Here is a 122,597-nt window from a genome sequence, read left to right on the forward strand (position 1 = left end):
ACCTTAAATTGTTACAGCAAAGTCTCCATCGAACTAAATGAGCCATTTACATTTTCACCATTAACTGACATTTTAATGATAAGTTAAGAAAATAATCAGCACATTACTTGATAATATAGATAACAGTAAGAGTGTCTTCATACAGTCATTAACCACGGGAATAGTTTGATTATATATACTAGTGAACAAATAATAATAATAATAAAAAGTAAAAAAATCCTGACTGATAAATTACTCTAATAATTAGGAAATAATTATTTAACGGCCTATAGAAATTATACAATATTTGAACAATAATAATAATAGTAATAATAATGACAGCCTTGTTGTTTGTACGTAAGTACAATCACAGACCTAGTCCTCATTTAGGCCAAATTTATAACAACAACACAGAACATCGAATCACCAGATGACTTATCTCTCTACGCGCTCACATTCAGACCTTTCAGATTTGCATGCTAAAGATTGATGCAGACTTGTTAATGGGGAGAAACACGTGCTCTCCGGGTCAAAGCGCTAGAACAGAGCCCATAGCTCAGGGGAATTTAATTAAAAATGATATAATGTGTCCGCACAGACTGAGATCGATGTGTTCTGACAAAGACAAATAAACAGCGCGGCGTTCAGACTCTGTCAGTCTCCTTTCCCCCCCCGCTCCCTTTTTTCCATGTTGGCATGTTAAGCAATATCTGCTTCCAAACGCATGGTTTCACACTTAATAATCACATTGATTCTTTTTCTCCGCTTCCATGTGAATCTGAGGCCTGCCGGCCACCTGATATCACTTCATTAAAACTCCCGGGCACTCATGCCTCCTTCTCCATTTCCATACAATAAGCTTTTATACCTGACCATCTCCATGTACGAGAGCTTCTCATGCCTCTGTGGTTGTCTCCCCCCTCTCCCCTATTTTGGCATGCCTGTGCCAGGTATTTGTTCAAATTCCTCACACCCCGTGGGGATAGGTATGTCCCCCCCCCCCTTCCCCTCCATCCCTCTTTCGTCTTTACTGCCTGTCTCTGTCTATCTTATGTACGCCAGCACATGTATGAAGCAGCCAGCGTGGGCTCCCCACCACCACCACCACCACCACCACCACGAGGTGTATCCAGCCCACACACTTTACTGGGTAGTCACAACTAAATCATTTCCAAGTTGTTCAGACTCTGAGGCTGGCACACCGCAGCTGCGGGTTCGACAGCTGCCGAGCCAAAAACAACTCGGTGGACAACAGGCAACTGTAAGTTGCTTTTGATAACTTCTGAAAGACCCGCTTATCCAGCAATGTTGTCAGAGCCTCCACCAGTTAAACTTCCACTCTGACATGGAAAAATGTTGGTGCAGGCGAATGTAGTGGGTAATTAATTTCCTCTATGATTTAAACATCATATAAATCCCTCAGGGGGGTGCGAGACACTTTGTTTGAATACGAGCTGATGGTGGTATTGACATTGGGTCAGAGTTGAAGTGCATTAGTTATTGCTGTGCGTCATGAAATGACAGCAAATACCACTGATACTCTGGCTCAGTGGGTCCGTCTCTGCCTTTCCCACAGAGAGTCAAAACTCAATTTCAGCCTCATGCTCGTGTGTTATTATATTTTCCAGGTACAAAGCAAGATCTAGTCACCATCTGGTATGGCTTTTAATTGACTCGTTTCTGCTGTAGGACAGCTGTCTTGAGCCACACGTCCTACTGCCTACTTATTCTCTGTGTTGATTGAAAAATTAAGTGAGTTTAGTTTAAAGGAACTTAGCTCATCTGCCATTCTTCCAGAAAAGACATTCATGTCTTAGCCTGTGTAATGCTGAGTCAATATTGACTGATGTGTCAAGGTTAATTCTCATGTAATGATTAGTACTGGATTGATTCAGTGCCTTTTTGTGTGGACTTTAAACGCATCATTTAGCTTTGAATGTAACACATTTAAAAATAGAGATACAGCGTCAAACAATAAAATTCATGAACACTTTTATGTATTTATCTTCTTTAGTATATTTATTTTTATATCCTTCATATTAAACCGAATCAGCAGTTTAACTGCATTGTTGTGTTTCTTTATGCTATAAAACCTCCTAGTTTCATAAATCGATGGCAGTAAATTTGTAGCTTTCACAGCTTAATGCAGCAGCCGTACCTGCGCCTCATGCAACTCGGGATTATTTGCCAAAATATGATTCTGTGATACCATTTATGGTCAGATTCTTTGCTTCCATGGAAAGTCTTTGCAGTGGGTTCTCGATGAGATTTATGCTTGGCTCAAAGGTACCGAAGTCATTAGAGAGTCATCAAGCCATGATCACGCTTACGGTAAACCCTCTGAATGAGGCTATAAAATATAAGACACTAATATTAACTTTATCTGTGTTTTAAATTCTTAGACCACTACTCAGCACGACTGGCCGGTTCACTCATGACACTCATACTTTTTTAGTCATATTTCAGAGCAACGGAAACTGTAATTATCATACAGTTAATGGTTTTATGATAAAAACCTGTCAGAACATTTTAAATTGATTTCAACCACGGGTTAATGGAAACTATAATTATTCATTATTGTATTATTTAGTATAAGGAGCATAATTGCTAAGTATTCAGAGGTTGCTCTACCTCTAAACAATGAAAAAATAATACATATAATTCACTCTGTGGGGGCTTCCCAGGGACCCCAATTCAGGCCAGCCAACTTAGTATTCAGTCTAGAGGAAAGGCCCCCTCATTCAGCGTCCATCCCACCCTCTTTTCCACTCACACCCACTCCTCCGGTTGACTCAGACACATCAATGACAGAGCTGCACTGAAGACTGAACAAGACGCACAGCGGAGATCAGCTCAAACTGGGATGAAGACCATCACCACATAACTCGAATTAATCCCATACACTCCTGCTGAAGAAAATCCTACGTTTGTGCCTGAAGAGGTTGAAGAGTTTTTCAAGACTACAAAACAGGAGAGGGAGAATTCAAAATGGGAACTGAGTGTTTTCAACGAAGAAATCTGTGGAATATTATTTTTTCAACATCTGGGATTAAACAGTTCTGAAGTAAGTTTAAAAAGAAATAAATGCGTCTGGTCATTGGTTGCATGGGATTATAAATACTGTGGATATTATAAACTTATTGACTATTTCTGAAGCATTGACTAGGGCCCTTCATGGCCTTTTATGCATTAACAGTCTATAAAATCTATTTAAATTGATCATATAGCTAAAAATGAAACGAAAATTAAATCTCCAAATTCTATGGATGGCAAGGCTAAATGTGTTCACATTTTTAGTAATAGGCCACAGACATAAGGATTTTATTTTTTTAACATCCCTATTAATCCTGTCTCTGCTTATTTACTAAATATTTAAGCTTGTGAGCTCATGGAAATTACCTACGGGTTGAGGCTGTCTTTTCATTAACACAGCTGTTATTTAAAGTGTGCCGGTAACGTATGGAGACGCGGGGCTGCACCAGGGCGCGCGGCACCGCGGGGCGTCTGGCTGTTCCTCCAGAGTTCAACAGTAGCTCTTAACCTCGGTGCCGCCTGGGTCACCATGTGTCATCCAGGCTGTTTCTGTCAGGCACCCCGCATCTGCTTTGATGTCGCTGCAGATTACGTTTCTGAAGGAAAAAAAAATCGAAAAAAAATCCTGTGACTCGGCATATTTTTACGCACCGGTCCACGTCCAAACCGGCAGTGCGCAAAAACGCAAAATAAAAAATAAACAGAAACTGAATTCGTAGAGCTGATTTACGAACTTCTAAGCCATGTCTTTCCTAATTCTCGAGTGCTGACCTTACGAAAAAACATACGGTTTGAGTCTAAGGTTTACAGTATTCAGCTGGAGCTCTCTCGCTCCGAAAATCCAATTATTTTACTAAATCCGTAACAACCTCAACCCTTTCCCCGTGAAACTATAAAACTACGCAGAGCAGGTTGGAACATAAACCACCCTGGTTTTGCTGACATTTTCATTTATACATGTTTATATGACTTTATTTACCCAATCTACTGTCCAGATTTAAATATGCTAAATCACACTGGAGCACCCTGGGAGATCCAAATGCGTTTATAGATTGGCTGTTAGCGTCAACTTGTGAGTCAAATAAATACATTCTCCTACATCTGAAGAAGTAAAAACTAATATATATTGTTTTGTTCTCTTCTCCACCTGTCTCTACCTTCTGAACCATCCATCTAATTTCTTTCCTCTGCGCCTCTGCTGCATGTTTGACTCAGCATTTGGGGCAAGTTGACATTTCAACATTGCCTGGCTGCTACTCCTTCTAACAGACAAACTTTTTTTTTTTTTTTTAATTTCACGTCATGGACCCGTCCGGCTCTTTGCCTCCAACTTCTCCATACACTTTCCCAGTTATGCCCAATTTTTCTGTGCCTTCCTCGTCTCCCTCCGTTTCTCCATCACCCAGCTTGGCGTCCACAGCGCTTTTCTGCTCCTTCCTCTCCCTCCTCTCCTTGCTGGGCATCACAGGAAACCTTTACACTCTGGGCCTCCTCCTGAGGCGCAGGAGAAGTAGGAGACGGTGTGGAGCAGCACTAGCCTGTTGCTTAACAAGAGTACCTTTACCGGCCTGTCTTGCAAGCTCCACTTCCCCTACCTCCTCCCCCACTTCCTCCTCCTCCACCTCTCTTCACCTCCAGGTGCTGAGCCTTGCTCTCGCCGACCTGCTCTACCTCTTCACCGCTCCCTTCATTGTGTACGACAGCCTGGCGTCTGGCTGGGCCTTCGGTGAGGTGGGATGTCGTCTCCTGCTGAGCCTGGACCTCCTCACCATGCACGCCTCCATCTTCACTCTCACCGCCATGAGCTTGGACCGTTACCGGGCCGTGGCCCACCCCCTGCACACCTCCTCCTCCAACTCGTCCGGCCTGCTGCGCGTGGGCCTGGCCTGGGGGTTGGCGGTGGCTCTCAGCCTACCCATGATGATCACACTGCACCTGGAGGACGGAGAGAACCAGGAGGGCCAGCTGTGCGTCCCGGCCTGGGACGAGCAGAGCTCCAAGGCCTATCTGAGCGTGTTGTTCTGCACCAGCATCCTTGGTCCGGGGTTGGCCATCGGAGCACTTTATGCCACTCTAGGTCGGCTGTACTGGGTGTCTCAAACTCGGCCAGCCTGGGCGATTGGTAGCAGCACGGCCTGTTCACCCCGTGCACCCAAGCCCAAAGTCCTGCTGCTCATCCTGGGCATCGTCTTGGCCTTTTGGGCATGCTTCCTACCTTTCTGGATCTGGCAGCTGCTGCCCCTCTACAAGCCCGACATGCTGCGGACAGTACCGGTGGGAACACAGGTGACAGTGAATCGTATTCTCACAGGTCTGACTTACGGAAACTCCTGCGTGAATCCATTCTTTTACACACTATTGACAGGAAAGCGAAAACGCAACCGACAGACGCTGGCATCAGCAAATCAGCTCTGCCGCAAAAGCAGCCCACTGTAGCGGTGTCTACTCCCCTCCAACAGCAGAGACAATTGTGAGTGTAAATGTGTGCATTCAACAGTATGCAAACATGCTGTATATGTGAACAGGTACTGTATGTGATATGCTTTATGACAATAAAGCACCAAAGAGCATCGACTTAGCCTTAGCCTGCAAACTAAGGAAGTAAGAATATATATACTAATCAAATGATAGCACTTTGTACAAAAGCTTTGGAGATAAACTGTTACAAATATTCAAGTTTAACGAGTGCAAAGTGACAATCTCTGTAAGATGTATTACCCCAATAAAGTCTGTATCAGAAAAATATCCCATTCGGTTTTAAAATATCCTTCCATATGGTTTTTGGCAGCAATGGCAAACCTATGCAACATCACTACCAAAATAAAATGTGTGAAGTCATTTAAGTCCAGAATACAGATGACTGTTGTTTTTTTCAATATTAATAAACAGACTACACCAATATTAGCAAAAAAAAACAAAAACAAAAAAAAACTGATGCGCTAACAAAGAAAATTTTTATTTTTGAACAACTGGTTGCATCTGGTCAGGACCTCAGTTCATTCAGGACATTTTTCAGACACTTTGCTGGTTGACATAAAGCATTATGTTTAAGCGGGTGAAGAGTCTTTTTGTTTTTGTCCCCTGAACGCTGACATATCGGAAAAATTATAACTTCTTATAATAATCCCGGCCTGCATGTTTGGTTTGAAAATGTACTTATTGTTATGAGTCATGCAGTGCTTTGCATGGCCTCAACTGATGTTTATAATGTTGCGTAATATACATAGTCTGGAATAAAGAGTATGCTTTCTGTATTCCACTGTGTCATTGATCTTTTACTGCTGTGTCCTCTTTAACACAACTTACCACTGAAAATTACACCCAGTGGTATTTATGACCACAACACATGTGAACTAAACAGGAGCACAATATTATAAAAGTTCAGCGCGGTAAGAAGTCCTTGAGTTGCATTCATACTTTTGTTTGTGTATCTGTGTCAGCGGCTCGGGAAGATCTTCCCTGTCTGACTCAAAGGCTGCACTGTACTGTAATACCGACCCTGCTGCTCTTTGACGCAGATGAGCAAATATTGTTTTTTGACGGAGAGGAGCGAGGGTGGGGGTGGGATGATGGGACAGAGGCAGAGGAGTGGCATCACATGATCGGGGTCGGGAACAGGGTGATATTTGGTATTAACCACTGATTAAGTGAATATATGGTTCCAAGTCCGCCAGTCTGAGAATTATGGTTGCATGTCTACTCCCATCTGTTCCCGCCTGCGATATACTGCATGCTCCTTTAAAAACAAAGACACACTGTGGGGACAGCACAGGGTTCAGAAAATAAAGCCAGACAAGCTGTGAAAACTAAAATATACGCAAGACAAAATAACATGTCAGGATGGATTTAAGTGTCATGTAAAATAATCCATCACATCTTCCAGAAAAATAACTCAGTGTGATAGTGTTGCTCAGACGTTATAAGTAATAATTCTCCTCTTGATAAAAAAAAAAAACTAACATTGCTTAATCCATGAACATGATCAATTTCATGTCCAGTAAATACCTGAGACAATGTCAAACAAACCGAATCAAATATCAATATATACAATTTACATAATAAAATCAATCAAAACTATTAAACTTAATATCATAAGTCCTGTATGTAAAGAGATCGACAACAGCACACACAGACAGTAGATTGTGACGTAAGATGGATCCGTAAAGTTTTTTCATTTCATCGCTGATTGTCAAGTCACAAATCTTGGAAATGTTTTTCTTTGCCCACTCAAATCACACGGACGGACCATTAACATCTATTAGCTGTGGTTTACTGTGTTTTGACTTGACATTCAATCACTTCAGAGAGTACATTATCCACAGGTAATGGATAGTTTGGGTGATTTCCTCTTAAATGCAGTGTAAAATGAGCCTCCGATTATAAGCGGAAAGTGGAGCTAAAGCATGAGTTTATTTATTTGCACATAAAGAACGTAAACGTAAGAACATTAACCGGGGGGAGAGAAACCCTCAGGGCAGCCGGAGAAGCCATGAAGCCCTGTGGGGCTTTACAGCACTGCAAACAGCAGCAGGTTGAAGGCACACATACCATTAGCATTTGTCAAGGGAGCTTGTGCCTCTCTCTGCGCTGTGATGCATTATTTCTGAGGCGTAAGGCCCCTTCTGCAGTCCGTGTTGCCTACCATGTGTTTCCATTTACCTGGCCGGGCTACCTCTGAGCATAACGTTCCCACTGCAGTTATTATCCCGGGCCTTACGCAGTCGCACCGCAGGGGGCGCTTCTGTTGTGAAGTTAATGCAATATCCATCCACCTTTCACAGACAACTGAGACCTCACACCACATTTGTCCATTTAAGCGGAATTTCTGGCCAGCACAGAGCCAGCACCGTACACGTCTGAAAATCGAGCGTCTTCGCATGAGACATGGTGATTTTTGGACCCCTGGGTCATATCAAAATGACAGAAGACGGAGGGTTTAGCTTGGGCAAGAGGTGAAAAGTATCCAAAAAAGACACTTAGCGGCAGTGTGGATATTATCAGACCGCCACAGAGAGCTCGCTGTTCAATTTTCTGAGTCTGCACAGCGGACAGGTTGCGGGTGCCCCTTGTATCAGATGATTAAGTCCTCCCTCAGGTCTGCAGGGATGACTGAGTGTTTGATAAACTTCAAACATACAAGGTTTGGTCAACCCAACCAAATGAATGGAAAATATTGTCTCAGTTGGCAGGCCGGTCGATCTATAAACTCTGCGTTGTTTGTGTTGGTAGTTGCCAGCGCCGGCTGACTCGCTCCAATCATAACTTCTGTCCTCCTGTGCAGCAGCAGCTTTTGATTTCATCCCGAGATTACAGGCAGTGTCTTCCTCCCGAGGCCGCGGGGAAAACACAAGGACAAATATTTTCTTTTGACAGCATCGCTCCGTTCTACCTGAGGATTTCATAAATCCAGCACATGTCAGTTTTCCTGGAAGCGGCAAGCGTCTTTCCATGCCGGCACCCCTCGCTCCGCCCACCGCGCTCTCCTCTTGACCAGTGTCTGAGGCTGCTGCAGGTGCCCCTCCCCTGGGCAGCCCGCTCAGGAAAGCACCCCGCCGTGCAGACGAGACGAGGCCGCAGCCCGGGCCAAATTCCCGCTGTGAGGTGTATAAGAGGCTCCCATTTTCTCCAGACATACACAAAAAAAGATTCCCTCCACACACCGCCCTCCCTCCTCCTCTAAAATTCAATCTCCCCATCTGTTTTCCCTCTCTCAATCACTTCTTGTCCCCTCAACACTTCTTTCTGCTTCGCCTACACTGACAAAGACCAAGTAATAAAAAAAAACGAAAATAGTATTGGCAATATTTTCTACTCATTAAAATAATTTGCTTTAAAAAGTAACGACTCTGAACATCTGTAACATCACAGCACGTCACATTTATGAAAGCCAACACATGTTACACACACACACAAAATAAAAAAAAATAAAAAACTGCTTGTAATTGCTGGTTTGACAACAAACACTGAAACACCTGGCGCTCACAGAGTCTCTTTGTTCAAGCCATGGCAGCCCCACCGTATGGCGCCTCCGTCCCATCACATCCCCTGATTTCACAGCTCCGTGTCAGCCGCCAGGATCAGGCGAGGCCCAGGCTTACGTGCCTTAGAGGCCGGAGGTTACATCAACCAACATACACATTACGGTTCGCACTTGGGCTCTTACTAGGAAAGACGGTAAACATGGCACGTCTGCCCCCCGCTCTCTCCTCCTCCCTCTCCCCGTGTGTCACAGTTTCTCTGTTCTCCCCTGCCTTCGCCTCTCGCAGCACACTGCCGCAAACATCCCCGTCAACTCAGGCGTCAAGGCTCCGCTGACCTCCGACCTCCTGGCACTTCGCTCAGGTGAACCCCACGGTTGGTTCGTACGAGGGGACCGCAGCTGAGGATGGACACTGTGACTCATCTGTTACGCGTCACAGCTGAAAAAGTTAATTAAGAATCAACAGAAAATCAAGAATTTTAACAGAAAGGGCGAAAAAAAAATGACCCAGACGGTAAACAGGCGGTCAGGCAGTGACATTTAAAGACACAGCCTAGGACAAAAGGAAGAGGAAGATAAAAGTTTTTTTTTTTGACCAATAAATTAATCATTTACTCCAGAGGACAATGAATGAAAATAATTATAATATAAAATATTTATAAGGTTTTAGGTGAGATAATGAAGTAAATTAAAAATAAAAACAGCTATGTCAGATGAAATGAAAACAGGGCTGTCAGTTTAAAAGTTAAGGTGGTAGTGGTAGAGTTAGGGGCACTAACTATAAACAGGTTTGGGCAGATGTGTAAAAGAAGGCCACAGTATTTGAAGAGTAAACTCTGCTGCCTAAGGTTAGAATTAGACCGCCACCTGCAGGTGAAATGGAAGAAAAACCCAGACTGGTAATTTGCATCAACTTTACTGTTAGTAAGTTAGTTAGTAAAATATTAATCGCTCGGTTAGTTACAATGTGTTGGCAGACTCTTGTGTATATTGTATATTTGATATATTGTATAAAAAGAAATGATAGTAACCAAAGACAGAAGGAGGTCAACAGCCATTAAGTCTTACTTGTATTAACATTAAATGTCAGTATGTAATTGCAGGTTCCAGTAATTAGGTGAACAGGGTAACAACTGTTTTTTCTGGGAGCCATCAATAAATCCCATACTCCGTCACGTACTTCAGCCCTCCGTCAACTTCCTTGCTCTGCACCAAACATTCACCTTGTCAGAACCTGGGTCTCTGCTGTCGTGCGTCAAGTAGCAGCTATAAAATGGCTGAAGTGTGTCTCTGTTACACAACTTGTTCATCCGCTCGCCTGTCTTTGCACCGGCTGAACTACCAGCTCAGGTGGCTCAGTAACTGGACCACGCTACTGACTGTGTCCCCCGTGAGGACACATCACGTCCTGATGGCTCAGCACTACACAACAACCTCTATTCAGAGGGCAAATATCTTCACGAGTACTATGATTTATTTCTGAAGATGGTGGTAAAGATCCAGTTGGAAGGATTTAGGGGGATCAATTAACAGATATGGAACTTATTATGATTGCCTGTAATCACCTCATAGTGCACAGCTTAGATACAAACTCTGGCGAAAGAAATCACCTTTTGTGTCACCTACTCGCTTTGCAGTATGCAACAAAATCAAACAAACTGTTCCCTTAAAAGTTTGTCAGACCTTTGTTTTAACAGTTCAGATGTGGGTGTTGATGTGATGGTGACAAAATAAAGCTACAACAATTCACATTTGCAGACTGTTCACTGAATAGTTCCACAGTTATCAAATAAATCAAATGCATCAAGTCAATGACAATAAAAACACAACTACAAAACTTTAAAGCTCCAATGAATAAACAGCTAAAAAATAAGCTATGAATTACACCATTCAAAAATAAAAATGATTGTAAGAACAACTTCAGTCCTATTAGATGAGCACATATAAAGACAGAGCTGAGTAGAAACTAATACCTATAAAGCGAGCACTTTCCCCTTATGCACATATGACAGGCCTTGATCCTAATCAAGCTCAAGAAAATAAGAGTTCCAGGTTCTTTTCAACACTGTGCCATGAAGAACAAAAGAAATTCAACCAGGGCAGCAGGATGTTCAATCTGTTGATCCATGTCGCCCCCACACAGTGTTCTCGCCTTCCACAGTAACCTGCACCTCCCGTCCATGTCTCTGAGCTCCTGGGTGGTCAGTAACTGAACACCTGGACACCTGGACTTGCCAGAGTGATTCTTAATAACCCACTTCATCAGCACAGCCCGGGGGATGACAGGCATGACGCAGTGGTGCAGTTCTGGACTGGCTGCTCCACACTGACCTCATCATGCATCAGCCTTTAGGAGCAAACTGGGTCTGAATGTCCTCACAGAGCAGGCCGAGGGGGTACACTTCTAACAACCTTCAGACATTTAGTTTGACCATTTAGTTTGTAATCTAGTTACAAAAGACAATACTATGAAGTATAAAGGGCCTTATAAACTGGTCATGTTTGCAGAAATATGTCATCTTTGCTAATTAGTCAAACACTTATCTATCTGTAATAGAGTTGAATTCAGATCACAGTATGAACTTAATTCCATTCATAAAGATTTCTGTAAAATATTTAGATGACAAACTGTTCCATCAAAAACTAATCAAATCAATGCACAAACTAAATCCTATTTTCAAATTTATATGAGACGTTTTAAGAAGAGGTTCAGCTGCTCAGACCTACCTTTCTCGTGAAGCATGTCTGACGGCTCAAGGCTTCCTCCTCATCTGGAAACCTTCATGTCGTGTCTGGACAAACGCGCCAAGGGTGGCACGGAAGTGGCGAGATGGCAGGTGATGCTTCGTCTCACCTGATGTTTTACTCAGACACGTGCTGGGGTCTGGCGCCCTCTCGTGGCCTCGGTGTCGACTAACACCGGAGGCGGAAGCAGCAGAGAGCTCCATGTAGCAGCCAGCAGCCGTCTGAGCAGGAGTCAAGGGAGCTGTTTCCTCGTTTATTTTTCTGCACAGACCGGAAATTTGATTCGACAGAGTATTGATGTCATTTTGTGGAACACAGAACAGCGGGTGGGTTTTGTCAAAGCGGACTGTTTTTTTCGTTTGTTTGTGTTATTTGCCCCCTCGTCCAGGTGCTATTGGTTAGCCGGCTAGCTAGCTAACGTTAGCCTCCTTATGTAATGATGGCGGTGTTATCGGGCTACTGGTTCATGCTAAGTAGTTATCTTACTGTAGCATGTTTCCAAAGATTACGTGGGGGTTTGTTATTAGCTCGTACTTGTCTATTTTAGCACACATGGGTGATCATAACAAGCCACAATCTTAGCAATCTTACCATAGTCTCAGTGCTTGGTCAAACTACAGTAACAACACAGTCGGTTCTCCTAGCTTGTCAGCGGCAGGGCTTTGGGGAGAAGCTTGGTGTATGCTAGCAAAGTTAAAATCAGTCCCCGTCCCCTTCATGACATGATTCCTGTTTGTTTGTTCTCCCTAGCCGCCGCAGCAAATGGGACCAGCCTGGCCCGGGGCCTGGCTCTGGTGGGATGGGGGAGGCTGAATCTGCGCCCACTGGGGCCCTGGATGCTGCAGCAGCTGTGGCTGCCAAGATTAATGCGATGCTGGTGGCCAAAGGCAAACTGAAACCCTCACAAATAGGCATCCCTGGACCACCTGACAAGGTAATGAACAGCACGTATAGACCCCAAGAAGGAGTCAAGCAGTGAATTCTTAAAGGAGATCGTGCTGCTTAGGGAGAGAAATGTGAGGATAATCAGTGGCACAGCTCTCAGTGATCCAGCTCTTTGTATATTTAAAACAAGCAAACAATCAATTTGAGTTCTTCTCTAGTCATCCAAGTGGTTTCCTCTACTGGAGAACATGATCTCTCTCTGTAAACAAAGTTTAAATCACATCTAATCATCATCCTTTTGCATCTGCAGAAGCCACTTTGATGGTTCATGAGAAGGACAAGACCAGTGAGCTTAGTTTTGGCTTATTTTAGGTATAACTGGTCATATTATGGGTCTGTAGGCAATGTTGCAGGTCAGTGAACAACATGGTTGCATGTATAATACTTACTGGACAGATTTGTTCCAACAGTGTGTTGTACATGCATGACACTATTATTTTGATGATATACATTGACTTAGACATTTAAAAAATAAAAATAAAAAAAATAATTTGGAGTCATATCTCAACAATGTTGCACATAAGAAACTTCATTACATTGTAACTCATTTTGATACAGTGCTCCATTTTTCCTCCACTTTTTCCCTTTAACAACGCATTTTCAGTCAAAACACGTGAACATGAACGTGGGGTGCATGTTAATAATGCAAAAAAGAAATAAATAATTGAATATTTCACATAAAAATAAAGATCAGGGACATATACATTTTCCATTTCTTCCAGATGTCTTCAAATTTGGATTGTTAAAGTCTCAATGAGAAAGTAATTCTTACCATAGACTTTTTTTTAATCGTCATTTAAAGCTTCACACCAGCACCAGTGCCGATTTTATGCTACATTACACATTACTTTAGATACAGTAGTGCAAAGGAATTCTTTTTAATATAATAGTCCTCCCTTCTTTAGTGTTATAATGTTGACTCAGTGTTGAAATATTTCAAGAAAGGAAGTGATTGCATGATCATTTGTTAGATGAACTAAAACGGGGTTGTTAAAATAACAGAAACTTGTGTTGGTGGCACACAGTAGTTTCAACAGTACAACAAACCACAGTCGCCACAGTTGAATCAACAGCTCCATCAGTTGTTTGAAACAGATGTTATATAATATCATAACCTTAATGAAGCTAAGATTTAGTGCAGGATTGTTATATTAGAAAGCGTTTGTTTTCTCTAGTGTACCTAATAAACTGGAAGGGGAGTACGTTATTCTGTCGCTGTTGCAGTTAAAGCACCGTAAACAATAATAACAATGCTCACTTTCATTTAAAGACACGTTTTATTCATCATCACATAGAGGGAAGTCAAATGTTGCTGAAGTTGCTGTCTCTGGGATTTTTTTTCTGTACATAAGTTACTTCATCCATGTGAAAACGTACTTATATTTTTTAAATATCCGGTGGTGTTCATACAGCCACACTTTACACGGGGTGATGCGTGTTCTTTGATGCCCTTCCTCCACTCAGGTTATCGGTGTTGGAAAGCCTCCAGTGCCCACGAAAGCCAAAGATGACCTGGTGGTAGCTGAAGTTGAGATCAATGACGTTCCGATCACCTGTCGAAATCTCCTGACACGTGGGCAAACGCAGGATGAGGTGAGCATGTGGACGAGCATGTTTCACAGAGTTAAGGCGTGAGGATTATTCTCTGATGTTTTTTTTATTTGTCACATGCAGATAAGTAAAGTGAGCGGCGCTGCAGTGTCAACCAGGGGGCGTTACATGACTGCAGAGGAGAAGGGAAAAGCACTGCCGGGGTAACTTTTCTCAACTCTCATCTCTCATTTTCACTAAGTGATGACAGTCTAGTAGATATTAACACTGCTTTGTTTCTTCTCCTTGCACATAGGGATCGGCCTCTGTATCTGCACGTACAAGGACAGACAAGAGAGCTCGTGGACAGTCAGTACTCTTTCTAACTGCTTTACAGTCGCTTGTGAGTGTCTCTTTACACACAGCTTGTGATTCGACTGATGGTTTGTCTTTCTCCTTCTCCAGGAGCAGTGAATAGAATCAAGGAGATCATCACAAACGGTGTGGTGAAAGCTGCAACCGCTTCATCATCTGCTTCACCTTTCTCCCCGAGTGGAGCTTCAGTCACAGTTTACCATCAGCACAACCCGCCGCAACCCTCACTGCCGCCCATGACCCACCACAAGCCACACTTTCAGTCGGGGGTATTACACTGAACTAACATTGCACTTTGCTTACCTAATTTCCCTTTCAGTTATATCGCAAATACCGTAAGCTCGGCTTGGTGCAGAGCGCATCGTTCAAGAAATGTTGGAAAGTGAGACTTTAATGTTTGTGTACTCACTAATATTTGTACCCTCGAAGGAATAGTTTTTAAGCTTCAAACCAAAGATTTGATGTTTCTACAACAGTTAAAGTACTTTTGACAGAGTCAGAATGCTAAACATCTTGTTTGACCTAATTTAATGTAAAAGACATTATCTTGTAGTAAATGTGGCATAAATGTGTACGACCACTCCACCAGTATGGCTCTTCTGTAATCCCATACGAGTCATATTTATTTCTGCCCGTTTTATGTTGTTTCTCAGATGCATTACGTTCAAGATAAGGTCTTCGTGGGCCTGGAGCACGCTATCCCAGGCTTCGTGGTCAAAGAGCGCGTCGAGGGCCCCGGCTGTTCGTATCTGCAGCACATCCAGGCTGAGACTGGGGCCAAAGTCTTCCTCAGAGGAAAAGGATCCGGCTGTTTAGAGCCCGCATCTGGACGAGAGGCCTTTGAACCCATGTACATTTATATCAGGTGAGTGTTGGGAAACGATATCAATCATTACTTGTTAGATGACCGTACTTGATCACGCAGTGTTGTGAATTAAACGAGCAACGTGGACTCAAAAGAACTACGTGCGTGTTTTACTTTCTCCAGTCATCCTAAACCAGAAGGACTTGCAGCTGCTAAGACCTTGTGTGAAAATCTGCTTCAGACAGTGAGTAGTTTCCTGTTATTGTCAACATACTGCTTTGTCCAGATATGTGTTGTCCTACACCAACAACAATTGACATTAAGTGTTTAAGACTCAAGTAAGTAGTAGCAACCAGAGATGCTACTATCTACCTGCCTATCTAGTATAATAGTAGATAGAATTAATCCAGCAGAGATCCATTTTGGTTAAATTAAATCAAATGGGGTAGAAATAATCTTTGATGATCAGTGACACTGAACTTTCTAAACCAAATGACGTGTCTTGAAAAAAAAAACACTCGCTCTTTCTTGTGGTATTGATTCAATCTCTCATCTCAGCTTCTGCAGATGTGTCATTGAGAATGTACAATTTAGCTACAAGACTTCATATAGCTGTGAAAGTATTCTCTCTTTTTTTGTACCACAAACCCTGTAATTATTTTGAACAACATTGAGCTAGAGTTTGAAAGGGAATGTGTGCTGTTGTCACATGGTGTGGACAAACAATATTAACCCTAATGAGTGTAGTTGTAATACAGTCAGTTTACTGCAGGTTTATCACTACTAGCTTTAACATAACTTATGTATTTATATGTATATTTCTCTTTTTCTAGGTCCATGCAGAATATTCTCGCTTCCTTAATCAAATGAGCACGATGATGCCAACACAACAAGGTACACAACAGTCTGTAGTCTTTTTGTGATTTAGATGATTTGTATTGTTATTATTTTCACTGTCCTTTTTCCTCAGTTAACATGTGTTTTGTTATCAATCAAACACATCCACACGTCACTAAGATCCGGTTTGATCCTCTTCCGTCCCCAGGTTTCACACAGCCTCCAGTAGTTAATGGGATTCTTCCTCAGCCTCCTTATTATCCCCCTGCTGGATACCAGCCCGGCTACACAATGCCTGTACCCCCACCTCAGCCCCAGCCTCAACCACAGCCCCAGCCCCAGCCCCAACCCGTCCCTCCATCTTATACTATTCCACCTCCAGTTCCGCTAGTGGCACCTGCAGTCGTGCCTTCTCAGTACCCTCTCCGCCCTGCTCCTGCCCCTGTTCCTGCCCCGACACCGACTGCAGCTCCGACACCCGTTCCTGCCCCTGCTACAGAAGCACTGCCACAGGTAGGGTTCACTGAAGTTATAAAAAAAAAAGAAATTAAAAGGTAAATTTAAAGTAATTAAAATAAGATTGTGTTCAGAACATCAGCACTATTATTTAATAAGTGTTTGATAACTTAAGAGAAAGTGCATTCGAGAGAAATAAAAACTAAATCAAATCCACCTGCTGCCTTTAAAGCCCTATTTGCACAGGACTAGTTTTATCTGGGGCCCTCTGGTAATTTCTAATAATATATAATAATCCCGTGTGAATTGTCCATGTCCGTCTGTGATTTGTAAAGTAAAAATTACAAACCAAACCTACCATAATTCTAACACAGAGGTCCTCTGATACTAATCCAGTGCGAATCGACATCTCTGTGATTTAGGGGCGAGTTTTTACTTTTTTTCTGCCTCTTGTCATTTAGCAGTTAGGATGAGAATTAAGGATGTGCTATAATTCAAAGTCTGGACAGATGTTAGAGCACAAAGTTGAGATGTCACTATTTGCCCGTTAGATGGATGAAATCATTAAATCAATCATTGATGTGTTCATCTGTAAAGATGGGTCTGATTCAAACACTGCAAGGTCATTGGTAATTTCTTTCTCAGGATAAATAATATCAAAAATATATTTTTATTATCCATTATAATAAGAAAGATAATTAAAGTTGTCTCTGACAGCAGTGGAATGAGGAGGAAAGTAGCAGAGTCGTAACAGGAACGTAAAAACGTGTTTGTTCATCGCGTGCGAACGCGCCACATGAAACAGACGTAGGGGGTAATATGTGAATCATAGGACGTCCCAGGTGAAACTAATCCCGTGCAAATAGGGCTTAGTGGATTTTAGGGTCTTCATGCAGTATGTAATCTACAGGCTCCATATTCGAGCTTGTTGAAGTGCTGCAGAATAAATTTTGGGCCGATCGTACGCATCCCAGTACAGATAATACTCTAGGGACACGTGTAAAACAAAACCCTCTTCATGTGGTTTGCCTCCCTCCCGTGTGCAGACTCTTCCTCCTGTACGTTTTGCTCCTACTGCTACGGTGCTGCCTAAAGTGTCAGCTCAAGCCGCCCCGCCCAACCCACCACAGAAGAGACGCTTCACCGAGGAGGTACCAGACGAGAGAGACAGCGGCCTGCTCGGATACCAGGTGATAACTAGCTCTTCCACATTTACAACACCTCCTCATTCTCTGGTGGTTTTTCTTTTTCACCCTCCTATTCTTTTCTCTCCTTTGCTGCCCCCATGTTTTTTTTTTGTTTTTTTTTGGTATGCGTGGGCTTTTACCTGAGCTGTTTGTGCCAGATTACTTCCATCAGTCAAGCTCTTACTTTACTATCTGTGATTCATCTGCTAGCATCTCATACATCCTTTCTTCCTGGAAGAAAGGAAGGATGCACCTAGGTTGAGATAGCATGGTCTGCTGTTTCCTGTTTACCCCTGTGTTTCTACGGGTAATGTGGAAGTTTCAGAAAAAAAGGTATTATATCAGATAAGATATAATCATCTCTCAAAGTGGAAGGGGAAAATGTCAGTGTGATCACAGGCTTGTGGTAAGCTAGATGCTTTCCTCTTTGGTGTGGGAATAGGTACATTACTATTAAAGTGTCAGGACAGGGCTTAGTGGAGGATGTGTGCTAATCGTGCCTGTGTGTTTTTCTGCTCATAGCATGGACCCATTCATATGACTAATTTAGGTGCAGGCTTCCCAGTGGGCAGCCCAGAGACCGCAGGACCCCAACCTCCGAGTTCCTCCGGTCCGCCGAGTGAGAGGGACAGGTACGCAGAATTTTATTTACATTAATAGTGTAACGGTGCGTCAGCAGGCGTGGTTCATTCACACTCTGTGTCTCTGTGTTCTGCAGTAGGCAGCTAATGCCTCCACCGCCTCTGCCTGTGAACGGAGTGAGACCCAAGATGGAAGAAAGAAAGGCATCGCCAGGCCCTGTGGGTAAGGGAGTTATCCTGTGGATCAGCTTATCCCTGTCCAACTCCACGTTCACAGTTCATGACTGTGGACCTTTAAAAGCTTGCCCTCAATTTATTCACAGCCTTAACTTAGAGCTGCACAGAGTTAAATGTTAAACGCACTCCCAGGCCTGTAGACTGGAGATTGTTAAAATGTGTTGCACATCTTTTTGGATTTTAATGATGAAATCTCCGGTTCAGGTGTCATAAAAGCTGCATTTACACTCCCACTACACTCAGACCGGCCTTTATTCTTCTCATGATCCTTCCAGGATTTGCTGTGACTAGAAACCTTCATATAATGAGGTGGAGCTATGACTCGACACATTTTGTGCAATTTTTCAATCCTGTGTAAAGGATAAGTCGAGTCCGCCTCACCGTCCCATTCTGATGACATCATCAGTCTGGATTTCCTGTGATTGGTTTGCTTTCCTCACTAACGAGAATCTCTCCTGTTTTTGTGTTTTTCTCTTTTTCTCTGTGTTCTTCTTCTCTTCCATGTGTCTCTGGGGTGATGCTGGATGCTGATTGGGGGTGGGGCACGACTCATCCTGTGACGCCGTCCTGCCACTCGATTGGACGGCCCTTACACTGTCGCTCCCCACCAACCAATGGCTGCTCCCTCCTCTACTGTGCTGACATAAACTTTGATTTAAATCTATTAACTATTTGCTTCTCCCAAAATGTGTGTGTAATCATTCACTTGTGGTATTTGAAATGTGCCGTTGTGTTTTTTTCTTTTGTTTTTTTCTCTCTCTCTCTCTCTCCCCCAAATGTGCTGCCCGCCTCTTCTTTCTTCTGTTTGCTCCCACTCTTTTTTTCTTTCAGAGCCCGCAGTGAAAAGATTAAAAACAGGTTTGGTAGCGTACGCCGGCGACTCCTCTGATGAAGAGGAAGAACATCCCACCTCCAAAGCCTCAGGGCCAGGTAACCCCGGACCAGTTCCCCCCTCCTCCACCTCCTCAGGCTGGACACAGGGCTACCGTTGTCCTCCTCCACCACCCCCCCGTGCCAAAACACAGCCCCAGCAGCAGTCTATGCCTTTCTGGATGGCACCCTAAGGCCTCCCTCAGTGCTTTTTTTTTTTTTAAGGATATTCACCCAAACTGAGCCTGTCTTTTCCCCGCACCAATCACCCACTCATCACACGGATGACTCTTAAACAGCCTTGTCTTGGTCCCGGGTCCAAATGGACATACTGATATTTTGTAAAACTCCTGTTGTTTTTTTGTACACACGCTATAGTTTGAAGAAGACTGGTACCTCAACCTATTTCGTGGATGTATAGACAGTCAGATGAGTGATATTCAGCCTCCAGATTTATTTCGAACTTGAAGAAACTCCACAGCAGACAAAGTATTTGAATATAATGTCTTTTTGAAGATAGCACAGGACAGTGGTGTTGTACATCACCCATCAGTTCTCATTTGATTCCAGCACAGCTTTTCCTACCTTTCACACCTGCTTATTTCCTTTAATCTGTTGGTCAGGGACGTCATTCTTTCATCTGCTCTCTTTTTTTTTGTGTAGATCCTTTTGGACTCACATGTATAGTCAACCCATTGAACTTATTTCTTTCTTTTATGAAATAAACTTAATTTATTGCTGTGTTTGAGAGTTTTCCTTGTTATCGTATCGTATTCCAGTCGGATCTTCTTGCCAAAATAATTAGTGGATTAAGTGCTGGATACTCCACTATAAGTCTTTTTAAACTACGTTCAAAATTATGTGTGGCAGTCTAAAATACTGAGCTATGTTACTCTTGAGTTAGGGTGAATGCTGGTTTCAGATCATTTCGATCTCTGTCACTCTTGGGGGACTTGTCTTGTTGTGCTGAGCGATGCGGTTCTCCATGACGGAACGGAAGTGTCGGATCAGACCCTGCACGTGACAGCGAGAGGGGGAAAAAAAAAAATTTACCTGCTGAGCTTCATTTGTTTAAATTAACAAAACAGTCCAAGAAAAGTCACCTGCACAGGCCAGGCAGCTCCATCCCCCAGGGCGCAGATGGTATGACCCTCTATCTGTTTGCTGAGCTCCCAAATCATGTCGATCTCTGAAACGGCTGCTTCTCCTTTTACAAGCCTCCACATAATTTTGTCCATCCAGTCCACTCCTGAGGCGAAACAGAAACGTACCGACAAAATTAGAACCATGAAAATGTACGTCTCGATCACCTTTCTGTTGATCTGTGTCGAATCTCATGAGCTACAAACATATACAGTACTTAAATAAATGGGCATTGACGGCGGTAACCTTTCTGAATACAGACACCAGTATAGTTTAACAGGTAGGACGACTGGATCACCTCTACAAATGAAGGCAAAATGCCAGACAATATTTTTTTAAAGGGTGTTTTTGAGTATGTGCGAACTAAAAAACAGCTTTGGCCACAGATGCTGGGACCTTGTTTTCAGAGGCTCTTGAGACCCTAGAGCATAGGTTTAGCAGAGTCTCTGGTTGATTAGACATTTATATTTTATATATATTTTTTTATTTTTCTCCCAAAATTAAAATGTCTTTAAATACACATTAACATGAATCCAACATATTCTAGTAAAGGGGTAAATGGAGGCAGAAGACATAATCTTTTACTCACCACCCTACTGTTGCACGTAATACATAATATTTGAACCTGTGCATAATTTAAAAAACTTAAAATTGAATGCGAAATGAAAATAATACTGTATATTTATAGATAGCACTAGGCTGAGTTTAATCTAGAACAGATAGTAGGTAGGGGGTCCCTACTTAATCTCTTCATCAGTTGGGTGATCCTTGGCCTGAAAAACATTGAAGACCCCTGACCTAGAGACACCAGCAGTCTCCATAGCCTGTTTGTAGTATTAACCTGTCAGATGGAAATTTTCTTTGATGAGCCTTTATCTACCTCATCTACATCATGCTATTTTCTACCTTTAATATTTTTGGAAAGCTCTTTATTCTTCATTTCAATGATGCTTAATAATATTAACAGCTACTTAAAGTATTTTCTTGCAGATGTGATAATTATATGGCTCGGAGAAAAGTACCAAAGCAAATGGAAAGACTCAAGTGCACTGCACATCTCGCTCATCTCCGTGCGGAAAGCAGTTCCTCACCCTCTCTGCAGGGGGTGCACTGGCCACAGCTCTCATGTTTGTAGAACTCAACCAAACGTGCAATGGCTCGGATCACATCAGTCTAGACGGGGGGAAAAAATCATTACTCAGATTCTTTTTCGCTGGATGTGTTTTGCTTTCTGTGGCCATTCAGACGACTGTTTACCGATTTATCCATGACGATGACGGCTGCAGTTCCCAGGGCAGTCTCTGCGCGGACCAGGTCGTCAAAATCCATCAAAACATCATCGCACACATGCCGAGGGATAATGGGAGTGGAAGACCCCCCTGGGATCACCCCTAATAGATTGTCCCAGCCACCCCTCACTCCTCCTGTGCCAGACACGCGAGAAGAAACACAAGGACGCCATGTCAACATCTCGTAAAGCAAACAAAACACCGACAAAGAGGTGGGCTGTAAACACACACCTGCGTGTCTCTCTATTAGCTCTCTCAGAGGGACAGACATCTCCTCCTCCACTGTGCACGGGTTGTTCACGTGACCGGAGATGTTGAACAGCTTCGTCCCAGAGTTCCTCTCCCTCCCAAAGCTGGCAAACCAAGCTCCACCTCGGCGACAGATCGCGGGCGCCACAGCAACCGTCTCCACGTTGGACACTGTTGTTGGGCACCCAAACACCCCTTAAGGGAGAGACACGTGCAGCCTTGGTGAATAACTGTAATTACAATATAGTCAACCTTTTTTTTTTTTTTTTTGCAGTTTCTTAAACAGCTGGCGGAGGCTGTGGAGAGTCTTCCCTACCTATGTCTGCTGGGAAAGGTGGCTTGAGTCTGGGTTTCCCTTGTTTGCCCTCAAGAGACTCAATGAGGGCTGTCTCCTCTCCGCAGATGTAGGCCCCGGCCCCCCGCATCACAAACACATCAAAGTCATACCCCGAGCCACAGGCGTTCTTCCCAATCAGCCCTGCCCTGTATGCCTCATTAATGGCCACCTGTTTGCACAGAAGAAAACAGGCAAACTGTAACAAACAACACACTGCAGGGATACGCATCTGTTCAGCATCCACCCGTACGTTCGTCTACCTGTAGGTTTGACGACTCGTTGTAAAATTCTCCTCTGATGTAGATGTATGCAGCACAGGCTCCCATGGCTTTCCCGGCCACCAGACAGCCCTCTATCAGCTTATGGGGGTCGTGACGCATTATCTCACGGTCTTTACAAGTCCCAGGCTCCCCCTCATCAGCATTCACCACCAGATACTTGGGCCTGTCACACAGAAGCGGCAAAACACGTCAGCGGAGTCTCATTACCGCTGTGGACGGGGATGCCGCCCCTTCTGGCTCTCACCTGCCATCGCTGGGTTTGTTCATGAAACTCCACTTCATGCCAGTGGGAAATCCAGCTCCACCTCTGCCCCGAAGCCCTGAGATTTTCACCTCATTCAGGATCCAGTCCTTTCCCTTCAGCATGATCTCCTTAGTCTTATACCAGTCTCCTCTTTTGAGTGCTCCTTTGAGCCTATAGTACGGAGATCAGAGAGGTTTTTCCGGTGAATTTTATTTAATTGGAGAAACTATCAGAATATACTTTTACCTCCAGTCATGCCGGCCATATAAGTTGGTGAATATCCGGTCTTGGTCACTCAGAGGCCCAAATTTGGTCTTTTGTGGCTTCACCTTCCAGGAGAGCAAGGTTAAAAATAAAGATGATAAAGCAGCCATGTGTGATAATGTCAATGCACGAACCAGTACAATAAACTACAGTGGGAAATGCTTATAAAGAGAAAATGAAAACTAGGAGGGATTGTGTGCAAAGTAATTTGAATGTAAATAAGGCCTCACATACAGGCATGTGTTCTTTGATTCATTTGAGGGGTTTGTAAGTATGTCTTCCTGAATTATACAAGGGGCTGACAAATGTGTTTTTTTTTTCCACTTAATATATATGTAAATGCTTTAGTGATAAATAAAAAGGTTCCAAATTATAGTGTATACGTGCACACACACATATATATTTCATGTTTTAATTTGAGTTGCTCCTTAACCATTTTTGTGCGTCTGCGTCAGGCTGCTGCTGCCATCATTACTACGGGGTGGGGGTGCCTGGTCTGGTCTGGTCTAGGTGTGTGCTACACCAAATTTCCCAGCAGAACATTGAACTGACACAAGGTGGTCAGTGTTGTTTCCCTCTCCTGCCAGTGGTTTTAATGTTGTGGCTGATCGGTGTATATGGCAAGGCGCATAAGAAATATTCCTCGCAAACTCATAAACGGATCTGAACCTAATTTAAAGTGTTCTCGCGTCACTTATCCTGCAAAAAATAGCGCTGAGCATATTTCTACCCCAACCGTGTGTGTCTGTGTGAACACCAGGCCTACCTGTGGCTGTGCTGCGGTGCTGTAGGTGAGACGCGGAGCGACTTGACGCGCCACAGCGCCCCACAGCATCCGCGGAGGCAGCATTCTGCAGGAGGCCCAAGACAACCAGCCAACCGACCGACCTACCACCCCCACTCACTCTACACTGTTTTATACTCCAACGCTGTTCCTCTCAAGTTGACTTCTCGTACAGTGTAATCGACACTGAAACCTCAAGTGCAGAAAAGAGCTGCTGCGCTTTAGCTTAATTCAATTAAGAGGATTGGATTGATACGTCACATCCTGTTTCAGCTGACCGTGTGTAACCTGACAGGTATAATCTTTCACGCACAGTCCTGCACACACTGAAACTATTAGTCGACTGCATGAGACATTATTCCCTTAATTATGTGTGTAATTTATTGAGTTGTAATAGTAAATGGTCTTCCCGATCATTCACCTACACAAGCAGTAATACCTTTACACCGGCTAGCTTAAGGACACTTAGCATGCGGTCCGTGTACAGTGACCAATTTACCCACTGTTGAACAGAAAAGCCACATATGTAGGCCTAGCTATTTAATAATGTGAGTGGTGACTGCATTGATGTCGTTGAATCATGTTGAATCACAATTTACAAATGTGTATTTTTATGCAACAAAATGTCAAAGCGCCTCCTGCGAGAATGATCTTAAGGGCATTTTTAAACAGGACATATTTGTCAGAAAGGGGAACACAGAGGAATGACTGGCCTCCGTTCAGGCATCAGTGAGACAGCAGTTAAAATAGCTAGCACCCCGAAAGAGAAGCAGCTAAGCACTATTCATTTTATTATTCGTGTACAGTATGTCCATTTGAAACCAATTTTCTGCTCAATCAAGTGCTTTTCTCCATTAGTGGCTACGTCCATATTTATGTACATTCAAACTAACAGGTTTAAGAGTAAGGACATATTTCATTATCCCTCAATCACACGAGAAAGTAAACACATTAAGGTATTCTCCTCCTAGATTTAAAGATAATGCTACTGGATACATTATTAAATAATAAATTAAATTATATCTGGAGTTTGACCCATAAACCGGTATTTCACGATATTAGAGTTACACACTGATCAATGAATAAGAAATAATGTCAGTGATGAATTGTACGGTATGGGAAGGTAAGGAGGAACACTGTGTTTATCCATTACATAGTTTGTCCACCAGAGAGCACAAGTCAGTTTTCAACTGTATAATTCTCTTCCCTATACCTCTTTAGTGACCAAACTTAGCTCTCTCTTAATAAAACTACTGAGCTAAATAAGAAAAGAAAAAAAGTGAGAAATTGGCAAGACTCTTAATAGCTTCAGTCTCAAAGAACATTGAGCTTCTAGTTACTAAAACCTTTAAAAAGTGGTAGTAAAGCAGCAGAGATGACAGTAGCACACACAAAAAAGGCAAGCTTAGATATTTTTATTTATTTTCTTTACATTAACTGAAACAAATCATGGGAAAATGAATTTGTATTTCTGAGAAGGTCCACTAAAAACTGAAAGACAAAAATGTATCCCTGATAGCGTGGTCTCTACTCAGACCGTACCCATTGTCCCTTCACCATAGCCAAGAAAATAAACAGCTCACATAGAAAGACACACTTCACAGCTGGCATCAGTTAACCCTCATTCATTCACAGAGCTCTGAGTGGGAGTACCAACACCCTTCATGCACAGGACCAACTGCCACACTGCAATTCCAGTAGGACTGGTTCCAGTAAGGCCAGTAGTTTACTTTCAACGCTTTTATTTCCCAGTCTCCTGTTTTCACCATCAAATGACACGATACAAAATGTATAAAATTCTAATACTTTGAAACTACTAGCATTACACTTGCATGAAGAGCATCGATCTCCCTACAGCACCAGTTTCTTTCCACTCTATATTTTATATAATCACTTAGTGCATTGCTCAAGATTTCCTGAGTATAGTTGCAGCACAAAAAATAACCCAAAACTAAGGCAACTTTATCCCAATATATATATATTATATCTGACTATAATTCTGTACTAATATGCAGGAGGAAACGTATGTATGTTGGTTTCAAAGATCATCTATTTCAATCACAATTTTAAATGGTACTGAGTGAGTTAATGGACTAGATATTGAAGGTCAGACCAAAACAAAAAAAAAAAGAAAGAAAGAAAAGAAGCTTGAAGCGCTCAAATCTCATAGTGCAAATAATCTGGAAATAATAAAAAAGAAAAAGATTTACGACAGGGAGAGGACAGTGCACAAGTCCAGGCCAGCACGACTCATACAGCAGGTTCTGACTATGCAGACTTTAATAGAACGGGAAATAAAAATACAACCGCTGTCATTTAAAGCCATTAACTTATACATTAGTAGGGCTTTAATGTGCTGGCCCAGTGAAAGCAAGATGAAATTAGAAAGTTTTTGGTCATAGATGGATAAACTCAAAAGATAATGGCCCCTTTAGACACAGCGGAGGCCGATCTATAAGAACTGGCATGTAATGATAACATGTCATACAGTACTATACATGTTAAAAACAGAAAAGCATGCAGAAAGGTGCTCTTGCATTCCAGTTACATGGAGGGGTTTGAAACCCATTACTTCTTTGCTCTGCTCTGCTCCCACCTCTCTACCTCGAAGGAAGGAATGTGCCTGTGTTACTGCAGAACATGACGCGTTTAAATGTGCAAAGAATGCATTTGAGGAAGAATCACCAAAAGAAGACACTCAGCCTGTAAGAAGGCGTTTAGGTATTTAGAAAGCAAAATGATTTAGCGCAATGCAGCTATCTGGTAAGACTTAGATGATGAGTTGATCGTGTCCAACCCCGGATTTGGTCTCACAAAAGAGTTTCAGCAGAAGAGCCATAATAAATATAAATAAATAAATAAATACAGAAAAAGGGGGCACAACCATTTATTCGTCCCCTCAGCTTGTCCCCTTTATCTTATTATTATTTTTTTTTTTTCAAACAAAGAACCCAAATGAGTGCATTGGAAGACTGAAATCCACAGCTTCCAGGGGGAAAAAAAAACAAAACAAAAAAAAAACAGAATCGTCTTCAACAATAATCACCATCAACTCAGTGACCCAGACTTTGTCTCTTTTGGTCAGGCATTTAACACAGAGCTCTGCGGCTCCGAAACACTCAAATATGGAAGCAGATTCTTTCTCGTGGCTATCAAAATAGTCGGGAAGAATATTCTCTTCAAACCCAACATTGGCTACAATTCACCTGTCTTCTCTCCTGTTAAGCTAAGATTCAAGAAACAAAATAAAATCTTTGGTTTAAGCACCAAAACAAAGCAAAGATTCAACCACTTACAAAAACAGAGAGGATTATTGCTTACAGTGCACAGAACAAGTTTGATTGATCAGACTGACAGCGTTTCCACTGATCACCACCAGAGGACAGTGGGAACACAAACTCATCCTTGTGATCTGGCTGATATGATTTCTGAATTGCACCTGAATCAGCATCATGTTGTAACGAAAATATACATCTTCAAATATCCCTCCACGCTGCAGCCCTGGATTTTAGTTTGCATAGAGAAAAGCATCCCAGTAACCACACACACTCAAAACACACCAACTAGACAACATGAAATCAAATCATAAGAAACAGCTTAAAGCTAAAATACTTAAAATAAAACAGCAAACCAGAAATAAAATTTAAACAATGAGAAGACAAACATTTAAAACATCTCAGAAAACCCGTTTTCCATTTTTTTCTTCTAATATTTACTTTTTTTTTTATAAGCGCTCTCTATATGGGAGCTGCAGGTCATTAGTCCAGCCACCTGAGTGATTTTTTTTTTTACTGTGGATGCTGTACCACACATGCACACATAGGCTTACACACACACACACACACACACACACACACACACACACACACACACACACACACACACACACACACACACTCTTTTCACTATTCCCCTTCATCCACTTCCTCCTCTACAATTTCATCTTCCACATCATCAGCCCATTGGTTCTGCTGCGCAGCGGGTGAGTGGGTTCTTCCTGGATCTTCTCCCTCCGCCTCTCTGTCTCCTCTTATTCCTAGCCCTCGCAAGAAAAGCTCGGGGTAGCCGGCCAACCTTTGAGACCTGAGCTGGGCCAGAGCCTGAAGAGTGAGAGACCTCTCCCTCTCAACCTCACTCGCAAATATCATCTGAGGGCCAGAGCCCGGCCCACTTCCGCCTTCCAGAACCGTGCGGGGGAGAAACGAAGAGTGGGCCTGTAGAGACAGAGCCTCCAGCGCGCTGGGCTGCTCCCTCCTGCCTCCGTCCCCTCTCCCGTCCTCCACCATGTCAGGCCCTCGTCTGGGCCGGCGCGGCCGCTGCTCTAGGCAGCTGTGGCCCTTGCGGTGGCGCTGGAGGTGGTCCTCTCGGGCAAAGGCCTTGTGGCAGAGCGGGCACTCGAAAGGCCGAGCCCCACTGTGGAGGGACAGGTGGTTTTTGAGGTCGTAGGAGTGGAGGAACCGGGCAGGGCAGTGGGGGCAGGGGTAGGGGCGTTCGCCTGTGTGTTTCCTCATGTGGATCTTCAACTTATCATTGCTAATAGAAGAGAGAGAGAGAGATGAGTAGAAGGTGAGGAATGGGGAAGCAGAAAGAGAAAATGGTGATTAAAACAAAATACCATTAAGGAAAACAATTTGAGGAAGATACACTTGAATTTCTGAGCATATTTTTTAGGTTTCTTCCTAAGACTTTTTAAGTTTCTTTACCGTGTGAAGCGAACTCCGCAGGTACCGCACTGGAAGGGTTTCTCTCCAGTGTGCGTCCTCATGTGTCGTGGCAGTTTCCCTGCTCCGTGGATGATCTTCTGACAGACAGGACACTGCTGAGGGGTCTGAGACTTCCTCTTCCTCCCCCCACCCCCGACTAACGTCGCCGCACTTCGATCTGCTACAGAGGTAGGCATGGAACTACTTCCAGTCAGCATACCATCATCGCCAAAAGCCTCCATCTCATCATCCTCCGACAGCTTGTCGTTAAGAGGTGTGACGGGATGCGGGTGGACGATGCGAGGGCGCTCCTGCATCCAGGGAAGAAGCCCCCCGTTTAGTGTGACCCCCCTCCCCTCTCTGATCAACCTGGGATCCCCGTTCTGCCAGGATTTGAGGTGAAACTCCCCTTGCTCGGGGCTGGGAGGCTGGGTGGAGGGCAGGGATCGGATGCTGTCGGATCCCGTGGAAGGCTGCGAGACAGGAGAACTGGGCATCGTATTCAAAGGTGAGGAGTTGACGTGATGTGGCCCCAATTTTTTCACCTTCTTTTTGTCGTTTTTTCTTCTGTTTCCTTTTATTTCTACTCCCCTCTCTCCCACCGCCATCCTCTCAGCAGATACATGTAGGTCTTTCTGTTCCTCCACTGTCTCCCCTTCTGGTTCCGCTTTCTCCCCCAGGATGTCTCTGCAGGCATCAGCCACACACTGGATGCCAAGAAGCTGAGCGCCTCGCAGCACATCCCTCATCCCCGAGCTCGGAATGGTCAGGGTAGCAGTGTAGGCGAACTCCAGCAGGGCATCCAAGGCGTCGGGTGCCACGCAGTCCAGCTGGCAAACGCTGAATCCTCCTCCCCCCTCGCCTCCCCCCTCCTCTGCTCCGAACAAGCGTCGAAAGTAGAGGCTAACAGCAGCCATGACGGAGCGGTGCGTTGGGTAGCGCGCCCCGCGGGAGGTTAGGGTGAGGTCACACAGGAGCCCTGTCCTCCTCTGGTCATTGAGGTGGGACAAGAGCTCGTTGCTGTGCTCCGGGAAGGGGATCCCAATCAGACCGTCCTCTCCTGGAGACATTGCCACCTACGTAAAAGAAAGGTAAGATCAGGAATTTGGAGGATCTTGGGATTGAGCAAATTACAGCTTAACTAGTCAAAATCTGTCTTTATTATCAGAAATTGCACAAAAGTTGCAAATGATGATTATTATGATCACGTCTCGATCATGTCCTTGACCACTTTCATAACCTTGTCCCAAAACTAAATATTTGGTAGTGTGACCGACAGGGGCATCAGAGTTGACGGAGCAAGTGGCATGAGTGAATCAAAAAAGCATGAAGTAGTAGAAATAATCATCAGATAAGAGGAGATTTACACCAAAACGTTTGGACGACGCAGAAAGGACGCGCGCTTATATAATGCACTGTAGGTGTTCTAGCCAAAGGGCAGCAGGTTAATTCGCGTGTGCAAGCTTTATAGCATTAGCCGACTGATTGACATACCTGGATATAGAAAGAGACCAATGGAAGAGGAAGAGAAGGAAGAAAAGCAAGCGAGGGACAGGGAGGAAGTGACAGGTTGGAGTGGGTGAAAGGGGGAGTACCAGTGAAAGAATGAGGAAGGAAAAAACAGCAAGAGATGAAATGAAATGAGCGTCTCTCGGAGCTATATAGGTTATTTAGATGTCACTTAATACAACACACACTTTGTCTTTTTTCAGTCAATCAGGACGTTGTTCAACAAGTAGTGTGTGCGCTGGGTTGAGGGAAAAATCTCATGTTGAAAGTCAAGTAAGGACAACTTTCTTTATCTCCCTTTGTGTGCTGTAACGAGGCCTGGCGGTAATAAGACCCAACAACTCCCTACTTTGGATCCCTAAGCTCGCACCTCACCCTGTCCACACCATACCTGGTCGACAATATCTCCCACACACCTGAGCAGACCTGATTTTCCACAAACAACTCGCCCTCTTGATTCCCCCTCCCTACCCTTCATCTCCCTCCCATAGCAACTGGCAGCCCCCTGGCCATCCAATAACAGTGTTCACACATTGCCCAGAGGGCTCTGCACAACAACAGTAGATCCACCTGACTAACCTGCTCCAAAACACACCCTATTAAACACACACGCACAGGTACAGGTGCACACATACGCATATACAATCCACATGCACACATTGCGTGCCAGTCTGTGGCTCCCCCCACCCACCATTGTTAGATTTAACCTGTTATGTGACGATCTTAACGACAGTCTATTTAAGACACATGCAAACGCGCTCCACCCATGCAACAACGAAAAATAAAAGTCAAAGTACAGACTATTAAATAAATACTTCTCGTGTATTTGCCACTACGCTTGTGTAAACTTTTTGATCCTTCCTCCCCTCAAAGAAACATCACACCATTCTGAGGACGAGATGACGCACCAAGAGGTGTAAAACGTTAATACTACCTTCTCCATCTTTATGGGCATGGGCACAGTCAGCTGGAGTCGAGGCAGCGGTTGTCTCATGGCATCCATTTTTTTCGCTCTTCACAGATCTTCTCCCCTCACTTTCCTTCTCGCTCGCGTTCAAAACCACTTTCTTTTCCTATTTCCCTTCTGCCCTCAGACTTAAAGGTCTGATCTCTTCGTCAGAAGCCGGGGTTAAGCGCTCATCCTTGGGGATGTCTACCTCTTTCGCACATACCGTCACTCACTCTCCTTCCTGTTGTATCAAAAAAGGGTGCACGTTGACGAAGACGGAGCCGCGGATACCCCTCCCCCCCCCCACCGAGGTCGCCTACGCGCCCCCTCTCTCCAAAACCCAACGGCCCATTTTCCGAACACTTTCCGATAAACATGATCTCCTTGTCGACCTCTCTCCGCTGAGACGGATGCCAACAGGTAGATGGATATTTGCGTTGCTAAGGTTACGGCAGAACTGTTGGTGCCGTAGAATAAAGAGCGTTCAGACCACGCAACATTAGTTGAGCAGGAAGGAAATCCACACACGCAGGCAGAACACATGAGAAATAACCAAAAAAAAATATGTAGCCGACTCAAAGAATGCCAAAGTTGAATAACCATGTAAGAACCAAAATCATATTGTAAATATGAGTCATATTACACCCAGGAACAAGCATTCAGGTAGGTGCAATATGAGAGTCAAACCATGTCACACCGCACCACTGAGACAAACTAGTGCAGAAAGCTCTTCCTTTGAAGTGCTTGGCATAAAATAACGCTAATACAAGACTTTAATACAAACATTTACCAGGATTTTTCATGTCACAGCTTTTTAATATGAGCCATCTCCTCAACTTGAAGCAGCAAGGCGGCCAAGGGGCACACAGTATGTTTGGTTTCTGTTTGGGGTCTTCAAATTCACGGAGAAATTATCTGAGATGTCAAACACACGTTTTCTTATTGTTAACTGAATATCTTTGAGACTTTCGTGCTTTGGACGATTTAAAGATGTGAACTTTGATATTTAATCTACAGGAAATGATGTGTAGGTTAAACTATAATTTAAATAACAATTAGCCGCAGACCTATGTAATACAGAATGCGGGAAAAAGCATCTTGAGTGGAAAAGAAATGCCCCTGCATAGAAGGCCAAGGAGCAAATGCATCACTTGACCTTGCCTGTGTACAGTTTGTGTCATTGTAGATATGACAACAGACCAGAATGTCCTATTTAAGACGGCCCGTCATTTGCAATCATTGTTTAAATACACAAACCCGATTGCTGGCAATAATTATTATGCGCGTACACTGCAGACTGCAACGTTGTGAAATGGCCCTCAATGACTGAAAGCGCAAAAAACTGATGCCGTGCAGACAGGCGAGGCACAAAAGGGGTTTTAAGAGGAGCAGACAACAACGCACGTTAAATTTCCGGCGCAGGGGAGAGAAGAAAAAAAAAAAGAGAACACATCATGGGTGGTTGGTGGCTCGAGCTTCTTATTTTCAGCATATTCCTTAGAACACACGGACGTGTTCGGAAAATAACAAGATCACAAGAAGTTGCAGTGATTCCCATCAATTTTCAGTCTGTACTGTGAGTCACTATGTGCTCACACATCGTGACCTGCAAAACCAGGCACACACAGAAACGTATTACTCTTCATATATTCATATACCCCCCCATCCCCCTTTGTCAGTTTCTGTTGTTTTGTGTTGCTTACCAAGGACGTGTCTACATAAGTTGCTGAATCTTGCAACACATTGTAACAAATGCTAAAACAGCCCAAAGGCAGATTCCACACAGACACTTCATCCTGCACGTTGAACAATGTTAGTTCACAAGCAAGAGTTCAAGTATTAGAAATCCTAATTACTGTCATTGTGAGTTTATTCGTGTTAATTTGGGTTCAGTATCGTAAAGTCAAATATCTTCGTTTGCCTTTAGGTGTGTCATCTAAAGTCAGTCGTACTCCTGCCAAAGTACACACACACACACACACACACACACACACACACACACACACACACACACACGTAAACGCTTGCCGAAAAGCACTTTACCTCTTAAGATTTAGTCGTGTATTTATTTTTTTTTGTGTGTGTGTGCGCATTTAATGCTGAAGATGTTGAGATGTTATCTTTCCAACAATTGCTTCTCAACTCTCTCTTCATTTATGCTCTCACCTCCTACTACTTTTGTCGACGGTGGAGGATTTCACCTCCTCTGCAACTCTACGGTTTCCTCATCCTTTGGTTTCATTATGCGCACCCTCTTCCTCTCTATTAAAAACAACAATGCACTCGTTTCTTTAAAAAATAAAACTGATATTTTTACCTTGATCTAACTGCCTGCTTGGCTGTTATGAACCTACACCTCGGCTTCTACCGAGGTGCACAACCAAACCATAAAATAAAGCAAACAATTTTCATTTTGCACAAATCTCCCATGGATTTGCTTTTACTGTAGAGGAAATGGAAACTTAAATCCACCATTACTGTCCAGTGCAAAGAAAAAGAGACTAGTTTGTGTGGAGGCCAGGAAACTGACAGCTGCAGGATTGACCAGGATCTGCACACAAAGATTTATTCTTCAGTGCAAAAAAAAACCTGGTCACAGCATCCGTCGTCTATATCATGAAATCCCACTAAGAGTGTGTGTCAACTGGAACTGGGACTGTTAGTATTATTTTTATGGCTCTTTTTTTCCGTTAAAGGCTGTAACTTTTCCCAGTCCACCTCAATTATATCGGCTGCAGCACTAAGGGGGAAAATATGACTTTATACTATTCACAGAAAACTGGGGCCGAGAAGGAGAGGGGGAAACACGTTTATGAATTCTGATGTCAGATGTTTTCCAAAGCGCCTGCTCAAGCGTGTGTGTGTGTGTGTGATTCTGACTATATATTTGTGTGTCTGTGCTGGTTCATGTGTGCACGTATGGTTGGTTGGATGAGATGTGACCGTTTTCTCAGGACTCAGAACAACAACAACATGATGTGAATTGCAAAAGATTTTCAAAATAGACCTGACAGATATTTTTATGCCCAAAAGGTTGTGAAAAGAAGTTGCTATTTGGATACCATAAAAAAAAACTGTAGCAGCTCAGATGTATAAAATATAGTGATGACACTAAAATGCTGACAAACGCAGTTGTTGTTGTCATCCAATCTGTAAGTGAAACCCTCCTCTATGCAGACACAATTACTCACACACACACGTTCAAGTGTTCTCAATCACAAAAACTCATATTTAGAACAAAGTTTACGCTAAACCCAAGATAGATCATCACGATGCTGAACAATCACTACTCTAAAAACAACAACAACAAAGCAGCCGAACAGATGGAAAGTAAGATTCAAGTTCATACCGTTTCTCCTCCACACACTCGTCTTCCTCACACCACTTTTCCTCTCTGTGTGTAACAGATTATAAAGGGCTCAGACAGACAGACAGAACGAGTTCACCCTCTTTTCACCTCGCTTATTTGGGGTAGTGTGTGGAGTGTGGCGCTGGGACACCTTCTCTGAGGAAGAGTAGGGGAGGAGGAAACAGGGGGATGAGAAGAGATGAGAGTACACATACAGCACACTTCCAAACCAGAGCTGCTGCTCTCAGTCCACAGGAGGATACAGGACTAAAACCTTCACATTCACACGACGATCAAGCCCCAAACTGGACAAGGTGCAAACTGACGTGACACATGCAGGTCTTCTAATAATACAGCTCATCTGTGCTCGGTGATAAAACACAAACTCCACCAGCTCTGAGTCCCAACAGTTCCCTCTGGACTCGACATTTGCATCCACCAAAAGATATTAAAACAGACACAACCATAGAACATTTGAATCTGCATTTGAATTTGCCAAAGACAAGACTTGAGACGCCGGGTGGTAATTATTGCGATTGAACCCTGCAATGACTGGACTGAAGAGGAATTAAAAAAAAAAAAAAAGAAAAAAGAAAAAAAAAGAGAAGTCCACTGAGATGAAGTTACTCAGCAGAAGTTTGTTCTTTCTTTAATTCAACAGAGCCTCTGCAACCGAGCCCTCCTCTGTCCTTACTGTAACTGGGGCATTATGGTGTGCGTGTGTGCGTGTGTGTGTGTGTGCGGGTGTGTAAAGTGCGACGCATGCGCACATTGTGGTCTTAGTTCCAAGAACACATTACATTATTCATTTGGCTGGCAGAGCGGAGGCCCTTATCCCCTCGCCCTCCCACACCACAACTCTCATGCTGCGAGCTACAACAGCAGCCAGTTTGCATGCCAGCCCTGAACACCAATGTGAATCTGCTGGAGGATTATCAGCTTATCAGCGCACAGGGCAAGACATTTGGGTGCATGTATATACAGCACATACACTCTATCGCCTAATAGCCACCACGTTATAAGCAGAAACTAATGTAAATAAATGTTGTTGGGTTTTTTTTTACAGCTAGCATGTACGTTTGAAATTCGCGCAACGCTGACATCAGCACACTCTAATATATGCACTGAAAGAATAATTTTACAGTATATTTGAGGACAAATGTTTTGTTAAATCCTAAATGAGTGAAATCACTTCAAGTAAAATAGTATTTAGCAGTTTTTCAGCTTGTAATAACTGGATGCAGGCTTCACACTCAACATAAATTAAAGCGATATACATTTCTACAATATATAGTATAGTATAGAGTAAAGTGTTCATTATTATTTTTTGTTGTGCGACTGATAACGTATTGACCACTGTAATTGCAGTACTGTATTCAACTGTGTTGAAATGCTGTGAGTAAAACTGCACTTATGTTTGACTTAAAACAGCCTTTTAAAAGGAGAAATAATATTATTTCGAAAACAAATATAAAGATTTTGAAGAACACACGACTATACTAAGAGGACCACCACCATTGCAATAATGCAATTTCCCCACTGTGGCACAAATAAAGGTTTTTCTATTCTATTTTTCTATTCTATTATTTTGGAAATATTTTGTCACAGATAAAGTAGATATTTGTTCATTTTCTCTTGCAGATGTTTCTTGAAAGAAAAGAGAAGATTCTGAAATGAATTTCCGTTAACTCTCTGAAACTCATGATTCACTATAGTACTAAACTGATTTACATAGAAAAGTGAAAACGTAGCTATGTATTTGTGATTATTTTTTTCTGAAATCACTGTCAAGACCTCTGCTCTGTTTGCTCCGGTGAAAGACGGGAAAAGCAGTAGCAGGAAAGGGAATCAACCTGAGGTTGGAAAGCGGAAAATGGTCGAGATTTGAGACGAGACAACAAAGGTAAAAGGAACATGAGGGTGGCGTGTTTTCTAAAAACACACACATTCTTAGAAATCACACAGGAATAAGGAGGGCATGGGGGAGGAGAAACACATGAGTGTGAGTGAATGAGGAGTGGGTGTCGAGATACTCTGAAAGATAAAGCAGAGCAAAGTTAAGACAGGAAAATCTAGTCCCGGCCTCGAACAATCTGTGTGAGCGAAGAGACATGAAACAAGAGCACACAGAGTTAAGTTACAGGGGGAGAGGAAGGGGGAGACAGAAAAAGAGAAGGGAGAGGAGCCATGACATGACGACTGGGAGATAAACAGAGCCACCGAGCACAGAGGTGAACACATGCACGCAGCCACAGGAAGTAGCAAGAGTCCTTGCAGGTGTATTCGGTGGTGTGTGTGTGTGTGTGTGTGTGTGTGTGGGTGCGTGCAGATGTCTGAGGGAGAATGTGGTAGCAGCCAGCTCTATCATTAGCATCACCAGAAGGGAGTTTCACCCTAAGATGGAGAACACACACAGATGTAAGAGAGAAAGAAGGCATGCTGACGGAGTGGTTTCACACTTTCCTCTCCCCCTCTTTCAGCTCCTTATCTGGTCAGCAGTTTCTACCCCCAGCACTGCACAGCTGTGTGTGTGAACGTCAAGGTGTGTGGGCGAGTCACGTCCCGCACCGTGCAACGATTAATATGCAAAAGCAGGAGAGAAACTTTGTGGTTTTTATTACGTTTTTACAAGCCCATTTGAGCCGATCGCACTGTTTCCTCTGAGGAAGACTCGGCTGTATGTGAAAACGAAAAGCAATCAACGAACGAGAGATTATAGTAAAACATATGGTAATTTACCAGGAAATTTACCGTGCTGGTGTAGTTGCGGGGTGGCACACCGGGGTCAACGGCTCAGGTCAAAGTCACGATCTAAAGTAGTTTACATGAAGAGTACGCGCAGGTAATGTTTTTGTTTTTATTTATTTTTCATTTTATTTTTATTGTATGTACATACGTTCATTTCTTTCTTTTATTTACAGTGAAAATAACTGGAGAATATTTACACGAGGTACAGTAGCACTACAGCAACGTGAAAGTCACTTTTCAGTCACACTTTCCATAGAGGCCACTGCTTCAAAACCTACGCCGAGGAAGTCGTTACAATAAAGGATCGTCTGTATTTTCAAATAAATTTTTGGTGGTATTTTTCTCAAATTTGTGAACGTATCAAACTGAAAATGTGGCGGCTAAAGTGGAACACTTGGGTTTTTATAATCACCGGAAACAATAACACATTTGGTCCTTTTACAGCAGTGTTTGTGAATGAAAATATAAATCTGGTCAATACGAATTTTAATTTTGGGATTTCAGTGAATTTGAATGAATTTTAATTTGTTCTAATTTTGTATTATAATTGCAAATAACTGGCAGGATAATCCAGTCGGTACACCAGTATATAATTATTATCCAACTCAATTTATGAAATATGGAAATTATGGAAATATCTGTAATTGACAGCAGGTCTGTCTGCAGAGCTGAAATAATCTAATTATTGCTAACTTCCCCTGTCAGTGCCCATAAAGACACTACTAAGAGTTCACTGCACTATTTGTGTTCACACATTTTCTAAATACTCACATATAAAATTACATTTATGTGACTTTTGGAGATGTATTGATTAATGTTTTGTGTGTGTGTGTGTGTGTGTGTGTGTGCATCACAAGTGTTTTTCATTGCAGATATGAATCAATAGGAACCATCAAATGACTCAAACTCTATTTTTTGTAAGCGTTTTTTTTTTCCATGTGCATGTGTGAGTGTAGATATATACAGTTACTGTGGGCAGTGGAGTAGGTACGTTGGTTTTGGTTAAAAATAAAAAAAAAGTGACAGTATGAGGTAAACAGTTTAGCTTCTCCTTAGTCTGCACATACGTGTTGATAAAAACACCAACACTTAACAGTGCTACTGTGCATGTGTGTAGCAGTGCGTCCATTACATTTAGTTGCCAAATCTCTGGGAGGGTCTCAACAGCAGCTGTTCTCCTAAATAAATGACCTCCCACTTCAGAGGAAGATATTGCAAAAGCCCTGGACACACACACACACGCACGCGTGCACACACACATACACACACACACTGAAATGGCGCAAAACTAACAGATCCTGATCAGTTTCCTCTTCCTGTGCTCAGCAAAGATGGTCAACCACTAGAACAGATGAATTCAGATACAATAAAAAGCAAAACAAAAAAAAAACATGCAAAAACGGCTCAGAGAGAGATTAAGCAAAAAATGTTTTCGGATCAGAGGAGAAAAAAAAGAAACAATTAGAGGGCATAAGTGAGAGATGTGTCACCTTCCTGACAGATCACTTTAACAGGGTGGGAAGGGGTGGAGACTGATTGTTCTTACAGTAAGTACGATCCATGAATTAAATCAGAAGTTCAGAATAACTTCAGGGAGGGCTCAACAGTTGAGCTGACTGGTGAGCGAGTGCATCACACACTGCAGTGGTGTCAGAAAAGTCAGACACCAGACAAGTGCGTCAGTGCGAGCGAACTGGTGGACGTTATCAAAGTTCCGCTTTCAAGCCTGATGTCAGACCAAAAGTTGACCATGAAATGTGGTCCATATATTAAAAGTAGGACGAGTCATGTGTCCTTTCCCAATAGTGTCTGTGTTTTTGTCCAACCAACAAAACTGGTTATTTTTCCAAAAGGGATGACAGGCAGCCTCTTGGATTAAGAGCCTGCGCTCGCTGTCGGAGTTCCCCATCACACATGAAAGGGGTCAGTTTCAGGAGCAGTGACTCCCCTTCGCCTGCTCATGTTTGGGTGTTTGTTCTCACTTTCCCTGAAGCGTTGTCTCTCTGTACCTATTTATGATAACCGCCCGCTCAATGTGTACAGAAACAATTGCACCGTTACTAGAAGAGCTGAATCACTCAACATGTAGCTTTTTCTCAAGCCCTGTTTTTTTTTTTTTTCCTCCACTTTCTTTTCTGACTATTTACAAGAACAAGAGTCACGGCCACCTGCTCATTGGTTAACGCCAGCGTGGCGTGGGCTGCGTGGTGGTCGAGAGCAAGGGAGGGCTGTCAAATGCTACAGAAACTCATGACTGAAAAGAGGAAATGGCAGATACATAACTTCCTCTATTGACACAGATCGAGTGGGGGCAAGACTCAACTGTAGTAGCAGCAGCAGACTGGATTACGGACACCATGTAGTCACCCCTGTGCTACAACTGCTTCAATGTGGAGAAACAACTGCCATATATGGTGAAAACACATTGTTTGTCCGGAGGTCATAGGCCTTGGTTTCTGTGCATTTTTAAGTAAAAAAAAAAGAACTCCCAGTCAACGAATTTGATTGATAAAATTGCATCGGTGAATTCATTCTTGTCAGACAGCCGTGCAAATCCACCACTGACTGAAGTGTCCGACTGAGTGGCGCTGCTGCTGGCTTTCCCCGTTTCATCAACTCCCAAGAACGAAGATTCCTTGGAATTACTGATGTTGCATGAGAAGAAGAAGAAGACACGAGAAAAAGGGGAGACACGCTGACATCTTTATACTCCCATTCTCCCTCCCCCATTCTCTTTTTTCTCTCCCCACCTTCCTCCCACTCAGGCGGTTTGTATGAAACTGAAAGACCCATGTATGAAAAGGGGGAATTTATATGGGCTCACATGCCCTAATTAAAGAAGCATTTCCTGGAACTGTCTACATGAATGTACATGTGTGTGTCTTTATGCATATGTGTGTGTGTGTGTGTGTGTGGGTGTGTATGCGTTCCCCGCCTGACAGACCACTCAATGTCACTTCCCTCTACTCAGAAGTTCACGGACACATGGTAATCACCAGTCATACTCCAGCAAAGCAGTGGTCACATGAATTGTCACACCAGCACACCCACCACACTCACAAACACACCACGCTCACAAAATTCAAATATGTCTCAAATTAAACTTGAATGTAAATAAGCATATAAAAATATACACAACATGCCTTTTCTTTGGGCTCACACACACTCATACACACACACACACACACACACACACACGCCACTGAAAGAGAGGACAATTCACAACTACGTGAATCTGTAACGTCAAGATGTAAATTTGTGATATTTAACTACAGGCTTCAGCAGGAAAAGGTAGCTTTTTATAACAATCGTCACCATCGGTAAGAACCTGTGGTTATTTTAAAGATGAAAACATGATTTAATGAATCTGTGTGATGCATTGTTTTGTAACACTGCAAAAGCTGCAAAGAATGTGGGAGGAAATGCTAAAATGAAGTCGCGTTTGTAGGGCCGCACTGACGTCGGCAAATACATTTAAATACAATAAATAATATCAGCCTCAGTGACGGGGATATTGTTGAAGCTGTTCATGTAGGGTTCAGTAATGGTTATTTATTAGAGAGGTTTAATCATTACCTAGTGTGTGCCTTAAAAACACCAGGAAGGTAATTTTAACAACAAACAAAGAATTAAAATCCTGATATTCTCATGTTCTCGTAGGTAAATTGTTACAGAAATCAGAAATTCACTTTGGGTTTACGGTATATTTTTTTAATTTTAGCATCTATTGTTGCATTTTAATTGCATTTGTTTTTCTAAATTAGCCAGCATATCATTGCCTGAAGCTTATAGAGCTGTTAATATCTGAGCAGTGTGCCCTCTTGTGTAATGTAGCCTTGTATTTCTGTCATAAGATTGTAAATAAGGCTTTAAAGCTCCCCATAAGCGTGTTTGTGTTTCAACAAATAATCATCTGCCTGTTTTACATTTTTGGCACTATTCCTGAGGCATCTTTATGAGCCAGTTTTTAGAGCGTCTGCAGCCAGCAAACCGCAGAGGAGTTAACTTCCAGGTTGCCTATAAAATATTTAACTGCTTGACCACTTTATTCAGCTCATATTTTTTTTTTTTCGAGGACGGGGATATCCGTCTTAGCAGATTTGGATGGCTGATATCAGGAAAATTAGAAAAGCACTTTTCTGAGCACATTTAATGCACTGGGCTTAATGTTAATGGATCTGATATTATCTCAGTCTGTTTACAAGCATTTACAATCTATTTGATTTGGGATCCGAGCCCCGATTGGATGGAAATAAATGGTTACGTAATTTAGCATTTTGATACACTAAAACAGCATCTTAGCATATACACATTTACATTTACTAAGGTGGAAAAAGTTAAAGCAACTTGTAATTTGAATGTGAGAAAAGTAACGTTTGATGTCTAATCCCACTCTGTGCCTGCAGGGGGCGCTACATTACACAAATTCATGTAATACAAGCCATAAAGATAACATATTTATGTCAGAGTGGTATAATTATTTCAGTTTCTCAAAATAAATCTGTGCAAAGGAAGCTGCCACAGCCATGAGCGAAAAGTGAAACCTTAAACCTCAACCCAAAACAGCATTATTTCTCAACGACAGCAGGGGGCGACACCACTGGTTGCAAAAACACGGTGGACACTTCCGTTTTTCCCACAGTTCACATCTTCCTAATGGGTAACTTGCCTCATCTGCCATTTTGTACTCTTCTCCAATAGAGGGTGATGTTAATCTAGTCCCAGACGGGTAGATTTAAGGGCATGGCCACCGTACGAGCATATGTACGCGGTCCGTAAGTATCATGAGTCACCACTCACTCCACCCTGAGCTCCACCCGCTCACCCAAATATGGCCACGTCTGGCCAAAACAATAAGATGTCGGCGGCACAAATGCTAAATTTGAGGTTTCAAAATGTCAGCCAACTGAGAGACGGATGACATCAACTTTTTTCTTTGTTTTTCAAAGTGAAAACCTCACATTTTAATATGAAACAGCTTACCTCCGACAAAGCTTCGGATATTGACAAGAAGAAATCTGGGTCCAAGAATGACTATGGTATAATCACGGCTAACACAGTATACATTTTATCTCAAGCTCTTTTCTCACCTTTCACGTGGTTAATTCCAAATTAAGCACCATTGTAATAAGCTGCGTCCCATAAGTCTCCTCTACTACTGTTAGATTCTGTCTAGTTCTTGATTATAGACTTTCCGCTCCATCTACAAATGCAGCTGCTTTCAACAAAAAAAACTTGCTGAACCTTTAAAATAATCTCGTCCTCTTATACACCAGACTTATGGCACAAAATACCGTATATGTATTATAACGTGAGAATCCTACCTCCAGTCCATAAACCCAGGAGAAGATGGGTGCCTTCTCTTCCTCTATTGTCCCTCTCCTCTTTCGTTCTTGGCTCAGAGGTCAGTGGAGGTCATAAACCTGGAGGCAAAGGAAGGGAAGTTAAACAAAATTAAGCAGATTCAATTTAAGACTCACTCATACCAAAGGGCGCCTGAATAAAGATGGAAGACGAGATCAACTCATGTCACAGAAATGATAAGGAGTCGACCAATTGAGGCACTTGTTTCCCTTTTGGTTTGTAAAACCAGTTACATGTCTTTAAAAACCCACATAAGCTATCATATGATGGATCAGATGTAGCTTGGGGTGGAGCAGGGGGATGTTGTGAAAAAAACAGAAGGAAAAAGGGACGTTGATAGAAACTGACTGCTTCCTACTTTGACTTCTTTGAAAAAGATGTTGTCCAACAGTACGTAAGGTTGGGAAAGCCCACGCATATGCACACGCCCATGCAAACGCATACACACACAGACGCACACATTGAGATGAACGTGATAAACGAATTATCAATCAGACAGAGACTAACCCTCTCGTAATAAATATTTAAAATATGGGAGTTAAAAAACGTATTGCGTTTGTGGGCTACACACACAATGACCAAGTGTCAGGGGGACACTTATCAGCTACAACAAGATGGTGTGTAGACAGCAGTGCTGGATGGAGGTCATCTCAGGACAGCACGAACGAGGGATGAAGCACAGATGTCTAATTATGTTGCACACAAAGTCAGGGAAAACAGAGCTGTCATTAAGAATTTATTCCCAACTCTGGGTTGCTCTTCTGTAAGAGTGGGGCCATGGTGTTGTGTGGGGGGGGACGCATTAGAAATGGTTAGACGGTGACACGCAGAGAACAGAATTAAAACAGCACGGCGCACGCTTTCTGTTCTTCAAACATTTTCCCCTATAGACCACAACCGGAGGCCTTATAGGTGCCTGCTCAGCCTCCATCAGAACCAGAGGTGAGCCCCATATGCAGAAAAGTTTAGACAGCACTTGAAACGGCAAGACGTGGGGCTTTAACTGTCTGAACAGACGCCTAAAGATTTAACCAAACAAGCTGTGCCCAAGACAGGGAAACCAAACCCTAGCCAGTTGAGCTTGTTAGGCCGGTCTGTCAGAGGGGCGAGTCAGCAGCAACACATCTACCTCTGTAATCACACGCACACAAGCCCACTGGCATGACAGCCCTCCCCACCCATGATGCAGGCACAAGCCTTAACCTAACATTACAGCCTGAGCACATCCTATTGTAACACAGAATAGGGACAGGATTAAAATAAAACGCTGGGTGCGCCATGGGGATGATGATGATGATGATGATGATGATTAACAGACCACTGAAGGCAGATCTACTGAACTGCCCATGAGCAGCGCCGAGGCAGGTGAAGTGCGTGAGAGCAGGTTAGGTTTTGGATGTCAGCCGGTGTTCTCGGCTATAATTAGCAGCCGAGTGTCCAGAAATGTACCCGCCGACCCCGCTCTCTTTCGCTCACCTGGCCGCCGCCGCCGCCGCGCACAGGCGCATTTATCAAACAGCGGCTGCAGCACCTGCTTTATACACACACACACACACAAAAAAAGGACAACAAGCCCTACTCCCCTACTCTTTACCTTTCGTTTTAGCGCGTTTAAAAGTCAAGCGCTCAATAAACGTCTGTACGCGAGTTACCGAACACCCGTGACGTGGAGTCCTCCCGTGACCCCGATCAGAATGGAGAAGAGGGAGGAGGGAGATAGAGGTTGATGCAAGCCGGCGCTGTCATGGCTAATAGACGTGTCGCTTAAATCACATTTAACTTCTCTTCTAGTTCCCTGTCATTTCCAGAGCGGTCAGGTGAAACAGTTTACCTGAGTACCGGTGTGTCACCTGTCCTGACTCGTCGCCTCCCACCTGACCGGCCTCCACACTTCCTGGATTATTCCGTCCCACCCTGCCGACTTCTTCTACTTCTTATATTTCTTTTTCTTTTTTTTATCCTCTCGGGTCGCGTCTTCCTTTCCGCCAGGGGGGTCACCACTTCTTGTCGTCTTCAGCTCGACCGACGGCAAATTTTACAACTTGTCCAAATCGTGCGTCGGCGTTTTTGTTTTGTCGGTGGTGCTCTCCGCTCTTCGCTGTGCAGACCGCCGGCTCTCTGGGCTGTTCTGACCCCCCGTCTGCTACCTCCGCTGGCCCACTCCGACTCCCAGCTCCTCCTTTCTGAGAACCAGGAAGCGGCTTGCCCTACTTACACCCAGTCGCGGATTGGCTCTGGCAGGGCTGGAGAGGAGACCGCCGGGGTGGGCAGGGCACAGAGGAGGGAGGAAGGGAGTGAGAGGACGAAGAGGGGTCCGGCTCTGGTGCAATAGGCCAGCAGCCGTGTCTGTCGTGCTTTTCGTTGTGTGTGTGGGGGGGGGGGGGGAGGGAGGGACAGAGGGAAGAGCTGGGCAGGTTGGGAGACCCCGCTCCTCCTCCTTTCTCCTCTGGGCATCATCGCGCAAAGGTGGGTAGAGCGGCGGGCAGCGAAAGCGGATTGAAGGATATCTGCTTCTCTGCTTACCTGTCAGGTGCGAAAGCATCTTCAGGTGAAAAAGACTTAATGCCCCCTCCCACTCCTCGTGACTCAGCGATAACCCCCCAGACGCCATGTGGAGGTGACCACGTATGGAGAAGTGGAAGTCAGGCACTGGACGGAGGTTGGCAGATGATTCAAGTTAGACAGAAACCAGAGTGATAAATGAAACTCGCACAGAGGATGTGTCACATCCAATGTGGCGGCGGCAAAGGGCAAATCTATTAGGGACTTTTTTAAAAAATGACTTTTCGTGAATCAGACAAGAGACACAGATTGTTGTTTGAAGTACAAAAAACACATTTATGAGTTATTTGTGAGCATTTGTTTCCAGACAAGTCAGGTAGATTTTTGTGAAACAAGCACAGACACAAAACAGCAGCCTTTACTCTGAACACAAGGCCTATGTGTCTTGTTTGAAGTGGTTATGGGAATCACCTCGCTCTTTCAAGGCTTGAATCTCATTCCCCTCTGCTGCAGCTCCCGGAGTGTAGGTTGGTGGGTTTTGTCATGAGGGTGCAGGAAGTCTATATATAATTTTGCGGTGAGCTCAGCCAGCCCACCTTTTACCACCCCCCCAACCTTGAAATCTGTGCTTATCCTGTGGTTGTGCTACCAGGACGAGAAGTTAAGCTATACATGCACCATAACTGCAGTCAGGAGGTTTTAAAACGCTTGTTTCCAGTCTGGGGGCTGGAACCGCAAGAAAGCTTTAACCCCGTTCTCAGATGAAATAAAGGAAAACCACTGTTTTTTTTGTTTTTTTTATCAACAGATATTGTTCAGAGCAATATAGTATAAAAGTATATATAAAAAGAGAACGCATTAAAAGCACGAAAAGTAAAAAATAATGAACAGTAACTGAGTGCTTAAAGTTTTGGGTTTAAAACCTTTATTTTTGAAAGTTTCAGATCCGCTATAGCTTTCCAATAAATGTAGTGTTTCACAAGTACTTCACACTTACTCACAGTTACTTAACTCCTCTGCACAATGCCGCTGCATTTTATTGTGAACTTTTTACAACTTTTATCTGGCCTCTAAAACGATGCGGATGAAGCAGTCCTTCAGTTGAACTGGCAGCGTCACATGAGCAGTGTGTAAGACCTCGAACTGCTTTTACTGCTTTTAAACCATGAACACAGAGAACATTCACTCTGTCTTTGGTTGCCCATTACCACCCACTGATCCAATAATGTGTTATGAATAAGAAGAAAATACTTAATCATAACTAAATGAATCTCCCAAACTGCTTGGTATTCCAGTTAGTTTCCCATTAGAAGACTTCTCTCTTAGTCTATTTCAGTGACAGGCAGCAATTACAAGTCCTGTTTATCCCCCCACCCCCTCTATACATGGCTGGTAATCCAGCCTGGTCTGTTATCATTAACCTCATCCACATTGGCTCTACAGTGGCCTTTTCTCTTCTCTTCGCTAATTCCTTCTCTGTATTGGCCTTCCTTTTATCTTATACATGTGCCTAAAATACATACTTTCGCAATGTAAATGCTGCTATAGTACACCCTGCTCCTTTTTCCTTCATCTGATTATTAAAGTGTTATTGCCACCTAGTGGTCACTGCAACCAGCAAGCCCCTGGAACCTCCACTGCTTCCTCTATACGCGTTCTGTGGAAATTTAAACGTCGTTATAAATACAGCATGTGTCTTTCATCCAAAGAGTCATAACTTACTAAAAATAGCAGTAGAGGTCGAGAACGCTCACACGTGTACAGCCACAAGGCAGACGTCCTTTTTCTGACAAATATATGCAGCTTTGTGAGACTCACCAGGGTTTACTCAAGTATAATGCACAGAACAGAGAGTGTAAATGCAACGTGTTAAATTCTTTTAGCTCAGCTGCTGAAAACTCCTTGGTATGACAGTCACTAATGCATGTGCCAAATAGAAAGTTATATGAAGGGAAAGGGAAGGAGGTGAGACTGTAATCCTCTTTTATGAAGGCAGATATTCACTGAGTTCCTTCGAAGAGCAGAAGAGATTTAAGTGTCCCCACATTCACGGGCTTAACCTTGATCTGAGTGTACCTGCCCTCTGCTGAAAGGTACAGGATTAGGGTTGGGGATCCAGGAGCAGCAGCCACAGAGACAGGGTGGGAGGCTGAGTGAGGAGACACAGCTCTCCTGCATTCAGACCATTCAGCTCACACGGGGAGTTGTTTTACTGCGCAACAGTGTTGAAGTCGCATCATTCTAGTCCTAAATCCTAAGATATCACAGGTAAGTCTTGGTCATCAGGGTCTACGTTGAGTCTGAAGTGGTAATCTGTTTGCTAAAAGTAAAATAAAAATATGCAAGAATGAAATCAAATTTTTCCTGAAATTACAGAAACAACATATTCACATTAGGTGGTAGATCTATGTTTATTTACTTACATATGTAGTTCTTCATTACTTGTGTTTTCATTTCCTACAATATTATAATTCTACAGCATATATTATTATTATATTTACACTATTTATTATTATTTTTAGTACAAGACTTTCTTATCTGACAGCTACAAAATATTTTACACTGAAAATGTGAGATTTTTATCAAATAATGGACCCAAAATTGTCCAAAATCTGGTGAAAAAGTTTAGCTAATAAAAGATAATTCATGCAAATGTGCATTTGTAAGTTAAGGATCTGAGTGTTTCATCTTCTGCTGCATGGTGGTATTCACCTCTTCTGAGTGCTTAGGTTTTATTTTTGAGATTTGTGCATCTAGTCCATGTTAAATTTGATCTGTTTGGTGGCCTATTCCTCCTATGGCACTGAGAAAAAAAATATGTTATCCTGTGAACAAAACCATTTTCATGTTTAAAATGAAAGGTTTGCACATAATGGGACTTTATTAGCAATGTTTTGTATTTTTTTAGTCAATTTAGATGACTTTGGACTTAACATGAACATATTTTCATGTTTTAAAGTAAAACCGAACCTTTAGACGAGGAAATAAAATACATAAGAGCTAAGAAAATACCTTTTTTTTTATCTTGCTCATAGTTATGTATGGTCGTTAGTTTTAAATGGTTTTAAATGTATATGACGTTGAATTACTACTATTTCCTCTAATGTCTGTGCTATTTCCATCACAAATAAGCTCATGTCTGAACACACTTCAACAAGATGATATCTAAATCCCCTTTATTCTTACATCCAGATATACACCATCGTCATCTTCTTATCATCATCATCACACTCATAATCATCACCTTCAGTGTCACACACAGATCATCATTTTGACAGCATTGTTAGCTATGTTTTTGTTCTTTTCAAAGCTAAAGCTGTGATAAATAAAAATAAAACATTTGGTCCTTAAATATAAGTCTAGGCAACATGGTATCAGGGGTTAAGACAGAAATGCTTAGTTGCTACACACAGAAAACATCAAACATCACTGGAAATGGAGCTGAAACTGTGTCATAGGGCGACAGAAGGATGAGACTGCCAGTTGAACGTGAGGATGATGGCTGCAGAGAGGAAGGGAGTGAATCTGTGAGCGTCAAAGAAACAGTTAGTGACCAGAGCTGTGAAATCAGATGAAAGGCAGCTAGACAGACAAGAGATGAAAGACATGGAGGCCGGGGAGTGAGGAAGCATACAACAGACCCACAGAGAGGCACGTATTTACAGGTACAGGGAGCTGGGTGGGACAAAACTGAGTGAACCACAATTGAGTGTACAGCCAAGCAGTATTGTGTGTCACGCGCACACACACACACACATACACACAAACACAATATACAGAAATTGTGAACATGTAGGTTAAAAAGTCTTGTATTTTTCAAAAACTAAACACCACACACCTGGGACAACAAAACTACCAGTGGACTGCTCCTAATTATTCAATTTCATATAAGTATCAACTTTACAGTGATTTTTAAACGCTATATTATAACAATTGTTATTATTTTGATGAGAAAATATTACACTTTGGTGAAGAATGGGAGACAAGAGGGCGTTGGAGCTGGAAACCAGGAAGCGTCTGCTCTATTGCCTGCATTTTGACGTCATGTTAGGCGTTCTTGTTTCCCAACAGCAAAAAGATAATCTTCTCACATTAATTATCATTGTCGAGGTCATTTCCTGTCACAGAGTGAGTAAAATGCTTTACAAGTATTGCTGTTTTCATTGGCTTTTTACAGTATTCTTCAGGCTTCAGTCATTGCTTTCGTCCAGTTTTTCTGTGAACATGTATTGCAGCGTATTTCCACTTCAGCTCCCCTGCTTGCTCCAACAATCACTAACACAGATATGTATGTATACATTTGGATGTTTTCAGACTCTACCTTAGCCAGCATCAAGCACTCAACAGACACACAAAGTCTTTCTCCTTGATCATTGTCTGGGTTGAGAGTCACACGAACACCTGATGCTCTAAGACAACCACATCCTAGAGTGAATGCAAACAAGATGTACCTGTCCACATAAGACCACTGGCTGCCTGGAGCCAACTTTGAAATAACTCTGTATATCCATGGCTCTGATAATCCACCATTCTATGAGATTCGCTCTTACATGTTGGCTGGCAATTTGTGTCTTAGTCCCTCTGAGTCCTTTCTGGCGAGTGACAGCTGAGGGTCCTTTTTCCCACCTTTAGGTGAGGTGGAGTTGGCCGAAGTGGCTGCATGTGCTGGTTGGGTTGGTGCGGTGGTCGATGCCTGAGTGGTCTGGACGGAGGCAGAGGGTGCATTGTGTTTTGAGGAATGAGTAGGAGCTGCTGAGGTGGTTGACATTTGTGTTGTGAGGTGAGCAGAGGGAGATTGGATACCGGGAGAGGTGGTAGGGGAGGTGGCAAAAACAGAGGAGGGGTGAATGGAGCTCTGGTTGGGGCATAAAGCTGTTGAGGATGGGGATGCTGATGGGGCTTGTTTGATGCTACGGTTCAAGCCTGAAGTGGGGCTTGGAGTTAGGACAGGAGAGGTTTGCTTTACAGGATGAACTGAGAAGGTTACTTTAGTTGCAGAGCTAGTGCTAGCAGGCGTTGGGGTCGGAGTTTGCGTTGGGGTAAGTGGTGAGGCTTGTTTTGGAATCTGACTTGAAGCGGGGCCCCTAGCTGAGCTGGAGAGAGAAGGCTGGAGACAAGGTGTCGGACTTTGTGATTTATTCAAAGATGGAGCTGATGTAACAGGCATGGAAGATGGGGAGGATGCAGGTGTAAAGGTTTGGGTAGGAGTGACCAGTGACGTGGTTTGACTAGGAGTTTGAGATGGGGTAGGAGTTCGGGTCCGGGTTGTCTGAGTGGGAGTCGGTATTGGAGAAGGGTTTGGAGTCAGGGCAGGACTGGGACCAGACAGTGGAGAAGCAGAAGGAGGTGTGTTGGATGCCTTGGCTCTGGGACTCTGAGGTGGTGGGGATGGAGAGACCAAAGTAGAAGGGGGAGAAGATGTAAGTGGTGACTTGGTCCCATAAGGCTGAGGTAGTGGAACGGGGGTAGAAACTGAGGATGGAGGTGGTGTGGAGGATGGAGAGGGAGAAGAAGAGCGGGGAGAAGGTGTAGGAAGTGGCTTGGGACGAGGAGTTGAAGAGAGTGACAGTGGGATTGTTCCTGCGGAAGGAGGAGTGGAGCAGGGAGGAGGAGAGGAGGAGCGAGAAGGAGTCATTGGGGTTGGTTTTGGGCGAGATGTGTGGGAGAGTATAGGTGTAGGTGATGAGGGAGTGGGTGTAGGTGAAGGGGTGGCAGAAGAGAGAGGGGTCTGCTTTGGGGGGGAGGATGATGGTAAAGCTGTAGAAGGCAGGTGAGCAGCGGTTGGTATAGAGGCAGTGTGAGCTGCAGGTTGTGTGTATGTGGCTATGTTTGCAGGGATAGCCTGAGCTATAGTGGGCTGAATGGGAACTGTGGCGTGTGCTTGGGTCTGTGCACTCAATGGAATATTTGACAACAGCTGCACTGGAGGGTTAGAGGTCAGCATGCCTGCGCTGCCTCCTCTGGCTAACTGCCCTGCCAGGAAAGGAGCTGCTAACAAATTCCCACCTGAGGCCTTCCGATGGAGAGGAGGGTGAGGTTGCACTCCAGCCCAAGATCGGTGAGGCAGAGTGGGCTGTGAGGCTGACAGCAGCCTAGCCTCCTGTGTGAGTCTTCCCAATGCTGGCAGACCCTGAAAGCTATTTCCTCCATGACGCAGCAGAGCTTCTTTTGCACCCTGCTGACTCATAACTGAAGTATTACCATCTAATTGGCCACCAGAGGCAGTAGGTGGGTTGGTGCTGGATACCTTGTGAAGTGGTGGAGCTGGGACTCCTCCAGCTGGGGTTCCCAGTGATCCAGCAATCACTGAGGGATGATCAGCCTGAGGGCGCAGGCTGTAATGGAGGGTCCTTCCTTGCTGGACAGACGTTGGGACAGAAGAGGCTGGAGTTGGTGGAGTCTTAGCAAAAGGGGGCGATGTCACTCCACCAACCCCACCAGGAGGACCCATGGTTGAGGGTGAGGCAGGAAATCCTCTTGGAGATAAACCACCGATTCCTCCCATCGTCATCATTCCGATGAGAGAGCTTACAGAGGGGCGAAGGGGCTGTAACACGGGAGCACGGGGAGGAGAAAGAGGGAAAGAGGAAGACGGAGAAGGGGAGATAAGAGGGGATGGCAGGAAGAAAGTTCCACTAAGAGCGTGCTGTTGCTGCAATTGCTGGAGCTGCTGCTGCTGTTGCTGCTGCTGGTGCATGAGGGCAATGGCTACATTACTGGTGGCGGCTGCAGTTTGCAAAGGAGCATGGACCAGCGGTGCCCAGATGACCGGACGAGGCCGAGGAGACACGGTGCCACTTCCTCCCATGACTCCGCTTCTTCCTGCAGCGGCTGCCGCGATGGCATCCTGCATGGCCGGCATGCTGTCATGTTTGACAATTTGCTGCACCAGCATGCTGTCACAGGATCCAATACTGCCTGCAGCCAAGCCACCTCCAGCTCCCGGACCCCCTCCACCCCGGCCTCCACCTCGACCCATGCTGCCCCCCAGAGAGCCACCCTGGGATGACTTCCGCAGGAGCATGGAGTTCTTCCTGCCTGTAGAGGAGAAAGACCAGATAAAATATGACCAAGAAGTCCAAAAAGATGTGATTATTTCCAAGTGTTAAACCAAGCTCCAAAAATTGGAGGCATGAAATAAAGACAACGCATGTAGAACACTGCGTGCTGAAAAACAAAGCAGACAGCTGGGATTTTAGCCCCAAGGTTTTTTTGTTCCTCACTGAGAACATTGCGCATCTTTTCTTATTTCAACTTTCATCTCTTGTTTCTAACCTTTCAGCTGAGGACACAGGACTTGAGAAATTTAGGAGAAAGTGTTTGGCAAGGTCATTGCTGAAGCCAAACGAAAAACAGAAAGTCACTGCACAGATAAGACGGAAGGACAAATGTATGTTGCAATCAGAAAGCCACACATTACCAATGCGGTCCAATCTGTCAACAGCAACAGTTTCAAAGGCACGCCTCATCATCGGGTGTTCCTCCAGAACCTCGTTAAAGCTGTCCACACTGAGAGAGTACAGACGGCAATATGTGTCTGCTCGGACGCTGGCCGTCCTCCGCCCACGAGTCAACAAACAGATCTCTGATAATATAGGAGAAGAGATGATGGCAGAAAGAGAAGAGGGAAAAGACACAACTTGACAGTTAACTTTGAAAGGGTCTGTGAGACAGATTAACCCCACGGTAACGAAGCCAATGAATGAACATTAATTAGTTTCCTGTTTAACTACCGACACTTTAACCTCCTCACCTCCAAAGTATGACCCGTCGCTCAGCTTGGTTTCCTTGTTGCCACGGGTCAATACACTGACTCGTCCATGCTGGATGAAATACATCTTCCGTCCAACCGTGCCCTCACGGATGATGAAGTCCGACGGCTGAAACACCTCAAAGCGGAGCTTGGTCAGCACAGCAGTCACAAAGTTGGGGTCAGCGTTGGCAAACAGCGGCATGTTAGCCACCAGGCTCCGGCAGTTAAAGCTGACTATCTCCTGTACGAAGAGAAAGAGATTAAAAAGACAGAAAAGAAAGGTAGTCAGTCAGAAAGGATTTTCTGGAGGCATGAACAAAGCATTTGTGGGTTGTGGATTATGTTGTTACCTCTTTGAGTGGCTCGCTAAGCTCTCCCAGGATGTTCTCCTCATCAAACATTTTCCCCTGGAAGCGGTGCTCATAGTACTCATGGATCTTTTGACGGACATCTGCAGGAAGCTTATGGAATGACATATACTGCTCCACCTGCTTGTACTGCAATCACACACAAGAAGCACGTGTTCACTGAAGGACAAGACTATAAGTTCTGGACTCCACAGTTACAACAATCATTTGTTTAGTCCTGTTCCTTGCAACTTCTCTGTACGATACACGTTTAATGTGACTGTGTCTGACAGCATTTCCACATGAGCTCATTCACTATTTAATAGAAACGTAATACTTTTACTCAACACTGAGCAGTATAAAATAACAGTAATCTATCATCATCATTTTGCACAGTCACAACCAGATGTAATGTTCAACAGCTGTAATATTCCATTCGTGAATGTGACTCACCGCCTCACCACAGAGAGGAAACGCTACATGACACACTACATGACTTGAACGCTGCATTTGTTTTTTTTTTTGTTTTTTTGCTGTTTAGTGCAAAGTATATTACTTCCATTACTGAAGGCAAAGTTTCCCTCCTCTAATTATTCTCAGCTTTTCAGATGAAAAATTAACAATTAGGGAGAAGTCACAAGGAAATAAACATTTAAGAGTGGGAGAAAGATGTTTTGTGTCTCTTCAGTGCTAATAATCACATTTAGAACCCTTTAGTTGATTTTTTAATAGTTTTAGAGGATTATTCAACAGAGTTTCAGTCACAAAACTTTGGTTTCGGTAACTTAAACTTGAGGTCATGCAACCTTTCTGTTTCTCCCTTGCAATTACTTGCAAACATACTACTCATACATAGTCATACTAGTGGTTGACAGAGATAGACCCACAAAAAGCTTAAAAGTTAGTTTAAACCACTGAAGTAAGAAACAGATGCAGTAACAGATGGATGGATGTTTCACCTTTTCCTGATACTGCCGTCGTGAGGAGTCCAATGACTGGATGAGAGCGGTGGCGTGGCCGATGAACATGGCGTAGCAGGTGGCGCCCACGATCATGCTGAGCATGGTGAGCCACACATCAGTCATCCCCTCTGGAGCCTGGGCACCGTACCCGATACACAACATGTGGCTCATGGCTTTGAAAAGAGCATAGGAGTACTGCACGCCCCATGTGTCGTTCTGTGTGTGTGGGAGCCAGACAGAAAGGGTGACAGAGGAGTAAAAGAAGTTTCAAGTGTTAATTACCAAGGCGCTGCAATGTTGAAATGTTCTTATTTTAGCCAGGCTACAGGAGCTTTTTCCCCTCAGAGGAACTCGGCACCACCACTTCAGCAAATCCGTCTGAGATGACAAAATAAAACCACGGAGCAATTGAACTGTGACGACCCAAAACTATAAAAAACTAAACAGCGTCAGGACATACAAACGACACAAACAGCAAATGTCATCATTAAATAATTAATTGAATAAAACACTAAAGACTGTGTACGTGCACATTATGTTTTAAGTCCAAGTGTGAGTCCAATTATGCTAAGATATTAACGGTCCAAAGGATGAGGGGACTTTCTCTGGGGAAAATCCCAGCATCTGCTTGCTTAGCAACCATCACTCAGGCAACCTGTGAGACATAAGTCAGCTATTCATACAGCTGAGTATCGGCCGTAGGCCCGCACGCACGTGACAAAATCTCCAGCAGGTCCCCAGGCCTTCCACTGTTTGCCTGCATTGACACCTCCACCTGATCTCTGCTGAGGTTTTTTAATTAGAGAACCTTTTTTTTATTTATTTTTGTAATGACGATAGTCAGTCTTATTCCAAATGGACATGTCGCTGCATGATCGAATTAATTAAGAGTAAACCATGTCAAATCTGATAAACAGTTCCAGTCTGTACACACACAGATAACCCTCCAAAATAAGACCTTTTCAGAATCTGTGGGTCGAAATAAATATTGTGCACACTGATCAAACAAGCTATATAGCGATAGCGCTGTGTGTCATTCATTCTACGCAGCCCTTTGTTCACATGACAAAAAAATCATACCCCGAAACATATGAAAAATAACACACATGCATTCAGGCTGCCAGCTAGAGACTTACCACCATCAGGTTCTTGGAAACCCAGCAGTCGGGAGGGAAGTCCTGCAGCATGGGGACCAAAAACTGGAGACAGCCATCCCAGTGGCACAGAAGCAGCATCATACCAATCAGATTCACTATCCTCACCATGGCACTCGCAAGATCATAGGTCATATGGAAGATCTGAGAGGAGGGTGAGAATAAAGTGTTAAAGGAGGGTCAGATTTTACCCTCAAAACAGATTATCGGACAGGAAGGTGGATCGTCATGAGCTATGCCTTAAACATTCTCACCTCCTCCCACTGGTGGATGTAACGGATTAATCTGGACAGACGAAGAAGCCGTAACAGACTCAGGATTTTGGTGAAGCGGACTATGCGCAGCGCCCTGGCTGTCCTGTAGACCTCGGAGTCCAAACTGTCCACCATCAGAAAGATGTAGTCCACAGGGATGGATGAAACAAAGTCCACCAGGAACCAGCTCTTCAGGTATTTCTGACGGATCGCCCTGAGTTAGACAAGGATGGAAGTGACATTTACCATTTGGCAATCTGACTATGTGAAAGTGGTTCCAACATTTGCCTGGCATGAAACACTCGTCATCAATATTCAACAGAGACACACTGGAACTTGAACAAAGCTCTGTCACTGGCCACACGTCACCTTTTCACATATCGCATGAATTTGTTTGAACACAAGCCCAGCAGATGGCCAGAAGAGCACATTTAAATTCATGGCAACTGATATTCCAGACCACACACGCTCACACACACACACACACACACACACACACACACACACACACACACACACACACACACACACACACACACACATCCCTCTGGTCCTTAACATATTAGAACAACCCATACACAAATGCAAATGCTCCAACTGACCTGGGGTCTAGTAATATCTCTGTGCTGTCTTCCTTGACGATGCCCGTCCTAAAGTTGAGAACCAAGTCGACCATGAAGAGAGTGTCAGAGACCACGTTGAATATTATCCATGAGGCCGTGTTCTCGTCTCGAAAGAACGTGATGCCCACGGGCAGGACGATTAAGTTGCCCATCATCAACAACAGCATCAACAGGTCCCAGTAAAATCTAGAAAAACAAAGATAGAGGAAACGTTTGCTCTGTTATTTTCTTCTAAACTGTCCATCTAATGTATTAACTTTCGACTTATCTAATGTATTAACTCAGGTTTAGAGAATTTAGTTTACTCAAAGTAGACTCTGGTAGCCCTGACAGCGTTGTATGTATCTCTTCAGCATGTGCAGATATTAAAAAATACAAAAAATTCTTACTGACAATTACACACGAGTTGTCATAGTTGGAATCATTTTGTTTTCAGACACATTTCTCTTTTTATTCCTGTCAATACAAATCATATTGTCTCTATCATTTCATGAGCAGAGGTAAAACATTTTAACAGTGCGTGCTGTTTTAGTAAGTAGCACACATAAACACATCAACATTCCTTTATGATTATATATTACCAGCCAGTGGCACATCTTTTTTCGAGCTCTGGGCAGCTCCTCCATTTCCTCTCTGCATTGCATTGTGGGAGAACAATGTGCATAAACATCACAGTTAAAAGGCAACAGTATTTACCATTGATTGGTTCTGCTTCAGTAATGGATCGTCCATTTACAGACACTAGTCAACCAAGTTTCTGATGTGTGACACCCACAGATGTTCCTATTTAAACCTCAACTCCCCACAAGTCCCTGAAGAGGCGTACTCAGATGAGTGGTGAAACGTCTTCAAGAAACACTACAAGTCCAGTTGCTTTTCTTTAATGGTTTTTGGGTCCTCCATTAACATGACAATAAACCTTATTTAACTGATATGAAAAATAAAATCTCCAATATATTTGAAGAAGGTCGGGTCAAAACATCTGAGCATTTTACTTTCTTTTACTGACCATTTAAACCTTTGAAAAGGGTTCCTTCTGTGATTCAGATCTTATTTCCATAAAGTTCAAAGATGGCCAGAGAGGCCAAGATGCCGTGACTCACCCTGGACCAATTTCCAAAAACATGAGAGACCTCCCACAGAAGGGAAAGCACAGGCGTATTAATGACGGCTGAAACCCACTTAGGAGATGCTCCTGTGGCACTAATAGAACTGAGTCGTCATTAATACACCTGTGCTTTTACTACTCTAACAAGGAAAAAGTCTATCCCCATAATGTAATTCCATTTGCCCTTTTATTACGCTGCCGTCAGACTTCTGAGCTCATGGTTACGACATTACACGAACTTGAACTGAACATTTCCACTTAAGAGGTTGTGAATGCCACAAGGAGCTACTCGTATAAAGTCTAATTATGGCCCCGCTAACAACATCGTCAAAGCCCACAATCTTTCTGATACTGCTGACACAATTTGAGCTGCGTTTTTCGTAGTATTCGCCATCAATATACCTAAACTAAACCTTGATGTATGTATTCATATGTATGTATATTTTTAGAATATTGGTGAAATGTCTCCTCTCCCTGTTATCCAGTCTCTGAGCCAGACATCCAGTGTAACATCTGGGGATCATCCAGGATACTAAGAAGTGGAAATTGCGAAACATGAGCCCAGTAGCGGTGCATATAAATGCTTCCCTCAAGGCTGGGTCATCCTTCGCAAATGCTTTACCAAAAAAAAAGAAAGAAAGAAAAATCAAAACAACTGCATCCTCTGCGTCTCCTACCATTAAAATAAAGTAAAACTTAATTGAATCAGGAAATCAGGACAGACGGTAAGGAACAGAGGGATGCAAATGATTGTTCAGCTCGGAAGGACTCATCAGTCTCTGTTTCATGCTAGAGGACATTTCACTTCTTTGTGAGAATGCACGGAATTGGTTACATCATTAGGATGTTGAATGAGACTACAGTACGACACAAAAGTCGATCCAATCATCTGGAGACAATTCCTGTCATCGTTACGTCTCTTTCTCCTGAAGCCTTAATCCATCACCTTAACCCATATCAGTGACTTGCTTATTCACGTGTCTCTCTCTTTTTCTCAGAGAATGCACGCTGCAGCTCTCTGGTCGATCACTACTGAGCGCTAATTTAGTAACACAACCTCATGGTGTGATGCTACCACCAGAGTGATGAAGATTAAGCATGCATGAGTCATCACTGTGACACACACACACACACAGTCTTTTCTCTGACTTATCGCTGTCACTTATATTGACAGATGTATCACTTCATAATCACTGGCAGTAAGCACAGAGATTATTTACAGCAACACACACCCAGTGGCTCTGTAGTTGTTGCAGTGACAGCGATTTATCCCTGACCTTGTAAACACAATTTATTAACTTCATTTAGTCAGGGAACAAATGTATAATTCGCATGATACTACGCTCAGTGTCTGTGTTTATATACTATCCATATACATAATGTGAACACAAATGCTGTTCTTGGTTCTGGTGAAACACTATACACCACTGCTGGAGTAGTGAATATTATTTGATGCACAAACTTTGCATCGACACAATAATCATTTAAAAAAATAATTGTTTCTTTATTTTTTTCCAGGTTTGCTTGTTTTCACTGTGGCCTTTTCAGACTAGAAACTTGTGAGGTTTACATGGTTAATCTGCCAAAAAATGCAAATTGAATGTCAACTTGGACACATTTTACTGTTAACATTTAAAACAATGAGCTGAGAAAATAACTCACAATGAAAATGATGAAAATGATGGTTTGTTGTAGCCTGGTATTAGTAATGGAAATAACAGCACATGTACAGCACAAGCATATTTATACAAGTACTGTAGTTTTGTATTGTATTGATGTGACACTATAGTTACTTTTACTCTGTATTTTGCATAAGTTATAACAATTACACTTAGTCCGATGTATTTGTATATTTAACTATAACTGCCAGGAGTGGGAGGGCCTCCCTAATTTCCTTTTTTTTTGTTTTTTACAAAACAGAGAAATCAGTATAGGACACCAGACCCAAACTAAAGATGAATTTGACATTTGTCAGACTTAATACTTGTCAAGACTTGGTTCCCGATCTCCCAACTGAGAAGTGACGTAACTCTGGGTACCGTGCGTTGTGTGTGGCTCATGCAGGAGTATAAGCACGCGCAACCGTGTGTTGTTATATGCTGCAAACACACGCTTCCACACACACACATGCACACACACACACACACACACACACACACACACACACATAAGAATTGCAAATGCAATCAAAGCTGCTCTCTATGGGCTCATCAGTATTCCATTTTGAACGTGAACAGGTGCTGGAGGATAACTGACCTGCATCTACCTGCTCAGCTGCTGTCAAACCAAACACTAATTTTACTGTAATTGAGGCCAAGTGTCTCCTGAGTGTCCTGTGATTGGTTCCGTGCTCGCAGTGGGCCAGATGTCAGTTTCTTGCAAGTTTCTACTCATCATCCAGACAGAAAAACAGCAACTGGCCTGGCCATTATATAATAAATGTTACTATATGTGTGGTGCCGCCAACAATTTTCTTTCTATTTTCATGCCTCCTCATTTATTTCCCTACTTTGTATGCCACGGTATGAATGCTCTGCTTCACCCCGCCTGCCTGTCATTATGCATTCTTATAGGTGCTGCAGCAACACATCTTTACTTAATGAGGTGAAAGGTGTGAGAGCTTATCAGTCCACTCAATAATGACAAACCCACACATACACACATAAGCATGCACATTACTATGCTCACACTCACAAGCTCTTGTGCTCAAGGTCAGTGCCAAGACAAAAAGAACAAAGAAAAAAGAAAAAAAAAACATAATATGACTTCAGAGATAATCTGTCTTCTCGTCCAGCCTCACAAATTTCCACTTGAGGTGTCACTTCGAGCTACAGGTACTTAACTGAAAAGTTAGATGTCTGAATTATGCATAATGCATACCTAACTTGCATAATTCACAGCATGGTACATAATTTATTGAAATTCAATTGCAATCCTGCAAAGGGATAATTAGAACTATTAACATCTTTAAATATCTTAAATGCAGGAGAGACTGGGCTCAATTAGATATAAATCCATCCACGCCCCTTCTTCCTTCCTTCCCTCTATTCATCAGTGACCTCATTCATCATATCACCGGTGAGCAGCCCCATAAGCAGCACTTGTGAGTGATGATCAAACTGACAATACAAAATGACACAATATGTGTGTCTGTGTGAAACCAAAGTGGGCCAGAGCCTCGGGGATCAAGTCATCCATTGTTGCTGCAGTTTGTCTTGAGATTATGAATGCCGCCTCTCTCCGTGGTGTCCGCCCGGACACATTTTAGGAGCATGTTATGCAAGGTCTCCATGAACTAAGGAGCTACAATCATCTTTGAGTGTCTAACAGTCCAGTTAGTAGGAATTAAGTTTGCATGCATTTACAACTGGAGAGTTAAAGACATGAAGACATTCATGAAACGTCTCTCCCATTCGAATGATGAGAAGAGAAAACTTCTTCATTTTAAAAACGTTTACCTCGGAGACTTTCATTCACACAAAACAAAGAAAGGTGTCAGCCAGCAGTCATTTTGTCTTCAGGAGTTATTCATGAATATATCAGTGTGTGATGTCGCCAGCAGGGAGTGCTGTGTTGGGTTCATGCACTGTTCACATATTTAAAATGTTACCCTATTTGTATGGAAGGCATCTTGCACTGCTTGACTTAATTTGTCCTCCCTATTTGCATCTCCTCATCTCTTTGTGTGAGACTGTTTTTTCTTTTTCATTAAGCAAGAGTCAACATTTTTGTCTTAACGTCTCACAAACGGAGAGCTGCTGTTGTCACATTGTGTCTGTCACTGAGAGCCTTTCACCTACTCACTGCCCTTTCCGTGAGCACTGCTCTCTGTGCATTTGCTGTCACCTCTAAGGACTTTCACCTTATCTAAGCCTCTCTTTCACTTGTCATACATCTGCTTCTATACAATGCGTTTCCTCCAGACACTCCCACGTCTCAGCTCTCCTCCAACCCCCACATCACTTTTTATACCCTACTGCTGGCCTCCCGGGAATTTATATTTAGTCTCCTGTATGCCTCTCTCCACTCCCAGTTGTCCTCCTCCCCAGTGAGAGACCCAAGAGGCTGATGAATGCATGATCTGTTTCCTTTTCCTGTTCCTCCCTCTACTTAAGTGTCTGTCATTATGGTACGAGTGTCTCTGTCAAGTGAAAGAACAATTCTAACTTGCTTAGATCTATATTTCAATCAAGAGAACATTATGTGTCTTTGATATGGTACAAGTGGCATTGGTTTTATAAACAAGCATCAGTACAATGGCTGCATGCTGTAGAGGCATGTGTGTGTGTACCTGAAGTCACTGTAAGGGTGTATAATCCAAGACCCTGCCGACTTCAGTCTTTCCTGCTCCAGTGCCACGGCTTTGTGGGATCCGAACATGCGCAGGCTGAACTTGTTGACCCCCGGCTGAAGCATGGCTCCAAACTGTCTCTGGATGAAGGTGCTCTGGTTGGAGTTGCTGTAGTCCTCCCCGTCCAGCCCCATACCGAGCACACCCAGACCAGCCTGAGACATCATCTCGGGGCTCCCCGCCGCAGTGGTGGTTGTGGTCTCTGCGCCGGTGGCCACCACCATGACCCCGGTCCCGGTGGAGGAGGTGGAAGCCAGGGCGGCGCGGGACGCGAAGCCCACTGAGCGTGGAGGAGGATGCGCTGTGCCAGACGAAGAGGAGGGCGGAGGCGGCAGGGGCACCGGGGTGGTTGGGGTGCCTGCAGCTCGGAAGGGGAGGCCATCTCTAGTGGAAGAGCTCATGATTGAGAGTCTACGTCCACGCCCACTTAAGGAAGTGCTGTCTCCTCCAAAGGAACCTTTCTCTCCTTCCAGAGACGCCTGGGACAGCCTGTAACCTGGAGAGGGCAGGCTGCCCTTACTACGCCGCTTTGCGTCCCCTCCATTACGTCTAGGCAAGCTGTCTGCCCCAGATCCCCCAGTGCTGCTGGGGGTGCCCACACCTCCAGCCACCCCATCCATCCCAACTCAGGGAAGGGGAGTGTCACTATAACTTGTAATAACTCCCACCTCCTCTGGAAAACCACAGTTCAGTATTGTCCACACCTCTAGGTTACATATGTGAGAATGAAAACGTCAGTCTGAATGTTAAATTGAGGAAGCTAAAGAAAGGTGCTCTGAGCCTTCAGTCATTCTCCTGAAGCCGACAGCTCACACCTCCGCCCTCTCTGCGCCGAGGTGGTCATCCTTACCTCAGTGCCCTTGGAAAAAGCCCCATCCATCCATTAAATCCTTCACTCTGCCGGTGTGACGCCAGCAGCTTCACTTTCCTTCTTTTCTCAGAGTCACGTTTGTGCTCACAGATGTTTCTGTATCATTCCTCCTTCCGCGTCCTTGAAACGTTGCTCTCCACCCGAGGCCCTCCCTCTCCTCTCCACAGCCGCCCTCAATGCTCCGACGCCGGTCATATTGGCACCGGATTCCCGGTCTGTTGTAGATAACGGCGCTCGATGCTCATTGGCCGTCGGGGTCCTGTCTGTGTAGCATATATGCCCACTCAGTTTAGGTCCTTTTCAGCATTTGTCATCATGTAAGAGATGCTTTCTGGCTTTAAGGTGGTAAGAGTGGAGAACATTCACCCAGGCATGAATGACAAGGACACTTGATCCTCTGTCGGGAGGGATGCGTTTGTTAATGGACAGAAGGGACGCACATTACAGGCAACACGGGCGCTCGCACTCCGAGGCGCACTGATTCAATCTGACACTCAAACGTATAAACACACGGTCAAGGGAAACGCACGGCGGCGGAAAGAAGTAAAATTAGCGCAAATCTAGCCCATGCTTTCACGAGGTCCGCGACACGCTGTCATAATCAGTATCCGAGCGGAAAACCCACCTCATCACGATGGCAGGCGCACCGAAATATTATCTCCCCGCGGCTGAAGCGCTCAGACTGACTGGAGAAAGCGAATGGACTCTGAAACAACGCGTTTTGTAAAACGGATGCCGGAATTAAGTTGGTGAGGTGTTCACAGCCTGACGCTCGAAATCTCTCTGGTCTGCAGCCGCTTCAACGCATCCCCACTTCTACCGACTTTCAATGACATTGTGTCCAGACGCGGCGTGTCCTTTACACTCCCATGACACGGACAACAAAAAGGTTTCTATTTTAAACAAAGAAAGACGCTCCCGTTGCGCTCGGCGCGAGCCTCAAATATCAAAATCAAGTCAAAAATAAAAAAACAACTTGTTGAGCATTTAGGGTGTTTGGTCCTTCGCTGACTTCCCAGAACGGATCAAGTCCAGCTCGCTGAATACTATCGTTCCCTTAAAACTCAGAGGTCGAGCAGGCACGTCCACAGATGAGCGCGGCGCATGCACATGGTGTATTAAAAAATAAATAAATGTGCACGTAAAGGTCTGGCTCTAAACGGCCTGTTGCCATGGCATCAGCATCCTCATCATCCGTCCCTCAAGGCCGCATGCCCGGCCGGCGCAAAACGCACGCATCCCTCGCAGGTACAGGTCGCGCGTCATCCCTTTTCACCAATGCAGTGAGGGAAAGCGTGATGGAGAGAGCGATGATGAAACTTTATTTAAACCTAATAGGAAAAAAAACGGGGCAAGCCTTTCTCGACAATAACGAGGAGACTCGGATTAGGAAGCGTCGATAAAGATATAACCAAATACAGCTCGAATAAGTCCATTAGAAGTCCAAAGTAAATAAAGCAGATAGTAGCCTGCAGCTGTCTCTTATTAGAGTAACAAAGGTTAAGTCTCCAGCTGAAACGTGGAGATAATGATTAATTTAAATTTGTTGATACACCTAGTTTTTAGTTGTACAGTAGCATGCAAACCAGTGTACAGTCTTTATTAGCTGTGTAAATATCTCGTGATGTGATATGACCTCAAGGAGTGGACATCAGCCAATATTTATTTAACTGTGAACTAACATACAAACATTGCTGCTTCATACAAATATAGATTGTAATAAAAATACATTAATATGTATTCAAATCACTTTTCATAAGAAAATTGATCTAGAAAGTAATATTTTACATTTGATATATATATATACATATATAGTGTATTACTTTGGGTTCTGAATGCATCTATGGTTAAATCACTGATTGGGAATATGAAGATAGAGCTTTCCAAATGCTTTTATTGTGCATTGTTATTAAGCTAACCGCTAATATATTTTCAGGGGTTCTGTCTCTGTGAAAGTGGCTATTAGAGGCAGAAAGAGAATGAGGCGAACTGGGGGAGGAGGAGGAGGATTCAAGGCACATTAGAGCTGGAAAGGAAACGCCAGAGAAGGAGGAGGAGGCCTGTGGAAGAAAAAGGCAAGGATGTCACATCAGGCATGAGAAAGTCCCACACAGGATAATTACTTCATGGGAGAACAATGTGCAGATGTGGACATCTGGGTCATCTCAGAGGACAAAGCAGGTGTAGACTAACACATTCATTTTTCCATCGTCTTCTTGCCGCTCATAGCCAAAGAATTGTGCCACCACAGAGATAAGCTCAGGACTATGGACAGCAATGAAAGCCTTATCTCCAATATGCTTCAACAATGGCGGCCGCAGGGACAATATTTAATTTCAGATCAGAGATGAAGAGAAAAGAAGAGACCGCACAGGTCAGTTAATGAATTAGTGAACAGTGTGCATTTATGGTTCAAGTTTTATTTGAGAGAAGTTACAGTTTCTTTTTTTTTAATAAACACAAATCCAACATTCATGTTACCAGTTCCAGGAGTAAGTCTTTCCCTTGAGTTTAAATAAGACTCGTTAGTTTATCACACATTTATCCATGATAAGATTTAAAAGACTGCCACGTTTAGAGTCCAGAAAGGTTTGCCGTGTTAGGGTGCGTTCACCGCTCTCATAATATTGGTGTGACCGGAGCCTGGGATCCAGCCCGTCACCACGATCACCATGTCGCCTGACTTGAAGAATCCTCTGGCTTTCCCTGTAGTGTTGGCAGTGAATAGAGAAGTTTAAGTGAGTTTTTTTTTTTTTTATTGTTATTATATAATCATAGGCCAGTGGGTGCATGCAAAGAGACTAAAGCGAACACTGACCTATGTCCATGCCAAAATTGACCCTGTTGTCCACATCATCGGCCCAGACCGGAGCAGGCAGAGGGTGGAAGAGGACAGGAAACACACCTCTTAACAGCTGGGACTGACGGGCCACCTGAGACGGATATGTTTACGTGTGTTAAACAACTGCAGTACAATATGTTTTAATCTTGCTTATGGTTGAAGTAAAAGTTTGAGTCTTTGACACCCAGGATACCTCTCTCGCAAATGTAATGCAGTGATTTACAAGGATTTTTCTTCATTAGCCTAAATGTTTTAGCCTAGTGCTTCCTGAAGAACAATCAAGTATTTCACAGTCAGTAGATCAGCATTTCAGTATCTTTATTCATGACGCTCTCATTTCCCTCTCTGACATCTCGGCCCATGAGAGGTTTATATTAAAAACAATTTTTTAAATTTTACTGTTGGATGTCGTCTCTCTAGCGCCATCTGCAGGCCAATACCCGATCGTAAATAAATGAATGGATCTCAACTTAAATGGCAACATTCATGCACCCCAGAGGATACGTCACATGAACTTTCCTATGAAACCACCATCAGGCTCGACTGCTGTATAAAATAAGCAGAACATAGTGGTTCTTGTTCTCAAGGGGATTAACCCTTCATATCTTAAAGACCTTGTGATGTGTAGTTTTACACAAAGGACAAAATCATTAAAATCATGACATGGTTCAACGGTGTTTATGTCAAAACATTTAAAGGAAAATTAATTTAGAAATATTAGAACATCTCTCTTTTTATTAGTAGTCATTTTTGACAGGTCATTAAAGTGTATGAGTGTATCTGAAATTACTAAATAAATTTTTATTTACTTTGAATTCTCATAGACAGTTGGTTTAGAGTCAAGTGGAGTTATTTTGTAAAGATTTGGTTGTGCCTCGTCTTTATTTAACTGGTCTTGCTGACACATATCGTATCGTAAAAGATGATGAAGGACGTTTGACTTGACACAGCACAGGTGTAGGGGTGAGTGTGGAGTGTCCAGATGTGTTTCTCCACATGTAGCCCTCACCCTGACTTCCATGTAGAGAATCTGAAGGCTTATTAGGATTAACTATGGGATTAGCATCACATATAGAAATTATAGGTAACCGTGACCTCATTTAAAGCTGTTTGCAACAGATTTTGCGCTCTGGCCACAACTCTCTCTGACCGAAACACTTTGTGGAAAACTCTATAAAACAGAAATATGCTCATAAATAATAGATACTCTTTGGTCAGTGATTCCAGTCTGTCTGCGCTGTCACTATCAGTCACACTACCAGACAGTGAGAGTAAATACTGACTGCATCACACGTTGTTCAGTTTTGAAAGGCTTGAGTCATCGACAGTTAAGTCATGTTTATGGCAAGACAAACCGCTATTCAGCAAGGAGAGACTTATTTAGCTGATAGGAGCAGAATGTGCTGTACCTGTGGGCTTCTGGTGACCGCAATGATAGGGCAGCGAGGGCGGTACCTGGACAGGTAGTGTGCTGATCTGGAGAGAAGAAGATGAAAATGTATTTTGTCATTGTCAGCATTTCCAAGGATGGGTGAGTGACAACTTGAGGGAAAAATCAACTAAGTGCTCCTGATGGTATGTTGTCAACTGTAGTACAAATGTATTCATAGTTGTTCATGCTTCTGCATATCTGTTCCGCTTGAGTGGTCATTTAGGTGCATATATGCTATAAGTGGATACAGGAAATAGCACTGTGCCTCGATGTGTGTGAGAACATGAGTGTTTGTTACACGAGGCAGTGGAGTTTATCCAGAGCAGAAAATACAAAATAATAAAATAAAGGAAACACAATATAGCATTAAAGCAGCAACATAAAACTCAATCTCAGAGGACACACAGGGTGGGAACAGGGCTGCAATATTCAATCTGTAGCTTTGCTTTAGGAAAAAAGACTAACATCGGTAGCTGCAACCTTTAAAGAGTCACTGTATGTTTGCAGAGAGGAATGGAGAAGAGCGGTGTTTACTCAGGTCTAACACAGGAACAAATGTCTAAAGTGTGTGCACAGTGTATACCCAGCATCCATGGATTAACAACCATAAAGGATATTTCAACAGTTAAACCAAAACTAGACAAAAGGGCATTTTAGGAAGTGAGCACTGTTATTAATTCTTGGTCAAAAACCTACTACAAGGCCTAAAAGAGTGGCTGCATGTCACCATAACTCCATGAAGAATAACCTTTTTAGGTTATTCATAGTGTGTTAATGGTTGTTTTTTGTCTGATTTGAACCAAATCAAACCAGTCAAAATGTTTTTTGTCTTTTTGTGCTGTTTTTTTAGTTAGCTTTTTCTGGACTTTTTATTTTTGGCTGTGTCGTTGGTGGTTGGCTGTGGTGTTCGATGTAGCAGCTGCTGTGTCTGGTGGTGTGTTCCAGAGATCAGCTGCTAGCGCTGACCGTGTCCCCTGAGCTGCCCGGAGTGAGGCCCGAAACTCCCGCTGAACTTCAGAAGAAGTGCTGGGGATGCCGGGCTGGAGTTGCTCATGGGGAACGTGAGGTCTTTGGTAGCAGAATGGATGGACTGTGTGCGCTTGATGGGAGCAGAAACTAAGCAAATAAACGTGACTATATGGGGGGAATACCAACCTGCCGCTGGTGGTGAGGACTATGATGGCCCCCGCACAGCATTTGAAGGAGGACTCAACGGCGCCGATGGCCGTGACCTCGGTGGGGTCAGAGGACAGAGGAGTGAGGCGACGCAACTCCTCGAACAGCTGCTGGTGGAAGATGGCCGCCTCCGCCTCCCTGCAGATCTGAGAGGGTGAGCAAAGAGTTATCGGGGGGTTGGGGGGCACCAAGTCAGATGGAAACGGAACGGACAGCGTGCTCACAAGCAAACACACGCACCGAGTGCATCATGGCAACTGCCTCCACAGGAAACAGTCCCTTGGCAGTTTCCCCAGACAACATTACACAGTCTGCTCCATCCAGCACGGCGTTGGCAACATCACTGCCCTCCGCTCTTGTTGGCCGTGGGTGGGCCACCATGCTCTCAAGCATCTATAAAAAAACACACACACACACAGATACACACAGATAATGAGATACTATAAAGGGATTTATATCAATTTATTCGTCAAAAATAAGCCACTAGCTAAAGTAATGTGAAGCACGTGGGCTTTAGAGAGAGAACAGAGAGAGGAGATAATGATCGCACGGATGGAGTAACAGTAGTGGAGGAATGAAAGATCATTTACACTGAGGCCGGCGAGTATGACTTTGGGAGATTGTTATTGGTATGTTGGAAACTCTGTATAATGAGTCAATGAGCAAGACAGGCAGCTGGAAAATGAGCTAGCTTGCACCATTGCCTGAGAGACTTCATTTTTGTAGTAGTTAAGAAGCAGCAGCAGCAGCAGCTAATGCTGATTAGCATGTGGGCGTTGTTTGTGGGCTCAAGTCTCGAGTAGCAAACCTGCTATAACACTGTCACTCTGAGTCAAGAGCTGCAGCACAAACAAGATACAGCACAGTGACTCAACATGGCTGCAGGAGCGTGGTGCATGTCTCTCAGCGTGTGCAGCGGCAGAGTGTCGTGAAAGAGAGGAAATGTGTGCATCTTTGAAAATGAATTAATTGGACAAGCGAGCGTGTGTTTCTGTGAGTGCATCATGCAGGAGCGTATAGCTAATGTGAGCCTGACTCTACGTGGACCTTTTTCACACGGCCTCAAACTGCACATTTTACCCTTTTCTGCGTCGTTTTGTCTCAGTGCTTTTATGTACGTGCTCGTTTCTGACCTGTGTGGCGCAGATGACGGGCTTCCCGGCAGAATTGCAGCGCCCTATCATCATCTTCTGGGCGATGAAGACTTTCTCCGCGGGGATCTCTATCCCCAGGTCACCCCTGGCAACCATCACACCATCGCTCTCAGCCAGGATCTCTTCAAAACTGACAGGTTAGGGAGATGTCAAAATGAAGGAACGAGAAAATGCAGCGCTGATGTCATTATACAAACATAATCTTTATGAGCGGTATTTTGCAAACCGCTGTTGGATTGCGATCTAAATCCTAAATTATCCGGACACAATCCAAGTCCATATGTGAGAAATGTAAATGAGGAACAGCAGGAAGCTGATTTATTGATGCAGATTAAAAAATACACCTACATTAGATTTTAAACAAGGCTTTTCATGCAAAGAACCATAACTGTGTAAAATCTAATGTCTAATCCCGAAAATCTCCTCTCTTTGAACTTATAGTTAAAACTCAGCCAGCAGCCAGCGAGCAGGAGGAAACGGCATGAGACAGAGTAATGGAGGTAAAAGCGCAGTGCTATAAACTGTATCTGATAAGTTAAATGGTCACTATAACTCATACAGACAGCCTCACAGATTGCTTATCATAGATGGATAAAATCCAGAGCTAACATATGTCATTTCTTCACTAACAGCTGGCTGTCCACAGGAGGGACACATCCCCATTAGCAGTGAATTTATAAGTCCTGTCAAAGCCTCATTAAGAAAGACTCCCCGCCTTCAGCTACTGCATCACTAAAAAGAACTCGAGCTAGTTTTCAAAGAGGAGCCTTTCCCTCGACTCACTTCTGGACGCCTTGTCGACTCTCCACTTTGCTGATCACTTTGATGTCTCGTCCGTGCGCCCCCAGAGCCCGGCGCACATCCTTGACGTCCTGGGCCGAGCGGATGAAGCTGGCAAACACCATGTCCACGCCCTGAGCCACCCCGAACCTCAGGTCAGCCTCGTCCCGCTCGCTGACGGCCTGCAAGCCAATCAGGTCACAGCCGGGGAGATTAACCCCCTTACGACTGCAGAGAAGTCCACCTGCTTCCACCACCGTGTCCACCCAGTCGGGGCCTACAGAGACCAGACCAGAAAAATGAGTCCAGAAAGAGGGACACCTTTGCCAGGAAATTATTCTGTGACCTTCAAAGGCATATGAATGCTATTAAATGATTAATGGTGTGTACATACATATTGTAACGTTTGCAGAAATGCATACAGTAATTCTACATCATTTTGAGATTGTATGTGTAATAAACCAGTAAAAAGCCATGTGTATGCATGACGTCAACAAAATGCGTGTTACCAGTTTCCAGCACTTTGAGCCCAATTAGGCCATCGTCAACGTAGATCTTTCCTCCCTTGTTGAGGACTTGAGGCAGGCTGGGATAGTCCACCCAGATGAACTTGCCGTCTGTCTTGTCTTTGTCACTCTCTGCTGTCACCACACGCACACGGCTGCCCTTCTTCAGTTCCACCTCCTCTTCCACTTTCTGTGCAAACACACGCAGGAAACGCAGACCATCGGAGATCAGACACGCATCTCTAAAAGCACAGAGCACTTGAGAGACGCCCTGTGACTTAATTGAATCCATTTAAACATCTTTAAACAACATTTTCAGGTCACAAACCCGTGGATGCTGTAAGCCGTTTCGTGGAAATTCGTTTTAAAGAAAACCACAATAAGAAAACTGCTCGATCCAACTCATCATGCATCGTCTCTAGACCAACCACTTGTTGATTTAAACAAGTGAATGTGTTTCAGGATATTAGTGTGAATATTTTTTTTTTAAATTCATTTGAGATGTTTTGCATGTCGGTGATGATGCTAACATGTCAGACTTTGTACTGCACAGGGTTACAGAAAAATGACGGCCGCTTTATACAAAATATTTCCACCATTTGGTCGTAACCATGTTCTCTATGTGAAATTTTAACAGTGTTTATTTGGCTACAGCGATTTATTCACACGTGTTCGAGATGGCGAGACTCAGTTGCATTTTGTACGCTAATCAAGGCATGAAGAGGATTCCAGCAGCTCTGAGTTAATTGTTCAGCAAACCAGACAGCATGGAGCAGCACAACACAAAAGACAACAAAATAAGATGATGAAGAAAAGCCCAAGGAGCCCACAGCTGCTGTTTTTCCAAGAAAAGCAACAACCTGTAACAAATTATTCACTCTACAAAGGAGTCGACATATTTTCTGCACCTCTTACACCTGACTGCACATGACAGATTGATTAGGTTTGGACTGATGAAGCATAAAATGCTCACCCCTTTCACTAATCCGGTGCGGATCTCCGGACCCTTCGTGTCCAACGCGATGGCAACAGGTCGATAATACAAGGGGTCAGATGTTACTGTCTCCACCGCCTCTCTGATGTTTTTGATGGTTTCACCGTGGTACTGAAAGACAGAGACAGAGAATCAACGCACGAGTGAAAAACTGAGGAGTGCTCACACACGTACTGACTGATACTAATGAGCTGTGCGTACTTCATGTGAGCCGTGAGAGAAATTAAGACGAGCGATATTCATCCCAGCCTTGATCATCTCTTGGAGTTTGGGGACCGATCGAGACGCAGGTCCTGAGAGACAAAACAGAGGCACATATTTTTCAGTTTCACCAGCAGTAAACTAGGTTTCATGCTAATGATGAGACATAAAGGCAGAAAATCAATCTGAATGTCAGTTTGAACTTTTTCACTCTAGGTCCGCATATTTGTTTCATATTTTATGGGCCAAGAAAATAATGGAAATGATTGCAAATCAGATCATCTGGATTAAGTAATTCTAACTTAAATTCAGGCACAAGACCAAAGGAACCAGGAAGAAAAGGGCCAAAGATTCCCTGGGCTCCTCCTGAGTGTCTGAGGATCATCCTCCATCACCTTCCCTACTGCACCTCACATCCATTTCCTCTACATCAATTTCCTTTAGGTCCTGTCAACTCAAACATGGTCTTTGTTAGTGAAAACTCACTTAATGACACTAGTATTTATGAAAAAATTAATACTATAAAAACTTTAGGTAAAGGGTCGGCGCTCTGGACAGTTAAGAGGCATTTTGTAAAATGCATTTTCTTTCTTGTCTTGTTTTCTAGAAACAAATAAATACAGAAAGAAACCTGAATGTGCCACAGCCAAGAATCAAACCCAACACACTGAAGGACACTGACGACGACTGCATACAACAGCTGCCAGAGAACAAAAACTCATTGAGCTTGAGACTCAATGTCTGCGACGAGTTGTCACACTCACCTATGGTGCAGATTATGCTGGTGTTGCGCGCTGTGTTCGGCTCCTGGTCGATGTCCAGCAGACAGAGATGTTCCAGGAAGGTGTCAGCCATGCTGGCGTCCAGCTGCTGGTGCTGGATGAAGGAGTCCGGCAGTGTCATCACGTCTGAGTAGCGCCTCATTTTAGCTATAGTGACAGAGAGATGTTGTCAGCGTGGAAGGGGGAAGTCAGTCATGACACTTTGCTGACGACTCCACCTGTGAAAACAAATGATCTGAACACCTCCAAGAGAAAACAGTGTGATGATTCAGGATTAATGACAAACATGGACAACAACCCTTTTCCTAGAGCAGAGATAAAAAAAAATAAAAATGGCAGCTCACATCAGCAGAGTCTAAATTTACAGTCAGACACAAAACGACAAAACACACCAGGGGCTGGCCTGACATTAAGCACCGCCTGGAGGGGTCACAGGGATTTACATGCTGACATTCAGCTGCCATGTCATGCAAGTCAATAATATGAAAACAATACATTGCTGCTGTCCACACTGTCGCTGACAAGTAATAAGATGGTATATGAAAAATGAAGGGAAGGCTGATAATAAGGAGATGATACTTGAAATAAATCATCATGCTCGCAAATTTTAAGAAGAGATGTTACATACAGTTTAATAAAATATTATCTCTAGCGTTATTGGAGAAGGAATTAAATAATGGATATTGCTTTTTCATAAGAGACACTGAAATGGTTGAGAGTAACCAGAAAACTAAAATTAAACGAACAACAAAAAAACATCATACCAAAATTTAAGCGCTGGTTGTTAAACTTGCATTAATTTATCTCATCACACGTATCACTACTGGGACATGGTGATGCAGTTAGGATGTAATAGCATCGAGTAGTTGTGCCGCAACATTAGCATTCATCCACCGTCATGTTTCTGTTCATCTGACAAACAATATTCACTTTGCTCTCTCTTCTGTTCTTGCTTTGCCCCAAATCCTGAGAGAAATATCTTCCAGTCTGACAGCTGCTGCTGGAAATGAAGCTGCACAGGAAACGCTGTGGAGTTAAAATTCTGGTGTTGGCGAAATTTTAGCAAGAGAAGAGTTAATTATGCTCTTTGTAGGTTTAAATGTGTTATATACAACTCTCTTTGAGGACAACTCTATAACTCTATAAGTGTCAGTTCAACACATTTAATTTATTAGCCCCGCCCATTTATTATACCCGCACCTGGACAGTCATCCTGAGAACTACCGACTGATGTTTTACTGATGAGAAAGCTTTGTCTGGTGAGTTTAAGTGATTTGTTTTACATATAGTGCTATGTTTGATGTTAATATTGACTGGTCTCACACCAAGCTAACGCTAACATTTGATTTCTTCAACCATACTGAAGTCAGTAAATGCTAATTCATGGGCAATTACACGTTTAACATAAGTAGGCTATTACAGTTGTTACAAGTGACGGTCAATTTAGTGCATAGCTCGATTAAGCTGTTCATGTAAACGTACTGAATGAGTCCTGATTTGCATTAAAGACCGCCTACGCTCAACAGGGGCGCTCCTACACAAGCAGTGTTTTGCCTCATTCATTCACTAAAGTCAGGGTGTAGATCAATAAATGACTAGTTGTGCGTGTGTGCCAAGTCATGACGCACACACAACAGAGTTGTTCTGGAGCAGTGGTGGAGATCTGAGACAATAAATGTTAAAATATTCTCCTGGACCCCAGATGATGTCTGGGGTTTATTTGCATACAGAGCGTGAAACTGAGATGGGATCAGGGGAAGCATTTGGAGACGCATGTTAATGTCAGGTCTGACCACAACTGATAAAGATGTTCAAGATTTTAATGCAGGGTCTGAAGAGGCCTCAGGGAGCGCATGACATTATGGAGGTCATGACCAAGCGGGGCTCAAAAACCCAGACAGGTACAGAGAGAACGCGCCTGTTATTATGGTATAAAAATACTATAAGGGCCTAAAGGCTGGAGGCCACACTGTAAGCTTGAGCTTGTTGGACAGATCAGAGTCAGCAGAGGGGGACCTTTGCCCAACCTCCAAACTATGAATTTCAGTTAGTTTAAGTTAGTTTTTTTCATTTCAGTTATGATAAATGTAGCTAAATAAAAGATGCTAACGCTAAGACCTTTACTGTGACGTAATTAGCCATACGTAGCCTTAGCTACATTGGCCTTCATTAGGGTGCACGTTTCAGAGCATCTGAACCATCCACTACAAAGAGGTGGAGGATACACAGCAGTCAGGACTCTCACTCCATTGTGAAGTCTCTTGCCACATTTTTTTTTCCCATCCAAGTTTGTTGGATGGTGGCAGTTTGTTTTACCTCAACACTTTTACGGACCACTTTCTTTTATCACACAGGTGTCAAACATGCAGGCTGGTCTAATTGTGTGGGATGAATTCACAATATGCAAATATTACGTGTAAGACATTCACTCAGTTTGTTCCCCCCAATAACAGTAACTGATATTCCTGAGCTTCACATAGTTTTAGGAAAGGTCGTGGATGTTACTTCTCAGTGAAGCTCTTAGCGTTAGCATCTTTTATTTAGCTACATTAATTATGATGACATGACCTAAAGCTAACTTAAACTAACTGAAACTGAGGCTAATCCACGTTTCCAAATTTATACTAGTTCATATGGATCAAATCGAGGAGAACTGGACTCGAGGCTTAACCTGGCCTCTTTATTTAATCATAGTTTATTTTACATGTAGTATGTAACTGAAAAAAAAATATTGGTTAGCGTTGAGAAGTGTTACATTTTAACATTTACATTTTCATGTGATATGCCAGCTGTCAAATAAATCCGCTCACTTATCTGGGAGTATAGATTATTTTTTGCCATCTTGTAAATCATCCACCCAAACAGTTCATCACTATAGTCGCCGTTCATCTCATGAAATCTTGAAAAACTTACTTAGGCCCAAACTGCTCTGACACCAGCAGGCGAAGCCTTTCTGCACCAAGTGACTCCACCAGCACCTGTCGCCATGGTTACGCTGAAAGTGCGAACCAGGAAATTGAGCCTATATTTTTAAAGCAAAGCTCTGTTGTACCTGACCGGGCTTTGAGCCAGTACAATGGCATCCACTTTAAAGGATGTCACAGTCAGTCAAGCCTAGAATTTCCTTCACCACAGGGTGGAGAGAGTAATGACCATGAAGACGAGGGGAGGGCCTGACAGACAAGGTCGCCACAAAAGGCACCACGGGAGTGAAGAGGTAAAGATGAAGAATGGAGGAAGAGGGCTGAGGTGAAGCAAGGACTAATGACAAGGTAGATTTACATATAAAAATTAAGATAAAATTAATTAATTTTATGCATTGGTTGAGATCTTCTACAGACACGTCGAAACAAAAGAGGACAAAACTTCCCAGACAAAAACACTGACTGACTAGCATTTTTGCAGAATGAAGTATTATCTGTATTTCACTTAGTGTCTTTCTCTCTCTCTCTCTCTCCGTCTCTCCACCTCACTGTGACCCAGTTCTGCCGCACTGCTGCACACATCATGACGTGTCCCACTGTGATCCTCCACTGGCACATCCCAGCGTGTACACATGGAGGCACACATACAGGTACCTGTTACTGGAAGGCCGACTAAAAATAAAACACGCTTAAGGTCAAAGACACTAAAGTTCTGTCAATGCAGAGCTTTTGAGGCTGTTCAGGGAGGCGAACCAGGTGATGGGTGTGGCCAGGATATACCAGGAATAACCTGTTTGCAGTGGTTCACATTCTGACAGGAACACAGGTCAATGCGTGCATGTGTGTCATCGATCTCTTCACTTTAGGTAAGAGGGCAGATTATTATCCAACTATGACTCTGCACTACTTCAGTTATTTGACAAATTAAATGTGAGACCGGTGACTAACAATTAGAAAGAGTAAAATAGCAATAAAATTAGAAATGATTAAGCACAAAGATAAACCTTATTAACTGCACACTGAACTGCTTTGTTCTGGCAGTTCAAATGAACTATCAATTCATGTAAAACATTCACTAAAAGGTCATTTGGGGATTTATAATCACACTAAAGTTACATAATAAGCTGAAAAATTGGTTGTCATTAAGAATAGGAAATAAAATGATTGACCCACTTACCCATTTTGAATGAACGTTCCTTTAATTAACGTGAATCGTATGTCCCGTTCCTCTTCTTCTTTTGGTTTATTAATGTAGTTTTCTGTCCCTTGTCTTTATTCTTCCCTGCGCCACTCGTCTTTTACCGAGTCTCCTGTCACCTGAACAAACCTGGTTCAGCCTCTTTCATTAAGTTTTACCCTCTAACCCTTCGTCTCCCCTCCCACTCTCACCGTTTGAAGCGTGTCCTCAGCTTGCAACAGTCGAATGAAACTGCTGATTTAGCACAGTGTAGCGGGACTGGGCCAAAAACCGTGCTAAAAATGGAATTTTGTGCCAGTAGACGTAGTTAATGACAAGAGAGCATGGAAGAGTGCACTATCAATATTAAGCCCAAACAAAGGACTTGGTCAACATGTGCTCTCACTACAACTGAATATATCCTAGTTTTAGACTTCACTTAGATAAAAGAAGGTATCTGACGACACTGGAGAAATATCTTTAGCGATTATCTGTTTGATTTGTCAGTAATGAAATCAGCCGTGTAGGTATGACCTGAACTCAGACTCAGACAGTAGATGCTTCAGTGATTACACACATCAACTAAACTGTCCAAAACTATTTCACATTAATTGATGTGTCATCAAAACAGGTCAAGAGTTCTCAGAGGAATTTCTGACGTTTCCCATTACTGGTATTTGTTTTATTATTATTTTCCTTCTTTACATTCTCTTCTTGTAGCCCCTCAGACATTATATCACTTTAATACAGTCTGCATGAAGTAGTTCAGTTCAGTAGACTGTCCCTCTTTACCTGGACCCCCTCTAGACTGAACACCAACCACGACTTGGCTACCCAACAGTAGCTCACGCTAACAGAGAATTTTTTTTTTTTTTTACATTATGACAGAAGTGTTATTACACCTCCAGCAGCTGCGAAGCAACAATGCTGCCAAGTTTCTGTTCATCTAACAAACAATAATCACTTTTTCTTAGCTCAATTTTTGATTTTCTACCAACTCCTGAGACGACTATTCTGCTGAGAGAAACTATGAAAGTCAGGAGAGTGAAACAACCAGCTGAAACTTAGGGAAAAGCTCAACAGATCCGACAGCAGGAACAATGATTGATGATGATGGCCATAAGTGATCTATAAGGCCTTCGTAAATGATTTACCAGTAACAAGAGCACACGCAAAAGAAAAAAAAAGTTTAAAAAAACAAAAAGTGTATTCACTCACTACACCATGATTCTGTTTTACTGGACACATCCTGTCTCAGAGAACTGTGTCTGATAATAGCTGAAGCCTTGGACAAATGAGGTCCAGAGGTGACATGTCGTCCACTCACAGCCGAGGTTTACTCATTTAAAAGATGAAGGCCTGTGGAAACTGTTGGAGTACAAAGAGTCGTGAACGAACCCAGGGAGAAAGCAGGGGTGTAAATCGTTAGCCAAAGGACAAACAGACCTTTGTACATGAGGAGACAGAAGAAACCTGCAGCCCCCTATTCTATAAAGCACACGCTTGCATAATATAATAATGCTGGACTTAATTATCAGGATTGATTAAAGGTCACTTTCATACAAGGAGACCAAAGTGGGGAAAAACAATCAGCATAAATCTGCAACCCTTGAAATCCAGACGTTTAGGCTGCAACATTACTAACATTCCTGCATAACTTTCTCTCAGCTGACTCTCTCTTCGAACATATTCAACCCGAAGAATCTCTCAGAGTCTCAAGACAAACTACTAAAACAAGGGAAACATGTAGTGATCAATACCTGGAGGAGCTGATTAAATAAACAGCAGGAAAGACAGACCAACTAAAAGACAGTCTAAAGACTGCAGGATTGAAGTAGAAATATTAATTATGCTGAGGAAATAACTTCCCTGGCTGACACCTTGCAAACACAGAGTCTGATGCAGGGCTGTAAAAGTTTAGTAAAAAGGAAATGACCGACCTGTTGGGTGCAAGAAGAAGCTTAAGACACTGAACTGTGAGAAGGGAGGGACGCCAGGATCCTCCTAGTGGCAGTGGCAGGTAATGTCACCTTTGTGGAAAATTAGAGGACCTCAGTGGCAACTTACGACACATGAATGTCAGAAATGCTCTCTCACCAGTTGAGCCAGAGTAGGTGACATATTTGACTTGTTTTCAGGGCAGGTCTGCACCTATAAATCTTCTTTATGTGAAGGTCTGTACACGTATGCAACAAACTTTCTTTTCTTCTTCATTTAATTACATCTTCCAAAGAAGTTATGCTTTTTCCCATTTGTCCTATTTGACTTTTCTAATAGTTTTTGTAGTGTTTTACAGTCATTTACAATCATAAAACAATCCTGTGTTTTATTATAATATGTGTGCAATAAATATGGTTTTAATCATTATCAACTACTATTTTAATGCGTGTAACGTTTCAGCAGCTTATTTATGAGCCTCTTTACTGAGAGAAATGTTTCCTGTCGTCATTTATGGTGGGACTGTTTGCTTGCTACTGAGGACGGAATAAAGCAGTGAGTATACTGTCCTGACTTGATGGTGTTTAATAAAGAAGATGGCTCAGCTAGAAATGGCGTTTACTCTGCACATACTCAGTAGGGCTATCTTTCTGCTGATGGAAAAAAGTGCAGCTTGGAGTCATTTTTCAACAACAACAATAATAAAAATAATTTTAACAACAACAATAATAATAATTCTGAGGAATGAAAATGATTTTTGGGGTTGTTCAACAAGTTGATTATGATATTGTGTTAATATGTCGACCTTGTACCATTTAATTTTTTTCTTGGCCAGGTGGCTGATTAAAATACACTTAGTAAATCACTCAAATCCGGTTACCATTAGAGCAATTCCCATGCAATCATCCTATGGCCTTTTGCATTCATTTTTTATATTCTTGTCCTTATTAGTGAAAACATATCATTAATTACTGTTACATATAGGTGTGTGTGTGTGTGTGTGTGTGTGTGTGTGTGTGTGTGTGACCAGTGTACATCAAGTTGTTCCTGAGTTATGAAGGCTCATGTAAAAGGATCTGGGTAAGGAGTTGAGACCGAGCCTCAGGCAGTGAAAACTCTGAGCTATGAAAATGACTGTTGAATCCTTCTGGGAGTGATGCCATACAGCTCTCAGTGCCCCCTCTAGTCAGTGGCTGCTCCTGGACTGAATGTCATCCAGTCTGGTTTCATCATAATTTTTTTTTTAAATTCATTCATTTTTTTGAAATTATTTTTTGGGGCTTTTTCTTGGCCTTTAGTGGACGGGAAAGTGGAGAGTGACAGAAAATTGGGAGGCAGAGAGAGGGGAACAACATGCAGGAAAGGCTGTTCGGTGCGGGATTGGAATTGGGGGCCGTCTGCGACGAGGACTGTTGCCTCAACACTTTGGGAGGGTGCTCTACCCGCTGGGCTGAACACCGCCCTTCATCATCATTTTTAAATGTGATTTATTATGTGTATTCTTGTGAGTTTTCAGCGTTAAATTAAAGTTTTCTTATTCAGACATTTCTGGAACATTTGGTGGGCCGTACATTTCCTGTTCACAGGGTAATATTTATACCACTTAATGGAACGAACAAGTAATCAAGGTTTTAAATGTGAAAAAAACTAGTAGACTGCATTTTGTGAGTTGAATTGTTAATTGGTTTTTATTAATTGGCATAGCATGATGGCACGGCGGGGACAGTACCTACCAGTGCCACTAGGAGGACACCGCCGTATCAGAGGGGAGTTTTAGTGGCATGAGTTATATTACAACTGAATCCAGGTTTTATCATATTTTTCCAAAGTTCTTGATTCGAGTGTGATCAGAGATGAGGAGTACTGGTTGACACAGAGCAAACCGAGCGAATAAACATGTGATTTCAAGAATCCGTGTGTGTGTCAGAGCTTGCTGAATGTGATCCTTGGTGGAGTCTCAGGCTGGAGGATCAGGGTGACTGTGGTTTCGGGGTCCTCTGAGGACGATACGCTGAGATGGAAGCTCAGCAGGATCTAGACAGAGAGGAGGGAGCAGGAAGGATGAGGGATAAAGACAGAGTGGAAGAGAGAAGGTGAGATGGACTCTTTACTCCACATTGCATGGTAACTAGTTATTTCATTAAAAAAAAAATACACTAATAAAATAATTATTACACAATGAGACGTTGGGAGTAGTCCAAAAATGGTTCTGTCCTAAAATTCAAGGTTAGAGAATATCAGTCAGTATCATATTTGACTCATCTGATAGTGTAAATGTGAGACATTAAGGGCTTTGATACACCAAGCCATCAGTGAGCATCTGTGACCTAGTGTATTCTAGTTCATATGTTGTGTCCAGCACTAGTTGGACGTTTGTCGATTCAGCCTAATCTCCAAACTGATTCTTTCACACAGGTCGTGTTAAAGTGTTAACTTCTTGGTCCAGGCACAGGCAAAGATGTCGGTTCGGTGTGCGCCTCTACACTCATCAGACACTGGTTGATTTAGTCAAATGCTGCCTCTCCCCTAAATTATACACCAGACTTTCCAAGTATCTACTATCACTCACATGCATGAGCAAAAGCTGCATCTCGTTCTCAGCAATCCTTCTCCCGACGCACTGCCTCGCCCCGAACCCAAACGCCAGGGACCGGAATCCTGTAGCTTCTGCTTTTTGGCCTTCCCCTCTGTTTTTGCTCCACCGGCTGGGATCAAAACTGAGCGGATCCTCAAACACGTCAGGATTCCTTCCCATCGGGTAAAGACAGGCCTGGACCATTGTCTGAGGGAGAGTCGGCGCTCACATACAGTCAGACTGAATGCTCACGGATGTGTTTATGCAAGAACGAGACTCACGGCCTGAACACTCACCCCAGCAGGTATGTGATAATTCTGGATAACGATGTCTTTGATTGGATACCGTTGCACTGTGATTCCCACTGGGTATAACCTGACACAAAACAAAACAGCACAGATTCATGTTTTCCATATGTTTACCATGGCTCTCAGTCTATTCCTAACACATACTCAGGGTTACCAGAATCAATTTCCATTCCTGGTACTTGAGGGGAACTCAGTTTTCCCCAAGCTCTTAATATGACTCATTTCATAGTCTGTATTGATCTGAAGAATTATGTTGGGCCTGTTCTGTGGTTAAGGATGATGTTCCTGTACGTGAAGAGAAAGTAGCTCATATGTACTGAACATGGATTCTGCATATAGTATCTATACAGTGATATCATTTTTTTATTTTTTATTTTTTTGAGTTTTACGAGCATTATAGTTTAGTTAGGACTATCTGTTGTTGACAACAATGTCAGCAAAGATTTTTAAGCTTAAATTTTAAGGCGAAAAAGATGTGACCTGATCAGTCTCCATGACAACTGAAAAAAGTGAAATGCACAGTTAAAGTCTCAGTTTTATAGTCTACAATGACGGTGCAGTCTAATGCGTGACATGGCATGGACAGAGACAACATTCAGAGATGTACTCCAATCATCCACAACATTATGACCACTGACACGTGAAGTAAATAACATCTTGTGACAATAAAATGTTCTGCTTGGGAAACTTTTGGACCTGGCATTTGTGTGGATGTTTCTTAGACATGTACCACCCACCTAGACCAGATCAGACACCCCCACCCCATAGCAATGACACTCATTGATGGCAGCAGGATACAACCTGACACAGACACACAAAAATGGCTTAGGAACAACTCAGAAAACATGATGAACAACACAAGGTGTTGACCTGGCCTCCAAATCTACTAGATCCCCAACTGACTGTTTTGGAGGCACAAAGGAGATGTACACAATATAAGGAGGGTGGTCATAATGTTATGCCTGCTCAGTGTATGTGTTCAGATACAGGTACAACAGATCGTGTGTAGAAAGACTATCTAAGCACCTGAGAACCTCTTTGACTGTGCCTTTCAGTAGCGGTGCCCCGTGCAGGGCTTTCTGGGGGTCACCACCAGCCTTTTCCCACGATGCTCTCACCTGCTGCCTAACCCTCTCCTGGACGTCCGGGTTGCGCCCCAGCTCAAAAAGAGCAAACTGCAGGGGCACAGCTGTCTGCAGGGAGGATGGGATGAGAGGTGAGACGGACTCAGGTGTACAGACAAAAGAAGACAGTCACGCACATAAAAACACACACACACCGTGTCGACACCTCCAGCCATCAGCTCGGTGATGTTGGCTTTAATGAGGTCCAGAGATAGCTGTCCTTTTGCCATGAGTTGCCCCAGAAGCCCAGTGTACTGGCATCCAGCTGCCCCAGCTGTGGGCCCTCGACCCTGAGAGGACAGGCGCTGGTAGGCCTTCTGGATCCTTGCCTCCGCTGGAGGCAAGGATGACAGAGCCAGGTGAGATGTGAGGAACGAATCTGAAAGACACTTAGACACGTGGATGAACCAGGGCTTCAGTCAGCGCTCGCAGCTCTTCCTACCATGACTGAAGATGTGGTCCCATGCAGTGGCGTGTTGGGTCCACAGGGGAGCGCCGATGTAGAGTAGCAGACGAGGGGGCAAGTAGAGGAGAGGGGGGGTGGTAGTCAGCATTCGCTCCACTGCCCAGATAAACTTCTGAGACTCCTGGGAGGGAGATGAGGAGAAGAGGCCAATACGCTCCCCGTAGATCACATGGCAACTGGCTGCATGGTGGGAGGGAGGCAGTGGGTGAAGATAAGAGACAACTACTGCAAACAAAATGAGTCGAACACAAAGGCACAAAGAGTATAATGAATTATATGTTGCCAGTTTTTCAAGGAGATAATTAAACCTCCTGACTCATCTTTTTGATGATTGTAAATTTCTGCTTTGAAGGGCTATTGAGCCCCATGGACTGAAAATAACATCTGAGTCTCTGAGAATTTATTAAGTTTTTCCAAAAAGACATTTTTTTTCCTTCACAAACAATGTTTTCTCTGAAAAACAAAATTGATATCCATATCCATGCAGAAAACCCATTTCGTTATCTGGCTCCATATGATATCTCAGAGGACCTGTCTCCACTCCACCAGACATCCATCACCTACCAGACATGCTATATTAACCACACATCAGCGTCTGGAATAGAGTTTCATGCAGGTCTATTCCTACTCCGGCTTAGCACCTGGTTTCGTTGTGCCGCAGCCCGTTAAGTGCAGAGCAACATGACTCAAAGTCATCAGCTCTCCACCTTCACGCTCATGCACACGCAGATCCAAACAAGTGAGCAGCACACTGAGTCACACAAGCATTCACACTTGTGAATGTAGCGTGTTGCAAAGGGGGACATGAAAGGAGCAGACCTGCTGGAAGAATGCAGGAGCTTTGATCATCTTTGCTGCTCTGTCTATTTTTAAAAGGTGCGTGTTCTCCTTGACCTCCTACGTCTGCAGTATGTCGAAGGCAGATATTGAGGTTTGGTTCTCATGCAAGGCGGGAACATTTTGAAACGAAAGCAGAGGCAGCAGAAGCAAGTAATATGTTCACAGGGAGAAAGCCTTTTGAAGATTTTAAAAAGGTGATGTCCCTGTAGATTGTATAATTCCTCTGACGTCAGAAGCTACGTCAGCATTTGTGACTCAATGGAAAGAGCTGACAGACAGGCTGCGTGGAAGAGTGTCAAAAGAGGGAGACTATGTTAATCCATACGATGCCCTCTGCCAGGGCGTCAAGGTTGATCATTGCTGCATGAAAATGCGACGTGACAGCTAAAGGATGGTAAATTTCCATCAGACACCAATCCTTTCACACCTCTTTTCACATAAAAGACATTTCTCCCAGATAGAAAAATGTGGCCTCATTCAGTCACGTATAGAAACATTTAAAAAAAATCAAACAACTAATGTCTCTAATCACTAGGGGTGACAACCTCTGACCTTCCAGTGCGAAGCGGAAGAGGTCAGGGCTGGGATCGATGGTAAGACTCCGACCCCTCTCCCCTCGTCGTCCCTCACGCTCCACTCTCGCTTGCAGCATCCGACAGAAATCTTTTGCCACCTCATCGAGGAGGGGGAGAAAGCGCTTCACGGCCTCACTCATCATCACCTCCTTGTTGAGCTGCAGACGGTCGGCTCTCCATTCCTCACCGTTCCTGACGGTAGAAGAGTTGGAGAAAGGAATTAAAAAGGATCAATGTATTTTCTGCTCAGTCACTGGGAGTCTATTTCTTTTTCTTTTTTTTTATCTCACACATGTGTCCCAACACCAAAGGTGCGACTCTAAGTCACTGGAGAGATATCCTGACTTTATCACTTTCCAACAACAACAACATAAAAAGGCACAGTGGCAGACAGCAGTGTATTGGCAACACAGACCGTCTATATTCATGCACCCAGGCTACTTCAGCTGCAAGTGAAAACTAATGAGGAACACGTACCTTCCACGGCTGCAAATGACTTGAGCAAAATGATAATACGAGCAGCAAAAACATGCTTCTTAAATCAAAGGAACACTGCATTGAAAATAGGGTATTAACCCCAAAATAGTACAAATAATGGGGATGAATATTCCCCACAGACGGGACGTTTGACTGCCTGAACAGATGCATGGGTAATGCACATAACAGCACAGACGTGGCACTGACTTGAGGAAGACTCCCTTGCTGTGATTGCGTATCTCTCGGTGTGTCGCCCAAGGCTGCAGAGTCATCCGTCGGGGGTGCAGGCCCTCCGACTGAAACATCTCACTTATGTCAGATGGCAGTGTGATGTTCACGCTGCTCATGGTGCCCACTTTCTCCCTGCACACGTACACACAGAGGCATAAGCATAAACACACATGTACACTGACATATTATGAAACAATCAGTACCCTGTACCTGTAGATGGGGCCGAGGGCATTGAAGCTCCTCTCCATGTGCTTGTGGAGATGTCTGAAGCGATCTTCTCTCCAGAACTTCACCAGATTGACCCAGCCGTTCCTCCCAGTGTGAGGGATCTCCTCGAAGCTCCTCACCCGTCCATCCACGCCCCTCTTCCTTAGGTCTTTAACCGCTCCTTTACCTCCTTCTAACTTGCCGTCCACCACTGTCCCTGCAGCAGTCATGCAAAAGCCCCTTTGGGCTGCGACGCCAAAAGACGCATTTCTGGACCCGCAGGCGCCCCGTGCCCTAACACACGCAGTCACACGCGTGGACATGCTGCTCATGGCCCGAACGAGACGTGTCCGTCGGTCTCATCCAGAGTTTGTGACACCCTGTTGCTGTCGTATCGCCTACGCTGATGATTTCCTCCCTCAAACGCCAACTTGCATATGCACATCCTTGAATGTGCTTTATCGCCTTGATGAACTGATACGAGTGAATGATTGATGAAAGTGGGTGTCAATGTTCAAGAGAAACACAACAGAGCCAGAATGTCAGGATGACACACACACACACCCACAGAAAAAGAGTGAGTCCAGCTGCCCAAAACAGTCTTTATTAAAAGTAACATTTTTTTGCTAATCAACATTGAACAAAAATGTCTTTCTACTTGTTGTTTCTCAGCATCATGAGACTATTTATACACACTAACCAACGCTAAGAAAGTGTCATCACGGAAAACTAGAGTCTTAAAATTTGGCTCACACACGGTACATTTGGCTTAAATACGAAGTGTCGATGTAGAACACAAATGACTGTGTGAATAGAAACAACAGGAGACATTTGTCTCATCATCATCATCATCAATCAAAATATCAAACAACAAATCACAAATAAGCACATTTTATGTTCTTCCATGACTTGTGTGAATGTGTGTTGAAGTGTGAACGTGTGACCCTGAGATTCCTTCCTTGTGTATAGATCCACAGTTGGATCTATATAGTTTTATAAAGCTGCATCAGCCCCGTAAACATGCTACAATAACCTCTATATGTATATAAATGAAGTGTCTTAGGTATAAGATCTTCCCTTTTTAACTGGTTCTATAATACATTATATTAGAATATAAGAGCAACATATTAAAACATAATGAAATGACTAGATCATGCGAACTTGTCTCACAGTATTTACTGACCCACTAATGTCAGCGTACCTGTGTGTTCATTTAAAACAGTGTAAAACAGTGTAAACCTGTGCGATTACGCATCAATCACATGATTTTACAAGGGTTCCCCTGTCTTGGCGTAGGTGTGGGCGTCGCGCTGCGTTTCGTCCCTGTGAGCAGCGTCGTGTCGAAGCTGAGGCCTTGGAAGGCGCTCAGCAAGTTGAAGCCGTCGCCCTTGGAGTTGGTTTTGGGATGAATCATTTTGGAAAGCTCGCGGGGGAGCGACACTTTGCCTCCAGCAGACTTCAGGCGGTCCGTGTCTTTGGAGTTCTTAGTGGAGAAACAGACGAGGTGGACAAAAACATTGAACATGATCGTCAAAACAAATTGTATCGGTCTACATTAGTCTCGCCAGCACAGAAATAAACATGTAAATGTTTGGTACAGATGTGACAAAGTGTGCACACATGGATAGACTCCAAACTAAAACCTAAATGTATTTTATTAAAACATTTTTAGAAGCTCATGTTTGAACCTACATCTCAACCTAAGACTGCAAACAAATGAAATATTTTTAGATAAAAGACATATATATATTTTCCAGTTATTTCATTCAATCCATTTAAATGCATTTTTTTATATTACATAAGCATTACTAATGATCTCAACCCAGAGCCTGAAAACCCCCAGGGTTCAGGGCTATAAGAATGATAAACAGGGCCCCCAGATGGTTATGACAACCATAAGCCTCTTTAAACCCATGAAGGCTGCGCAGTGCATCATCAATACTACACAATATTCTTTTCCCCTCACATGAATAGTCGTAATTATGTGTGCAACCTTGTCTGTCTCAGCCAGGACTTTATCGTAAAAGACATTTTTAGGGCATTCAGTGAATTTCTCCTGGTTAAATAAAGGCTATAAACACGTTGGAATAGCACAGAAAGCACACAAAATGACACTGTGTCTGTCAGATTACTGACATTTAATTTAGGTGTAATGATAATGGAATTTGAAATGTGTTTGAAAACGTGCAGAATATGTTAAACTGGTAATAATTCAATAGCTGTACAAAAAAAATGGCTCCATTTTTAAGTTCACAGTGTTTGCGTGTCTGCAAAGAGACATCTGTCTGACTTATACTCAGCATTTTGCTGCTCTCGCACAAACACACACACCTCAGACAGCTTGTATTTTCTCCTGAAGTGAGCCCTCATAGTCGCTCTCTCCGCGTTCTTCTGAGCATTCATTGCTTCCCGCAGCTTCCTGTAAACACAGCAGACGAACACAAATACACCTGAGTCATCGCAGACGCCGATCTGTTATGTCAGAGTTAAATAGTCCTGCAGGTGGTCATGAGTAATCAGTTTCCTATAAAAGTACAGATGTCCACTGTAGACGCCCGATAAGCACGCCTGATCTGATTAAACATAAATTCAGCAGTGGAAAATGATTCTATTACGTAGGGACTGTACACGTTTGTTGTGAATATTTCCATATCATTTTTACATTACCTTCTACTTTTAACATTTGGAAACTACATTTGACAACTTTAGCTGTTTTTTTTTTTTTTTTTCATTTTAGCAACCTAAAATGTCTGAATATAATATTTTCACTGGAAGACTGGTAATTATAAAGCTGTAATTATAGACTTAATAGTATGTGTAGCTACGCTGACTGAACCCCTTTCAGTGCATGTTCATTTCTCCATCATGAACAGCCTCAACTTGCCTCTCCTTCTCCAGGTCTGCCTGGTACGAGCGAATAATTGACGGGTCTCTGGGGTGTGCGGCCCGGACGGAGGGTGTCTTCCCAGCCGCGCTGCACCCTCTTCTGCCTCCCCCACCTCTGCCCCTCTTGTTCCTGCGTTTGGCACACAGCTTCCTCTCCTTCACCCCCGACACGCAGCCGGTCAGCTTCCTGATGGGCGTCCTCAGGGACTTTTTCACTCTCACCACAGACTCCATGACGAACAGCAGCTCTCGGGGCGAGAGGGAGCGGGCCCACCCCTACTTCCCGGACAGATGATGGGCGGATGTGTAATGGTTTTCTCCTTCGCTCATGTTGCGTTGCTCTGACGGGACAAACTCGGGATGCACAGCCTCATGTCTCACAAAAATAACTCAGGTTTGAGACCTGCCAAGGACAAGGACGGCAGTCAGACAAGGCTCCGACACACAGACTTATTAAACGCACACACCTGCTGATAAAGGTTACATACACAGCTGAAGGTTTTATCATCTAGACGGGGTTAAGGAGGTCACTGAGAGAGAAAGATGGAAACCACACAAGGACAAACAGTGACATCATCATGACATCTCCACCATGGACAATCCATCCCATCCACTACACCGAACTCTAGAGGAGTGGAGGAGCTCATTCTCCAGCAGACTGCTCCCTTTTCTAACTACTGAGCTGCTATGACCAAGCAATTTCCCTTGAGGGTCATTAAAGTCTGTCTAAGTGTAAGTCAAAACGCATTGCACAAGCTATTTTTCGTGTCATCTGTAACTATTTATTCAGACACACAATGAACTTCCTATTGACAGTTGTCTTACCCGTGCAGGTGGCCACGGTCGGCCAAAGGCTCACAGCATAAAATCCAGATAAAGCAGCGAGCCAGATGGCCTTCACCACCAGACAATCCCCGAAGCTTTCAAACCACTTGGAGAGAACAAGACAATAGAAATGGAAAATTCTCCCTGAGCTGTTGTTCCTGTGGTCCCCAGCCTTCACAGGAGAAAATTACTGTTTGCCGTTCAGGTTTCAGTCTCCTTCTTTCTTTCTTTCTTTCTTTCTTTCTTTCTTTCTTTCTTTCTTTCTTTCTTTCTTTCCTTCCTCCAACCTCGACTCCGTTCTCCACCACCCCCGTGCCCTCCTATACAGATTACCACTCGGGGCTTAATGAGGGGAATCTCGTTAGCCGTGGCAGGGAATGCACCCGGTGACTCACGTGTATGTGTAGATTTAGCTGATGTCATGTTGAGTGACACACGCAGGCATTAAAAGGCTGACACCAGCTCTGCATTTATACGCTTGTGCTCTTAAACAGCTGCATTTCCTGCAGCGTTTACTTCAGTCAGAAGAACGGACAAGTGAAGGCAACAGTAGGAGGAGTGCAGAATGAAAGCCTGTTGCCTTCCCAAATCCCCTTCATGAAGACGGATAAATAGATGAGCAACGACATGCAGTAGGGAAATGAAACAAAGAGACACCTGGATGGAGAGAGTCTGGCCTTAAACAACAGAGTTTAAGGTCACTGAGGGATTAGAGAAATGTATTGACAGCTGGATTGAAAGAGAGTGAGTGAACTCACCAAACAGAAAAACTAGAGCTGAAGTCTATTCATATGCAGATCATGTTTCTCGCCACTGGAGGAGCTGTCAATCTTTTCAACTTGTTGCCCGCAACAAATGTGCGCTGCATAAACAACAAAATCTGTATTTAAGAAGGAAACTTGCACACCTGCGCACACGCTGGCTGTGTTGTCCTGAAAATACACAGTTAGGGGGGAAGTCAACAAGCACCAGGTGAAATCATCCATCAAGAAGTCAATTGTCTCCATTCCCCAAAGCGTAGTTTCAATGAGTGAACGGCGTTATGTGACACTGAGAGGAAGAGGCACATTCCTCTCACTCACTTAATCAACATTTATGTGACCCGTGGACTCATGACATTTGGTAAATGCTGCCTTTTTTATTTGCATGGGTTTTGTGTCCCTGAGCTGCCGGTACCTGTAGGAGTGCATGCCTTATCCACTAGCTTTGCTACCAAAATTGATATTTTAATGATGCAAATTGAAATACCGGTCTTCTGATTGGTCTGCTGAACATCTAACATAGCTGAAAGCAGCATATTAGGTATAATGGCATTATAATGTTTATAGCCTCCATGTATGTCAACAAGGGACATTTGAGCTCTTATCTATAACATAGTGTGTTATTAATTATTTATATTCTTACTGTATGTAGTGCTGCTGAATGTAAAGTGAGGGCACTAATCTATATCCTTTTTCTATACTTCTCTTCATCTCTGTTTTGGTGCATTTCTGAGTTTGAATGACTCCCCACAGTGAGTTTTGAACTCTGGAGCCCACTCTTATTTCCTAGTTGATGTTAACGGAACATACACACACGTTATCCAACCCATTTAAACTCCTTCTTTCTCCCTTTTGCCCTCATACTCGTCCCCTCTGCTGGTGAGACCACTTTAACGTCTGGCAGGTGAAGAACCTTTAATGCTTTAACAGGATCACAGAGAAAAGCCACGCCCCCATCAGCTCGTGTTCAGCAACTGATCAGGGATCAGTTTACTGATCCAATGTGCAGGAGTTTACCACTGAATGGAGGTTAAAAATAAAAAATACAAAAATCAGTGATGGGAAAGGAACGGACTGACTCTGCAATTTATGACAAAGCTTTTAGATTGGGGAAAAAAAAATAAAAAATTTAGCAATTTAACACAATTCATATCCAGTGTGTGTGTGTGTGTGTGTTTGACTGTGTGTCACAGAGCTAACCTTTTGCACGACTTTCTGCATGAGAACCTGTGTGCATGTGTGCGTTAAAGTGATGCTCTGTCACGTGCTGGACACTGATCCAGCTGAGAATCCTTTAAGTGGCTCTTTTGGTGGACTTGCATGAAAGCTCTGGTTTCAGCTGACCAACTGCATCGGTCAGAGACTGTGTTGAGGTCACAGCCCAGTGAGGATTTCAGAGCAAAAAGGGCAACACGCTCATGTTAAGGAGTCAATTACTATTATCCGGTGTCTATGGACATGTGATCACGCGTGAGCCTGCAGTGTGAGTGGCACATTAACACCCATAAAGGCACAGTCGGCCACTCACCGATCGGACTTAACATTATTCACATTATGTGAATTTCATGTTTTATGAGTTGTTCCTAAACTGTTTTTGTGTACGTGTCTGTGTCAGGCTGCGTCCTGCTGGGGATGGCTGCTGCCATCAAGGAGTGTCATTGCTATGGGGTGAGGGTGTCTGGTCTGGTCTAGGTGGGTAGTACACATCTAAGTAACATCCACATGAATGCCTGGTCCAAAAGTCTCCCAGCAGAACACTGAACTGTCACAAGATGATCAGTGTTATTTGCCTCTACTGGCAGAGGTCATAATGTTGTGGCTGATCAGTGTGCAGTACATCTCTGAATTTCTAAAATGATTTTTTGAAATGTGATACAAATTTATTTATGTTTTCACAATTGCTTGATTTGCCTGTCTTGATGGTGCACCCCTACACTAATAAAAATATTAAAATAGAAATATATAATGTATTTTTGTCGATAATCTGAGTGAATGTGTCGGTGCAGAGCTTAATGCATTGACGTACTAATTAATTTAATGCTAAAATTCTTAAATGTATGACTAATTAGCATAATGGCCTAAATACATAAATTATAGCTTTAAATAAATCCAACATGGCCACCAAAGGATTCACTGTTACACGCTGTGAATGTGAAATATTTCAATACTTCAATTTCTCAAACCCCAAGAGAGATATTTAATTAGAAAGTAGCCCAAAATACTATGATTCATTCACATTTCACTGAGAACTTTTCAAACACATTATTCATTCTTTCAATATACTAATCTTAGTTTTTTTCTGGGCGTATTATACTTTGTATCTATTAAAAGGATGATTTATGATTATTTGCCTTATTATATTATTTAGGATATGAGAGGATCAGGAACATACACTCACATGATTTAATGTCCTCACTAATGCACCCAAACCCATATCAGGAGTAAGGATGGACACCCAGCTCTGAGTCTCTCTCAGCTCTTCCAAGGCTGAAGGGGAAAATGGATGAGTACACACTCTCGATCAGCCTTGTGACCATGCTGAGCTGCACTCAATCAAGATACCAGGGGTGGTTTGCGAGTCAATGGCATTTACATGAGGAGCGTGTGTGTTTGTGTGTGTGTGTGTTGGGCACTGGACTGGAACTCAGAGGCCGTAATCAAATACGAGAACTGAAGAAACTGGAAGTCAACTGAAGACGACATTCAATACAAAATTTATTAGAAAAAAACACCCGAATCATTGCTGTAAAGTGACAGAAAAAGATCACATAACTTCAGCTTTTGCTTTCATATCCTCTAAATTTTAGAGACAAATTATGATTTAAATATTTTCCTATTGGAGGGGATTCAATTGTTTTTTTTTGCAAACATTTCTCCTAAATGAATCTTATTTGACATTATAAAGAATTTTGTTTATAATTAAATGAACAATATAATATAAATGGTCTTGATTTACCTTCTCATAACTTTCAATTCCCTTCCTCACGTCAGGCTCAATCAACTGGAGGCAGATCAATGATGGCAGATCCCCATCTCCCCAAAGTAAAGGATCATGGGAAATCAAACACGGTGGAAATTACAGAGGCGAGCTTATGTGAAGTCAATGTCCTGGCAACCTGACAGCATGTTGCCTTCGGGTGTGACAGCTAAGCATGGGTCAAATGTTGATTGCTTGACAGGTTGGCTTTAACCAGAAAAGGTTCATGACAAGAAGTGGAAACAAACAAAAACAACAACAAAAAATTTTTTTTGGGGAGCCTACCGTACATTTACTGTTGTTCCCTTTTTTGACATTGTGGACAACACCAACAGGTTGACATGCATCTGCAAAGCTCCTCAACGGAGGGTGTTCGAATGTTTCAGTTTAATCAGTTCCATCTCCTCCACTGCCTCCAGTGATTAAAGCTAACCTTAAGCTAACCACCTCCGCCTCACTCACCTCAATTCAACTTTTTCTTTTGAACATACAATATCAAATAAAGTAATTTCCAACTAACTAATTAGTCAAAAATACATGATTCATTGAAAGAGAGCTAAAACACGCAAAAATACCCATATGGTCCACATAGGGTCAAGTGGCTATTCCAGGTCATCTGCTCATGTCTCGGCTGTTCCTCCAGACCTGACACTTTCCTGGATGATGCAGGGGCAGAAAAAAGGGATGGCCCAGAGCAGAGGAAAGACAGATGCGTTTTGAAGGCTCATACTCCAGCATCTTCTCCAAGAGGTCGAAAAACTGGTGGTGTTCTGTCCCATGTGATAACAAGTACTTCTGGGAAACAGAAACGCATTATATAAGGGGTGAATATAGCTCATTTTCAAATCTTGGCAACTCACCCTTAATGGTTTGCACTTGGATTTAACGTAGCGTCCAGCCTTTGAGCACTCGTTCCAATCTAGGCGGCCACGATGAAAATACCTCTGCTTTCTGAGAAGAAATATAAGACGGTGTAAAATAAGAAGAGTTTCTGTGTTTTACAGTGACAATGTATGAGAGTGCGATACCTGCTGCGCTGAATCATTCTCTGAGGAAGCGGCCCCTGTATTCTTTCCATCATTGCAAGATGCTCCGTATTGTCATGAGTCTGTGAGTAAATAAATGATCCAGTGAATATCATGCCAGCAAGCTCAGGCTCTGTCACACTGGTTACAATAAATTTGCAAAATTCCCCAAAACAAATTCACGTTGTCATTATGGGATGTTGTGTGTAGGATTTTGGGGGGAAAAAACAATTGAATCCATTTTGGAATAAGGCTGTAGACTAACAAAATGTGGAAAAAGTGAAGCGCTGTGAATGCTTTCTGGACAGACTGTACATGTATATGACCTGAAACAGTGTGAAGCCTTCATAGTATTCAAACAGGATACAGCCGATACTCCACACATCACACGGGTGACTCCAGCCCAACTCTGTTGGAGAGGGAAAAGCTCCGTAAGCAACCAGACAAGAATGACAGCTCCTGGTAACTCTCCAGGCTAAATCAACATCTCTCACCCAGTATGACCTCTGGGGCTCGGTAGTGACGTGTAGAGATGACGACGGAGTGGTGCTCGTGGTCAAAGGTAGCGCTGCCAAAGTCAACAAGACGCACTGTGGTGTCGTTTATTCTCCTTTCATTGCACTTCTGAATGAAAGAGAAACAGAAACACTGAGAAGTCTCTCCTAATTATCGCTTTCTAATGAAAGGATAGTTTATTTCTCATTTTTATATTTCTGGTCACACCAACACTCAGTCAGTAAACATGTAATGGCTGTGAACACAGAAACTGAAAGAGAAAAAAATTGAGCTACATGTGTTGTAAACAAGCCAACTTTAGTCAGGTCTGTACGATACACTGCATAAACATATAATAAAGATATATATTTATATACCTTTATAAAGTCCTGGTAGGGTGGTAAAAAAATGTTAATGTTAAACTACTACTGGCAGATGTTAGCATAGCTGGGATAAAGAAACTCTATCAAAACAAGCATGACATGTTGTCTTTATACCACGGCGTTTGTACGGATTAGATTCTGGTACATTGTAGCAGATTTCTACTAATGGTCAGCGACGCTCAGCTAACAGTAGACAGGGAAAACAACATCAAACTAATGCTAGCCATTCTTCAAGGCCATGTCAATCCATAACAGCCTCTTGCCCTTGCGCTATTCACAACCTCATAAACAGAGTTGTTTGGAAATGTCTGTGCTTGTTGACAATTTCAGAAATGGCAAAGGTAGATTGAAATGGAGAGTGAGTTTGTGTGTATGACATGGGAAGCCATGTAGAAAAAATGTTTGCTACTCAGTTGTTAACATAACATGAACAGTCGTGCTGAAGTCTGGTATACATTGAGGCTAACACTTTAGCATGCTAACGACTGGTAACTCAGCGCAGGAAATGCAAAGGCATGATGAAAGAATGATGCTGTGTATTTCTCCACAAACACAGCTACATTTGAAGGCAGCAACAACATATGGTAACGTAGTTGAAGGGTTTCCTTTTGAATTTTCTAAAATGTCTGTTGAAAATGTTGATATTCCAGACAGTCTCAACCTTTTCCTACAGTCGTTAGCGGGCTAACATGTTAGCCTCAAAGGCTTCTGGACAGCAACAGTCGTCTAGCTGTGGTGTATAATCTGATAATTATTTTTCAATTGTTCATTTATTTACTGCAGTTGACCTATTTTTGTGATGGTGCTTCGTCACATGTTCTAATGCTACATCATCCACAAGTTCCATTTGAAGGCAACAAAAGTAGAGTAGTTCAAATTTTCATTGTAGTTGCACAAACTGCAAATAGAAAATAACCACACACAAAAACAAAATGGAATAAAATGTGATATCCCATGAAGAAAGCATTTTTTTTTTTTTTTTTTAACATTAACACCTCAAAGATGCTACATATGGTCCCACTGAGGTCAACAAACACAGCGTGCAGTCATCCTGAATAAATATACGCACTCAAAGGGAATAAAAGTGGGTGGCTGGCTCACTGTACTGTTGAGACACATTTGCATGAAAATAGACACCCACAAAATAAATCTCCCGGGTTCTGTTGTCATTAATCCCTGCTCATTTAACATCACGATTTCCTTACAACCCCGACGGCCCCCAGCCTCCACGCCTGCAGTTGTTCCTGACCTTCTCTGTGTTGTAAATGAGGGAATAGTCTGAGTTGACAAAGAGGATGTTCTCAGGCTTCAGGTCGGTGTGAGTCAGCTTGTTGTCATGGAGAACTGCAGAAGAGACGGAGTGAGGGGGAGAGGATAGAGAAAGTAAACAGAGATTCATCAGGAGTCGACGCCCTCCTCTGGTCAGATTTTATTTATTGGTACAACAGTTGGACGTCACGTTAAGCCAGAGACAAAATTAAATGTTAGTGGGAGACATAGTGGAAAATTACACATATCAGAGACCTTTAATGAAAACTCTTGCTTAATTGAACAGAATGAGATTATTGTAACGTGTTGTCATTTTAATGTTGTGTTTGTGTAGGCAAACAAAACAGGACCACGTTTTCACTGAATGTTGGAAAATATACTTATTAGAGACTCTTCAGTCCCAAACATATGTTTTTTCTGAAATCACTTTTGTAGCGTATAGTACATTTTACTGCCCACCATTTTTATTCGACTGTTCAAACTGTGTGTTGGTATTTGTATCTTTCTAGTGTTTCCTTAACTCAAGTGTGGGATAGCGTTTCCTCACTGTTCTTAATGACTCAGTGTTTTTGAATCTGCATTTGTGTGTGTATGTGTATGTGTGCTTACATATGTGTGTGGTCTCTTGAATCTATTGTTGTTTTTTAGTTTTTATGTAAAGCACCTTGGGCTGCATCTTTTGTATGAAAAGTGCTCTATAAATACAGTTTGATTGGTTGATTGATTGATTGATTGATTGATTGATTGATTGATTGACTGATTGATTGACTGTGGTTATGATACGGGAATTCATGACGCTTGCTTTTCAAGTGATAACATCAGGCATACGTCATGGGGACACTGCTGGTAGACAACCATTGGTGTCTAGAGGCCACCATTAACAGATAATCAACTTACTAAGTTGATGCAGGACATGTGCAGGTTTAGTTAAAGAATAAGGCTGTTGAAGGCTATCAAGATGTTCCTCAGACAGGTTATAAAATCAAAACTCTACAACTTCTTTGCAATATATTACCGAACCATTTATCTTTCCCATTTCTGAAAATGTCAGTAAACAACTTAAGGAATTAAGGAAGAAATAGAAGTGTTTTTGTGAATTAATGGAGTCAAAGTGAAGTTGACATCTGACCTTTGGGATATGAAATATCATCATCTCGTCATTTTATTAGACTAGACATTTGTGTCCAATAATACTATTGTCTGTATGTCTGAGAACATGTTGTGTGAGGAGACAATGACCTTTGACCTTTCTTTCTAGGACAGACAGACGGCCTGAAAACGCCTTCTATCATCTTCAGGTAACAGACGCCTTCTAAATATGTTGCTTGCTGTGGGACAGCTGTGAATAATCTGCTTAACGTCGTCACTGACGCTGATTCAGAGGCACATGAGAAAAAAAAAAAGCTGCTGCACAGCTGGTGTGATACACACTGGACTCACAGCTGACGGCGTGGCAGATCTGGTGGGCCATGTGTCGGATCTGGTTTATTGGATAGGGCAGGAAGTTGTTTGACTTCAAGAAATCAAAGGTGCTGAGAGACAGCAGCTCGAAAGAGATGCACACGTGGCCGTAGTAGTTAAACCAGTCGAGCATCTGCACGCAGTAACTGATGCGGAGACAAACACAGAGGGTGAAATGTTACGTGAGTCGGGAAACGGGTACACCTCAAAAATGACCAGAATCCCAAACAACTCACTTCTTGTTGTGGGGATCTTTCTCACTGATCTTCTCCAGCACCTGGATTTCTAGCTTGGCTGCTTCTCTGTACTTCTCCAGGTTCTTGATGATCTTCAGCGCGATATGACTTCCTCCTCTGTGTGTTAAGTTACCGCGTTTTAAAGTAACAACGCGTGCATATTAGTGCAGCCTTGATTTTTTTAGGTGAAATAGTTACCTGCCGTGGTCCAAACACTGCACCACTTTCCCAAAGGTCCCCTCCCCTAAAGTGTCGACTATCTCATCTGTAAGACAGATTGGGATCGAATCAAAGCTGGAGCGTTTTACGGAGGATTCTTACTCTTCCAGCTGTACTCACATCTGTCCTCGAGGACGTCCCCGCTCTCGTAGATCAGGTGACCATTTTCAGTGTCCCTCTCTTTGTCGGCGGTGGCGGCCTCACTGCTGCCGCGCTGTAAACCAGCCGCATTCACAAGATAGGTGGAACAACAACAACAAAAAAAAGAGCCTGCCGCTTTCACTGTCATCACGCTCCAACTAAAAACACACTGAGTAACATCTGACCTCTAGACCCAAAAGGGCAAAGTTCACCGGCTGAACACATGCACCTGACTGACACCGATGCATCAAACCTGTTGTAAATGCACACACGGCTTCACGCTCTTCCACAAACCTGCAAAATGCAGCCGCAGTAAAAGCGTTGCGGTGACCTGAGAGCGTTGTGAAGGAGGTTAATAAGAAATGTCAAGTGACTTCTGGCCTCTTTGGAGCTGAGGCTCTATTTCCATCCACTGTTATTAATATCAGAAGCACAGCGTGTGTGTAGGTGAAGGGATACTCGGCGCAGGACGCCAGGGCCACCAAATCAGCACCGACACATATAAACATATCTGCACGTATATAGGGCGCGCGGGAATGAAAAACATTCAACGCGATGCATCTGCAGAACCAAGGTGAGTCACGCAGAGGCAGAAGTGGCGGAAGTGACAGCAAACGCATGCACGGGACATGCAGATACTCACAGAGAGGCAGAGGCAAATGCAATCCAGAAACCCCTTATAAAGAGAGCACAGCTCTGTCTTTCCCATTCTAAAGCAGTGCAGGTCTCCTCAGAGGAAGGATGAGCTGGAGTAGAAGAGGAGTGGATGGAGAGATGTTGGCGCAGAGGTGAAGGAGAGATGCAGGTGAAGCGGCAGCAGAGACACTAGACCACGAGGAGTGTAGCGCACAGAGGATGGGACAATAAATGTTAAAGCAGCGGCACACACACAAAAAATAGAGGACATGGAGTCGAATCAAAAAGAAACAGCCCGCGGCTTTGTCAGCAGAAACCAGGAGCGGAAGGACACACACACAGAGAAGAAAACAACAAAGTAAAAAAAAAAATAACAAAATATCAAACAGTGGGAAAGTGAAGAGGACAAGTGAAACACAGACAAACACAGAGAGCAAGAGACAGGACTGAGACGAAGAGACAGGGAGCGAGCTAGCTGAGACAGACGCTAATAATAAACTTTGGTCACAACCCCCTGAGAAAGTCTTTAGAGGAGAATCAAGATGTGGGTGAGAGGAGGAGGAGGAGGAGGGGGAGGAGGGGGGGGGAGAGATCTAGTTTCACTCAACTTACTTGCTCTCCTCCTTGCACCTCCTTAACCCCTGTAGCATGTTTTGCCACACCTGTCCTGCCCTACATGCTGCGGATGTCTTTCAATATACAGTGCGTGCTTTCTTTACAGAAATAACCAACAAAGCTCCTTCAAAGTTTTTATTTCGCAGCTCAAGTGCAAAAGAACACTTTACTAAACAGAGGCTACGCAGGCGAGTTCATTAAAAACTACCGTTAAATATTCATTAGAAGTGTTATAAAGTTCATATAACCTGTTGGTCACAATTAGCAACAAGGAACAATGATGCAAACACTGTTTAAATTAGTAAAAACTCCACAAAATGTCTTTAAAAAACATAGATCATTTCTAACAAGGCAACTACACAGAGTAATAACAAATTTTACGAAATGATTACTGACAAAACGTTTAACTTCTACGACTGTTTTGCGTTCAAATGCAGATTTCATCTGTCTGGCTGTGAACACAGAACGGCTCGTAGGTGCTTGAATTGTTGTGTTACAAAGTCAGTTCTTCAAAGTTGGAACCAGGAAGTATGATGATGTCGCCATAAGGTACGTCCTGCTGCGCGCGCATCGTCCTGGCCGATAAACACTCTAAACACACAGGGACAAAGTCAGAAGTCAGTAACTTCCAATAAGACGTGTGAAGAAACGTGCGACAGTCTACGTTTGTCTAAGTTTGAAATGATGCATTTATTAAAACCCAGTGACACCGTTTTTTTTTTTCAGAGACTTAATTGAGGTTTCTTAGTCAGACGTCGTTACTCTGGGCTCACATATTGATTTAAGAGCTTCCTCCGGTGTTGATGCTTTAACATTAACACGATTTCAACGTGACTGATGGGCCGAAGAGACGAGGAGCGAAGCGGCAGCCTCTCACCCAGCAGCTTCTGAAAAATGTTGCTGACAGTCCGGCTGTCGGCGTCAGGCGGCAAAAGAGACTGAAAAATAACAGGCGGCGTCTCACCCTCGTCCAGCTCTGGCAGCGTCCTGGACACACACAAACACGTGACTGTGAGCGCCAATCTGCAAATCAAAATGCATGCAAAACCGTGGAAATGCTCCATTCCGGTGTCCGAGCTGCCAATGCTAATGCTAATTACTCAGGAGTCTCTGATGGTGCTTGTCCGGGCAGCTCATCCAGCACCTCTGGGATGTCGGGTAGAGTAGAGACAGACCTGGAGACGATGGACCTGCGAGAAAAAAAATGTGCACAGGCATTAAAGATTTGACCTACGCATTCATAGACACATCTCCCTGCTACCCACCCTTCTCTCTCAGATGTTGGCATGGGGGAGATCTCTCGAGACGCCTCCCTTTGGTCAGAGACCTCCAGTGGCAGTGTACCGTGGGCTGAATGGACACACATACAGAGGACTTTAGAGGACGTTTTATTCCCTCGTATCCGTTCCCCGGAGGCTCGTCCAAACCCTTAACCACAAGTGAAACATGCCAGAACCGACCTCTGACCTCAGCGAATGCGTTGGGTCGCACAGTGCAAACACACTGATGAAGACTCTTAAACACAAACAAGCAGCTTCCTGTTTAAATCCAAGCTTTGTTTCTGCTTGTTTGGTGCAATTGCGTCAGCGTTCTGATCTGCAGACGACATTTTACCTGAAATATCATGAAACATCTCTTCTTCTGCCATTTCTCTCTGGACCTGTAATCACACACGGACACACGACATCAGTTTACTCCAGGAAAAAGGCTTCGCAGACATCAACCTCGTCACAGGACAAACAAGCGCTTCCCCACACCTCCTGGGGGCTGAGCCCGAGTCTCTCCTCCTCTCTTTCAGCCTCCTCCACCGTCTCTGGCTGTCCGTCCCTCTCAGAGTCAGTGGACTCGGGCCCTCTGTCCCCGGGCTGCAGGTCTGAGCCTGAGAGAGGTGTGATGGTCGCGGCCGGTCTCCATAGAGACTCAATCTCCTCCGGCAAGGCTGCTGGGGAAAATAGCTTTGTGGTTTATTTTTGAAAAGGTTACTCGAGTCACGTCTTTTAATAGAGCGGTGGCTGCAGCTGAATGTGAGAAGTGCGGGGAAAAAATATAATTTGTGTTGCACAGTTAGTCACATGTTAGACGGCATGAAAAAAAAAAAAAACTACAAAAGACGAGAAGCTTCAGTCACATCGGTCACATCACCAGGCTGCATTTCACAGGAAGTCAAGGAGAACGTAGCTCTGCATTTATTGGGAAATGTTATTAACTTCAGCCTCCCGAGAGGACACCTGAAAACGCCAGCTGGTGTTTTTTGTGCGCGCGTGTTTACTCGTTCACTGACAGTTGCAGGGGTTGTTGAAGAGATCGGCGGCAGGAGGAAGCCTTCGAGAAGGAGGCAGGGTGAGGGGAGGCCGCCTGGTCTCGGTCAGGGGGTTGTCGATCTGCTCCTGCAGGGCCTCCTGGGAGAGCTGCGTCTCCGGGTCAAAGAAGATCAGCTGCCTCCTCCTCCTCCTCCTGGTCCTCGGTTGTGGAGGAGGAATATCCTGGTGGTGAAAGGAGTGTGGAAAATAAATAAACCTTTGTATTTGTGTTTGCAAATACGCAACTGATACATTTATGAAATCTTAGAGACATTTTTGTGCCTCTACTAATATAAATATAAAAAGATATTCATTAATAATTTATGAATTATTTCCAGAAATGCGTCACAAACACCAGCACCTCTAACTCCAGATCTCTTAGACGTCTTTGACGTTCCTCCGCGACAGAGGGCGGGGAGGGGAGGCCGGGGACGGACACGGGGGTGAGCTGATCTGTCGGGGGTCCGGGCCTCTCTGTGGGAAGTCCTGACTCTTCCTGCGGCAGCAACGTGGCGTCTTCAGCGGAGGTGGCGGTGGGCTGCAATCTGACACAAAAAAACACAGTCAGCTGACGTGCGCGTGCTCGTGTTGGTGTTTCCGTGGACGTGAGTGTGGATGAGCTACTCCAGAGTGGATCCTGGGAGCTCCCTCGTTCCCTCCTCTTGCCCCAGGTCGTGCTCTCCTCTTTCCATTTCCGGCTCTCTCTCTGGCTCTGATGGTGCCACTTCTTCTTGTCTCGGTGGCTCCACGTCTCCTGTTAGAAACGGTTAAAGGAAAACAAAAGCAAAAAAAAATGTGTCCGTCCTCTCTTGCTGTTGGCCATGTGGATAAGAAGCTCTTGGTTTTTACCACACACCTTCAGGGAAGTGATCTGTTTGGGCCAAGAGGAAGTCCACAATGTCCGGATGCTGCATAGCAAGTTCTTCGCCCTCAAACTATCGGTGATGAAAACACCAAGGAATGGACGGAAAGATGAGAAACTGGACTCAAACATTCACGTCAAAACGCGTGTTTGTTTCCATGATGTACCTCTGCAACGGGGATGGCAACAGGCTCCGTCTCCCTCAGAGTGATGGTGTCCGGTGATGCGGTAATGCCTGTGGAAAATAAAATGGATGGCATTAATAAAAGTTCAATGAGGCCAGCCGGAGAGGATATGACTAATCAAGCACAAATTAAAGTGCTTTCCATCGTCTACGCTTCCTGACTCTGTGGTATCGGCCTCTGCCAATTAAGAGGATGTTGTTGAAGGCGGTCTGCTCTGCCCTGACCCAGCCGATCCCTTGCGTTCCACTCGGCGTTTCTGCATGGATTAGCAATCTGAGCTCTGTTCTGTGTGTATCACTGCACCGAGGGGGACATCAAACTCAGTCAGAGAGGGGTCAAAGCTGACTCCAAATCACGGGGCAGCCGGAATGGATATTCATTCATTCATTCATTCATTCATTCATTCATTCATACAGAAACACGAACTTAACCTTTCCCCAAGCCCTAATAAAGAATTTAGAATAAACTAAGATCATTTAAAATTTCTCTTTTTGAGCTCTTTCTACATTGAGAAGGCCGCGGGCATGTCCCACAGCTCAGAACAAGAAGTCATGCAGTCAGTCTGTGATGAGTGAGAATGCGTCCCTCAGTTCAAATTTGCCCTGTCAGTCCGTGGTTCCTACACAGCTTCAGACAGCCTCATCCTTCTGTGTACACAGGCAGTGACGACGGGAGCGAAGCAGCATCGGATGCACATACACAGTTGTGTTCCAAACCCTTTTCCCTGCCCTGTTTTACCAGCTGCAGGTCTCTTAAAGAGGACAGTTTTCTTGTGACATCTTCTGCTCCGCTGTCCCTCCTCCAGGGTGCAGGGTCAGACCACGGACGTGCACTTCCTGCTTTCGTAAAGTGGGGTGACGACAACCTTCTTGACCTCAGTGTCTCTTAAATGAAGGAACTCATTATTGGTTTTAGGAAAAATGTGACAGATACCTGAGCAGGCAGGATTCATGGTGTAGAGATTATAAATTCTTATAAATATATGGGTGCAGTTATTTTTGTTTTACAGTTTCTCAGCTGAGGTTTGAAATTAACTCTGAGTCAGTGGACACACGTGCCATTAATTCCTTTGGTATCTACAAATCTATACTTAGAGCCTTCTAAGTATAGACTCAGCGCCCTCTTACATTTTCTTTTATTTGTTGGTTTGGTAACATAAGAGTGAAGCACCAGAAATGTTTAAATATTATTCTGAAAGTCTGCTCCAAAATGATTTGGTATCCACATGTCTTTGGGAGAAACGTGTCTGATGAACCAACACCACTCTAGGAAATGAATTTGTTCTTATGCCATCTGGTCGGGGCTATTTGAGACAAACCGTTACGCAAGATCATTTATTCCTTCAGCTATTACGCTGCACTTTAGAGAGAATGGCTGTGTGTAATTCATTCATCTGTTTATTCAGGCAGTTATTTGTTACTCATCTTTTAACTTGGCACTTTTTTTTTTATTAATATGTGTTTCTAATAAGCACATATTACCCTTTATTCTGGGCTGTTCTTTTTATTTTTATCTTTTTATTTTATTTTCTATCTTTTTAAAAAATGTGTATTCCCTTTTATTACTATTTGATTACTCTGTATTTTGCTTTGTGCCTTGTATTAAATGTACTTGAACCCAGGCTGTATTATGCTTCTCCCGCTGCACATTATTGTTGTGTGAATGGTTATAGATGGTGGACTGTAGTGACTGAATTGCCCTTCGGGGATTAATAAAGCTTCCTGTATTCTGTGACCAGGTTATCATTCTAAAGCTGTGTTGAACATGCTGCTGTTATTTGGCCATATGCACTGATGTAGCCTCGGTTATAGGCAACCATGAGTCTGATGAGTTTGTCAATATAGTTGGGAGGGAGAGCTGATCGAAGCACCTGCCTGATGCTAAAAGGGATGCACGCAAAATACCTGCGAGCCAATTCTGATAGATAGAGAATATTATCTTGCGTGTTGGATGCAGTCGTCTGGGCCTCCTTTTCGAGAGTCTTGCTTATTATTTTTTTTGACAATGCACTAATTTTACTGCTGCACCGACCCAGTGGCCTTATGAGATCATTAGTTTCATGTCATTACAGCACGTTGAGCTGCCTTACTGCTTTCTAGAGAAACGGGAGAAGCAGCAGCAGCAGCAGCAGCATCGGCATCGGCATCAGCAGCAGCAGCAGTAGAGGCTGGACTGGTCGCTTCAGGATGCTCAGGAGACTCCTCCCTCTGATACTCCCGACTCATCTGAGAAACAAAGTATGAACAACTCTTCACATGATTTTCAGCTTTATCTTTGCTCAGACACATCTCCTGTCATTCTTTGGTTGTTTGCCACCTCTGCCAGGGTACCAGGGCTGGGCATGGGTTCTTGAAGGTGCATCAGTCCAAAGAAAGGGTCAGGAGCTCCCTCTGCCTCCTCCTGTAGAGACAGAGCATCTGGCAGGACCGGAGCTTGTCTGGAAGAAAACAGGAGGCCCAGCAGCAGGGAACGGTGTTATCTTGCGCTAGTACATGCAGGTGGACGTGTTAAGCACCTGTTCTCACCTGCTCTGGACATCCATATCAATTTGCTGTGAAGTCCTCTGCTTCACCAGCTGGCCCACCATGGACTGAAGCTCCTCTAGAGGGAGACAAGTTCAGCATCAGGACCAACACACCCGTCTCACCTCTGTGGAGCCTGCGAAAGCGTCCTTACCCAGGAGGATAACACACTGTCGGTGGTAGACCACGACGACGCCGTACTGGAGCTGAGAGGACAGGTAGAGGGAGAAGCGAGGTCGCGGCAGACCTGGCAGAGGCGGCGGGACCTGCTCCAGCACGTAGTTCATGATGTCGTCGCTGGACAGGGATTGGTTTTATTGTCACAGTCAGAAATTTATGATCAATGATGACTTGAAGAGCTACTTACCAGGTGCTTTTAACGTTGACTTTCAGGAAGTCCCGTCGAGGGACTCTGATGCCTTTTGTAGCCACCAGCCTGAAACGGGCAAAGAGCACTGAGGGAGTCGTGTTTTATCGAGGCTCAGAAGACTAAAGTGGGACTGGAGAATTTATGAGCCCCAAGTGCAGAACAAGTGCAGACAAGAATGCAATGGACCAGCATGCTGCAGCTAAACCCACAAATATGTTAGTCACACTATTAAAACTACAGTAAAACTGAGCAACATACAGTAAATGTCTGGATATAGAAAATATTCTGATAGATCACTTTTCTGTGGCTTGTTTATGGTTATGATCTAGGTCCTTAAGCATCCTCATGACTTGTTACAGCATACACATACACAACACTTTCATAGCAGCAACATGACTAAGGATACTATCCCATCATATTACAGCTCAGACCAGTCTGTCCTATCTGGATCTAAGTGCTGGAAGTGAGTGTGGTTCTGCTTTTTTTTACATTTTATTTTTTAAAAATGATTTTTTTTTTTTAATGTATTATTCAAAGCTGTTTCATAAACCAGGAGATCAAAGCTTCATACTTTTTGTTTTGTCTTCAGTGTTTTTATTCATCTGGTGCACCTGCACTTCCCGCCATGTTTTTTTTTTTTTCTGTTACATATTTAACCACGTCTTTAAATGTTGGATATGCGGATATATGTGAAAATATGCATAAATTGACTATAATAGAATAGAATCTGAAGAAGTAGCTTGAACAAGTTTAAGACAACGTTAAGTGATAAACAGGGACATCGCGCACCTCTACCAGACTCCAGGAATACGGGGGACCAATAAAAAACAGCTTTTCAACGACTTGAACGATGTTCCCCGTGGTTTTAAGAGGACATAACAGAATATATGTCTCCACTTAACTGAGCCTGGACGTCTTCGTAGCGCGTTTGTGAATACTGAGAGGACGATTTTTTATAATGAATTTAATGTGACAAAAACCCCGTGTTTAAGTCGGGTCTCTACAACGATGTCTAAGAAAGGTTTCTAATAAATTACCACCGCTATCCGTCGTAATTTTAATTATGTCCAGCTACCACTGACAATAAAATGAATTAGCATTATAGATTAAAGCGTTTTTTTTTTTTTTTTTTTTTACTCACCAGATAGTAGAAAAACATCCTGTGTGGCGCTTTAAAACTTGCGGGTAGTAAAACATGCGTGCAGAGGATCAGAAAACCGATAAAATAGCTGATGAAATAAGACGGTTTCTGGTCTATATCAGAGCCGGTTTAATTCACGGTGCGACTGAACATGAATGTTTATGTTTGTAAGAGGGTGAAGCTGATTGGTCAGTCCCACTCTGAGCAAATACAAGCCTCACATTTTAAATAACACGCAAAACTTGTGTCAGTAAATTAATTCAAATACAAAAATAAGCCCAGTGGTATATAAAAAAAAATCAGTTTATACTTTATTGGGTTGATTGACACTTATTTGAAAGGTTTGTCTTTTCCCAGATGTTTGGTCGATTCACAGAAATTCAACTTCATTCAGACGTGAAAACACAGAACATAAAATAAACCAGGAAACAAACTCATACAAAAAAAAAGGCAAACAAAACTATAATTAAATGTATAGTACAGCTTAACAAAACAAAGGTACAGTACTAAAAGAACTCTTTGTAACTTCCTACAGATACAGTAGAGGCCCAGCTGGCTCACAGTAGTCTTCCTCTGCACTCGGTGGATCCGCAGCAGCAGAGCAAAACTTTACCCTCCACGCTGCCCACCTCATAGTTATAGTCCCAGGTCAGCTCGGTGCCGGCCCGGATCCGCCTGCACAAAGACAAGCAGGTAAATCAACAAGAGAGCATGTTAACACAGAGACAATCTAGAGACACGAGTCCGTGCGGAAAGCTGATCCTCTCCTGGAAAAGCAACTGCACACAATGGACATGTAAAAGAAGTGTTGTGATTATAGATTATAGAGAAGTGTTTTAAGCACTACAAATCACTGTGCTGGTTCACATGTGTGATTAAATATGTGGATCCTATCTATTTTTTCCCCTTGCCACTTTAAACAACACATACTCACATGTGCAGCCTGTTGCACTCAATGTCCTGAGATGGTTTAAAAACACAATGATATTAAAAGATCTGTGAACTCACTTGCTAGCAAAGAAAGCAACCCATGGGAACCTCAAGTCGTGTGTGTCCACAAACACATTCTGGACGAAAAGGTTAGGACTACAGCTGTGCTGTATCAGAGAAAGATAACAGAGACAATATAAGAACCAAACAGTAGCATTTCAGCGACGTACAACGGATGTAGTGAAATATTCAGTGCAGCGTTTCGTACGTTGAGGTATCGGCCCAGGTTTCCTTCCACCTTGGCATCAATGATGTAACAGGACTCTTCACCATCAAAGAACAGGCGGGTGTTTTTGGAAGCGTTTTCTCCACCTCCTCCACTCTGCCCCTGTGGTCCACTTTTTCCTCCCTGAGCCCCCGGCCCCCCCATGCCTCCAGGGGCACCTGTTTTCACCATCAGACCGTGGCTGGTTTTCAGGGCAATGCCACGAGTAGATTTCACTGCTACCTGCTTTTTAGTCACACCTGAGTGAGAAAAGCAAGAAAAAACAAGAAAATAATGAGAAAATTATCAAAGCAACATGGTTGTGATGAATGTGGTGGTTTCCTCGGCTACACCGTTTACCTGTAGTGACTTTCTCTCTCTCCTTGTTGTCTTCAGACCCTGAGCTAATGGTCTGAACATCATCACTGTCAGACAGAGTCATCACATCCTGCTTCTTTCCCATTTCAGTCTTTGTTTGACTGCAAAAGATTTAAAGCAAATTAATCTCTTAAGAGCAATGTGGTGTTTGGTGATGTTACTGATCTATGAATTACAATTACATAAAACATGTTTATTTTTTAACACACCTCTTGCTCTCTCCAGTTTCCTGTGACAGAAAATAGACAAGTAAAGATTATTTGTTTTTTTTTATTATCATCCAAATCACCTTGAATTAAAGAAAGTCACCTTTTACCATTATACTAGTAACACATTTTCATCTCTGTGTAAGGTAGCTTGGTTACTCTGGACAGAACACGCTTTCCTCCCTGTATCACTAATGAACGTCTCAGTGCCATGAAACATTAGTCTTGCTCTGGATTTTCTTTACTCACCTTCTTCAGGCCCTGGCTTGTTAGCCAGGAAGCCACTTTACTTTTACCCGTCTCCTCCGGCATGGATGGCGGCTTCTCACTGTCAGTTCCTGGGGTATTCAATCCATCTTTACTATCCTGACTCCCTAAGGCAAGAGTGAGGAGACAACACGGTTTTTCAAACCAAGCTAACACTGTAGTTGTTCCAAAGGAAACAGAACGAGAAAAGCTTAAATATGTTTTCCATAATTTGACAGGTGAGTCTCAGAAAGAAGTGCACTGCCAAAGTAAGCACTTAACTCTCAACTCTTTAAAAAAAAAAAAAAAGAGAGAGAAATCTGCTGTTGACTAGGCCTGCAAAATAATGATGACCTCTATGTTGAAAAGAAAAATCAGCCGCAAGCTCCCAGAGTCTCAGATGAAGTTTGATAAATGCTAATATATTATAATCAAGTCGAACCAAATAAAAACTGAAGTGAGGCAGATTCTCTTAAGTATTCTGGCATTAACATTTCCATTTATATTCATGTTTACTAACTTTCCAAGAAAAAAAAATATATATGAGTCAACACATACAAGCTTTTACACAGATTATAATGGGCGTATCGTTGTGAACCCACTGACGCACAACTTAGAGTACAAACTTATTACTTTTAAGCTGCTGCCATATGAATGAACTAAACCTGTCCATGAACACAGGCTATTTCTATTTCTTGTAAACCGTTAAATAAAAACCCATCTTTTCCTTTGCGATGCCACCGCCTCACCTTCCTTGTTTCCCTTGACCTGCCCACGTGTGGTGTAACTCCTCCACACGGAGCTGGAGCTGAAGCAGCTTTCCTTCACGAATGTGTCGTCTGAACTGTCGCTTTCTTCGTCGCTCTTAGAGTCCTTGTCCTCGTCCTCATTGCTCTCGCCCGATGAGCTTGAGCTTTGAGCTGTGAGATACAAAAGTGAAGGACCGTGTTGAGAAGGAGAATATCAGCCGGAACCACAGAGAATCAACACAGGTCACCTTTGAGTTTGGACTCACCGTTTTTGGACAGTCGGCCCACGGTGTTAGAAGAAACTAATGCAGACGGCTGGATTTTAATCCTGGAAACGTCCACGCCGCTTCCCTCGCTATCTGAACAGTGAGCCTCGCTCTCATAGCCCTCCTTGAAGTTCTCCACACTCTCTATGTGATCCAGGTTAGCAAAATACTCATCGCCCATCTCTAGACCTTCTTTGTCCGCAAAGTCATCAGTCAAGATTTTACCTGAAAAAGTTCCAAAAATAAAAGATAGATGACATCCGTCCAAAAACAACCTAGGAAGAGGTCTGCACCTCCCTGTTCTCAAACATCTATGCCTGTCTAAGTCTGTTCCTCACCAGCATAAATGCAGACAAAAGAGCCCTTGGCCACATCATCCAGACATCGGATGCCCCAACCTTTGTTCTGGGTTTTAAAGAGTTGAAGACGGACCTGCAGGCCATGCTGCACCAGCCGATTAGTGCACATTTGAGCACAACATTTACACCTTTTATTACACTCGTAGATCCTGGGAGAGACACGGGAAGGAACATTTAGACCAAGAGCCAGACACCAAATCAGCTCTACTCAGCAGTCATTATCTTCTCATGAGGACTGATAATGAGCAAGTACATCATAAGTACGAATTGCTTTGGTTCAGTGTGTGTGCGTGTCCAATGTCTCACCCTGTGGGCAGACACTCCTCTAATCGCTTGTGCAAATATCCTGCGTTGGGGTTAACCTGTCCCCCAGGTGTACAAGCTGTAGCCTGAAGAGTCAGCTGGTGGCAAGAACATTTGGACCTGTAATCAAGATATGAAACAGATTAAGACCCAAAGACATTACTCCAGACAGTTAGCAATAAGAAAAAAAGATGAATTAGTTTCACAAACTTGTCTCGACAGCCATCGGTGCAATCACAGCCAACCAGGAAATCTGGACTGGTGTTGATAAATACTCCATCTTCAGGAATACGTTCTTTGCCTTGAAGAAAAGAAAAGATCATTAGTCTCTGAATAATTACTTAGTCCAACATCATTATTCAAAGTAGGAGCAGGTAGCACATCAGTCAGCTGTATGTGGAGGTAAACAGGAAAATAAAGGACTACAGGAGGATTAAGCAGTAACCACAGGACAGAATAAAAATGAAATTGTAAAACAACGAAGCTGATGTTTCTCATTCAAGCTACTTACTGTATTTTACATTAGGCGGAGGAGTGGTATCAATCTCATTGACGCAGGAAAGTGGGATGTCCTCCTTTCCACCAGTGATGTCTAGAATGTAATAGAACGGCCTTTGTGGCTGGAAAGGCCGATCCACGAGCACGTAGGGGTCCAGACAAAACATCTCTAAGAATATAAAGTCACAGCGCGTTTGGAAAAGGTAGTTCTGTATCTCGCTCATATTACGCAGGCAAAGTCCACACGGAGCCTTGTAGATCACATGGAAAGACATCTAAGGGGTGGAAAAAGGAACGGTTATCCGAGAAAAACGCAACAAGATCATTTTAGGTTCCCGATTTATGCTGCCGTTCATATTTACCTTGCGATTGACTTTACGTCGTCCTGTCATACGTCTAAAGTCATACAGCAAGGGCGTGAGGAGGGGGTTCTTTCCTCTGTGAATGTCCGGTTTTGGCGGTCGGACGCGATTCAAGCAGGCAGGCTGACAACTGTGTGTCAGGTAGAAGATGCGATCTGTCGGTGCGCGGTACGAGGGCTGGTGAGGGATGGTGGCCATGGTGTGGGTTATAGCAGGAGGGGCGGGAGCCAGAGAGGGCAACTGTCTCTGATACGTCTGTACCAACGTGGGTGTAGGAGTATTTGGGGGACTCAATATTCTTGCACTATGTATGGACAAACAAAGAGGAAATGACAAAGAGTGAGATTAATATGTTCTAATGTGCCTATAAACCTGAATTAGTCCATCAGATTTTTCCAGTAAACTCACCTTGGGAGGTTGCTGGAACTGGAAGCAAGTGACTGCATGACTTTAGAGGCATGTGTACCTCCCACCCCGGGAATAAATGGAGACGTACTCTTCTTTGCCATTTGATGCTTATTCCTTGAAGAAGGCAAAGAGAAGGAACAAAGTTAAGTAAATGCCACAAGTATCCAACTGCTATTACATTATATACGTCATCTTGAACTTATTACATATGGGCTCAAGAGGCATTTTAATGACAGGTGGGAACACGGCCACTTAAAGACAACCACTTGCAAATGAACTGCCCAGACTGGATGTTAACGTAAGGGTTGAACAAGCCCAGTTTAAGGTCTGGAAATACACTTTTAGTTTTAATTTAAAGGATTGAACAAGAATATCATATCACACATTTAGGAACTGCAGACATTTTTCTTTCATAGTCTTTGTTTACATTTCCAAAGCATCATAATTCTATTCTAACCAACTAATCATCTGACCATGCATATTTTTACTGCACTATATTAGAGTCGCAGAAAATTGCAAAACTGAACTGGAAAGGCACCGCAAACGTGCAGCATCATGAAAACAGTTTGGCTGGTATCATCATAGATTACATGAAGTTCTGAAACACCTCAGATCTTACTCTGACTTTTAAATGAGAAATTCTACCGTAGCTTCGTACCTTTGAACAATATAACAGTAGCAGGGTCTGTAACATATTAAGTGCGATAAACTCACTCAACACGTGGAGCCTGTGGAACACTGGTGGGCTGAGGGGTTTGTTGGGTTTGTTGAGGTTGTTGGGGCTGTGGGGGCTGCTGAGGCTGTGGACGCTGCTCCTGTTGTAGTGTGGGTGAAGGCTGGCTGGGTGGGGCCTGTGGCATTTTGACTGGGGAGGCTCCAATGTGCCCGTCACTAGTGTACTGCACTACTGGGCCTTTACTCCTTAACGCCCCTAGAGATTTAAAAAGATGTCAAGAAATACTGTCATCATGCATTTACTAGCACACATTAATGATGCATTGAAGAGGAACACTTTGTACAGGCAGTAATGGGCATCTGTGTGCGGATACACGTATGTATGTGTTTGTTGATTACCCATGTTAGGTCTTGTCCTCTGCTGGCCAGCCAGCTTCTTCTCCTGGGTGTTTGCTGTGGTCATCTTCAGATTGAACATCGGCTCCAGCCTGGTTGATCCTCTGTAGATCCACTCACTCCTCTTATCATCCTGATTAAGGGACAGATTACTCTGTTAACTGATGCTACTACTAACTTTTTGTCAAAATAGACACAAATTAAAGAAACAAAAGAAAATTGAAAACAACAGAAAACCTGTTCTGAAAAAAGAGCATGATTATACTAATGTTGTAGGTCACTGAATTAGATTTTAATCTAAAAACAGAATTCAGTCCTGTTTCTGATTAGCTATTATCCACTGACAAAAATGGAAAACATTTCATTCTACTTGTTTTCTAAATAATAAATACGTGCAGGGTTTGTACAGACGTACCAAAAACAGGATCTTGACCAAGCTGCCATCCACCTCCTCCACTTTGCTCTTCCACCATGTTCCCTCCCACTCTGTCTTGATTATCTGTCCGACCTTTAGCAACACCATCGGCCTGCTGGGATAGGCAGTGATGTACTCCTCGATGAAGTCTCGACAAGATGCATCCTCTATGTCCTCCCAAGTACGTTTTACTGCGAAAACAAGAGTAACGTCACACATTTTTAAACCAATACGCCAACAAATACGTGTTTTTGGACCACCTCAGAATCAGTTTCTTACATGGTCGACAAACAGGGAAGAGCTCAGGTAGTGTGACATATGAAGCGTAGCCATCATCAAAGAAGATCAGAAACCTGAAAGACACACAAGGACGTTAACGACGCAATGGGCAGTCAGCACGCATCTCCACATTTTTGTCCACCCACCTCATGCGGTTCTTGTTGTTTGGCATCTCTGCTACTACCCCAGCATAGAGCCACTCCTGGTTGCCGTCCTTGTACTTGGCGACTACACGAGCCCCCACGTACAGACTCTCCAGGGTCGGGTTATAGTCAAACGCCACATGATTTCCAGACAGCAGACTCTTGCCTTTATCAAACTTTACTTTATACTTGACGACACCATTTCCTAGATACAGAAAGGGGTGTGTGGCATTAAGGACACAGTAGAGACCTTAAACCTTAAAGAGAAAGAAGAAAACGCTCTGGTAACGTACCAACAGAGTTGATAGCAACCAGATCTCCTCTGTGCCACGTCTTGGTGCGTTTCTTTCCCAGAATGCTCATCCCGACTTTAAGCTCGTCTTCTGGTATTTTAGGGTTCGGCTGAGTCATTGACTGAGATGAAACTTGGGACACAAACACAGCAGGCGCCGAACCCGGAACACCTGAGGGGGAAGAGCAGTAAAACACATGAGTATCAGGTAAACTCTTTAGTCTACAGTGACAAAGCATTCACCTTGGATGTTTTCTCCCTTTACAAATGGAATCATGGTGGATATACAGTCTCCTCCAAAAGTATTGGAACAGCATGGCAAATTCCCTTGTTTTTGTTGTTCATTGAAGACATTGGAGTTTTGTCCTGCTGCATGATGAAATTTCTCCGTAAATTGGCAGACAAAATATTTCTGTACCCTTCGGAATTCATTCTGCTGTTACCGTCACCAGTTACATCATCAATAAATACAGTGGGGGAAATAAGTATTTGATCCCCTGCTGAATTTGTAAGTTTGCCCACTTCCATAGAAATGATCAGACTCTGGTTTTTATGGTTGTTTACTGGTTATGGGTATAGACAGAATATCAGTCGAAAATGCATAAAAAACACACAATCTAAAAGTTATAAATTGTTATGTATTTTATTAAGGACCTCTTTTATTAAGTATTTGATCCCCAAGCACAACACAAGTCAGTACTTTGTAGAGAAACCTTTGTTGGCAAGCACAGCGATGAGACGTTTCTTGTAGTTGGTCACCAGGTTTGCACACAGCGCAGGAGGGATTTTGGCCCATTCATCTTTACAGACAGTCTCTAAATCCTTCAAGTTTCTTGGCTGCCTCTTGGAAACTCGGAGCTTCAGCTCCCTCCACAGGTTTTCGATCGGGTTAAGGTCTGGAGACTGACTAGGCCACTCCATGACCTTAATATGCTTCTTCTTGAGCCACTCCTTTGTTGTCCTGGCAGTATGTTTTGGGTCATTGTCATGTTGGAAAACCCACCCACGAGGCATCTTCAGTGTTCTTGCTGAGGAAAGAAGGTTTTTGTCCAAGATGTTACAGTACATGGCTGCATTCATTGGCCCCATAATGCGGTGAAGTTGCCCTGTACCCTTTGCTGAAAAACAGCCCCAAAACATGATGTTTCCACCTCCATGCTTAACTGTGGGTATGGTGTTCTTTGGGTCATACTCACGTTTTTTCATCCTCCAAACACGGCGGGTCGAGTTAATGCCAAATAGCTCAACTTTGGTTTCGTCAGACCACAGCACTTTCTCCCAAGCCTTCTCTGAGTCATTTAGATGTTCACTGGCAAACTTAAGGCGGGCCTGTACATGTGCCTTCTTGAGCAGGGGGACCTTGCGGGCACTGCAAGAGTTCAATCCATAACGGCGCAGTGTGTTGCCAACTGTTTTCTTGGTGACGGAGGTCCCAACTGCTTCCAGATCATTAACAAGCTCCTGCCGTGTTGTTTTAGGCTGCTCCCTCACCTTTCTCATCATCATCCTCACTCCATGAGGCGAGATTTTGCGGGGAGCTCCAGACCGAGGACAGTTGATGGTCCTTTTATGGGTCTTCCACTTGCGAATAATGGCACCAATAGTTGTCACCTTCTCACCAAGCCTTTTGCTGATGGTTTTGTAACCTATACCAGCCTTGTGCAGGTCTACAATCTTGTCCCTGACATCTTTTGACAGCTCTTTGGTCTTGCCCATGGTGCTGTAGAAGTTGGAATGGAAGAAACTGATTCTTAGAGCAGGTGTGCTTTATATACATGACGAGTTAAGATCAGGAGTATTGGTAATTAGTTGACTGAGCACAGCTGTGTGCCACATGCGCACCAGCCAATCTGTAGGAGCCTGAATTCTAAGTGAATTGTTGGGGATCAAATACTTATTTCCCTTAATAAAATACATAACAATTTATAACTTTTAGATTGTGTGTTTTTTATGCATTTTCGATTGATATTCTGTCTATACCCATAACCAGTAAACAACCATAAAAACCAGAGTCTGATCATTTCTATGGAAGTGGGCAAACTTACAAATTCAGCAGGGGATCAAATACTTATTTCCCCCACTGTATTAATGAGCCTGTTCCAGGAGCGGCCATGCACGCCCAAGCCATGACATTACCTCCACCATGCTTCACAGATGAGCTTGTATGCTTCGGTTCATAAACAGTTCCTTTCTTTCTCCACACCTGGGCCTTTCCATCACTTTGGTAGAGATTAATCTTGGTCTCATCAGTCCTTAGGTTTGTGTTCCACAACTTTTGCAGCTCATCTCTGTGTTTCTTTGCAAATTTCAACCTGACCTTCCGATTCCTACTACTGATGATGGTTTGCATCTTTTGATGTGGCCTCTATATTTCTGCTTTTGGAGTCTTCTTCGAACAGTGGATTGTGATACAGTCACCCCTGCACTGTGGAGGTCGTTGGTGATGTCACTTACTGATGTTTTGGGGGTTTTCTTCACAGCTCTTGCAATATTTCTCTCGTGAACTACCGTTGTTTTCCTTGGCCGAACTGTTCGACGTCTGTTGCTCAGTACAGCAGTGGTTTCGTTCTTATTCAGGATGTTCCAAATTGTTGTGCTTGCTATGCCCAATGTTTGTCCAATGGCTCTGATTGATTTTCCTTCTTTTCTCAGCTGGAAAATGGCTTGCTTTTCTCCCATAGACAACTCTCTGGTCTTTATGTTGGTTTATCCTCTCTAACAAGTAATGCATACTTTATAGGTTTCAACCCATGCCAAAAAGTAGGCTAGTCATGCAGAGCTATTTAATGTTTAAACAATCCACCTTAAAGGCAACACCTAGTCAACAAGAAACACCAGTCAGTCACATGTTCCAATAGTTTTGCTAACTTGAAAAATGGGTGGGTTCAAACAAAGGGTGGTATGTCCCAAATTGTTTAAGACATCAAGATGTAAATACCAGGAAATAAAAGCTGACATTCTGAACTCTTGTCTCATACTCATATTTTGATCTTAAACCCAAATGTCTTCAGTGAACAACAAAAACAAGGGAATTTGCCTTGCTGTTCCAATACTTTTGGAGGAGACTGTACAGCTTACTATGAAAATTGTGATGAGTTCAATACTTATTTGATCTGCTCTACATTTGATATTTTCACAAGAATTTACAAAAAAAAAAATCTTTACAGTGTAAATGAAAACCTACTTCTACAAAGGAATATCCCTTCATAAAAAATGTATGATGCAAAATAGGTGATTGCACGAGTACTTATTCCCTTAAAGACTTGTGATTCTGGGTGGATAGGTATGTACCTTAGCTGCTGAAGTAGATGTCTCAGTGGCATTTGTTTTTGTCTTTGTGGTGTAACTGTAGCCAGAAATACTAATTAACCAGTGACTGGACGTTCCAGAGAAGGAATGTGTCTTTATACTAGAGCCACTTGAGACACATTCACTGCACTCAGATGATCTCCATTTCACTTATTATAAGACTACGAGCTCTAGTTGACTTCAGGTGCTCAATACTTACTTGCAATAACTTATTTTACATTATATATATTTTAAATAATTGACACTACTGTGTAGAAATCTGTTTGCTTACTTAAGACTTTTTTTCTGTAAATTATTAATAAGAAACAAATCAATATATATTGATATTGATATATCCATTTACAAAACCGATAAAAGGGGAAAAGATCCAATGGGGTGAATAGTTTTCACAGGGACGCCAACACGTAGCTCACCTGACTGAGCTGAAGACTGTGCTGTAGTGCGGACCAACGAACCAGCCGGTGAAGACCTGTTGACAATTTGGACCAGCTTTTGTACCTGCTGTGAGGTTTTCTGCAGAACTACGGAGGTCTCCTTTAACTGGCAAAACAAATGTAAAATGTATACGTCATAGTCATGTAATTGACTGTTCACAAGCCCCGACTGGACCCTGACCCCCCTGTCAGCTGAGACAGGATGAGTACAGATAAGTAAAGAGTACAGAGACAATGAATTTGTTCATCGTGCTGAAAATCATGTAAACAAATCAATTTGAATACTGGCAATGTTTAAATTAAATGTCATCAGTTAATAATTAATGATTATGAAATTCTTAATGTAAACAGGCAAAATGTGAGACACAAAAATGTTTCCAAATCGATTCATCTCAACTTCTCCGCTATCACGCTTTAAAAAAACTACACAGTTTAGTCTAAAGTTACTTTGGGGCAAAATATTTACTCCATCTCATTTTACCAGACATGGTTTTACATATGACATCAACAAGATCTTTTTCAGTTGTTTCAGACCTCAGAAAAACGTGCGAAATTTAAAGCAGATAAAGCTTTAGTGAAACACCAATGTTCAGCACATCAAACCTGCTCTGAACCAGGTACTGGGCATATTTCTTAATGAGGAGGGTTAACTGAACAGCTGATGTTGTGTTTGTTGCCCTCACCGCTGGATCTTTGCTCGGAGTAACAATCTTCTTTGGTGGAACCACTGAAGGTGAAGAACAGAAGAGAAACAGGCAACATATGAACTTATTATAATTCCCACTGAACAGTAGCACTGAGCTGTAATTCTTCTTGCACAACTTACAAAAGCCGACAGCAATGACGTCATCATCGTCATCATCATCAATCTCAATGACCTCAGAAGACAATGGGCCTCCTCCGCTGCCCTCATCTTCTGAGCTGCTCTCCCGGTACACAAGACCATTCTTACGGTAAGTCGCCTTCACCAGTTTCTCACACTCTAATATGGACCTGAATAAGAGTTGGGAGGAGAGAGGTCAGCCTATTATCATAGTAGGTCATTAAAGTCATTAATGTATAAAAAATCTGTGCTGGCTGGAAGTAAGTAGCAATAAAATGAGATGAAGTCAGGAGCAGAGCTGTCAGATGTTGACTGAGTATCTGTGTGTATGCTGCTGTTTTTGCTGTTTAAAGGCTCAAAGTAGAATGACAAATTCCACAGTAGCTAATAACACATGTAAAACCCAACATAGAGGAGTCACAGCTCTATACAAACAAACACCACTCACTGATTAGCGTCACTGAGGAGCATCTCTGTCTTCGCCTCCTCCTCCTCTTTCTGCTCCACCCATTCCTTAAGCTCTGTCAACTGAGCCTTCTTCTTCTGGACAATTTCACTCTTCTCCACAGCCTCGTCGATCCACTTCTTCAGCTCGTCCAGAGTGATTCCCAGCTCTTCCTCCAGACTGGAGTCCCAGCCTTCCACCTCCATTCTGACAAGGCAACGTGGAAAAAATGAAAGTGGCTTCATTTGGCAGTGGAGTGGCACACTCTTTTCAGTTTGCCTCTCATCCGGCCATTTGACGCCATGCCAAATAGTCACTCTACATCCAAATGATGTGTCACTATTAAATTAATTTAACCTACGCTCACTGATAAACTCACTGTGGACAAATAACAGACACAGCAACACACAGTTATACTGACAGGTGTTAAGAAGCTGGAGCACATTGGGTCTAATGTAGTTGCTCCATATATTACAAGTGAGTGTTGATCACTTCATATTTCTCTTCCTCCTTGGATATAATCAAAGTTGTGCAAATGCAAAGTTGTGAAACACAACTCACCACAATCTACAGCTGCCGGAACTATCATAAAGATAAAGGCATGATGCAACATTATTGCAAAACTGTATAGGCATATGTGAATTAAATTTAAACAAAAAGGCTGAATGAGATGACTTCCTATCTGCACCTTGATAAACCTGTTAGACTGTCAGACGCTCATTACTAATATCTTAGTATTTGGGGCCTGTATGTTCTCTCTCAACCTCACCTTCTCAATCTCAACCCGGGGCCTTTGTCAGTGGATTCTTCTCTACAGACTTTCACCAAAGGTTTCACATGCAGTCATTTCACTGGCAGTCTTCTTCTCTCATATTATTCTTATTTTCTCACCTGACGGTTTCCAGTCTTAGTCAAGTTGTAAAAACTTTGTTGGCAATAATATTTTTTAAAGAAATAATAATAACATTTACATGTTTACATATGTTTTAGCTATGTGTGTTAACGATCAGCAACAGAGTGTACACACACCTGCCAGTTCATTATGTAAACTGGTGAAAATTAATCCAAAATGATCACACAGTTAAATGATAACCTTTTTGACACCTTTGTAAAATAAACTGAATAGGTTAACAGCCATGATTTGGAGGACGACGAGTGGGCAAGCCAGTATGTAGTAGTACAGTATGGTAGCATAGTCATATATTTACAATGACTCAAAATGCTCAGCCCTAGTTTTATAACTGCTGGAAATGATGACCTGTATCGCGTTTATGCATCTGTAAATATCTCTACACTGCTACCTGTCATATAAACACAACCTCCAAAAATAATAAAAAACAAAACAAAACACTGCATCTCCAATCGTGTGTTAACACGTGCGGAGTTGCAGCACAACGGTGCATGTTCGTCTGCGGTGAAAATAATAGATTTCCAAAAGCATTACTACATGCAAACTAGTGAAGCTGATGGAGTTGACTCAGTGGGACTGGAAGGAGAGACGCTTTCCCATTTTATCCCGCCTGTATGTGTGCAGGGTGGCTTTTGTTTACACTCAGAGTGGTAGAGAGTACAGTCAACAGGGAATAAACAAACACATCAATCATTCGTGCAGATGAGATCGATAACTATATATGTTTATCTAAATAGGCTGTCGGAAGGAAATCAAGAATCGCATTTCTATTATTTAGCACAGCAAGAGACAAACTGAATCAAAATTCAGCCGGGTTACTCTAAAAACCTCTAGTTTAATCTCAGCCGAAAACGTGCCTGCTAACTTAACACCACTTTTAAAACAGAGACGTTAAACACAAACTTAAGTGTTGCTTGGTGCAGCCTAGCTCGTTAGCTTAGCAGGAGCATGGAGAACGTCTCCTCTGCTCAATGACTGATGCACAAGGTTGGAAAACAAGCAGCGCAGTGTGGTCTGCAGTTCTCATATCAAAAACAACGTGCGGTACAACCCAAACTTTCCACAGACACATCACTCACCCCTCACAGCTTTCCATCCTGCTCGGAAAAAGAAGGCTAGCTAGCTTGCTAACGCTATAGGCTAACTACGAGGAGGAGGAGTGCATGTTTTGCAGCCCGGGGTAACCGAAGTGGGCGGGGTTAAGGCCGCGCTGTTCGTGTTCTGCAAGACGGCAGCTCCGCCCACCGGGGATTATCAAGGTGTTTAAAACATGGTATTGACCCATAGGCGCCTTTCTCTTCTGCCACTTTAACAGACACTTTAAAAACACACCGCTGCCAAGCGGTTACGAATCTAATCTAATCATTAAAAGATATGTGAATAAATGAAGGTTCACTCAATCAACCCTTGACACCAGCTTCCACATCACCCTGATGTGACACAGAGGACTATTAGTTTATTAATTATGGCTAATAATTACTATAAATTCACAGCTTTGAAAGCGTTCATATATATATATAGTACAACTAAAAATTATAAAAAAAAATTATACAATTATTGTAACTATATTACTTTTTTTCCCCATGCTGTTTAAGTAGCTGGTAATAAATTGCAATGTAGATTTTTCCAGTAAATTAAGAACGTTTTGTGAACAGAAAATTCATATCTAAGGGAGAAAAATGATTTGTTGTGTTCTTTTAGTCGGTTTCCACAACAGGATTAATTGGAACCACCACTGATGAATTGCAGGAAAGATGAGGGTTACATAATTCATTCAGTAACCAGCAACTTGCACGAGAGTTTGTGCAAAAGCTCCAAAACATCGTGTGGCAGAAATGGGAGGAAAGGACCGGACATCTGTTATGCGTTGAGAAATTTGAAACATATGGGCTCCATTAGCGTGGAAGGGAGGGGTCTGGGTTTTGTCCGTATATTGTGGTATGATGAACAGATCACACGTAAGCCTTTCTGTTTTCTGTGGTTCAGCACAAAAGATCAGCTGTATGCTTTCCCACTACCAGCTGTAAAGATGAAGTTACATAAATAAATATCAATATATGAACTCACATTGAGCACATGAACCTCTGTGGAAACATTGCTGGTAGAAAAGGTAGCCCGGCTGATATGTCACCACTTTGCATTTGTGGGACTGTGCACGAATAAACTAATTATTTTAGGCATGTCTTTTGAAAACACTCAACACTAAACAGGTATGATCTGTCTTCTTACATGTACTTACATCACTGGAGGGTGCAGATGCTGCTTGTAGAGAACTCAGTAAAAAAAAAATAAAAAAATCAGTAAGATGGAAAATATATTTCAGTTGCAACACTGCCCTCCCAGCCTGACTCAGTCATAAGAAATGTCTCAAAATATTTTTTTGACTTGTGGAATTTTATTTTTCCATCTCTGGTCTCCATCATTCCTCTGTTTGCTCCTCCTGGTATGTGGTAACAGTGATGGCACTGTACGGGTCCAGCACCATCTGAGCACAGCGGACAATAGTCACCAGCAAGAAGAAGCAGAGGAGGAAGAAGAAGAAGAGGGCAAAGCCCAGATCCACGTCCACGTCCAGGTTGGCCACGGGGAGGATCGTAGGGTCCATGCTGACAAATCCACTTCACCACTTTCCTCTCAGCTGTTGACTGCCATCAAAGTGATGCTCACAGAACCAACCCTCTCTTCTTCCGTTTTTCGTCCTTCTTAATCTCAAGCAAGCCTAAGACACCTACTGTCCCCCTTCCAAAGGTGAGGCGGACTGATGGACACGCACAGAGCCAGTTTGGCACC

The 122,597-nt window shown here is 43.3% G+C and overlaps 11 protein-coding genes across 19 annotated transcripts; 2 read left to right on the top strand and 9 right to left on the bottom strand.

Moving 5' to 3' along the window:
• Positions 1 to 2,642: 2,642 nt before the first annotated feature.
• uts2r3 (urotensin-2 receptor 3) lies at positions 2,643 to 6,266 on the top strand. Its single transcript, XM_047599008.1, has 2 exons — positions 2,643 to 3,043; positions 4,228 to 6,266. Exon 2 carries the CDS (start codon positions 4,315 to 4,317, stop codon positions 5,446 to 5,448), a length of 1,134 nt encoding a protein of 377 aa, XP_047454964.1. The 5' UTR covers positions 2,643 to 3,043; positions 4,228 to 4,314; the 3' UTR covers positions 5,449 to 6,266.
• A 5,631-nt stretch (positions 6,267 to 11,897) lies between these two features.
• khdc4 (KH domain containing 4, pre-mRNA splicing factor) lies at positions 11,898 to 20,303 on the top strand. Of its 3 annotated transcripts, none has more exons than XR_007113649.1 (14): positions 11,898 to 12,063; positions 12,488 to 12,671; positions 14,147 to 14,275; positions 14,357 to 14,436; positions 14,529 to 14,581; positions 14,678 to 14,856; positions 15,241 to 15,452; positions 15,576 to 15,636; positions 16,226 to 16,286; positions 16,438 to 16,742; positions 17,732 to 17,875; positions 18,423 to 18,504; positions 18,591 to 18,676; positions 19,522 to 19,595. XR_007113649.1 is itself a non-coding variant. In XM_047598068.1 (14 exons), exons 1-14 carry the CDS (start codon positions 12,035 to 12,037, stop codon positions 19,752 to 19,754), a joined length of 1,866 nt encoding a protein of 621 aa, XP_047454024.1. In that variant the 5' UTR covers positions 11,898 to 12,034; the 3' UTR covers positions 19,755 to 20,303. The 3 variants fall into 3 exon arrangements, 2 of the variants coding, with proteins under 2 accessions (XP_047454024.1, XP_047454025.1); XM_047598068.1 differs by having other exon boundaries at positions 18,395 to 18,504; positions 19,522 to 20,303; XM_047598069.1 differs by lacking the exon at positions 19,522 to 19,595 and having other exon boundaries at positions 18,591 to 18,739.
• LOC125015960 (NADH dehydrogenase [ubiquinone] flavoprotein 1, mitochondrial-like) lies at positions 19,995 to 24,393 on the bottom strand. 2 transcript variants are annotated; one of them, XM_047598073.1, is made up of 10 exons: positions 24,134 to 24,390; positions 23,350 to 23,432; positions 23,104 to 23,274; positions 22,839 to 23,022; positions 22,558 to 22,747; positions 22,224 to 22,436; positions 21,961 to 22,127; positions 21,795 to 21,876; positions 20,664 to 20,809; positions 19,995 to 20,574 (listed from the first exon to the last, which is right to left on the bottom strand). In XM_047598073.1, the coding sequence occupies exons 1-10, from the start codon at positions 24,215 to 24,217 to the stop codon at positions 20,479 to 20,481; spliced, it is 1,416 nt and encodes a 471-aa protein (XP_047454029.1). In that variant the 5' UTR covers positions 24,218 to 24,390; the 3' UTR covers positions 19,995 to 20,478. The 2 variants fall into 2 exon arrangements, with proteins under 2 accessions (XP_047454029.1, XP_047454028.1); XM_047598072.1 differs by having other exon boundaries at positions 21,961 to 22,436; positions 24,134 to 24,393.
• Positions 24,394 to 25,550: 1,157 nt separating this feature from the next.
• On the bottom strand, positions 25,551 to 45,081 carry zbtb7b (zinc finger and BTB domain containing 7B). Its single transcript, XM_047598070.1, has 4 exons — positions 44,605 to 45,081; positions 42,734 to 42,832; positions 28,855 to 29,930; positions 25,551 to 28,684 (listed from the first exon to the last, which is right to left on the bottom strand). The coding sequence occupies exons 3-4, from the start codon at positions 29,922 to 29,924 to the stop codon at positions 28,057 to 28,059; spliced, it is 1,698 nt and encodes a 565-aa protein (XP_047454026.1). The 5' UTR covers positions 29,925 to 29,930; positions 42,734 to 42,832; positions 44,605 to 45,081; the 3' UTR covers positions 25,551 to 28,056.
• A 3,353-nt stretch (positions 45,082 to 48,434) lies between these two features.
• Positions 48,435 to 63,864, bottom strand: LOC125017069 (potassium/sodium hyperpolarization-activated cyclic nucleotide-gated channel 2-like). The gene is made up of 9 exons (XM_047599925.1): positions 61,768 to 63,864; positions 56,348 to 56,554; positions 55,746 to 55,959; positions 55,474 to 55,635; positions 54,335 to 54,553; positions 53,379 to 53,525; positions 53,029 to 53,269; positions 52,696 to 52,860; positions 48,435 to 52,313 (listed from the first exon to the last, which is right to left on the bottom strand). The coding sequence occupies exons 1-9, from the start codon at positions 62,445 to 62,447 to the stop codon at positions 49,822 to 49,824; spliced, it is 4,527 nt and encodes a 1,508-aa protein (XP_047455881.1). The 5' UTR covers positions 62,448 to 63,864; the 3' UTR covers positions 48,435 to 49,821.
• Positions 63,865 to 65,098: 1,234 nt separating this feature from the next.
• pklr (pyruvate kinase L/R) lies at positions 65,099 to 78,659 on the bottom strand. 2 transcript variants are annotated; one of them, XM_047597617.1, is made up of 12 exons: positions 78,607 to 78,659; positions 72,548 to 72,712; positions 71,784 to 71,875; positions 71,562 to 71,693; positions 70,592 to 70,778; positions 70,086 to 70,359; positions 69,282 to 69,432; positions 68,389 to 68,541; positions 68,128 to 68,294; positions 66,950 to 67,016; positions 65,517 to 65,631; positions 65,099 to 65,404 (listed from the first exon to the last, which is right to left on the bottom strand). In XM_047597617.1, the coding sequence occupies exons 2-12, from the start codon at positions 72,705 to 72,707 to the stop codon at positions 65,298 to 65,300; spliced, it is 1,605 nt and encodes a 534-aa protein (XP_047453573.1). In that variant the 5' UTR covers positions 72,708 to 72,712; positions 78,607 to 78,659; the 3' UTR covers positions 65,099 to 65,297. The 2 variants fall into 2 exon arrangements, with proteins under 2 accessions (XP_047453573.1, XP_047453572.1); XM_047597616.1 differs by lacking the exon at positions 78,607 to 78,659 and adding an exon at positions 76,667 to 76,833.
• Positions 78,660 to 80,480: 1,821 nt separating this feature from the next.
• LOC125015727 (cytochrome P450 11B, mitochondrial) lies at positions 80,481 to 85,826 on the bottom strand. The gene is made up of 9 exons (XM_047597646.1): positions 85,411 to 85,826; positions 85,177 to 85,332; positions 84,470 to 84,684; positions 83,054 to 83,257; positions 82,767 to 82,945; positions 82,514 to 82,680; positions 81,476 to 81,554; positions 81,174 to 81,386; positions 80,481 to 80,638 (listed from the first exon to the last, which is right to left on the bottom strand). Exons 1-9 carry the CDS (start codon positions 85,737 to 85,739, stop codon positions 80,528 to 80,530), a joined length of 1,653 nt encoding a protein of 550 aa, XP_047453602.1. The 5' UTR covers positions 85,740 to 85,826; the 3' UTR covers positions 80,481 to 80,527.
• A 158-nt stretch (positions 85,827 to 85,984) lies between these two features.
• Positions 85,985 to 89,440, bottom strand: LOC125015728 (complexin-3-like). The gene is made up of 4 exons (XM_047597647.1): positions 89,119 to 89,440; positions 88,292 to 88,696; positions 87,739 to 87,826; positions 85,985 to 86,890 (listed from the first exon to the last, which is right to left on the bottom strand). Exons 2-4 carry the CDS (start codon positions 88,525 to 88,527, stop codon positions 86,666 to 86,668), a joined length of 549 nt encoding a protein of 182 aa, XP_047453603.1. The 5' UTR covers positions 88,528 to 88,696; positions 89,119 to 89,440; the 3' UTR covers positions 85,985 to 86,665.
• A 3,137-nt stretch (positions 89,441 to 92,577) lies between these two features.
• On the bottom strand, positions 92,578 to 99,201 carry clk2b (CDC-like kinase 2b). 2 transcript variants are annotated; one of them, XM_047597650.1, is made up of 11 exons: positions 98,729 to 99,201; positions 98,065 to 98,158; positions 97,924 to 97,990; positions 97,726 to 97,842; positions 97,469 to 97,635; positions 96,009 to 96,103; positions 94,376 to 94,505; positions 94,208 to 94,290; positions 93,885 to 93,964; positions 93,717 to 93,807; positions 92,578 to 93,651 (listed from the first exon to the last, which is right to left on the bottom strand). In XM_047597650.1, the coding sequence occupies exons 1-11, from the start codon at positions 98,792 to 98,794 to the stop codon at positions 93,469 to 93,471; spliced, it is 1,173 nt and encodes a 390-aa protein (XP_047453606.1). In that variant the 5' UTR covers positions 98,795 to 99,201; the 3' UTR covers positions 92,578 to 93,468. The 2 variants fall into 2 exon arrangements, with proteins under 2 accessions (XP_047453606.1, XP_047453605.1); XM_047597649.1 differs by having other exon boundaries at positions 97,460 to 97,635.
• A 275-nt stretch (positions 99,202 to 99,476) lies between these two features.
• On the bottom strand, positions 99,477 to 106,858 carry LOC125016824 (meiotic recombination protein REC8 homolog). Of its 4 annotated transcripts, none has more exons than XM_047599556.1 (17): positions 106,717 to 106,858; positions 105,573 to 105,641; positions 105,360 to 105,502; positions 105,209 to 105,284; positions 105,000 to 105,120; positions 104,773 to 104,908; positions 102,666 to 102,733; positions 102,493 to 102,571; positions 102,261 to 102,390; positions 101,998 to 102,181; positions 101,618 to 101,819; positions 101,094 to 101,275; positions 100,951 to 100,996; positions 100,602 to 100,686; positions 100,437 to 100,526; positions 100,110 to 100,323; positions 99,477 to 99,927 (listed from the first exon to the last, which is right to left on the bottom strand). In XM_047599556.1, the coding sequence occupies exons 1-17, from the start codon at positions 106,770 to 106,772 to the stop codon at positions 99,838 to 99,840; spliced, it is 1,971 nt and encodes a 656-aa protein (XP_047455512.1). In that variant the 5' UTR covers positions 106,773 to 106,858; the 3' UTR covers positions 99,477 to 99,837. The 4 variants fall into 4 exon arrangements, with proteins under 4 accessions (XP_047455512.1, XP_047455514.1, XP_047455513.1 ...); XM_047599558.1 differs by having other exon boundaries at positions 100,301 to 100,323; positions 101,094 to 101,278; XM_047599557.1 differs by having other exon boundaries at positions 100,214 to 100,323; positions 101,094 to 101,278.
• A 143-nt stretch (positions 106,859 to 107,001) lies between these two features.
• setdb1b (SET domain bifurcated histone lysine methyltransferase 1b) lies at positions 107,002 to 121,020 on the bottom strand. Its single transcript, XM_047599554.1, has 25 exons — positions 120,887 to 121,020; positions 118,901 to 119,104; positions 118,456 to 118,622; positions 118,313 to 118,356; positions 117,609 to 117,735; positions 113,888 to 114,058; positions 113,598 to 113,799; positions 113,452 to 113,525; positions 113,173 to 113,363; positions 112,761 to 112,890; positions 112,401 to 112,617; positions 111,687 to 111,800; positions 111,279 to 111,582; positions 110,930 to 111,191; positions 110,629 to 110,719; positions 110,422 to 110,538; positions 110,095 to 110,264; positions 109,757 to 109,981; positions 109,491 to 109,661; positions 108,745 to 108,869; positions 108,499 to 108,518; positions 108,272 to 108,390; positions 107,915 to 108,171; positions 107,725 to 107,813; positions 107,002 to 107,391 (listed from the first exon to the last, which is right to left on the bottom strand). The coding sequence occupies exons 1-25, from the start codon at positions 120,901 to 120,903 to the stop codon at positions 107,274 to 107,276; spliced, it is 3,726 nt and encodes a 1,241-aa protein (XP_047455510.1). The 5' UTR covers positions 120,904 to 121,020; the 3' UTR covers positions 107,002 to 107,273.
• Between the last annotated feature and the right edge of the window lie 1,577 nt (positions 121,021 to 122,597).

Source organism: Mugil cephalus, chromosome 11, assembly GCF_022458985.1.
Source record: "Mugil cephalus isolate CIBA_MC_2020 chromosome 11, CIBA_Mcephalus_1.1, whole genome shotgun sequence".
Taxonomy (NCBI): Eukaryota; Metazoa; Chordata; class Actinopteri; order Mugiliformes; family Mugilidae; genus Mugil; species Mugil cephalus.

Coding starts and splice junctions, on each gene's coding strand:
- uts2r3 (XM_047599008.1), top strand. CDS start 4,315: ATGGACCCGTCCGGCTCTTTGCCTCCAACTTCTCCATACACTTTCCCA.
- khdc4 (XM_047598068.1), top strand. CDS start 12,035: ATGTCATTTTGTGGAACACAGAACAGCGG. Junction 17,876..18,394: donor GCGGCCTGCTCGGATACCAG/GTGATAACTAGC, acceptor TTCTGCTCATAG/CATGGACCCATTCATATGAC. Junction 18,677..19,521: donor GGCATCGCCAGGCCCTGTGG/GTAAGGGAGTTA, acceptor TTTTTCTTTCAG/AGCCCGCAGTGAAAAGATTA.
- LOC125015960 (XM_047598072.1), bottom strand. CDS start 24,217: ATGCTGCCTCCGCGGATGCTGTGGGGCGCTGTGGCGCGTCAAGTCGCT. Junction 23,023..23,103: donor AACAAACCCAGCGATGGCAG/GTGAGAGCCAGA, acceptor TCTGTGTGACAG/GCCCAAGTATCTGGTGGTGA. Junction 20,575..20,663: donor GAGCTGCCTGGCCTGTGCAG/GTGACTTTTCTT, acceptor TGTCACGTGCAG/GGTCTGATCCGACACTTCCG.
- zbtb7b (XM_047598070.1), bottom strand. CDS start 29,924: ATGTCTCCAGGAGAGGACGGTCTGATTGGGATCCCCTTCCCGGAGCAC. Junction 28,685..28,854: donor TGCGGAGTTCGCTTCACACG/GTAAAGAAACTT, acceptor CTCTTCTATTAG/CAATGATAAGTTGAAGATCC.
- LOC125017069 (XM_047599925.1), bottom strand. CDS start 62,447: ATGGATGGGGTGGCTGGAGGTGTGGGCACCCCCAGCAGCACTGGGGGA. Junction 56,555..61,767: donor CACCCTTACAGTGACTTCAG/GTACACACACAC, acceptor TTGTTTTTCTAG/ATTTTACTGGGACCTGTTGA. Junction 52,861..53,028: donor CGACGGGTCATACTTTGGAG/GTGAGGAGGTTA, acceptor CTATATTATCAG/AGATCTGTTTGTTGACTCGT.
- pklr (XM_047597616.1), bottom strand. Junction 71,694..71,783: donor TCTCTCACGGCTCACATGAA/GTACGCACAGCT, acceptor TCTGTCTTTCAG/TACCACGGTGAAACCATCAA. Junction 68,542..69,281: donor CCGTCATCTGCGCCACACAG/GTCAGAAACGAG, acceptor GTTTTTTTATAG/ATGCTTGAGAGCATGGTGGC.
- LOC125015727 (XM_047597646.1), bottom strand. CDS start 85,739: ATGAGCAGCATGTCCACGCGTGTGACTGCGTGTGTTAGGGCACGGGGC. Junction 85,333..85,410: donor GCCCTCGGCCCCATCTACAG/GTACAGGGTACT, acceptor GTACGTGTGCAG/GGAGAAAGTGGGCACCATGA. Junction 82,946..83,053: donor GGACCACATCTTCAGTCATG/GTAGGAAGAGCT, acceptor CCTTGCCTCCAG/CGGAGGCAAGGATCCAGAAG.
- LOC125015728 (XM_047597647.1), bottom strand. CDS start 88,527: ATGGAGTCTGTGGTGAGAGTGAAAAAGTCCCTGAGGACGCCCATCAGG. Junction 87,827..88,291: donor GCAGACCTGGAGAAGGAGAG/GCAAGTTGAGGC, acceptor CTGTGTTTACAG/GAAGCTGCGGGAAGCAATGA. Junction 86,891..87,738: donor GAAAATACAAGCTGTCTGAG/GTGTGTGTGTTT, acceptor TTCTCCACTAAG/AACTCCAAAGACACGGACCG.
- clk2b (XM_047597649.1), bottom strand. CDS start 98,794: ATGGGAAAGACAGAGCTGTGCTCTCTTTATAAGGGGTTTCTGGATTGC. Junction 97,991..98,064: donor GGACGTCCTCGAGGACAGAT/GTGAGTACAGCT, acceptor TCTGTCTTACAG/ATGAGATAGTCGACACTTTA. Junction 97,843..97,923: donor CAGTGTTTGGACCACGGCAG/GTAACTATTTCA, acceptor CTTAACACACAG/AGGAGGAAGTCATATCGCGC.
- LOC125016824 (XM_047599555.1), bottom strand. CDS start 106,772: ATGTTTTACTACCCGCAAGTTTTAAAGCGCCACACAGGATGTTTTTCT. Junction 105,503..105,572: donor GTCAACGTTAAAAGCACCTG/GTAAGTAGCTCT, acceptor ATCCCTGTCCAG/CGACGACATCATGAACTACG. Junction 101,279..101,617: donor CTTCAACAACCCCTGCAACT/GTCAGTGAACGA, acceptor TATTTTCCCCAG/CAGCCTTGCCGGAGGAGATT.
- setdb1b (XM_047599554.1), bottom strand. Junction 118,357..118,455: donor CGTCATTGCTGTCGGCTTTT/GTAAGTTGTGCA, acceptor CTTCACCTTCAG/TGGTTCCACCAAAGAAGATT. Junction 113,800..113,887: donor GGTTGCTATCAACTCTGTTG/GTACGTTACCAG, acceptor TTCTGTATCTAG/GAAATGGTGTCGTCAAGTAT.